At 42.4% G+C, this 144,179-nt stretch overlaps 1 long non-coding RNA gene across 1 annotated transcript; it reads right to left on the bottom strand.

Annotated features, from left to right (window-relative positions):
- Window positions 1–64,102: 64,102 nt before the first annotated feature.
- LOC135176827 (uncharacterized) lies at window positions 64,103–142,770 on the bottom strand. The gene is made up of 3 exons (XR_010302835.1): window positions 142,691–142,770; window positions 142,459–142,575; window positions 64,103–64,322 (listed from the first exon to the last, which is right to left on the bottom strand). It is a non-coding gene; the product is annotated as an uncharacterized LOC135176827 (long non-coding RNA).
- Window positions 142,771–144,179: the final 1,409 nt, after the last annotated feature.

Raw genomic sequence — 144,179 nt, 5'->3', positions numbered from 1 at the left:
GATTGCATGCACTTGGTGGGGAAGGATACAACTTTTGCCTGCTCCTGCCATACCACACTGACCTAAATGGGAATATCACTGCTGGTGTCTGTGGAAGTGGATTATACTTTCAGCAGCAAGAAACAAAGAGGCAGAATAAATAACTAGTTTATGCCTAATACTTAAGCAAAAACCAAGCTGAGGCATGTGTGGCAAAACTGACAAGAGGCTGAGCCTCCCTTCAAACCTGTACTGAATGCTGATGCCATTGAGAAGCAGCCAAAGGGAGCTGGATATGCAAACAGGAAACACGTATTTGGCTACAGAATATATCCATCTAGGCTAGATTATAGCTAGTCTGGGGATTTCTACACAGAGGTGGGTGTTTCTGTTCGTATTTTAAGGGTGCACTCACTGATAGAAAGCCCTGCCTCTTCCTTAGGTGATTCCAAGGAGGAGCCAGGCTTACACAGCTGTGACACATGCAGCTGAGCAACTGTCCATGTAAAATTTAAAGACACATCTGCAATCTTTCAGGGCACTACACTTTCTTGCCAGACTGCAGAAATAGAGGAAATAGCATACTGCACATGCTCAGGTCAACAGACTTGAACATATACGCATTGGGGCTGTCGGTACAAAGGGCCTGAGTCTCCAGATGTTGCATATCAGCCCAGCCCCATAGTGGGGTTCCCTAGGTTTCAATCTGGCCCACAAGTGCTTACAAACATCATCCAGAATCATTTCCTCAGCTCAAACTGTTTTCCCTCCTGATGAGAATGGGGAGTGGGTTGAATTATCCAAAGGAAAAGCAGATCTATCTCACAAGTTCATGCGAGATTGGCATTTTTCGTTACTGTGGTCTGAACCAGTATTTTCATTTTGTGTGGTCTGACCTAGAATATATCTGTTTTGAAGAAGCTATCAAAAAGTCCAAAAGTCTACCAAAAGGTTATTCTGGTGGGATCCAGCCACTTTGGATGCAGCAGACCAGATTAATTGAAGAAGCCAGCTAGACTGTACTGGCTACAAGAAAGCTCCTAGGAAATCATCTGATAAATGAGGACAGAAACCTTTCCATTCCCTAAACAGTCCTTCACTATTACTATATAAGGACTATCTATGGATGAAAGATTATAGAGGTATGGGTAAGAAGGAAAGACACAGGTATTACAACAGCTGTGTGCCATTTTAAGAATCTTTCAAATGGAGAATGTCCACTGTTACCCCATCCATCATATTTAGGCTTTCAAAGCACCTAAACTAGGCTGCCGCTCTGATTAGCCCTTTGGGTAAGCTTTCCTCTTGCTGCCCTTTGACTCTGCAGACCCCCTTTTGCACCATAAGAGGGATAAAAGCTGGCTAACAGCCTGGAAAATGTAACATCAGCTCAGTTTGTGTTGTATCTCTTCCATCAGCTGGACAGATCAAACAGATACTGCTGGACAACTGATTTCTGTTAGCAAAGATAGTTTAATACAGGTTTGCATCCCTCCTCCTTCACTCTCAGATAAATGGCATGACAGAAGGCAAAATTGTTTCCTGTCCTCCGAGAAAATCTAATGGGAGGGGGGGAAAATTGAATATGTTCATATCATTGCCAATAGCTGTATTAACTTGAGTTGCAGCAATATGTTCTGGATGAAAGGGACAAAAGATAAAAATAAGTGGAGATATTACCTCTCCACCTCACACCAGATGGGCAGACCCTTTTCTCAGCATGTTCCACTGAAAGCAGTGGGCATGTCTGCAGCCCAGTGGCACAATCTCAGTGAAGAGCGGGAGTCTAATTCACCTTGCCAACCCTGGGTGCTTGCAACATGGATATTAATCTCTGAGTGAGCTGAAGAGATTTGCTTTGTCCTAGCGCCTAGCTTTTATAGCAGGTCAGATTGACCCCAGAAGTTTCTTGTCTTGCTTCCTTGGCTGTGAAAGAAGCCTAGACATCCCCATCTAGAGTTCTACAACACATGTGCCCAAAGGAAGGTGAGACGAATGCTACTGTAGGTGCTAGTGCGGTCTGCAGCTAGTGCTCAAAAGCTAACTTGCAGATTTTGGGTAATGGCATTTGTCATGATTATATTACAAGATGAAACACCCAAGAAGTAGCCCACAGGTTTTTTATTTCTAAAGCAGAAATAAAGAAACAAACAAACAGATAGGTAGGTAGGTAGGTAGGTAGGTAGGTAGGTAGGTAGGTAGGTAGGTAGGTAGGTAGGTAGGTAGATAAATAAGAAGCCTTCCCAGACTTTGCTTCACTAAGTTTTACTTCTGCTCCCTCTTACTTCCGGCTGAGACAGAAACAACTGAGAAACAACTGAGGGTTCCCCCCCCCACCCCCTTCTTGCAGTGTCTAATTAACCTCTTATGATATCATTGCTTTTCAGGATGTCAAACAGATGACAAAGATGGTTCCTAACATTCTGATGTAACATGTTAGACTCAGAGGTAAGCAAGAAACACTAACGGGTACAAAAGAGAGTTTAAAAACATCATTGTTAACTGATAGCAGTTTCCTAGCTTGTTGTTGATGTGTGCTGGTATGCTAAACCAGTATTTTCCAGCATGGAAAATCAGGGCAAAATGAGAGTGACCTGACCATTATTCCCCTCCCTTTCTCTTTAAATGCTAATCTTTTTGTCTTGCATTCCTCAAAAACAGTTTTCACCACATCAGCCACCCCCTCCTTGCAGACAGTCAGTTGCAGTCCTTTTATTCTTAGACAGAAAACTGTTTAATTTCACTATAATTTAATTCCTTCCCAAACTGGACAACTGCACCCGGAGGTGATTTGTGTCCAGTGGCTTCCTTCTAAAAATGTGAAGTGTTCCACAAGCTTGGCCAGTGACTGCTAAAAGCAATGGGCCAGATTCACCTTGGCATTGCTCTATTTCTGCACTGCCATAACAGCACTTTAATCAACAAGCAGAACTGGCATAAAGCACTGATGCATCAGGCCCATCACATAGAGTACACCCACTTAATCAGGTAATCAACTTAATCAGGACACTTCCCAAGGAACCAAATTAAGCCTAATGACACCAAGTGGCAAGGACTGCTGCTTAATTGGGATAGTAATTCTGCTTATGGTAATTGGGATGCCTGCAGGTGATTAAATGGTACTGAGCTAAGAAGAGACAATCTCTGAGATGCTCAGAGGCTGTCAGTGATTTGTCTCTCCTCAAAAGCCTCTGTCAACAGTGGATCAGCAAAACAAAACTCTTCCGATCCTCTCACTTGGGCACTGCTTGAATATTCAAGATGGAAACAGAAACACAAAACAAAAGAGGAAGAAAACTCAAACCTGCAGATTTCTTACATTAGTCTAGGACTAGTACCCAAAAATCTCACAAAACAACAACAGGAACAAAACAAAGTCAATCTACACCAGAGCTGCAGGCAATGGCAGTCAGAAGCTTGGCACCCTACACTACTTTTGCCTTTGATAACCCTGCCTCTTCATAACCAGAGTTCACTGCAGAGTTGCAGCAAAGGAACCACCTGAAGGATTGTCCCATTGTGGCTGGCTGGTATCCCTCACGCATTACTCCACTATTCTTTCAGAAAGACAGATTTTTGTCCTGCTATTTTTGGCTACCTTTTTTTCTTGCACTTTGCTATGCCTTTCCTTCATCACATACTTCATGATTCAATATACTCAATACATGGCTGTATGTTTTCAGGCAGGCAGTTCTTTCTGTGACATTTAGTTCTGAATATTCTAAAGGACAACTTGGTCTTGCCTCCATGAGCACTAGATGCTTATTTAGTCAAATTGTTGATTTCATTAGATCAACAAGATGAGAGCGTGTGCAGTGTGAGAGTTGAAGGGAAGTTTGGAGTCATAAAATCATAACAACACTTCTGTTGGAGAAGACTTCTAACATCATCAAGTCCAACCATCACCTGACTCTACCAAGTCTGCTGCTAAACTATTTGCCTTTATCCAGTGGCAGAAAATTCATGAAGAAGGAATGTCAACACAAAAAGAAGAGAACAAAGCCCTAAAAGATGGATTCTTAAGTCTCTAAACATCTCCAAATGGACAGACCTCTGCCCATTTGTGGTTCTCAGATTCACACTACCCACAGTAGGATCCTCAGAGGATCACCAAAGTGAACAGCTCTGACATGCTTCCAAAGGTCTGACATTTGTATTTCCTGCTTCCTACTGCACACTCCAGCAGGAATTTCCCCTTCAGTCCCTGATGGTTCCACCAGGAAGCAGCTAGGCAATCACAAAGGTTAATTGCTCTTAACTAAAATCTTCGAGCATGGCCAGGGAGGCTAGGAGAGCACTGCCATGGTCGTGCTCGTCGGGAGATGCAATCTGCCACGTGAACTCATCGAGCTGCCGCTCCCTCTCCCTCCTCTCTGTTCTTTTGCCTGGTTTGCATCATGTCCAACGAAGCCCAACTTGGCCAGCAGTTGGTGGTGAGCCCGGTGAGACAATCCCCTCCCTCCATTAGCGATTACAGAACACAATAAACAAATTCTAATAAATATCTCTTCGAATCAAAACCATTTTGAGTCGCTTAAGCGAGCGCATATCTAGTCCTTTGTACACATATTTGTACAAAGTGTTGCCTGTAATTTTAAAGATGCTTGCCTGAGGGAGGTTTCATTTTTCCATTGAAGTCCCCTTGATTTACTGTACGCAATATGTTACAGCTTCCTTATTTGCTCCTTTGGGACAGTTACTGACAGTAAATCTCTATTAAAATATTCTTCCATATGGTTGCATGAAAATTTTATTGCAGTGAGCCTGAGGCTGAAGGTCACAGCTGAGTAGCTGCAGTTAAGTATTGCAGTCTATGGACTCTGAGGTACATCTGTTCTGGGAGCTGGAGCAAAATTAGAATTTTACTGTCAATAGCAGTTCTCCAAAACTAGTTCCATTTGTTTACCATCACAGGCCCACAGCAAGGCAGTCCCCACCACCTCTGTGTAACAGGCCATTGTGCCTACATGATTTAGGTCTTTAGCTCCCATCCAAAAATTGCAGAATCTGGAGGTCACTGGAGAGAGTCCCTAATGTATATTTCATTTACGAGGCATGAAAATTTAATTTTCTCTCACGTGATTTGACTCTATTGCTTGCTTAGATGCTTTTTGTCGTGGCCCTGCCTGTCCATTGAAATCTTTTCTGGGTACTATATCACAGAAACTTTATAAATGATACAAAAGTAGGGTTTTTAATCAACCACTCACAAGCAAATGGCCAGCTACAGAACCAACTTGCCACACAACCGTGTGAAGAAGCTTTCCCCCTCACCCCATAACATCAGCTGGCTGTGTGGTTAGGGTGCTGCTGATTTGCTGCTCAGGCAGGTCAGGCTCCTGGTGGAGAAATGCCCACAATTTGTACAACCTGGAAAGCTGTTTGAAAACAATGTTCTGCTGTGGAGGACTGCAGAGTAGCAGAGTGTTAGATTGCTCTAAACATTACATTTAGCAATTGCTGCCAGGGTCAGCCAAATGTTAATCTACTGCTTGTATTTGTTTGAAATAAAAAAAGGGGGAAAAAATGAGAGGGGGGTTGGGGGGAACATCTAGGCATATTTTTTCAAAGCCCATCTTGTTTAGTATTATGACATCTATCAGAATGGCTCCAAGCCAAACCAGGCCTTTCCAATATGCGACATAATTTGTGATTTCCAGAAGAGGAGTCAAACCCAAAATGCAGCTGTGATTTTAAGCTACCTTAACAACGTTTTTTAAAAGGTTATAGTATCCAGTTTGATGGCATTGTGGAAATCTGCCAGAGGAGAGATCTGTGGAGGTCAGGAATGAAGTGAATTTTTGAGCCACTAAAGTCTGTTAGAAGGATGCAGTAATTTGGAGAACAATCGGCAGAGCTCCAGGCCCCTGGAGACCTGGACTGGAGATGCCACAGAAGATGATCTCACCACTGGTAGCACTTATCCTGACCTTCTGGGACAGAGGTAATTTTCTGAATGCAGGCCACTAGACAGAAGAGCTGGCAGAGGAGGAGGTGGGGAAAGTGTGATTTATACGGTCTGTACGCAAACGGTAACCTCCAGTGAAACTTGGATCACTGTTGCAAAGCAATTTCTTGAGCAAGGAGATGTGATGAGTGTTTAGGATCATGTCAGGATGTGCCAAAACAGCCGGTTTTTGAAGCAAAATTTGAACAACTCTGCATGCAAAGCATCAGCTTAAATGTCTAATGTTCTGGTATATCTGGATGCAAGGATACCTTGGAAGCCCACAGGATTTCGGCATTTTCTTTTAAACAACAGCTATTTCTAGACTGATGCTGGTGCAACAATGCACTTCCACTGAAAGCACAGCACCTCAAACCAGGCACAGAATACACAGCAAATGGTGCAGCTATATTTTCAATTTCCAGATGCTCCATTAAATGCTTGTTTAATATCTTCTATGAGTTAACCAACTGTCTGCTCTCCACCAAAATCACAACACAGTTCCACATCCAAACTCACAGAATATTAGGGGTTAGGTCCAACCCCCCTGCAGAGCAGGATTACCTATACCAGAACACAGATGAATGTGTCCAGGCAAGTCTTGAATATCTCCAGAGAGGGAGACCCCACAACTGCCCTGGGAAGCCTGTTTCAGTGTTCTGTCACCCTCACTGGGAAAAAAAAAATCTTGCTTGTGGTTGCATAGAACTTCCTACGCTTCAACTTCCACTCATTGCCCCTTGTCCTGTCATTGGGCATCACCCAGCAGAGCCTGGCTCCATCCTCTTGGCACTCACCCTTTACATATTTATAAACATTAATGAAGTCATCCCTCAGACCCCTCCTCTCCAAGCTCAAGAGTCCCAGCTCCCTCAATCTCTCCTCATAAGGAAGATGTTCCACTCCTTTAATCATTTTCTTAATCATGCCTATGGCACAGGGGAAGTTACGTTCCCTTTCTAGTGGCCAAACTGTAAGGCATGAAGGGCATGTGGGCTTGGTGCCCCATTACATTGCACCTTTGGCACTACTGATCAACTCTCTGATAGTCTGTGACGGGTTGGAAAAGACCTTTAAGATCAATACCAACTGTCAATCTAAGACCACCACATCCATTAAACCTTAAGTGCCACCTCCATGCATTTCTTGAACCCCTGCAGGGAGCCTGCCACCTTGCTGGCAGCCAGTTCCCATGCCTGATCACTCTTTCTCATTAAATCAATTATTCTTAATATCCAATCTAAACCTCCCCTGACACAATTTCAGGCTATCTTCTCTCATCCTATTGCTAGTTACCTGGGAGAAGAGAGACCTCACTAAAACTTCCTTTCAAGTAGTTCTAGAGAATGAAGTCTCTCCCGGGGCTGCTCTTCTCCGGGCTCAACAATTTCAGTTCCCTCAGCCACTCCTCACCAGACTTCTTCTCCAGATCTTTTACCAGCTCTGCTTCCCTTCTCTGGACATGCTCCAGCAACTCCATGTCTTTCTTGTAGTGAGGGGCCCAAAAACTGAACCCAGTATTGGAGCTGTGGCCTCAGCAGTGCTAAGTAATACTGGCAGCCTTGTTATACTGACCATAACATGCTTCAATCAAAGGCAAGTGATTGTTTTGAGCTGGGAAGGTGCCATCTTTAAGCAATTTCCTGGCTATCAGTTATTGGTTCATTAGACATTTTAAATGATACAGCAAAGATACCTATCACAGTTTTACAGGTAAGAGTTAATGCTAATTAGATGTTTGGGTACTCACAAGCTTAATTAGTTCACTTGAATCTTATTTTCTGAAGTGGGACAGATATAAACTTGCCATAATATTTTACCAAAACAGACACGTAGCATGAAGAAGTGAAACAAATTCCCCACTGCTCTCTCCCACACCCTGACAAGCCAATAAAAATGATATTAGGTGATTAAATGGAGAAATAACTGGAAAAAAAGAAGAAGGCAGACATAATGATAAACTGTAATGAAGTTAAACAGCTGGCAGACTCCTTGGTGAATTTGCCACCTGATGACTTGTACTAAGATACAGGCAATGCCCCCAGCTCACTGATCAGAAGGCAGCCCCTGGCATACACACTGAACATTGCCTCCCATTCATTAATTGGCTTGATGGAAACTATCTCTCTTGCTACAAGGACAGAAAATGTCGATTTCATATGTGTGCATCTGGGGAGAAAAAAAGAAAGGAACAACTTACAGTCCTTTAAAAAACCCACACTAATGTAAAATTAATGCTCTGGCTAATTTGCAGATTGGGACTGGGCTGAAAACACTACTCTGGTCTAAAAGGTGTAGAACTTGAGAGGAATGAGTTTCAGGGTTTGTGAAACACAGGAACTGGTAGCAGAAAAGGTCACTTCTCACTGAGTTCAGCATAAGGTAAGGAAAATGAATTTAATTCAATATTGGAAGAAACTTGTTAAACACTGGAACAGGCTCCCCTGGGAGGTGGCTGGATCCTCATCCTTGGAGATGCTTAAAAGAGGCAGAGATGTGGTGCTGAGGGACATGAGTTAGCACCAGACTTGGTAGAGTTAGAGAATGGCTGGACTCAACGATCCTGAATGTCTTTTCCAACTGAAATTATTCTATGATTCCAGGAAGCTTCTAGATTGTATTCTAAAGAAAGAAGGACAAGTGAAAGGAGAGCCAGTATTATCATCACCTGATCTTCCCAAACCCCTTCATTCCATTTCTATGTGTTGCTTATAAGAAATATTGGACTAGTCCAAATCCAAAGCCATCTTCGCTCTGGTGACTTCTTGTAACATCCCATGACATCAGCACCACGTGCAGAATACACACAACCATCTCAGCTCCTCAAAGCCATCCACACACATGCTGCACATCAGCACCTGCCTTGTCCCCACGACTTCTTGAAATATTGAGGGGCTCAGAGGTAACTGATGCCTGTACCTCCCACGCTGCCTCCATCCCTACACGGTATGAGGCTGTAGGAACATGCAGGCTCCTCTGCAGTTGTTGGCTCTGCATAAAATCTTGCAATGCATTTCAAGGACAGTTAACACAGCAATGAAAGATAATCATCTTACAGCTACCCACCCCATCCAGCAGCTACGGCTTTCTACTCAGAATGAAAAGCTTGGCTTGAACTATGAGTACATAGTGCTCTTAAAAGCTAGCTCAGTACAAAGGTCTTGGTGGGCAACAAGCTCAACATGAGTGAACAGCATGCTGCAGCAACTAAGAAAGATAACAGGATGATGGGTTGCATCAAGGTCACCACCAGCAGAGGTAAAGAAGTCATAGTCCCACTCTGCTCAGTGTTTGTCAGGCCACACTCATTACACTGAGTGTAGTTTTGGTCCTGACTGTACAAAAAAATATGTAGAGAGGCTAGAAAGCACCCAGAGAAGGTCTATGAGAATGACAAGAGGACTGGAAGCCCTGCCATGTGAGGAAAGCATGAGAGAACTGGGTTTGTTCAGCCTAGAGAAGAGTAGGCTTCAGGGAGACCTTATTGCCATGCACCAGTACCTAAAGGGTGGTTACCAGGAGAATGGAGAGCTACTTTTATACAAGAGTCCCATGGAAAATATAAAGGGGAGTGGGCACAACATACTTCTGGAAAGATTCCAATTGAACTCCAAAAGAAAATGTTTCCCCATGAGAACAGCTAGAGATTGGAATCATCTCCTAAGGCAAGTAGTGAATTCCCCTACACTCAGGGTGTGCTGGGCCATCTCATTTCAACTCTCCTGTTACCTAAAAATGTTGAACCAGGTGACCTTTGTGGTCCCTTCCAACCTCCTATTCTATGATTCTGTGTGACTCTGTTAATGTCCACGCATGTGCCAGAGGATCTATGTTTCTCTTGCTTTATCCACACACCTGCAATGGCATAGAGCAGTAGTTTTGGGGATGATGAATGGTCTCAGCCTTTAGCAAAATGATCAGCTTCATTAGGAATTGTCTTTCACTATACAAAGTGTGTTTTGACAGAGGAATGGATTGTGTTTTCGTATTCAGATTTGCCATATTAACCACAGCACCTTTTCACAGACCAGTGGCAGGAGGATTTCTGTTACCAGTAAACACCAACTAACAACTTTGTACCCTTCCTTCTCTCTTCAAGTTCTCTCTCCACAGAAACAATATTAAAATGGTGTCTGAGACCATAAGTTTGCCTCACTACAGACTTTTTTTTTCTTTTAAGACTAAGCCTGCACATCTCTTTCTTGTGACCTGCAACTAGGAGAAGAGCTTAACCCCAGTCAGAACTGGAATCTGCCCCAACATGATGTGGGACTCCCCCAAACTGAAAATAGTTTTGGTTTTCATCTCTGAACTGTTGTTTGGTTTTTTTTTCTCTGCTCTAAACTCTTTGCAAAATCTCTTTCCCTTCTGCCTTTCTTTCCTTCTCATCTGCTTGCCTGTTGCCTGAGTAATTTTGTTGGTGCTGGTGTATGTTTTGTTTGTATCACTGTTTCTGACAAGTGCCTTTCCCCCGACATTCTGTTTCAAAATGTCTCCGCTGTTCATTACCAGAATTCACTGCCCCTAACACCTTGTTTCTGACCCTTGCCCCAGCTCAGCTGTCTCCTACTTTCCCATTCCTCACATTTCTTCTCTGCTTGCTCCCTTTTGCCCCCCATTTCCCCTTGACTGCTCAGGTCACCCTCTCCTCCCTGAAGTGGGGCACACAGCAGGCTGCCCCCTTCCCCCTCACCTCAGTGGCTTCCCATCAGCACAAAATACATACAGCAGTGGAGGGACCTTGTACATGGGTATCAAAGATTGATGCACATAAATAAAAGCAAGTTGGTGACTAATTTATTTTCTCAGTAACTATTAAACACAGCTTAAACTGCCCTGGACATATTTAGACTGGAAATTAGAAGAAGGTTTATAACCACGAGAAGAAAGACAGTCTCTCAGTAGGAGTAGTGAGGGCAAGAAAACTAAATGGTTTCAAGATGGAACTGGATAAGTGCTTGAAAGACATCATATGATGTGGTTGCCTTCAACAGCAGGGGACAGGACTTGATGACTTAGGAAGTTCCTCTCGGTCCTAATTCTTATCTTCCTGTGTGGGCCAAATGTCACCCAGAGCAGCCAGAGGACAAGCCCTATGGAGATGAGGTACAGGAAAGGCAGCCACAGGCTTCTACCAGCTGCAGCCACCTTCCCAGCTCCAGCACATGCCTGCTTTGTGAACTGGGGTGCAAGGGGAGGCGGTAAGACTTGAGCACTATCACAAAGCACTCTGTGTTTCAAGAGGATGACAATGTGCCCAGGCTTCTCAGATGTGAAAGTAAGGTGCTGTAACACCCTCTCTGCTTTCCTTCTGTGTAGCAGAGGATAGCACCAAGGATCTTTGGTTTTCACTTCTGAAAAGTGGGGTTGGGAAAGTCAGGCTCAGCAGCACTCAAGGGATATTTACTCCACATGTAAGGTTTCAGAGGAACTGACACAGTGAACTATAAAGTAATCTACAAAATCAAATCCAGTATCATCCACTGTGTTTAGTCACTTGCTTACTTGTGGAATGGCTACAGAGTTAGTGCTCAGAGCAACAGCCTGATGAAAGGAAACCAAACCCGAAGGGCACAAGGAGGTATCTCCTCTCAGCCTGAGCTGTTCCTGCCAGCAGTCCCCAGCATAAGCTCAAAACATTGTCTTAAGTCTTTGTCAGAAGATTGATTTCAGCACCTCCACTAAAAGAAACACAAGCTGATATGTTTTGCCCTGCAGTGGAGGTGGGCTACCAGACCCTTGCAGAAGCTCCCCTGAAGGGAGGTAACCTAGAATCATAGAATCAGTCAGGGTTGGAAGGGACCACAAGGATCATCTAGTTCCAACCCCCCTGCCATGGGCAGGGACACCTCACACTAGATCGGGCTGTCTACAGTCTCATTCAGTCTGGCCTTAAACACCCCCAGGGATGGGGCTTCAACCTCCTCCCTGGGCAACTTGTTCTAGGGTCTCACCACCCTCATGGTGAAGAATTTCTTCCTAACATCCAGTCTGAATCTACCCATTTCTAGTTTTGTCCATTCCCCCTAGTCCTATCACTACATGTCATCCTAAAAAGTCCCTCCCCAGCTTTCTTGTAGGCCCTCTTAAGGTACTGAAAGGCCACAATTAGGTCACCTCAGAGCTTTCTCCTCTCCAGACTGAACAGCCCCAACTCCCTCAGTCTCTCCTCATAGAGGAAGTGCTCCAGCCCTCTGATCATCAACTTGTTAAGCTGTTCCAACTTACCCGTCCAAAGCTGCTGCAAGTGTTAGCAGCTGGGGATGGCATGATCAGCAGTGCTGCTTGGAGGGTGAGTTGACCTGTATGAGTCTTCTAAGACCTCCATATGACAATCCATAAAGCCCTTGTCAGACCAGTTCTGCCTGTCATTTATTATTTGCTCCTTTGCCTGCAGCTCCTTTTGAAGCTTTAAAAGCTTTTATTTTTGAAAGTAAGAGGATATTTGTGCCTTGCCTGTAGAAACATCAGGCCCTGCATTGTTGAGTCCACAGTAAAATATGTCTTTCAGTTTGATTTATTTCCCTCAGTTTACTTTGCCTGGAGTTGGCAGCATTTCCTGGTTTGGATTTTGCTGATGGCCTTACAGTTCCTTTTTCTGTGTTAGGGTAGCTGGTTTTATGCTTGTTATTCCAACTCCAAGACTACATTCAAAATGATTGGGAGATGTAGTGTCTGAAATCCGATTATTTACAGCAATGCCTCTGCCTGAGAAGGTATTTCCAGTAGAAATTGTCTGAAAGCAGACACATGGACTCAATTGAAAGCATGTTTTTAAAGTTACTTGTCAGAGGAATGAATCCTTCTGGTCACTTTGGAGCTTTTAAGGGTTTGCTTTTTTATACTAAATTATATTTAGTTAAAAAGAAAAAAAAAACACAACAATAAAAAACTACCAAACAACCAAACTACCCCAAAACAAACAAAAAACAACAAGAAAAAAAAAAAAAAACACAAAAACAAACCAAAACAAAAGCAAAGCACAACTTGGGGGAGGGTTCAAAAAGCAAGCCTGCCACGTGAGCTGCCAATAAGACATCCAAGCCCAGACCTCCCTCACCTGAGTGGAGGTAGACCTGCCACCTGCACTACATAGTGCCATTGTCTGTCTCCTTCTGCCAGCTGAGCTGCATAAACAAGCCTGTGAGTTTCCTATGGCCATGGCTGGCATGGCTTAGAGGAAAATCTGTCCATCCCATGTTCACTTCTCCTCCACTGAAGGTCTGGTCTGACACTTGTGTACAGAGAGGAAGTCTTAGGTTATGGTTGGACCTGACGACCTCAGGGTCTTTTCCAACTAGGAGATTCTGTGATACGATTCTATTCTATGATGTTTCCCAACGTGTCTATGAGGTGCTTGCAAGCCCCCACACAGCACCCATGGATACAGCACTAGGCTGGGTGGGTGAGATCTAGTGCTGCTTCCCAGGCAAAACATTTTGCCCTGTAGAGTTTAGTTTCCAGTCTGCAAAGCAGGAGTGAAAACACCGAGCTACACAGAAGTACCTTGAGATCTGCAGCCTGATACTGCAAAAAAGAGTGAAGTGCCCTGAAACTCTACCTAAAGGCTCTCAAGCCTGTTGGTGTATTACCATTACCTTAAGAACAAAACCCTAGACAAAATCTCACAGAACACAGTCAATGAGGTCTTCGAAGAAAAGAAGAAATCCAATGGAACAGCTGGCTGGGTATGAGTCCAACGAAAATTAGGCACATACAAAGTTTCCAAGACAGCAGAGAAAGCTTCTCCTATCCAGACAATATGCAAGATTGTACCTTGCTGAAGATGTGATGTAAAATTCATGGGAGGAAGGTTACTTGCTGTTTGTCTTTATGGGTTTGGATCTGTTTGTTAAAGCCATCTCTTCAAAGCACTGTTCCCTCCTACTGCCAGAGTGAGTGGGAATCAATAGGGTTAGAGGTGCAGCCCCTATACTGGAAACTGGGTTTTGAATAAGATTTTTCATTAAAATAATCTTCAGGATGGCTGGCAGGTTCCTGACGCTACAGGATATCAAGCCAGGAAAAGGCATAAATCCTTGGACACATAGATAGAGTGGCTGAGATTCAAATGGACACCAGTGTTGCCAAAGCATTCCCAGCAGACTCAGGACAGAGCCAAAACAGACCTCTAGCCTTTTCACTATCAGAGTGAGTGGATGGTGCAAGGCCTCACAACAGAAGTTCCCAGACTCTTGGAGCTCTCATCTCCCAGGGAAACAAACACCAGACTTACACAGAATCTCTTCCAGTAAGGTTGCTCTTTAATAACTGCATCTTTCATTCCTGAACCAGCACACTTCTCTGCGGACCAAGAAAATAAGGAGGTGAAGCACAGTGGTAGGAGCATTTGCTTCTTTTTCCATCTCCTTTTCTTGGCTGGCAGATTATGTACTAAATATCTTTTAACATTTGTTTCCTCACTGCCACAATAAACTTAGAAAGAAAATGCAGAAATATATTCAAGCCCTCCCCAGACATATTTCACGTCCCCTTAAAACTATGCAAACATATGGCTTTAAGTCACAAAAAGCTGGTTTAACCCTGCTGGTAACAAAACCTGCCGTGTCTAGACTGGTTTTAGAGCAGTAGGTTTATCTGCTCTCCTGGGCTTTTTTCACTATAGATTTGATCAACAAGCCATAGCAACTCCTTTGAGTTATTTTATACAGCACAAGCAGTAAATCACTCAGATCCAACACATCAGTGACACAATTGACCATGATCGCTCCTCTGGAGCACTTACAGTTTATCACACCAAGGGGGTTGTCATGCCTGCTAGTGAAGCCCACAAGGTAAACACCTGTGTTTGAGAAACCCTTTACTACATAAGCTCATGGCCACTTTGGAAATGCTGTAACTGTCATTATCTTCATTAATTACCATCCTATTAAGCATCTGCTTGATGAACTTCTAGCTGAGAAACTAAGATGGGATTCCTTTTCTCTTGAACAGAGAGTGATAAGGAAGCACTTTCCATTCTCAGGAGTTATTACTTATTCTGTGGTCACATCTTGGGGTCATGAACAAGAGGCTTCCTTCACTTGCAGTTGAAACCCTACCCTGAAGCATTAATATGCTGCTTTTTCACATTCCATGCTTACTGCTTAATTTGATTTCAAATGGTGTATGTTACTACGGTTCCACTGAAGGGAATGGAAAGAGTCCAGTTTACAGCACGTAAGAAGCTGGCTCCCCGCCACTGAAAAACAGGCAGAATTAAACTTCTCAAAAAAATTTATCACCACACTCTAAGCCCTTGAAGATAAGGTACCTAGTGGCAAAACTGCAATCATGTCATTAGGAACAGCCTGGCACACTGTGCAAAATCCAGACAGACAGCAGCATTTAAGAGAAGAACTTGGGTTAACATTTTTGGTGTGAGACGAGATGGGCTCTCAGGTTTCCTTCAGAAAGTAGCTTAATTGGCACCTCTGAGGAACACTCAAATTCTGCCCAGGAAATTCCTCCCAGCCTCGCTTGCTGTCTTTCCATATCAGGCCGTTTCAATCCACCATCTCAAATGCAGATTTCAGTGCCTAAGTTTGGGTGCCCACTTTGAAGAAGCTGGACATAATTTCAGACTTCATAGCCTGAAGCTTGAAACCAATCACTGACAAACATAAAGATGCCATAAATACCACAGTCTATAATCTTGCCTTGCACTTTTATCAGGACTGAGAAGGAAGAGACAGCCCCTGGTATACTCAATGCTAAATTGATACGCATTTATATTATCGTAGCAGGAAGCTGAAACTCCAGGCCAAGTCGTTGTCTGTCTTAAGTAAAAGCATCACATCAGCAATTCTGTTTACTCAATCCAAGGCTGCTTTAATTTCTTGCTTGTTTTGCTATATATTTCTATTGAGGGAACACTTTCTCAGCAGGTTTTAGTCACTTCTTAAATGCATTTTATGAGGAGACAAAGTCAAATCACTATTACTTAATTAACACAATTGTGAAGACTTCACTCCAGCTACACAATAGCTCTCCTAATCTTGCAGAAGGATGCATGACTTCATTATTGAGTATATTGTTTCCTATAAACATATAAAACCCCTACAATAACAATCCCATCAGCTGAAATGAAGTTATCTGAGAACAGAATTAAACTCTAAATGACCCTTTGCTCCACTCCATAGACCCCTATTAATAATTCTAATCTAATCAGTGTGGATAAATGTACTGTTGCAGCCTATGCCAGGCACTCTGCCAGGAGGTCCTACTGCAGTCCATCTGATTCATTCCAGCCCAGAGCTTCTCTGGGAGAAGATGCATCTTGCACAGAGAGGCCACTGGCTGACTTCCTCTTTTGTTATCTTTTAGTGGCAAAGTCATGTCCTTGTAACTGATAGACACTTTTCTTTGTAAATAACCCTGGAGTGACTGATAGAGCTTTTGCCAGACAAAGCCTGTAAATAGCTAGGCATTATTCATGCCAGGCCTGAGAACACTGTGTCATGACTGACAAATTTATGGCAGATATGAGCTCACCTCTTCCACAAATATATACTTTCCCAGCAAATTCATCACAGGTTTTAATGGCCCCATACTGAATTTGTCAGCTGTCTGTCCCTGCACATTGTTTCCTTTGGATTCCTGTCAAGGATTGTTTGTTAAAGTCATCTCCCTCTTCCATCCTTCAGCTGCTAGCCCCAGGAAAGATCAATGATGACACATCTATTGATAATATTTTATATTCAACTATTTGGGTCATAAATCATTTTAACAATACTGATATGTTTATTGAGTGTCTGCTGGCATTGCAATTATATAGAAAGTGATGTCACCCTAAATCTTGGCTTTGTTGAATTGCTTTTTATTGCTTCCTTCCCACTCCCACCCCACTTCATAATTAAAATCTGTCACACTTTATTTCTGCATTCCCACTTTAGAAGTAGTGAGAACTTTGGCATTTTATAGAAGATGTGGAGTCCCAGGGCCTCTGTCTCCCATTAAAACTGGATACACAAAAGCATTCCCCAACAGTACATGAAGATACTGCTTCAAGTCTACACAGATCTCTGGTGGAAAGCAGGATGACAGGAGGGAACAGAAGAAGGACACCACTTCTGCTCTCTATTCTGACTAAGCAGAACAAGCAGAGGATCTTTCTTCGTGCCCTCCCCAGCTGGCTCTCTCAACAAAGTCAAAGGGGCATCTTGTGTGGGAGGGCAATGGAGAGAAGATGATCAGACCTGCATGAAGGCTCAGAGGGGTTGAAAATCTCACCCCAAATCCTGCACTCCATGCATACTCAGAGAGATTTTTCTCCATTTCATGCAAACCATTCCACTTGCAGGTCTTTGTTCCAGATAATTACCAGGAACAACTTAGAAGAGTAAAATTGTTGCTGTTACTCCTGCGTTTGCAGTTTCCCTCCCTGCATAGCTGCAACTCCAGGGACTCCCAGCTGTTGCCCCCTATTGCACAGAGGAAACTGACTCTGCCATTCAGTTCCAAACATTCCTTTGCCTTTTGATTCATGATCACAACGTTATGCAGTTACAACAGTTCTATAAAAAGATCTAGGGCTTTGAATTCATTTAAGAGTGTTTTGCTCCATGCAAGCTTCTGTTATGTGTACCCAAAGAGAAGAAAGAGAAAGCAAGAGAGTGCTGGCCAGCAAGAAAAGTCACATTTGCTCCTTGAATGCAAAATGTCAGCATTCATTAAAGAAGACTCAAGAGCAGTGCTGCTCCCAAAAGCAGACAGCAGGCAGGATTTACAGTTTCATCAGTTTGCTAATTTTAGTGGCTAGGTTTTTTTCCTTCTTTCCTTATTTTATATCCTGTAAACATATAGGAGGAATATCTTGGTATGTATGAACGGTATTCAGAAATGCATAAACACAAAGGAGCCTAAAGCAGTTTCACTGGGATGCATACTTCTCTTTATGTACCAAGGTAGTCAGAGCTGATTTTGTCATTACCAATGATGGGACACACCTCTTAAAATATGCTTCAAATATGCAGACAACCACCTCTGAGATGTCCCACTAATTTGAAACTTTTATGACCTGCCTTCACAAGCCTATAAAACTGGACAAGAACTCTGATGAGATTTTCAGGCCATGTAGAAATATATTGAGACTAACAGTTTTTCCTGTAGAATGCTGGCACACCAAAAGGTAGAGATTTAACTTTTCTCATGGCTCTCCAGAAGGCAGCGCTTTGAAGGCCAGCTCTGAATTTCATTTATCCCAGTACAATTTCACTGTGTCAGAAGATATTACTCTAGATCTACATAGACCAAAGCAAGAACGCAGCCTGGTCCTTGATTTCACCTAGTAATGGGCCCAGAAAAGAAGAGCAGATCTGCCAAACCAGGAGATATTTAGAGCTGCAGTGAAATCTGGACTGTGATGCAGGATCTGGGTTTGCAAGGGACTTGGATATTGTCAGTGTTTGGAGTTTAGAACATATCTGAAAGTCTGAGGAGAACAAGCACGACAGACAAGCACAAATTCTTGCTGGATAATTGCACTTTTGCTTTAAGTTGCCTTGTTCACTCTGGAAATGTTTGAATGAACCCTGGCCAAGACTCAAAGTTTTGTGGTTTGTCTTTTTTTTAAAAACAAACTCCCCACACCAGACCACTTTCATATGTTTTCTGGCTTTTTGCAAACATTTTCTGGTTTCATAACTCTGAAAGGTGTTTTGCTGTTCCTAGTGCTTCCATTTTCCTTAGCACTGAAGGCTGAGATAACTTACATTTCCCTTCATTTTTATCTTAATGGAAATTCTGGTAGGGAATAGACAAGTCCTTTTCCATTGGGAATGCAGGAGAAATGCACTACTTGCAGGGGGCTTAGCCTAAATTTGACTGAAGTCAAAAAGAAACTGACTTTCCTGGCCTCCAAACAACTGTACATTCCATTATAATGACTGCAGGCATAAATCAGCCCTGAGTTATGTCTGTCAGATAACCTGCTAGATAACCACTTAGCCTCGTTTGCCTTCAACAACCTCAGTTATGTACACATTCTTCAGTACTTTGTGTATAGCAATAGATGACAAAACTTGATACATAAAATTATAATAATCATGATTTTCATTTGACTGTGTGTCCCACCCCTGTGTGCAGGCCAAACATTCCTATCAAAGGCAGGTTCTTAGATCTGATTGAGTTGCTAGGCACTGTTAAGATACAGTGGGAACCAGGCAGACCAGGGGTTCAAAAAGGTCACAGGTCCCCTTAACTTTGGGCAGTTAACCACAGTGCCAAGTTCAGAAGCCTAAATCATCTTAAACTGCCTTATGGATCGATGAGGAGTCATGACTTTTTCTGTGACAACGATTTGTTCTACTGGAGACCTCTTTCTATTCCCATTAGAGAGCTACCTGAGAGGTAGGCACACCTTGTAACTGCAAAAAGTGAGGTGGGATGAGCCTACAGGTACCCAATTGTCAAAAGCAATTCATTGGGATATTGATGCCTACACATGTGCAAGGATTTGAGACACTCATTGCTTTCTCAAGTCTCTTTTAGAAACGAAGCCCTACATAGATTCAAATCCATTTGCATATTACAGAATTGCAGAAACATTCCAGCTGGCAAAACCCCTCAGGATCACCAAGTCCAACCAATATCCCTATCACCTTTGCCTTCCTCTGCACTTGCTCCAGCACCTCCACGTCCCTCTTGGGATGAGGTGCCCAAAACACAACACTCAAGGTGTGGCTTCACCAGGGCCGAGTGCAAGGGGACAATCACCTCCCTGCTTCTGCTGGGTACAACATTTCTAATACAAGCCAGGATGCCACCTCAACATCTCTCTTGAATTGAGGGACCCAGAACTAGACACAGTACTCAAGGTGTAGCCTGACCAGTGCTGAGTACAGCAGAAGACTAACCTCCCTTGTCCTACTGGCCATACTGTTCCTGATACAGGCCAGGATGCCATTGGCTCTCCTGGCCACCTCTGGGGAGCTTCTCTACCCTCTTGTAGATCAACACTGCCACTCAATTTGGTGTCATCTGCAAACTTACTGATGATACACTTTATGTCTTTATCAAGGTCATCAATAAAGGTGTTAAACAGAAGTGGTCCCAACACTGAGCCCTGGGGAACACCATGTGTGACCAGCTGCCAGCTGGATTTAACTCCACTGACCACCACTCTTTGGGCCCTTTTGTCCAGCAGTGCTTTATCCAGCAGAGCTGTGCACATCCAAGCCATATCTAGGGGCTCATTCTGCTCAGTAAGAGGGTTCTGCACTTCCATAGGATCTTTAAAACATAGTCACAGGGATGCCAAAGTTTGGTTCAAACTCACTTGTGGGTACTGCCTTGGCTCCATTCTCACTTACAGACATGATCATTAGAAGCAGATATCCTTGTGCCCATTCAAAATGTGGCTGAGATCAGCAACAGGCCCAGCACACTTATCTAACACAACAAATTAAAAAGCATGAAGAAAAATGTTAACAGTGATGCTACATCCTTGCAAGTATATTTGATACATTATTTGGCTGACTTTACTGTCAAGGGAGCACAAGCATCTTGCTCACCACGGAGTCCAGAATATTTCAGGCACAAATGGGGTATCGTGTTTGGCTTTTTGTATTTTTGGGCAGTATTCTGTACACAGTCAGAGCAAACCCAATTCTCCAGAAGACTGCGAGAAACTTAATTTCCCCAGAAATCAGTTTGTTGGGGGTTTTTTTAGCTCATTCCACAAACTTTTCTGTACCAGTTGGGGTTTAGATACTGCTAAAGTGCTTTTGCACTTTAAAACACAGGAGTGACTGGGAGGAGGGGCTCCATTCTCACATTCACTTAGCAATAAACCAAAGCACTTGTATGATACTTTCGCCAATTCCATTATTTTCTATACAAAATGTCATTATGTTTCTAAGTATTATCATTTCCTTTTTTCCCAGACAGTGACTGTCTGCAACATGCTGTTTTGGAAGAGCTCCCTCCCAAATTCTGAGTACACTCCTTCACTTGCAGAACAGTTTCTCACCGCTTAAAGAGGAAAAATAAAAGAAAACTAAAGCCAAAAGGCAGAAGACTGGAAACCCAGGCATACAAAATCCAAGGGCATTGGTCAACTGTGCTAGTTTGAAGCAGGCTAGAATGTTTTGGTGAAAAGAACTAGATGATAGGCTATGAAAGGAAAACACTGGTGATGTCTCCTTCCCTCACAGTCTCGCTGAGATGTATGGGAACAAGAAGGGTAAACACTAGATAACACTTTTGCCATTTTGTCTTCACTTTCTGGCTGGCTTTGGACTCAGCTGCATCTCCCTAACCTCACTGACACTAACCTTGCTTCTTAACCTCTTGGCTGAACCTCTTTTCTTCCTTAGGACTGGGGGAAGGTTGAGAGGGGCAGAGGGGAGGTGCAGGGGGGTTGAGAGCCCCTCCTGGGGACTCAGGTTTCTGGGAGGGGAGTTGTGTTTCTGTATTACTTTTGCCTTGTATATTTCTGTCTATAACTGTATATACTGTAAATATCTGCTTGTATATTGTGCTAGCTGTAAATAAATAGCTTCATTTATATTCCCAGAGTGCGACTGGGTCTAGCTAGGGGTTTCTTAAAGTGTGTGTGTGTGGGGGGGGGGGGGGGGGGGGGGGGGGGGGCAGATAACACCCAAACCACCACACCACCTATTAGCTTTATGTTGATTGCTGGACTTCCCTTCATTTTCCCAGGAGCAACACTTTAGAGGAACTGGCTATCTTTACACACTGGGTTATCTCCTGGATCTCAAACAACTGCTTATGAATGGGCTTTTCCAACAGGCCACAAGCTGTGTTTGATTTAACTTGATGTATATTTATGCGTCAGAACCTAACCAAGCTGGACTTTGTGCCATAACTGTAATGTTTGCACAGTTACACCTGGGGAGGAAAGCCTTCCCACCAGAGCACTGACAGGATGCCAGCGGCAAGAAAGTTTACATAATAAAATCCTAGTTTAAAGGATTCATACATCTGTCAGTAGAACAGTGATGACATTCCTCATTTACAAGCACGGTACACAGCTTGGGCTGCGAGTGAAAGACTAAGGAGAAGGCCAAATAAGAGTCCCTGTAGAGAGATAACAACATGTTTTACTCTGTGCCCCATTCCCTCCTCCAGTAAGAATCCTGAAGGACGTTTTGCTGTGAACCTATCTTCTACATGGCATTCTGGATGTAGACATCAGTGTGGTGTCATCCAGCATGGTCAGATGTCAGCTAGTTCATGCAGAAACAGCAACCAAAGAATGGCATTTACCATGGTCCTGGGCCCACCAGCGCCTCAAAACAGTGGCTTCCATACAGATTTTTACATTCTCCTTCCACATTTCCCTCTCTCCCTTCCTTGATGGCAAAGATTTTCAGGTCTGGGGAGTAAAAGAAAAGCAACAGAGCCACAGGAAGGCCAAATTTATCTCTACCTTGGCACCAACACCAAGGAAACTTGATTTTCAAAAAAGCATAGAGTAAGAACAGCCCACACAGACTCCAGAGCCTGAACATGGATCCAGGAGCAGTGATTGAGGGCTCCTGTTTTTGCAACTCTTGGCTAGAGATGATGGCCCTTTCTTCATCAAGCTGCTATCAGCACCCTACGGCCAGTGCAAGTAGCAGAACATAGTGTCAGGGATACACTGGCTTTCTTTTCCCCCAGCTGCCAAAGAGAGTGCCAGGAACTTGGAGGGGCAGAGGATGTAGAAGAGGAAATACAGAAAGAAGTCAAGGAAAAGGCTGTTCAGTGTTCTTCCTGAATGGAAGTGTCAGGCAAAGAAAGAGGGATGCAAGCAAGCACTGTGACTCACTTGGCTGGCCAAACTCCTCTGAATCACCACCTAGGGGAGGTGAAAATTAACGCTGCAGGAACTGAGGGAAAACTCACCTGGCAACCCAGGGAAACTTTTTTAAATAGTAAGGTAAAAGTAGCTGATGCCTTTTAAGCTCTGCAGCCAAAAGAAGGACTGGGAGGGCAGAGACTCCAGGAACCTGGAGGAACAGAGCACAGTGAGGGGGAGAGTGCTGAGATTACACTGCAGACTGTCTTGAAGAGATCCCTTCCTTATTCACCCTGAGCCAGGCAGCTGGCACGTGGTATCTGGGAGTGCAGATGGATCAGCAGTGTCAGACGTGCAGCTGTGCATATTTAACACACAGGGATCTTATTATCTATTTGCTGGCTAGCCAGCAGCAGGCTGATCTTGGAGGCGATTGCTCACAGTTGCAGAGAAAGAAAAATAGAGAGTAGTCCACAGTCATTAATCTTGCACAACAGGCTGCACAGTGCTAGAGCCAGAACTGCTGCTCTCCTGCATCTGTCCCTCCCACCAGCCCTAAATCACTGCTTCTCAGCTCCTCTCCATTACCAAGAAGAAAATTGTCTCGGCTGGAATTAGATACCACAACAGCACCAGCAGTTTCACTGCGTGAAATGACTGCTACAAATTTTTACCAGTTTCAGGTCTCCAACAAGCCTTTGGCCTTACCATTGACCAGCCCATGAGGAAAGAGAAAAATTGAGAGTTTTGATGCTGATCACTGTAATTTTCAGGCTGGGAATCAATTTCAGGCTCACAATAAAGCTTTCTTTCATGGAGCTCTTTACCAGTATGACTTGACTAGCACTGGAGACAGAGGTATGCTGCTCATACATTCCCCCCTCACTAAGCAAAGTCATAAGGCTTTAGGTCACAGAATCACAAAATGGCATGGTTTGAAAGGGACATCTGAAGAGCACCTATTCCAACCCTCACTGCTAAAGCAGAGTTATCTAGAGCAGATTGCAAGGAAATTTGTCCAGGCAGGTTTTGTAAGTCTCCAGCAAAGAAGGCTCCATAGCTTTTCTGGGCAGCCTAATTTAATTCTCCTGACAGTAAAGAAGTTTCTCCTTAAGTTCAAGTGAAACCTCCTGTGTTCTAGTTTGTGCCTGTTGCTCCTTGTTCTATCACTGGCCATCACTGAGAAGAGCACAATCACATCCTTATGACCACCACCCTTTAGATATTAATATGCATTGTCAAGATCTACTCTCAGTCTGCTCTTTTCCAGGCTAAAGGCTGAGAGACCTGGAACTCTTTCCTTATATGAGATGCTCCAGGCCCTCCAGCATCTCTGTGACCCAGTTGTTGGACTCTGCCCAGTAATTCTCTGTCCTTCTTTAACTGGGGAGCTCAGAAATGGATACAATACTCCAGGTCCTCATTTAGCAATGCACCTATAACACACATCTGATCTGATGTGTGTGAAATATTAGTTCATGTTAAAGTTCAGACCATCTTTAAGGGCTTTGTTGAACCACAGCCTAAGCACTTGTGCAAGCCTGAGCCCATGATCATGCTCCAGTTATTCCTTTCCCCTCCCCTTTGCTGGAGGCAAAATGGGGCATATCTCAAAACTTGCAACTACCAACAAGATTCTCAAGAAGGGACTCAACAAAGAATCTGAAGTCTTTCTCTGTGTGTAATCCACTGGATAAGAAGTAATGTGAGAGACCTGTGAGATTCTCTACAGAAGTGTGAGCCTGTGGAGATCAATTCATGATCAGTAAATTCTGCCTCCCAATGTCAATCAGCAAAATCAGCTCATGACTAAATGGTAGACAGTTGTGTCAGGTTTGTGGTAAACACACAGACATGCTCAGGTGATGCACTTAAAGAGTGTTGAATTGCCAGACATTTTAACTTCACTGTGCCAAGTGAAAGAGGTTCTCTTCTACTGATGTGCAATTTGCTATAGAAAAAAAAACTTCTCTAATAGCAAGCAGTGGCAGAGACGGAGACACAAGCAGGTAAAAGAGAAACAAGCCCAGCTTCTCTGAAAGAGAGAAACAAGGCATATCTAGAGGAAAATCCACCAAATTGGGGGTGGAGGGAATGAGGCAAAATAAAAACTTTGCAGCTAGAAACAAGATGCTTGCAGTGAAAATGGACTGTTTTGGAGAAAAAGAGCAGCTCAGACATTAACAATGTGTAACAGCAGATATAACTTGAGATCACTTGCAGCTATCTGAACCTCTGTAGTTTTTTAATTGCAAGATTGTTCCATCATATGCAGCATAAAAGCAAAAACTCAATCTTACAGCAAACACTTAAAATCCTAACTCAAACCCTAAAATTATTAGGCAGAAGTGCACCAAGGGAGGAGATCTCAAGCCACGTTCATCCATGGAACAGCAGAGCTTTTGTGATTTCCCCCAGTGCCTGCAAAACACAGACCTGCCTTATTAAGACTGAAACCCAGCATCAGCAGAAAGGGAGAAAGAAGGCTGACAAGAGCTGATGGATCTAAGGAAGGTGCAACGAGGGAAATGTTTACTGAATGAAAATCTGCCATGAAAACAGCAAAAATTAAACCACAAGGACTTTGTACAGAAACTGAACCAAGAAGAAACAAGATGAAAGCCCTGACAATAGCAGCCCTTTCCTCAGGAGAAGTCAGCCTCGTTGAAAAGGACGTGATTAAGTACCTGAGACTTTAACGAAAGAGATTATGTTCCTCTAGAAAGGAGGAAAGTTTCTGAAAGACTGCTTCTCACCGATAGCACACAATGAAGAAGAGGTCAGCTTCAAGTGGTACATTAGTCAAGTAATATCACCTGAACATTTACTTTCAGCTCACTCTTTTTGATGAAGGCCACGGCCAATAATTACTAATGGATAAGAGAGGTTTATTTGATGGGGACCTGACAGTCATTATAGCAGACACTGACATGCTTAATTGATCAGAAGGATGGTAAATGAGAGAGTTACACTAATGCTGTTAATGGAGTGATATGAATGTGCTATTGGTCAGCACCATTTCATAATTAGGTCACTCAGGGAGCCTTTTGGGTCACTGATGGTGGAACAGCAGCCAAACCCACCAAATATACCTGCTGTGACAGATGCCCAAGTTACCCTTCTGTATAAATACTACAGGTGCTTGGGAAGAAACAAACCTTACAGCTATGAATATTTTAGCCATGGCAGATGAATAATAAATTGGCCAGAAGAGCACAGTGACATGAACTCATGTGAAACTAGACCACACACTGTGAACAATATGGCCAGCCACATTAAAGCAGGACACTTGAAAAAATATCCCTAACAACTGGTCATCAGTCTTCTTGATCCTGCTTTACAGCTACCTAGTATCTACCCTAGGTCCAGGCAATGAAACCAGTAAAATCAGAAATGCCTGCTCTCTGCTTGAGGAAAAACTACAAGGATCTGCTTCCATGCTGCTGTTCATCAGCTGCTAAACTCGTGGGGAACAAACACAGAAGCTTTGTGCACATGAGTTGGTACAGGTAAGGGTAGTCTACAGCTACCCAAAAGGAGGTTGTGGAGAGATTAGTGTTGGTCTCTTCTCACAGGTAATTAGTGATAAAACAAGAGGGAATGACCTCAAGCTGTGACTAAGTTTAGACTGGACACTAGGATTTATCTTTTTTTTCCCAGCAAGAGTGGTCAGACACTGGAATGAGCTGCCCAGGAAGGTGGTTGAGTCACCAACCCTGGATACGTTTAAGGGTTGTTTGGATGTGGTGCTTGGGAATATGGTTTAGGGTGAACCTTGTGGAGTAGGGATATGGGTTGGACTCAGTGATCCTGAGGCGCTTTTCCATCCTGAAACTTTCTGTGATTCTGATAACAGTTGATGGGAAGTGAACAACAGCAAGACTAACAACGTTCAAATACAAAGCAGAAAATGAAAATTCTGCATCACCCACATCTTTTTCAACTTCTTCCATAGAAATTAGTTCACAAACATTGATTTTTACTGAAAATCAACACAATGTTCCTCAGTCCTTCAGACTTGGAGCATGCAGATAAAATGGAACTTAAACCTGCACCCAACCCAGTTTGGTTTTGTGTTATGAAACCAAATTACTATTTATGAAATCCTGGCAAAAACAAATCACCTCTGATTTCCCTGTTAAAGAAAGGAATTTCAGAGCCCCAGGGCCTAGGTAAAAGAGACTTGAAATCTGTGCTGTTCCTCTCATCTCAACTTCTTCCAAAGCCCAACCTGAATATCCATATTCTTACAAGAGCCAACCCCAGTGCCATTAGAAGTAAACAACATGATGGAACTGAAATGATAGTGAGACGTAACCACATACTCTGAGTAAAATAATCTTCTGCCCCAATTAAACAAACAAACAAACAAACAAAAATAAAAACCAGACAAAAAACAAAAACCTTTCTGCCAAACTGACCATCAATCCATTTTTGGCTGTGCCAGGAAGCATACTGAAACTAGCCAAAGACTTTCTGCTCTGGCTTTCTACTAGTGGATGGACAACTGGCTCCACAACAGTGTTCAGAGCATTGTCATCAGTGGCACAGAATCAAGTTGGAAGCCTGTGGCCAGAGGTGTTCCCCAGGGATCAGTACTGAGTCCAGTTTTGTTCAATATCTTTATCAACGACCTGGATAATGGCTTTGAGTGCACCTTCAGCAAGTTCACAAATAATACAAAACTAGCGGTGGTGGCCAACAGCCCATCAGGCTATGCTGTCACCCAATGAGATCTGGACAGGCTGGAGAACTGGAGGGAAGCAAATCTTACGAAGATCAATAAGGACAAGTGCAGGGTCCTCCATCTGGGGAGGAATAACAACAGGCACCAGCACAGACTGGAGGCTATCGTGCTGGAAAGCAGTTCCATGGAGAAAGAGTTGGGAGTCCTGGTGGGCATAAGGCAGCAGCGTGCCCTTGTGGCCAAGAGAGCCAAAATTGGGCTCTCCAGCTCAGGAGAGATGGGAACCTGCTGCAAAGAGTCAGTAGAGAGCCACGAGGGTGACTCAGGGACTTGAGCATCTCCCCTATGAAAAGAGACTAAGAAACCTGAGTCTGTTTAGTCTTGAGAAGACTGAGAGGATATCTCATCAGTGTCTATAAATATCTGACTAAGGAGTATCAAATGGCTGGGGCCAACCTGTTTTGGGTGGTCTGCAGCAATAAGACAAGAAACAAGAGCTACAAACTGGAACAGAGAAGGTTTCACCCTCAACACGAGGAGAAACTTCTTTACAGTGAGGGTGACAGAGCCCTGGAACAGGCTGCCCAGAGAGGTTGTGGAGTCTCCTTCTCCGGAGACTTCAGGTTTCCAAACCCTGGATGTACTCCTGTCTGAACTACTCTAGGGGATCCTGCCTTGGCAGTGGGATTAGACTCGATCTCTGGAAGTCACAGCATCACAGTATCACCAAGGTTGGAAGAGACCTCATAGATCATCAAGTCCAACCCTTTACCACAGAGCTCAAGGCTAGACCATGGCACCAAGTGCCACATCCAATACTGCCTTGAACACCTCCAGGGACGGCGACTCCACCACCTCCCCAGACAGCCCATTCCAGTATCTAATGACTCTCTCAGTGAAGAACTTTCTCCTCACCTTGAGCCTAAATTTCCCCTGACGCAGCCTGAGGCTGTGTCCTCTCGTTCTGGTGCTGGCCACCACTACCCTTCAGGTAGTTGTAGACAGCAATAAGGTCACCCCTGAGCCTCCTCTTCTCCAGGCTAAACAATCCCAGCTCCCTCAGCCTCTCCTCGTAGGGCTTGTGCTTAAGGCCTCTCACCAGCCTCGTCGCCCTAAGTCCCTTCCAACCTCTAAAGTTCTGTAGTTCTGTGATAATCTCTCTGCCTGGCTTTGTATTGAGCTTGTCCTGACCAAAGATGAATTCACAGAAATGAGGTACAGGTAGCAAAGGAACAAGCAAAGGAACATAATTACAGGAATTTCTTAGGTATCATTAGATAGGCCAAACAGCTTTTTTTTCCCTAGCTCTCAGATTATAACTCACTGATTTACACTGGAAATTACTTAATTAGATTAGCAACAAATTATTAATCATATTTTGCTATTTTAATGATTCTTTGTTTGATGAGTTAATCATTGCCTATCACAGTTTATGGGCTCTATCTTCTTTATTGCACTTTGTCTCCCATCAGCTAACCAAGGTGATGCGAACTTTGTGCTATTGACTTTTCTCACTCCTCTGGGGAGGTTGTCATGGAGAATTAAGCTATTGACAAACCAACAGCCAACATACTCAAGTCCTTCCTGCACGTCACTCTTAGGAATGTGAGAACCAGCCAACGTGGGGTTGTGCAGAACCAAGATGTTCCTCCACATAAAAGAAACCCCCAAAATCTCCATATTGGAGTCCGCTCACACTTAAAGCTCTGTAGATCTGAAATAAAATAAGAGCTTCATCCTGTGGTTTAACAAAGTCTTTTTAGAAAAAGTTCAGACAGTAGAATTAAATGAAAGAGCTTCAGACTTCCTGCAAGAATTTTAACTTCCTCATAGTTTTTCTTTCCTGAAGCTGCTGTCTTCAGTAGATACAACTGAGCAAACGAACTGGACAAAGATAATTAATACAGTGCTAACTGCAAGAAGTGATGAATAAAAAGTATTTTTCAAACACACTCAACAAATGTTAATTTACTCCTTTTTCTTCTTATTATCCCAAAGTGTGGGAACTATTCTTATCATCTGAATAATTAGTTCACCAATAATATCTAACATGTGAGTCAATACAGTATCACTCCTTACCATAGAACTTCCTACTATTACATAAAAGAGACAAATTGATATAAAAGACTTCTGCATGACTGGAAGGTAGAAACCAATGACTTATTTACTGGGATGTGATAGCTGAGATGGAGATTTATTCTGGCTCCTGTTTCAAAAGCTGCCCTCCCCTCTTCTTTGGCCTCATTTGCTAACAACTTTTGTGGATATGGAATTCAAGGGAGGGTTCAGTTTTAGTTTGTTGCATTGTGGATTTGTCCAGGGTCAAACGTTATTCTCAAGCATGTCTCTGCTTAACTGAAAACAGGTCCCTTAATGTACCATTAAATATATCTCCTTGTGCTCTCCCCTGAATGTTTTCTCAAATTTTAATGAAAATGTAATTTCAGAAATGTTTTCTTCCCCAAGCTAGTCCACTGCCAAGTAGTAAAAATAAGTCCAGCTCCTTGTTGTTGCTGTGGTTGTCATCAGACTGGACAAAGAGCCAAGGAACTTGCACTATATGTTCTATTTCCATTCCCCAATGGAGAGCTTCAGATAAACTTCTCCAACCAGAGCTACAGAGACAGTGCCAGGAATTGTTGTGAGAGCTGGAGGGAGTGCTGGACAGTCTAAGAAAGTAAAGGAAAAAGCTCCAAATTCAAAGTCGAAATTTTGCAGACCTAAATCAACTCCCTGTTTTTCCAACAGCATAATCAACTGCTTAACTGAAGGTCTGCAATTTGAAAGGGGACAGTTCTTTATTCCCTTCTAATACTAGAACTCACCCTTCTTCCTGCTTGAAGCTAGCAGCAAAGCAGTCTTGCACTATTCTCTTGCTTCACCTCAACTGATAAATCAGTCAAGTGATCAGAACACTCTTTTTTTAATGAAATTAATTTACTTTTTGACAGCTGTGCTACATCCCCTCCTCCTCCTCTGTAGATAGCAAATACACTGAAATTATTACTGTTACAATAATGCAAATCCAGTAGGAGTAACACTCCTGAGACATTCCATCAGCCAACTCCATTAATTAAGCTGTATGGTACCATGCAATCAGAACTTAAAGCATGTCATGGATGTGACCTCTAACAAAAGAATATGAGTTTTAGAGTAGGTTTGACTTCAGATGCTAAGAATTACCTGTCTGAAAATAGGGTGAACTGAGCTGGAAATCTGAACACCCAGAAGAGTCCATGTAGAGAAAAAAGGCCTTTACAGACAAAAACTTAGGTGTCCAAGATAAGCAGATGACTCACTAGGTCTGATATATCTCCAAGGGGATTGGAATGGGCTTCCCATAGAGGTGGAGGAGTGGAGGTGTTCAAAAGGAGACTGGATGAGGCACGTAGTGCCATGGTTTAGTCAATTAGGTGTTAGGTTGGACTTGAAGGTCTTTTCCAACTTGGTTAATTCGGTGATTATTATTAGTGATATTATTGTCTGTTTGTTGTGTTTTTTTAAACTCAGTAGCTCATCCAAAATTGTCACTAGATTGAGTAGTCAGCATCATCTAGGAAGCTAGTGTCAGACACTGTAGTAATCAAGGCACAAGCACAAAGGCAGGATAAACTTGGTGACACTAAAGTAAAATTTCTTTTTTTCATAAGAGAAAATAAAATCTGCTTTCAAAAAGTAGCTCACCAATGTCCCTAGTCTGGCTTTCAGTCCATATTTTATTTACTTCTCTTTTCTCATTTCCTTTCTACACTCCTCCACCTTCTTCAATCCTCTTCTACACTCTTCTGTATAAACAGCTCCTTCACAAATATCATCTCTGAATTTATTTTGTAAGCCCTAGAACAATCCTGATGCTGTCAAAAAATGTCCAAAGTTGTTCTCATATGAATGAAGTAAACTAACAAAGAGTGTGAGTAGGAAGACTAAATAAAACTAATAAACTGCATGGCAAACATTGCTCTGGCCTGAGTTCAACCCAGTACTGAAACTGATCTATAAGAAGCTTCACAGAATTACCAAGGGGGCATTTTCATGGGTCTTTATCAGTCCCTCACCCTGCCTCCACTCCTGTTTATTACACTTTCATCAATCCAAGTGCATGTGCTCCTAAACTTGCCCAAACCTACATCAAATTTGGGCTCTGACTTTATAGAAGGTCTTTGGAAGCAATAACTGCTGTGAAAATGTGTGGTGCTTTGACATTGGCTTTGCTCTAAACCAGGATGAAAAAATCCCTGAAGCAGGGTGAAATACCGGGGTGAAACAGAATATGTTCTGAAAGAAAAGTCATATTCTATTATGTGAACAGGAGTCTCAACACTCCTTGCAAAAATACAGCTGCAAAAAGAGACCCTACAGAAGTTAGAAGGACGGCAAAGCAGAAGAGAAGAGAAACATCAACAACCAAATGCAACAACTGTCAGGAAGTCAAACAACCTTTTTTTTCTGAAATCTCCCAGGATGTGCAAGAGTTCCAGCAGAGACACAAGCTATTGCTCATCTGACCCAAAAAGAGATGTATCACTGGCCATACGTGAAACAAAATCAGTTTTCCATCGCCCACTTCATCGAGACTTGTAAAACACAAAACTGTTTTCTGACACGTCACCCCACTAGAGAAAGAGAGACTACGTTTCACAAAATCCACAATGTGAACTCACATCTCTAGTTGATGGACAATTTATAAACAGCATCCCTAAATCTGGAGGCCCTGTGGGGGCATGCTGCTGTACAGATCCATTCAGGGTCTCACAGACGGGGGAAGGAGAGAACTCTCCCATCCACCATGGATGACAAGCTGTGGAAGTTTTCGAGTTTATTAAAAGCTCTCCTTCAAAGGGACATCTGAGCTCTATCTCACATCCAAGTGACAGCCTTCGACTGACTTCTCTGGAGTTGGTCAGCCCCAGATTTGAGCTTATTCAAATGAGCATACACACAAAGACAGTATTCAACTGTTTTCTTTTATGTATGAAATAATACACAGTAAAAGACCACCATTACCAAACGGATTCATCTGTCCCTTTCGTTTACTAGTCAGCGAAAATCCAAAGCCTTCATCTTTACCCCTTTGACCTACCCTGCACATTTGTCTCTCTCTCACTCTTTGGAGAAGAAGGGACCCCTGATTAAGAGGTACATTGGGACATTGGTCAGCACAGAGCCAAGGGTCTCATTTCCTCCTGCATTAATATCTCGCTAGTGTTAATTGCAGTTATGGGTGAATAGGCAATATTGCAGAACAGAGGATGTGAGTGCTTTGCCATTACTGATTACCTCACATCACACATTCAAAATGAATTTGCTTGTCCCTGCACTCCTTGGGTCAGAGAGAAAAAAAAAAAAAGAAAAACTAGGGGGGAAAAAAGTCTGTTGTTACTGACAGCTGCTCTTCAAAGGTCAAGGACTACAATAGTTGGAGCAGTGCAGGTCAGGGCTGATGTGAACCATGCAGCAAAACTCCTCTTATCTTCCCTGTAGCTTGGCCAAAGCAAATGTTATCTGTCCCTCTCTTCATAAGCTTTGAGCTCCCATAAAAATAGTGCTTTTTTTTTTTTTAAGGAGGAAAATAAAACAAATAAAAAAATATTTACAATGTAATCTCTCCTCTGCACACACCTCCTCCAATCAGGCAGCTATGAAAGCTGTCCTCCTGGCAAGATAAACTATCATTTTTTAACAAGGTAGATGGATGCCTTCATACATTTTTAAGCTTGGGACAGGATATATTTTGTAGTTTATTTATAATGACATCAATTACACTTGCTCCTAGGTAATAATTCACTCCTTTATGATTATTTATGAGGTGATTTTTACTTTTTTGAAAGTTTTATGTTTATTGATGTGTTTGGTTAACGAACACTTAAATGACATGGTCAGTTGCTTTGCAGGATGCTGGAGAACAGCAAAATCAATATGTTCTGCACCTGAGAACAATCTTCTTAGTTTTGTAGTAATGATTCCCTGAGCAAGGTCCCAGGAGCCTAAGAGATAATTGCAATTCCACATAGTCAACAGTCTGCTCAGATCTATATAATCACAGTCTTTAGCTGCTTCTTTTTGTTTAGTTTTGCTGCGTGTGATCTTTGCCATTAACGTCTCTTTCTCTGTGATCTCAACTGGCTGCTTTTTGCCTCCCAACCCCTCCTATAGCTTTCGTTTTAGAGCCTCACCTCAGAACCCTGTGCTGAGCAGGGAGAGTGGGTTAGTTAAGTAGCTGCTTTCTGCCACTCCATTTATCTTTGTTGATTGCTACCTTCAGAGGAGGAAAGTTCACAGCGCTCTGGATAAACATAAAAAAAAAGGCATAATAAGGCTTAGCATCCCCAGCTGAAGTTAATTGATCTCCTCAGTTGCTTTAATATGCAGAGTACAGAACACAGACAAGTGTTACTGGAATAATATATTCTATGGCCCCTCTGTGCTGGGAGGCCAACTACACTCTGTGCAGTGAGGGATGGTGAGCAGGGTTAGCTCCTCCACTCGAGAGGCTGGCACAGAAATTTGTCTTCGAGTTGCAAGGCCTTTATAGATGCAAAGGAGAATGCATGATGGTATTTCAATCTCCAAAGTGGCTTGTGCTCTGGCTGCGGCACAGAGTGGCTTTTTAAAAGGACAGGATCAATGGCTAAGGGCCTTTTAAAAGTGGTAATTGTAGCTTCAGCATATTTGTGAAATGCCTTGCCCAGCAAATGCACTGAGGGCATTAATCAGATATATTTGTAAGTTAGGTTTGAACACAGAGCACATAACCCAAGGTAGAGCTTAAAAGAGTAAACCAGGCAGGAAAGCACAACAGACTTCATCTACGATCTTTTAGAGTGAGGTCCTGGGCCACTTGTGGTCTTTCAAGGTCTCCTTCAACACTCTGCAGCAGGCTCATAAAGACGTATCAGTCAGTGAAATTCATGGTGTTCCCACAGAAATGAGAGGGTATCCCTCAACAAGGACTTCAAGCATCCAGCACTGAGTTAAAGAGGTTGGGAATCACTATTTGCCTGGACTGCCATAAGCATGAGAAAAATAGAAGCCTTTAAAAGGGTGTCACAATCTTCAGAATAAGGCTTCCTTGCCATGCCATTCAGGAATGGTTTGTTTGTCAGCTCATGCAGACAGTACCTGCCACACATATTGGAATGCCACATATATTGAAATGCAATCTGACCCAGACTACTGCCACCCATAGTAACTAAAGAACTACACCTAAGACCTCAGTTACAGTAAGCACACTGTTGTGGGTTGTCCAGCGCAGCTTTCAAACACAGATGTTTTCAGTGCAAAAAGAATCCCTGAGGAGAGAAAGGATTTGGTAGAAAGGGTAATTAATCACAGAATCACAGAAACAGTCAGGTTGGGAAAGACCCATATCCCTATTATACAAGGTTCACCCCTCAACCATATCCCCAAGCACCACATCCAAGTGACATTTAAACACATCCAGGGGTGGTGACTCCACCACCTCCCTGGGCAGCCCTTTCCAATGCCTGACCACTCTTTCCATGATTTTTTTCCCCTAACACCCATTTTTAACCTCTCCAGTCTCAGCTTCAGGCCATTGTGCTGTCACTAGTTACCTCTGAGAGGAGACCATCACCAACCGCTCCACAACCTCCTTTATGGCTATAGACACCAATGAGGTCTCCTCTCAGCCTCCTCTTTTTCAAACTAATCAGCCCAAGCTCCTTCAGTAATTCCTTATAAGATTTACTCCCCAGACCCTTCCCCAGCTTCCTTGCCCTCCTCTGCACTCACTCCAGCAGCTCCACATCCCTGTTGTATTGAGGTACCCAAAGCTGAACAGGATACTCGAGGTGTGGCCCCACAGGAGCGAAGTACAATGATGAGACTATTTCAATTTGGAGCTTAAACAGACACCTGAAAGAGGGTAGATCTCCATATAGTGAGGTGAGGGTGAAAACCAACTGTCTCAGCTGAACACCTAAACTATCAGATGTTCTCTGTGTTCACTGCAGAAAGTGCAGCTCTGAATTCTTCAGTTAACACATATCATGTCAAGCACCTTCCACACAGTCCAGAGAAACCCTCCAAACGTAGCATTTGGAAAGTTACTAGCTGGTAACTGACAAAATCAATTCTCCCCTTCCATTTACAAAAATGAAAATTGGCATCATTATGAGTTTCAAAATAGAAAATAGTAATGTTATCATGAATGAATCACTTGGGAAGATGTTTGTAAATCTTGATCAGCCAAAGAGATATAGTTACCTGCTACAAAGGAAGGTAGCTGACTTCTCTGCTTCCATTAAGTGTTGCCAAACCTCATAAATGTAAACAGAGAATAAATCCTTTCAGTCACTAAATAGGAATACTCTCCAGGGAAAATTCAGCTGGTATCCAACTTGATTTATGTGTGTTAAAATAATGCTTGTTTTATAAGCTTAGGGTGAGCCTTGGAATATAAGTTCATGTGTAAAAAATATTATGGCTCAAGATCTACTTTAGCAAACAAAGTTCCATCCTTTTCCCAGCTGCAAACCATTCCCCATGTCAGGAGCACAGGCACATGAACCCAGGGTCACAGCATCTGCTTGAAGGAATCTGTTAAACTTAGGTATTGAAATAACCACCTCTAACATCACAGCCCTTTTCCAGCCACCTACTACAGCTCCTAACCTTTCCACTGAAATTAGAAGTCTGGAACCTCAGTATTCCCTGGATCTAAGCCTATGTGACTTTTCCACAGTCAGAAAAGAACTTAAAACCTTTCCATATAACCTGGTCTTTGCTGCTTCTCATCTGTGTGTCACTTCAGGTCAATTGCTCTCACCCCAGTCCAAACATCATAGATGCTCCTAATAGCCATCTTCTAACTTTACTTTAACTTGTAAAACCTTATGTGAAGATGCTACAGATGTCCTTAATGAGTAAACTTCAACTCTCACTACACATTAGCATCTCTGGCAAATTTAAGCCAACTAGAGAACACGCTGCTCTCCTAGCCAGACTATTTCCTAAGGCTGAAAGGCAAAATATCATACTAGAATGGAATCTTTTGGGTTGGAAGTGACCTTAAAGATTAGTCCCAACACCACTGCCGTGGGCAAGGACACCTCCCACTAGACCATGCCTTGTTCACCCTGGTTTGAAGCCCTCCAGGGAGAGGGCATCCGCAACCTCACTGGACAACCTGTTCCAGTGCCTCACCACCCTCACTGTAAAGAATTTCTTCCTAATGTATCTTGCATCACTTATTACTCTCCAATGTCTTTCTTCATTTTAGATGCTATAAACAAATAATTTAAGAAATGCACATCTTTTTTTCATACCACAACCATATGATTGAGCAAAACGTGATTACAAGGTCAGTAACAGGCCTGTTCTTTGTCTGGAGAGGCTGGAGATCCACAAGCTCTGGCAGTGGGAGTGAAGTCATGCTAAAAACAATTTGAGGGAAACAGTAGACATTAAAGTGATCACTTCTCTGGTTTGTGCCTATGCCTGATTATTTAGTTTAGTAACCTGCTCCTAAAGTTGAAGCTTTTTCTGCAGGCATGCACACATGAAACACACAATTGTACACTCTGTAGGGATGTCCCATGCCATTTTATTTTCAGTCTGGGGAAATTGAGAGAACATTGCCAGGCGTGTTCTCAGTTCTACTCTGCAGAGGTCTGAACTAAAATTACGACTGAAAAGCAAATGCAGTGACCTTTAAAGAATCGAGAAGAAGCTATTTCCAGTACATTACTAAATGCTATATTTTAAAGGTTCTAACCTTATTTGCTACAAGTGTATAATACCAGGAAAACCTTGTGAGTGAAGGTTCTGCATTCATCACATAGCCCAAGTCACTTACAGGGGAGATGGGGAAAGTTATTACTTTCCCCCTTGCAGACATTAAAGTTCAGCCCCTTTTCCTGTAGTGTTTTGCAGCATTAAATAAGGTTCAGGGATCACTTTAAAGAATTACAGGTTTCTCAACTTAACAAAAATATTGTTTCCTACAAGCAACCATAGATGAATCATGAAACAGGGAGAGCAATTTATGAGATAGGCATGTCCTCCACCCTTCAAACAAGCTAAAAGAAACAAGGTACTGTTATCTGATGTCACCACAGCAGAAACTCTATTGAACAAAATACTCATTTCTGAGAAGCATAACAGAAATTGATTTACAAGATACAGTTTAAAAATAAAAGATAGGACAATAAAAGATATGTCATAAACTCTTCTGAGGCCACCCTTGTTCCTGGAGTTAATTGCATGAAGTATGAAACAAGAGGTGTGTGATGGTGTGTTTGTGTAGCACTTTATTTAATGTCTGACAGCCAGCAGAGTCTTGATGTTTTGATGCTTAGAAAATCATAAAGTGAAATGTTAACTTTTCTTTACTTATTATTATTGATTGATTTATACTCTGCCTTTCGTATGTATAAAGGTACTTTACACTAAATAAATCAGAGAGTGTAAAACCTTCATCACAGCAAATAAAGAATGAAAGCAGGCAGAACCAGAAATGCCAATAAAATGCAAAAGTGGTTAGTAAACAAGCGTGGGCTTTATCTGATTTTTATAAATTCATCTGGAATTACCTGTATGGGATAGTGTGGTGTCAAATATTTCACCAGAGAGGTTCCTAATAAGAGACTGTGATGTTCAAGTAACAGAGAAGCAGAAAATGTAAATTCTTACAAATGAAAGATATAATCACAGAATTGCTTTGGCTGGAAAAGACCTCCAAGATCCACGAGTCCAACCATTAACCCAACACCACTACGGCCATCAAACCATGTTCAGATATTTCTTGAACACCTCCAAGAACAATGACTCTACCACCTCCCTAGGCAACTTTTCCAGTGCCTAACCACTCCTTCAATAAGGATATTTTTCCTAATTTCAAACAATTTCCTTTTGCCTTGTCACCTAATACTAGGGAGAAGAAACCAACTCCCATCTTACTTCAGTCTTCTTTCAAGGAGTTGTAGAGAGCAACGAGGTCTCCCCACAGCCTCAACAGAATGTAAATTGAGTCAGGAAAAAAAATAAGCAAGACTTGAAATGCTTCAAAAATAGTGTAATCTCTATAAGCAAAAAATATCTGATATACAGAGAATTTGCTACCATTCAGATCTCATCCTCCCTCACTCCCTGGAACCATAAGCTAACATGGGCATAGCCATGATCTCACAATTAACCACATAGTTTATAGAATCAGTGCTACATGTGAAAATGAGGAAAGGCTGAAAAAAAGTTCCCCGAACACAGCACAAATTGGTTTTCTTACATTTCGTTTTTGGCCATCAATAAACACCTCCATTTGCTTCGGTATAACAGGATTGCGCCCTTAAAGAGCTTCAAGAGTTACAGGCCCTGGCTGTGCTTTAAAGCAGCACAGGAAATCACAGGCACAGATATGGTACTTGACCTTTAGTGGTGCAATGAAACCACTAAAATATATGTTAGGCTGCAAAATGCTGAGATCTTCCACTGTGAAACAAAACAGATATTGATTTTTTCCTATACACCTTTTACTATGACAGTAAGTCAAAAGTAGTTGGTGCCAGATGATTCTGGTTGTTTGAGATATCATGCAATGCGTTCTGTAAAAGTCAAGGGTAGTGTGGGTTTAGTGCCTTTGCAGCCTGGTTTTCTGAATGAAATTAGCCCAAACTCTAAGTTGAATGAGTGTGTCAGCAATGTCTCCCAATAGCTTGCATAAAGTGAGAAACCTACAGGTGGCCCCCAGCACTGCTGAGTTCAATCAAGACAAAGTTTTCCCACACAGATATGAGACGTTTGGATGAATGTGGTTAGATTTCTGAGTCAACCACCAGACAGAAAATCAAAGGAAAAGATTCAAAGAGCCCTATGTAATGGAGGAGTCCATGCCTCATAAAACCTTGAGTCAAGAAAAATGTGAGGATTTGACTGTTAACAGATTTTAGAGCTATTTACATTAATCCTGGAATGAAAGTCCAACCATGTATTTGTGGGGGGTTGTTGTTTTGGTGGGGTTTTTTTGTTGTTGTTTTTTTACTCTTTAAGAACAAATGCTTCTGAAAAAGCCATAATAAGCTGCTAACACCTGAGAGCAACAAATTCTAATGAGAAACATTTTCACACATCAAATATGTTTCTGCATTTTTGAAACCCAGAACACGCTGTTGATTTTTAGACAGACATGTAAGCAAAGATGGATTAGTCTTTATTACTTTGAACATGAGTCTGCAAAGCTGCTTCTCCCACCCTACTGCAGGTCCAAGAGGCTGAAGGCACATAGTACTCTCCAGTATATCCCTTGTGCTCTCCTACTGTATGATCTTACTTTAAATACAAAGATCTCAAGTGACTTTACTACTGGTTGCTGTGGAAATGCTTGTGAGATCACGTAGGTCTTGATGAAAACAGCAGGAACTGTCAGATTAAAAGTTGTTTTCAATTTATCCACAGAGCTCTATACATTTAAAATTTGTAATTAAAATCCACAGACAATAGGTCTCCTATTCTTAGTGACCTTTCATAGGTCACTGCCTGCTCTGAGGATGCTTGTGGACTCTGCAGAAGTCCAGAGCCAGACATTGTTTCTATGCACATATTTTAGTACTAATAAGAGAGGCAATGTGTTCCACAAAGGCACAGCAATCTATCCCCAGATGGAGCTATCCACACTGCCTGATTTGACTACCTAAGCACCAGGCAGAGACAAGAGCCTTAACTGAGATACTCGAGGCTGGTTTGTAAAGGCACCTCCTGACTGTCTGTCAGGGTCCTTGAGTTACTGCTGCTTCTCTAATTCAAGTTGGAACTTTTCAGGGCTACCAGTATGTGCTACTAAGTCTCCTGTTCGCCAAATGAGAGGAGCAACAATGTGCTAGTTTGAAGCAAGCTAGAATGTTTTGGTACAAGAACTAGATAACAGGCAGTGAAATGAAAACAATTGATGTCAACTTCTCTCACAGTCTCGCTGAGAGCTCTGGGAAGAAGAAGAAAACTTTCTCCATTTTGTTTCTCACTCTTGCTTTTGCCTTAGACCGAGACACATCTCATTAACCCTGCTCCTACTAACCTTGCTCCCTAACCTCTTGGCTGCACCTCTCTTCTTCCTGAGAACTGGGGTAAGGTTGAGAGGGCCGGGGGGAGGTGTTGGGGTGGTTTGAGAGCCCTTCCCGGGGACTCAGGTTTCTGGGAGGGGAGTTGTGCTTTTGTACTGTTTATCCTTTGTATATTTCTGTATATAATTGTATATAACTGTATATATTGTAAATAGCTGCTTGTAAATTCTGCTAGCTGTAAATAAATTGCTTCATCTTAATCCCAGGGTCCGTCTGAGTTAGCTGGGGCAAATACAAAGTGTGGGAGGGGCGGGGTAACCCCCAAACCATCACAAACAAGTACTGACAACCCTGCCTTGCCAGCTTTGTAGTCCTGTACCTCTGTGACAGTGCCAACCTGAGCAGCAAGGCCAGAAGTGCACACCATCGAGAAGGGAACCTTTCAGCTGGCTTCAACAAGGACTTCCAATACAACAAGTGTGGGCAGACAGCACTACTGAACACTGTTAGTAACTGCAGCTGGGTTCTTCCCAGCCAAATCTGCACAAATGACCACCAGAACTTAAAAAAAAACCAGATGATTTGCCGTACCTTAAGTGAAAAAATATGACTGAATAAATCCCAAGCGTAAGACTTTGTGCCTAATTAGTTAAATCCCCTTAAGACATTTTAAAAAAAAAATCACTAAAAGGGCTCTCAGTAATTTGTAACAAGATGCTTAGATAATGTGCTCACTATCTAGGGAAGTTTCCAGTTTCACTGCACTCCTTTTTTTTAACAGCTTGGCAAAGAGTTTTTCTCTCTCATGCTAAAGACCTCCCATTGACACTAACCTTAGCCTGGGAGCAGCTGGTGACTATTCCTGATGAATGGCAGGTGAGAGAGTTTTTCACAGCAAACCCACCGGCACGCAAAGCTGAATTCTCCATCCACGTTTCCTTCCTCCAGCAGTTTTAAAGAAGCTCAAGGAATGAATATTTGTGACAGTGAAGGATTTGCCTCACATAAGCATGCTGACTGCAGAGGGGACAAAAGAAAAGATAAAAAAGGCTTTGAGAAGGAGCTGCCTGCCCTTCAACTTGGCATCAACACACTCCTACCCTACCAGGGGCTCTAGCAGGGCATCGGTGGCCAACACAGGCCAGATGGGTATCTGAGTATGATAGTCCACAAGCAGATGAAAAGAAATCTCTTTTGAAGCTGACCCAGAATGAAATGAGCTTCCTCCATATGATAAAAAGCAAAATCAGTTTAAAGGGCTAATTAAAACATTAGTGTTTTGCTTCTTGCCCAATTTTCAGGGCAATTTTCTTGGTCTCTTTTTATCTTGTTATTATTTAATGTACTCAATTTAAATTAATTTGGACCTGAAACTCTATTTCAGAATAAGAAATATAAGAAAATTTGGCTTTTTCAGTCTTTTTTTTATATATATATTAATAGTTTTAGGTTTTTTTGAAACCACATTTTCTTTCTTCCCTGGAAAAAGACTGAATAATAACCATTGCCTGCTCCCTACCTACCAGCATGAAACACATAAGCAAGCTTCACGTCAAACTTTATGTCCAAACCCTCCAGAAATGGATAGATTTAAACCATATAAAGCTTAAAGCAGAGCTGGATAATACTGTAAAGATTACAACCAGTGATGCCTCTGCTGCCAGTGGTGGTTCTAAGCCTTCTAAGCCTTCCAGCACACTGTGATTGGAATCTGTTCTGCAGACCAGACTCTTTTGATGGGCTGTATGAGGACTGACTGCTCAGCCTATCATGTTGGGTAGTGTGCCAATGCTTCTCCTGATTTCTGTCCGTGAATAATGCAAGCACAAAAACTGCTGAGTAGTCTCAACTGACTCATGTTTTACAGAAATGAAGGGCATTCAGAAACAATCAAGACTGCTTCCCCTCCCCTCTTTTTTTTTTTTTAATTTAAAGTTCATCAAAATACATTTTTACATTGCTTCAGCTTTTCTTTTTGTGCCAAGTTCCAGCAATAAACCTGCTTTATTAAACTGACATTTTGCAAGTAGTTAGTTCTGAAAATTGCCTAAGCCCTTTTGGTATTAGAAACATCATTCTGGAGGCAGCTGAAATATTAAATGAAACAAAAAAAAAAAAAAAAAAAAAAAGCTAATGGAACAGCAGGAAATGTGATTAATTTCTTTTTTTCAAAGAGTAATGCTGATGAAGCAAGATAGCCATTTTGCTCAGCAATGAGGTAATTTGTTTGGCAAAAATAGAAACGACTTGGACCCAAGCTGAAAACCTAAACCTTGCTGTAGCTGAAGTTCAGAAATATTATTTAAGTTCACTCAAACTGTGTTTTCCTATTTCTGTTCTAATTATGATGGAGTGGCACCCATACCAAATTAGGAGCAGCCAAGAGCTGAATGGGAAACTTAAGGATCAGTGAAGTTCTACCTGAAGCAAAAAGGGTGATTCATTTAGAAGGAGGTTTTCTGAGGAATCAACATTCCAACTCAGTTACCTGCAAGTTTGGGGCAATTAGATTGGATATTTGAAACCGCAGCCAAGTTACTAGCCCCATGAATTAATATTATTATTCTCTCTTTAGTTAACTAAGCTCCCCCTGAGAATCCATGTTTCTAAAGGAATTTGAAGTAGGATTTAGAGATTTTGAAGGCAAATATTAAATGTGCCTGGAATATGGCTATGCCACCTTCTAATACTTGTAGGAAGCATAATATTTGTGGGAATATAATACATGCAAATTCACCTAAACACTGCAAAGATTTTTCTTCCCTATCCTTTCTGCAGTGCTATGAGATATAATTACAAGTGTGTAGCTGCCCAGGCAGAGCAGACAGTTAGGTACTCCCCATAGCCTGCATGTATAGTAGTGAGCATTTGATAGCTAAACACACCACACTGAATTGTCTGCACTTCCTTGAAGTGCCTAAATCAGACAAGCAGTTTCAAAGATGGATTCAATACATTCAAAAGCCAAGCTGCCCTACCTTTTTGTATCTGCTGAGCCCAGAGGGACTCTACAGTAACGAAAATCTTACTTAAAGTCTTATTTGTGTGCTTGCATTTTCAAGCTTGCTAGGCATATTATTTTGTGGATTGAAATACAGCTCCATTTTGGTGAAAACAATTTCTTATTACATGGTTTTGGGTAAGTCAGAAGTTAAAGATGACAATTTCAGACTAACAGTTCGCCAGATGATATGTAAACTCTCACCAGTTACTGTAAGGCTGTGGTTTTGTTCCAGTAATGGAAAATTTACTTATCTTGCTATGTTTCTTTCCAGTCTTCTTGGAGGAAAAGTGACAACCCTCATTGCTGCTTAATACAGAGAAGCCCCCGTGTTACACTGCTCTGAGAAGAAACACATCAGGCAAGGACTAGCTTGGGACAGAATGAGCAGGGTGGTTGTGAACAGAAAATGAGATTGTACCAAATTGAATGAAAACTAGAAGTGGGAGGAAACCCAACACCTTCAGAGCATTTTTAGAAGGTGGCTATTATAACAGGTGACTCTCTCACCTTTTAAACCAGGGTTTCATTATGTTTCTGATAAGTCTGTATTTGCAAGTGGACTATTTCTGTGTCCTGCTTTGAGAGGATTTTGCTGACCAGTCTAGTTGTACAGTACAAAATTGCAATATCAAAGAACATTAGAGGTTGGAAGGGACCTCCAGAGATCATCAAGTTTGACCACCCTGCCAAGGCAGGATCCCCTAGGGTAGTTTGCACAGGAACACATCCAGGCAGGTTTTGAAAGTCTCCAGAGAAGGAGCTTTCACATCCTTTCTGGGCAGCCTGCTCCAGGGCTCTGTCACCCTCACTGTAAAGAAGTTTCTCCTCATGTTGAGGTGAAACCTTCTGTGTTCCAGATTGTAGCTGTTGCTCCTCGTGTTAGTGCTGCTGACCACCAAAAAGAGATTTGCCCCATACACTTGACACCCACCCTTCAGATACACATTGATCGAATCTGGTCTCAGTGTTCCCTTCTGCAGACTAAACAGCCCCAGGTTTCTCAGTCTCTCTTCATATGAGAGATGCTCAAGTCCCTCAGTCATCCTCATAATTGTCCCCGGTATCTTTCCAGCAGGTCCTTGTCTCATGAACTGAGAAGCCCAAAACGGAATACAGTATTCCAGGTGTGGTCTCACCAGGGCAGAGGGGAAGAACCTTTATGTGATTTTTCACTGACAAGTAGATCTAATACAGAAAGCTACAGAACAATATACTGAAGTCAGGTATGTGCCTTCTGCTTGGTGAATTGCAGGAGTTAGAGCAAAACATAGCCCAGTTCTCTCTGCTCTGCAGGCTGGTACAGCCCCAAATCATTAATGTCTCCAAGTGGCTAGCTTAGTCTAGTTTCTACAATGTCATCGTATATTGCAGTCCATGTCCACATCTAAGAACGTGCACTGATCTGGGAACTCTTGATTTAATACATGTTGCCACACTGCCCTTGACCTCAGAAGGACTTTGAAGTTTTCTGGCTGGAGATGAAAGTTACAGTATGTGTGGCAGAGTCGGGCTGTAGAGCAAGGGAGAACTGCTAACTCAACAACTTGCTAAAACACATATTTACAGTTCTTATCAATTAAAAAAGCAACAACAACAAACTTAGTAAGCACACTGTTTCCAGGATTTCAGTCCTCTTGTTCAGATTGATTAGATGACAGATGAATTTGAACAGACAGATACATTAAATCAAGAGTTATGGGTAAATTATTTCCAGTCCTCCAAATCTAGCCTGATGGTATCCATTTCCTAGTCCTCCTGAAGGATTTCTGCTGGAGTGTGGCCTGCAAAGCTTTGCTCCCTGCACACATCATCAGGTTATGAGTGGCAATTAGATGCAAGCTGAGGATATCTTCCCAGAGAGGGCTTTATTCTTTGCAAGTCGTAAGAGGATACCAGATTCAGAAGCTACTCATTGGCAACATTACTTTCCAAAAGAATAAAGAACTTGCAGAGGTGTTTGATATAATATGACCAAATCAGTATGGAAAACAAGGGATGAAAATCCTCAAGACTATTGTTTGCCTCCCTATCATATGTTCATGTTGTTGGGACCTAAAGCAGACATCTGTCGGACAGCTTAGTCATGCTGTAAAAAGGCCAGATGTAATTAAAGTGTGTACTTGTTTCTCACCAATCAAAAGGAACAGAGAAAAGAACACAAAGCCAGAACACCAGATCACAGTTTTCTCTTTCTCATAAAGGATCACATTTTTATGAGCAGGAGCCTCATGCTTCAGTTTGCTGGGCAGAGATTCACCCACATGCAGGCAAGGCTTTTAGCAGAACTAAATTAGCCTTGCCAGGTCTTTCTTTGAACCTCTTGAAACCTACTAAGCTTTCTTAACAGCAGAAGGTTGACTCAGCTCTTGATACCACTCTGTGCCTGTAGAACCCTGAATTTGCACAAACAAGGAGACAGGAAGTCTTTATTTCATGACAGCGAAGTATGAAAACGTTTGACCCCCTTGACACTGAGTATCTTAAACATGAATCTGGATAAAGAGGAGTCAAGTAGTTGCAAGTGAAACGAAGAGTAAAGATCACTTTGTGAATCAAAGAGTTTGTGTATATGTGTGGAAGTATCACCAGTTTTTTATGCCAAGGCTGGACGTTAAACCACTGCCTGAGAAGCTCAAGCTGGGCACTAGCAACAAGTTTCAGGTATTAAAAAAAACAACAAACTAATAAACATGCTATTTCCAGGATTTCAGTCCTCTTGTTCAGATTGATTAGATGAGAGGTGAATTTGAACAGACAGATACATTAAATCAAGAGTTATGGGTAAATTATGAGTGGAAAACCAGATTAGATCACCAGGGAGAAACGGCATACAATTAATTCTTAAGCAGTGGGAATTTTTAAGAGCAAGTTCAACAAGTATCTACCCAGAAAGTTAAAATCAATTCTGCATCAATCCAGTCATCTGAGTAACTTTCACCCTCAAGATCCTAAACTCCATGTGGAGTCAAAACACTTTCCACGCCACCTGGGAACTGGTCCTGGGAAAGATATTAACTCTTTTCTAAGTAATTAGTATCTTTTAGGTTCCCAGAAAGAGGAGCTCAGCATTACCAGAAGACTAACTTTTAAGCAAGAAAACATTGTAAAGTTACCAAGAGAAACAGAATGTCATCTTAAGGACTCCTCTGCCAATTAGAAGGGCTCAGCAAACTTCAAGTTGTGCAAAATCTTTTGGCCATCTTGATAAAATGTGTTATGATTTATGGCATTCAGGCACGGGAAACACCAAGGTAAAAAAAGGTACACAAGCTTCCATATGTACCCCCTACCAGTCAGAGAACTGGTTTGTAAATTACAACTATTTACTGCAATGACGTCCTGGAAGTACTTCAGCAGAACAGTTTCACACCATCACAGGTTTACAAAGCATTTCCAAAACAGACTTTCAGTAACTGAAGTGCTGGCAGACACAAGGATATTTTTTTGATTCTCCAGACCATGATGCTGGTTCCACTCCTTTGAATTACATATCAGGACTACAGCAGGATCAGGAATCATAGAATCAACCAGGTTGGAAGATCATCCAGTCCAATCCATACCCCAGCCCTATCCAGTCAACTAGACCATGGCACCAAGTGCCTCATACAGTCCTTTCTTGAAGACCTTCAGGGACGGTGCCTCCACCACCTCCCTGGGCAGCCCATTCCAATGCCAATCACTCTCTCTCTGAAGAACTTCCTCCTAACATCCAGCCTACACTTTCCCCAGCACAACTTGAGACTGTGTCCCCTTGTTCTATTGCTGGTTGCCTGGGAGAAGAGGCCACCCCCTACCTGGCTACAACCTCCCTTTAGGTAGTTGTAGACAGCAATGAGGTCACTCCTGAGCCTCCTCTTCTCCAGGGTAAACAACCCCAGCTCCCTCAGCCTCTCCTCATAGGGTTTGTGTTCCAGGCCTTCATCACCCTTCTCTGGACACGTTCCAGCACCTCAACATCTCTCTTGAATTGAGGAGCCCAGAACTGGACACAGTAGTCAAGGTGTGGCCTGACCAGTGTTGAGTACAGGGACTCCAGCAGGATCCAGGAGTCCAGGTTAGCAGCTCCAGTACCTTTTTTTCCCTAAATTTATTTCTGAAACACTACTTTCCACTTGCTCCTGGTCAGAGGGGCTCTGTATTGCTGGAAATCTCTTCTCATTCACAATTTACCTAGTATTTCCTATTTGTTGGCTCTAGCTTGTTCCCTGTTCAGAACCTTACATAGATCTGAGCTAGCTCTCTGTACTGACCAGGTGAAGGGGGGGACAGCTGGAATTTAGGCTGCCTGCACATGGCTGCTTTCTGCTGGGTCACTCCCATTCATGTAATTAAGGAGCAAAAAAAGAACCTTTTGTGAGCATGCATGCATTCAATGACCATTAAGAGAAGCTCCACCAGTACAGTGGATTAAATTATATACTTAAAATTACAAGTGGGACCAGCTACTGATAGTTTCCATTTCTTCTTTCTGCTGAAGGGCTCTGTTCACCATACAGGTGCTGACAAACTTGTCTGATGAGACCTTCAAGTACAAGCAATGGACAAAACTAAATATTAAAAAAAAATGAACTGTTTTCATCCTGTTCTTTTGTACTGCAAAAAGTTCTATTTCTGTTTTTTCTTCTCCCCACTCCCTCTATTGTGGTTAATACACCTTAGGTCATTCAGAGCTGGTTAAACAACCTTGAGGTGGGTATTGAGCTGATCCAAAAGTCATATTTCACACCTAATTAATAGAAGTACTTAAGAAAGTTTTATAAGCAGACATGCTGGATCAGAGATGGACTTGCAAGTCACTGAGGGAAGACAGCCTGCATACACATTAGCAGTCAAAAACTTCAGTATGTAAGTCTAAGATACTCCTCAAAGCTGCCTATCACCAGTAGAGAGGGCTAGCTCCAGGAATAATCTTCAGGGTATGATTCAACCCGTCCTGAAATAACCATCAAGGACAATAGTGATTAATGAAAGTGATAACTTCTCTTCCACCAACTACAGGCAGAGCTTGTACTAGGTTAAAGGCAATTAATTTCTAGGTGCTTAATTTGTTTGACAAGCAAACTCTTCCCAGAAACTTGAAACTCAACACTGAACTGAAGCCAATCTTTTGAATCAGATCTTCTCTTTTCTTGGGGGGGATCAAAGCTGCCAGACTAATCTTGCATTAACATTTTTTGTACTAGACCTTCTTATGTTACAGCTCCAGAAACTGAACAACCTAACAAAACATTCTTGCAATTTTTCTTCATCTCTTCAAAAAAATGTTGCAGGATGTCCCTGACAAACTCCCATCTTGATTGTTTCCTACTTTTTGGGAAAGGAGCTAGAAGCCATGTAAGTATACACAAAGTTAGCTCAGCTCAACTCCTGAGATATTTTAGGCTTGGTCATCAACTTAGCTGTGGGAAAGTTCATAAACTCTATGGCTGATTAAGCTTTAGCACCACTCCCAAGTCATATCGAGACACTAAGCATTCTTTTGTCTATTTCTGGATCTCAGCTTTCCTCCACCATAAAGTCACTGTTTAATTTTTTTTCATTTTTAAGCAAAGGTGGTATTTAACTGCTTAGAAGTTTGCTGCTTTGATGTTTGTTTTCTTGTTCTTTTGTTTGTTTTTGGTTTGTGGGTTTTTTTTTCTCTCCAATCTGTCTTATTTGGTCCCACAGCATATTCAGGATGATATTTTGACATCATCAAATTTCCCAGTGTCCAGATTTACAATAGTTCTGCTTTCTTGTCACATACATGCTGTCCTTTGCTGTATTCTTATCACTTGGTTTAGGCCAAGAACTGTCATCTACATGGGAATTGCTCTAAATTCAGAATTCCACACAAACTGCAGGAAGAGAAGACAGATCTAATGAAGTAGTTATGGTTAAAACGGCAAATTTCCTACTTTGTCATAGACTAATGGAAGACAAAAACAAACACAAAGTCATCCTGATTGCTCTAAGTGGCCTTTTTGCTGCCATCTAACAAATGTTAACAATGTGGCACAAAGCATTTCGCTAAGAGCTGCAATTTCAAGCTTTAAAACTCAGAAACCATTGTGACATTTTAGAGGTCTGGGCTTTGAAAACTGATTTTCACATTTTATTTGCCTGGATGCATGGTGATGAAAGATCCGATAATATCTCTATGACCTCAGTCTACCACATTTCACAGCAAAATGCATCAAGCACAACATTTTCACGGTAGGCAAAGAACCAAACGTTCGTTTTGGGCTTTGGACACCACAATAGAAGTGTAGATTTAAATATTTGATATAAGATTTTATACAGCTTTGGACAGACAGATTAAATATTCCTTTGGAAGACTAACATTTTTAGTCAGCCTTCATATCCTATTTAGACCTCGTTTCATCTCAGAGCCCTTTTTATTTAGCCCTTTTTCAGTTGTGCCTGTATCTTCTGGAAATGATGGTAACCTACACCAAGTACAGCACAGTATGAGGTCTTAATAAAAGAATTAAGCAATCCATCACCATCTCCTTAAGATTATATTCTGCGTTCAGGCTTTTAATCCTGGCATTCCTGTGGCTTCTCTAAATGCTCCTCCAAAAAACTTGGAACATTTCCAAGAAAAAGTCTCCATTCTTGCCCTGCCCTGGCACAGTACATCAGTACCATTCTTCTCTGCATAGGATAATATGGTCAACTGGTTTCTGAATCAGTCATAAATTATGCAAGTTCCTGAGATGCAAACAGGATACAAATTGCTTTACTGATATGTATTGTATAGACAAATATTCCAAAGCAGTTGTCAAAGGCTTGGCTACTTGTCTTAGGAAAATAAATCTTGTCTTTCCTATTTCTCAGATGCAGTCCAACTCAAAGCACTATAGTGGTTAATAATCCTTTGTGAATTCAGTTACACAAAGCCATTATGATTTACACATTAGCATCATTATTTAGGCTGAAGGAAAATTAAAATACAGACAAGCAATTAGCACTCAGAAAACAGCATCTGAGCAAAGAAAAGACCTTAGCCTCATTTAGTCCATAGTCTAATCTTTAACTAATTGGCTTCGCTCCCTCAGTTAAATCTCATATAAAAGCCTTAAATGTTGAGGCAGACAATCCCACTTTAATAGGCATCAAAATCTTCTCATTTATTGCCAGCTTATAACATCCTTGAATTTGCATACCTCCAGAATCACTTGGTTCCCCTATAACCATATGAAAGTCAGAAATAAGGTTAATCTCACACTCTACACTCATAGGATCACAGGATGTTAGGGGTTAGAAGGGACTTGCATAGGTCAGGTCCAACCTTCCTGCTAGAGCAGGACCATAGAACCTAGCACAGGTCACACAGGAATGCATCCACTCCCTCTATAACGCAAAGAGAGACTCTTTTGAGAATGGTTCATCCATTCCTTCAGTAGACAAAACACTTCTTCTGCTTGTCCTTGTTGTTCTCCACTAGCCAGGGAGTAAACAGGCACTTCCACAGAGCAGACATGGACACACAATTTCAAAAGGCTCAAATCCAGCAAAGAAGCCTGTGCAAATCAAGGAGAATGAGCCTACATCCTCAAAAAAATAGTCTCACTCAGCAAGTTGAATATAACTCCTCCATGTAATTCTACAGAGGAAAAAAACAAACCCAAAACCTTCACGATCTCAGATCTTAGGGACACATTTCAAGGACACTGAGATATTTCTGGATATTTCTCTGTGTGTGATTTAGCAACAGAAATTTGCTTCCTCTTTGAAAAATGTCTCATCTATCTTCTCACCCATCATATTAAAAACACCTTACTCCACAAACCTTGAAAACAGGTAAGTTCCTCTAGGCTTGCTCCTATCATTATCTAGGGTAGGAAGGAGAAAAGATCATTTGATTTGGTACTCATAAATATAATGAAAAGACAAGATGACAGCAGAGAATTTTATTGTTGGGTTTCCTGAAATGGAAAAACAAAACAAAACAAAACAAAACCAAAAACCAAGAAACAAGAGAAAGACTTATAGATGTGATAAGTCCTCCTTTATTTCACAACCACTACACAGAGCATCTGTGGTAAGATTCCTATCTGACTCACAGGCAGTTTAAGCTACCCTTTGTAGGTCAGGTACTACAGAAAGCTCATAGCAGAGCTAAGTGTTAAGCCTGGATTTAGGAGTAACCAGAGCTACATTTTCTATCACAGAATCCTAGAATGGTGGGAAATTGAAAAAGACCTCTGGGGATATAGTCCAAACATCCTGCTAGAGCAGGCTGCTGGGTGGCATCCAGGAGAGTTTAGAATCTCTCCACAGGAGGAGCCTCCACCACCTCTCTTGGGCAGCCTGCTCCAGTGCTCTGGCACCTTCATGGTAAAGAAGATCTTCCTTATTTTTAAGTGAAACCTCCTGTGTTTGAGTTCATACCCTCTGCCTCCTGTCCTATCACTGGGCACCACTGAAAAGAGTCTGGCTGCGGAGCAAAAAAATTACCTACTACAGTTCTGGTTCTCAGTGCTTAGTCATGCCACTTATAAAACCTGGTTTCCAGCTTTGGCGCACTAAGGTGTGGTTAGCAGCTATGTTCTGATTTCAATCAGCCCAGAGATATGGAGCGAGCTGGTTTCTGGCCTATTACAGTAGCTTCCAACAGGATTTAAAGTCATGAGGAACAGAAATGTCAGTGTAAACAGATGTGTGCATGTCTAGATCTGTTCCTGGTACAGGACAAACAGCTATCACTGACATTCACTTCAAGGAATGGAAGTACCTCTTTCCAGGACAGGAAGAAAATCTTTACATGTATCTTTTTGAACTACTTTTTCACTAGATACGTGAAAAATAACATTACTCAATCAATATTTTAATAATAATTGTGTAAAATATAATATTTCTCAATATTATATTTTCTACTGATATTTTTAATTGATCAGTTTCAAATATTTGCTCACATGCAAGACTCAATCTCACACACTTACCTAGAGAAACAGGACCGAATGAGACAGCATGGTCTACTTATTGCATAAAGTACAAAAGAAACTAATTTCTTCAGAGTAGAAAATATTTTGACAACAGAGACTGTCTCTCACCAGACAAAAGGTTTTATACTTAAGGCTTCAAATATCAGAAGTACCATATAAAAAAAATACCTTAAAAGAAACCATCCAGGGGTCAGCTCAGTGTTTATTCAGTAGTGAAGTACATACTCGGTACTTCTCCCTGAGATGAAAGATCATGCACACAGTCTATGAGTATTAGGGAGCCTGAGCTATCTTTTTTGCATCTCTCAGGAAGTGGTGGTCCATAGTTTCTAGGTCAGTTGACTCCAACCACACAACAATCTCAATTTTTATTTATTTACACATTTGATTCTCAGAAAATTCTCCTTCTCATGTTGCCGAAGAGCTACCTCAGTGGTGGTCCTCTGATCTCTTCAGTGGAGTTGAATCTTTTAGCCCCTGTGCTATCTTTACCCTGGGTGCTAAGAGCATCACAAAGAGAACAAAGCATCTGATGTCCACGTGGTGGATAGCATCTCCATTTGAAAGAGTCCAGCACAGAGCCACAAAGGTGATTAAGGGAGTGGAACAACTCCTTATGAGGTAAAGCTGAGAGAGGTAGGTCTCTTTAGCTGGGAGGAGACTGAGACAGTCTCATTCATGATTATAAAGATGTGAAGGGCAGAGTCAGAAGGACAGAGCTAGGCTTTGCTCAGTGATGTCCAGTAATAGGACAAGGGACAAAGCATGCAAACGGGAGCAGAGGAGGTTCCACGTGTACATAAACTTTTTCATTGTGAGGGTAACGACACTGGAGAAGGCTGCCCAGAGAGGTTGTGGAGTATTCTTCTCTGGAAATACTCAAAACCTTCCTGGATGCATTCTTGTGTGGCCTAATTTAGATGATCCTGCTCTGGCTGGGGGGTCGGAGTGGATGATCTTTTGAGGTCCCTTCCAACCCATAACATTCTGTGATTCTGTGGTTAGTGATCTCTACTTTGCTTTCAGGAGGGCTATGAAGATGATCAGAAGGCTATACTGCCTCCCTTGTGGGAATAGGCTGTGAGAGTTGGGGTTGTTCAGTCTGGAGAAGACTCAGGAGAGACCTTATAGCAGCCTTCCAATACCTGAAGAGTGCCTACAAGAAAGCTGGGGAGGGACAAAACCACAGGGACCTGTAGCAGTAGGATGAGGAGGAATGGATCAGAGCTTGAGGAGAGTAGATTTAGACTGGATACTGGGAAGAAATTCTTTACAGCAGGAGTGTTGAGACACTGGAACAGGTTGCCCAAGGAGGTTGTGGAAGCCCCCTCCCTGGCAATGCTCAAGGCCAGGTTCCCATGGCAGGATGGCTGGAACTAGCTGATCTTTAAGGTCCCCTACAACCCAAACCATTCTATGATTCTCCTTTTTCTCCCACCTGCACAGGCTGCTTCCACCTGTCTGACCCCACACACACTGCTGACTCATTTTTGGCCATGTCTGCCTGCTCCACACTACCTTCACAGTGTATGGAAAAGTGTAGTGTTTGGGTTGAGCCTCAGGTAGATTGAGTCAGAGTAGCAAAGGCAAAACCAATCTTCTTTTTTTTCCCTTGAACTGGCATTGAATTCAGTCCTCAATGCCTATCACCTAGAAGCAGCTACACAATCCTATGGATACACAGCACAAAACTACTTAAAAGGAGGTGGTAGTGAGGTGGGGGTCAGTCTATTCTCCCTAGTATCAGGTGACAAAACAAGATGAAATGGCCTGAAATTGTGACAGAGGAGGCTTAGGTGGACATTAGGAAATATTTCTTTGCTGCAAGATGGTCAGGCACTGAAACAGGCTGCCTGAGGTGAACTCACCATCGCTGGAGGTATTGAAGAGATGTGTGGACATGGCACTCTGGGACATGGTTTAATGTCCATGGTGGTCTTAGGTTGATGGTTGGAGTCATGGAGGTGTTTCCCAACCAAAACAATTCTATGATTCTAAGATTATAGCACAGCCTGGACCCACTGTTTCAGATCCTTGCTCCTGTCTAAACACAGTTACAAAGAAGGAGGCAAATTCTGGAGTCTTTATCCTACAGCCAGGCCTGGCTCTGCTGAATTTCACAGTGGAGTTTCCGCTGCCTTCACCAGGGTCAGCGCTTTTGCTGTGATGCTGCAGTTCCTAGCACTGCTGTGGCTGCAGTTCCATTACACACATGTGTGTATGCACATCTAAAGCACACCTACAAGCCACCAGAAGAGTTCCACCTCTCTCCCCACCTAACAACCATCCTCTGCCCATTCCAGTTACAAGTTGCTGCTGTTTTTTTTTTTTTCTTCAGTGAATTAACTCCAAGCATTTAAAAGAAAGAACATTTCAATATGTTTTTCTGACAGGTAAGAAATTAACTGCATACCAGGAGCTATTGAATTCAGCTTTAATAGTATCAATAAACATTTCTGATTAAATTATGAAATTGATTTTATAATTTGGACCATTATGTTTTTACATCAATATCATCATATGACAGCAAATGTAGTTACTGCTTCCTTATTGATCTTAGACATGGCACTCCAAAGTACTCGTTTGACTATATTACAAAATCAAACTTGATTTCCTGTAGTACTGTAGTAACTTTTGGCCACAACTTGATGTGAAGAAGCAATAACAAATGGATTATTGAGTTATTAAGAGGTATGCTTTGCTCTCAGAAGCTCTGGCACAGTCCTTCCGCATACTTTTAGCAGTTTCAGGGCAAGTTTCAGGACTTAGGGATGTTGTTATTCTTTTATGTCAAATAATAATCCCTCCTCTTTCTCTTGATGAGCCATCTATCAGGTTTCTCGTGAGCAATCTAAACACTATTTATTAACGAGAGGGAACAAAGTGCTATTTATAATGCTCGTTCAAGCAATCCAACAAAAACTCCAGTTTCTGTAGCTCAGGAGCATTATTCTTGATCTCACCCTCCCCTCTGTCAGGATAATAGTTATGTGTTGGGCCACTCCATCTCCCCATAAGGTTTAATGTTCTGTTAAGAGAATGCATAATTCAAAAGGACCGCTGTTGCTCCGATACATGCATAACAGTAAATCAAAGGTGTAATGTGCTGGATATTTATGTCTCAGGGTTAAGAACAAGTCTGATCAGATTAAAGAAATTTCAGTACTGGGCTTTTTGGCTGCTGTAAATTTTTCCACAAGCCCTCCCATGCCTGAACCTTTCTAGACTGAGGGACCATGAGGCATCTTCATTGATATAAACTGCCGTTGTGAAAGAGGAGCAGCGAGTTGAGACCTTAAGCTGTTTTGTCAGATTGCACTTTTGTAATGGATCTGTGGGTCCGCTGCTATGTTACCCAAAGGTGTCTTTTCTAAACAGTCAGTCGTGTTTCTTCCTTCCTAATTATAGGGGCATCTGTTTCAGAACGTAACTAATCCCTCCAGGTTTCGTGGGCTGAGGAAAGGGGCAGGAGGGGTCAGCTGGAACTTGTGCTCTTATCCCTCTTGCAAGATTATTCTCTAATATTCACAAAAGTATTTAGGCCATTGACAAGTATTTGCCTTGACAAGCCTGGGGAGAACTCAATACACTCTTGTCTGTCTGAGATAAACCGTTCCCTGAAACAAGACATCAGCAGAGCACTGAAAGTTGTTTCACCTTGCTTTGATTAAAAATAAAAGACAATTGGTAAGCTTCTTAAAAAAAATATTGGCAATTTAATGCCCCTGGGAATGAGTGATTTATGCAGGGTTGCTTCAATCAGTCACAGCACAGACAGGCACTGCACAGGCTCCATGCAGGGATTACAGGCCCTGTAACTGCTGCTATACCAAAGTCAAACCTAATACAAAGTACCCTACAGTATGGTCTCATATGGGGATATTGGTATTTTATTGATCCAGGTTATGTTCATGCTCCTTTTTATTTCCTGTACTACTTGTGTGTAGGTTCTCAGCTAATTCAGCAGAAAATACCTCAGCAGGTCACCCATAAGAATCAAGGTACTACAAACTAGAAGATGTGGCACATTGGTGTTGCCTCACACAAGGCATTCATCTGTGGTGTTCAAGCTCTGAACTCTTTCACCAGAATGGCTTCCCCAGATCTTTAAAACACACAGCCCAAGGCTCTCACTTGTGGCATTGTCTCACCAATGCCTTTCTGGCTTTCTATCACTGACTACTTTTCCAAAACCACTTTTACCTTGCAAAAGTGTCAACACTTCACCCAAGATTCCACTTGTAGGTGTAAAAATACCATACATCCACTAGACACTTTGGGCTGGAATCAAGGCAATACCTCTGCTGGAGTCAATAAACCTTGCTGATTTATGACCACCTCAGGACATAGCCTCAGTTGCAGGTCCATGTGTCTTCACTGAACTGTCTGCATCCTGTACTGGAGCTCTTAGGTCAACAGCCTGACACCTGAAATCTCCTTGAGAACTCCTCACATTATACAAGGCAGAAAGCACCCAAACTTTATCACCACAACATGGCAAAAAAGAAGTAAGGTTTCTCAAGGTACAAGAAGCAATTCAGCATCAAGCTCTTACTGCAAGTGAAGGAAAGCTTTAGTCTACACAAAGGTCAAACAAACAACAAACACCTGAAGGATCTCTATTGGTTTTTCACCTTTCCTTAGGAAATATTAAAAACCAAGTGAGTGCTTCCCACTAACTCCTGAAACACTTTGCCCATTATAAGGTTAAGATAGTAGCAAGCTCTTTAAAAGGTGCTCCTCTTAAAATTTAATGTATTTATTCTTACAAGTACTTACACTGATGAAGGAAGGAAGGATGAGTATCTTTGCTCAACAGAAGCACTCATCTGGGATGCCACGAGTGAAGATGAATCATCTTACCTCCTCTTAGTTAACTAACAGTTGAGCATCTCATCTCAGGTAGTTACATGTCCTCCTTTGCAACAACCGGAGAGAAATGCCTTCAGAAGGTACATCATCCTCTGCTAAATGATTGCATTAGCAGGATGAATCACTGAAGAAAGAGGGAGTTTCACTTACTGAGTTAAACTAAACTAAATGCCGGGCTTTTAAAATTAAGTGGTGTTCATTGCACCCTAAATCTAATCTCACAAAAACAAACAAACAAAAAACAAACAAACAAAAAAACCCCCACACAAACAAAACCCACAAGCCAAAAAACAACTATACCAAACCAAACTAAAAGCAACAATGGAATGGAAAATAAGAATCTTTTTTTCTCTAGTCTTACATTGATATTTCAACCATCAGAACATTTCCTTCTTGCTGCTAACTCACCCCTGTCTTGGCATCTCCTCAGCATTTATCAACAGGGGAATAATTCCAAGGGTTCTGTGGGCATAGTGATAAAATCAGCAATTTCAACTCAGACCTGTGTTCTGAGCTCTGACCATTTGTCATTGCTCACTTTCCATTTTCAAACCAGCTTTTTCCTCAAGAAAGTGCCAAGAGGCCCCACTGCCTCCACAGATTGGAGCATTTGGTACCTCCTAGGCCTCTGTTCTTGGACCAGGAGATGCTCGTATTGCCAGTAGCCACAATTTACCAAAGCACACATGAAATATTTTCATCTTCAGCCTCCACTGCCCTCACTTCTGCAGTCTTTCCAAGCACACAACTAAGTAAGCACGTAGCTAAAGAACATAAAATAGATTTTGAGACAGACTGGGCACAGGCTCTGAATAATTCCATTTCCAGGACCTCCAAACAGAAGCTCTATTATTGTGTGCTCACCATTATGCCTCTGACACAGAAGTAAAAAAAAAAAAAAAAAAGTCTAAAGTTCTCTTCCCGGGTTAGCTGAGGTTAAACAGGTGTTTTTGGTAAGGATTGCAGTTACATTTTGATTACACTAGCCTGCATTCTTACATCACATAATGCAACATGATATACCCAAATGGATCCTCAGTCCTAAACTGGGGCCCTAGCTTGATGCTGTTCTAATTGTGTTTTTCATTAATCCCTGTGACCTCTGCAAAGCATCACCAACCAAATACAAGCTCTTGGAGCCAAGTATTGGGGTTTTGGAGGGTTATTTTTGGTTGAGTTTTTGGTTAGCGGGGTTTGTCTCGTTATACATACACACATATATATATATATCTCCTTTTTACTTCTTAGTGGAGCAAAGTAAAAGCAGAAAAAGGAGTTTCCAAGTTCAGCTGTGAGCATAGAGTCTGAGGTTTGTCTGAGCAAAAAGTACACCTAGGGAATTGGTTCACTGCAATTGGATACTATGTCTTCTCCAGCAATGCCATCTAGCCTCCAAAAGGAAAACTTTTAGCTTCTTTAGAGGGCTTTGGACTCAATCTCCACTGCAGGAATGCAAGCATGAGACAATCTATGCTGCTTTAGAAAGAACTAACATTAAAGGGGTGGCTGGGGGGAAGAGGCCAGTTCTTGATCTCATCCTGGAGTCACTCCACACATCAAATATGGCCAAATTCTGTCTCCAACCACACCCTGGCAACCTCATTTCCTTTGTTAGGGTTGCAATGGCTCTAGCTGGGGGAAGAATTTGACCCAGGGGACCTAATTCTTTCCCAGCAAGAGTCCATCACCTCAGGAACTGGAGCTCTCCAGGGCCTTGGACTCAGGAGTTGAGGGAGTCAGAGATTTCTGCTGGCATTACATCAGGGACACAGAGTGTCACTGGAGTCCCTTGTGCTTCTTGCAGAGGAAAATACAGGTCTGAAGCAAAGCACAAACAGTAGAGATTGGAGAAGACTCTCTGGCAATGCAGGAAGCAGCAGAGCCACCCCACAGCTCAGCAGCTTAGCGGCTCTGTCAGTGCATTTTCACACACCCTGGAAAGTGTTTGACAGATGTGCATTATTATGCACAGCAATAACTGCTGGATATTAAAACGAGCTGCTCAAGAGGGGAGGAGTGTAACGATGCACCTGTTTATGCACCTTCCCATCTACCACTCTTTCTCTGCTGAAAAACAACCATTAATTTATGCTCATCTGCATAAAAGGAAAAGACTCTGAAGAATATGTTTTTAAAGCAGCGAGGTGTCCATTTTGGACACTCAGCCTAACTCCGAAGTACCTGCTTTTAAATCCACCTCTGATCTATTCTGCAACCAGTTGGAGGTACTGCACTAAGAGCCAAGGCACACAGGATCTATTTTCTGCAGTCTGCTCACTCCAGGTCTATCACTTTCTAAGTCTCAGCACAGCTTTTCTAGTATCTCCTTCATAATGTCCTATTTCCTCCTGTCAAAGAAGTACTACATGCAGTAGCCCTTTCCTTTCCTACTCTTTTTTTCAGACTCCCAACTCCTCTCAGTCACTTCAGATAAGGTCTTCGCTTCTGCACTTGTTCAGAGGAGGACTGCTTTGGAGATACCCATTCAATCACTCTAAGTCTTCCCATCAATGATAGAAGACATTGAGTTACTTATGGGAGAATAGCTAGCCTCACGTGCAGTCCCATTTGTGCAGCACAAACACACTGCAGGAGTATACACAGACCCCATCCAAATGACACAAGGGAAGAGCAGCAGCTGTGTTGCTCTCTGCTGAACCTTGGGAGCTGCTCTAACCAAGGCCACGGCAGGCAACCATGACATTGCTGGGTGATACTTTGCAACTTCTCTGCCTTCCTTCCACAAAGCTGGTGAACCAGTCTGCCAGGAGATTTCCCAGGTCTCAGAGAGGTGACCAGAGCCACAGGAAAAACACCAGCAGAGAATCCAGGTGATGCAGCAGGACCTCAAAATGGAAAACCAGAGCAGTGTCAGCCAGACCAACTATTTTAGGTCTATGTAAGAGCCAAGGGCAGGTTCAGCAAACAGCTTTGCTGTGGTAAAGGCAAAGCACAGAATCAGCTCCCTTTCTTAACCCTACATCAACCAGTGATCAGACATAGTACAACCACCACATACACACTGCCCTGTGCCCTGCTATCTGGATTCACCACAGGCTGACAGATTGGCACATGTGCTGGTGGTGTAGATGGGCAGAGAGAACGCAAAACCTAATCCATCAGTATGCTGTAGAATCTTCAAGCACAGTATAAAAATGGTATGAATATATAGGCTTTTCACACTTCCCTGGTTTTGCATTTCCTTACCACATGATGGGTAAGGAAGGAAATCCCACATCACCAGCTTAAACACAAACCTCTAGCATCAGTAGGACTATTTAAGGAGTGAGGCTCAGGAAAGGTGTCAGGGTGAGACGAGCCTAGATTTATTGTTTCATACTGTTTCCAGATACTTTTCTATTTCATCCACAACAGATTATTCCTGACACTTTAAGAGGGCCCCTGGCCCATTTGGTTGTTGGGCCGATCTTTACTAGCAATGAAACTAGAAGTCTTTGCTTACTCCACTTCTGCAGAGTTAAGAGAATACCCTTTTATATTATTCACTGACATTGCTTCTTGGCTAAAATACTCTCCTGTCAGTGGTTTTCATGTGTTCAGCAACATCTGCAGGATGTGGAAAGAACAGAAACAAACCAGATGTTGCAAAAGGTAGTGACACTGAGAAACATAATTATTACAGGATCTTGTTCATTTTTTGAGTCTCTCTTACGCTTTCATACATCAGTAACTTTTACTGCTGAAACAGAGACTGACTCATATAAGCTCTCTCTAAACAGATTTACAATCATTTGTAAAAATTGACATACATCCCCCATTAAAGCCAAATTTCCTTTAGCAATTCCAGAGGAAAATAGATTAAGGGAATGTGGATATTTATCCCAGCCATCAACATTTATTCATTTAGATAATTATCACTTCATTATGCTGTCAAAGCGAGCATGCAGGCAAATACACCGCTGATGAACCAAACGTCACCGAAGTCCGCTACCTCTGGTGTGAGATCAGGGTGCCAAGCGTTTGTCACAGTGATGTGACAAGGACCGAGGGTCCAAAACAGAGCAAATCGAGTCTGCCTTGCAGAGCAGGGTGAACAACCGCAGCCCTGATCCAACAGCGCCACCAAAAGCAAACCCATGGTGGATGGGGACGGACACCCCCAAGGTCCTGGCGGCACCGCAGCCTGCGGCCGCCCTGCAGAGCAAGGATTTTCTTTTAAAAGCTGTTTACTCCATTAGAAGGAATAAAATAGAATAGAAAAACCTGACAGCCTTAACGAGTGCCTGCTACAGTGGAAAAAACAGGAGAGTCTCTGTCAGATTGGGAACATTTTCCAGTTATTTTAAGTCAGGCTTCAGGAATTTCGTAGGGGGATCAGAAGACCTGCGAGCCCTGCCAAATTCTAAAGGAACAAATTATAACTAGATTAATATATAAATCTTATTAACTAAAACGGAGCTGAATTCAGTCATTTGTTATCAAAGTCTTGTGATTGTTTAACAAATTGCAGCGTTTGGGTCTCACAGGCTCCCTGCCAAGTTGAGGCCTAATTAAGGTGGTTGGAAATGAATAGTGTTCTAATTAGTTTAATTACAATGTGATGAATTATCAAACTAATTTTTAAAAACAATGTGCAATTAGCCCTTAGCATTCAACCCCCATTTTCTGCGAGAGGAAACGAAGTGGAACGTACTTGTTTTTACCAGGAGGCTGGAAGCTGAGCCTCCCCAAATCCAGCCGTGCTGCTCCCCTTCTCCTTTCACCCCACTTTGTGCTTTGGGCATTCACTGCAGGGCCTCCGGCAGCAGCTGCAGAAAGCTTATTGCTCAGGCCAAGACCGAATCGATGCTTCTTTTCAGATCCTCAGCCCAGAGTTTTCTCTATTGCTTCCCTTCACTGGGGTTGGGGATTGCATAGAAAATCCTGAAGCATCACGTCACAGAATCACAGAATGTCAGGGGCTGGAAGGGACCTCGAAGATCATCTAGAGCAGGATCACCCATACCAGATGACACAGAAATGCATTCAGGCATATGTGTGGCCATACTGGCTCTGTAAAGTTTTCTTTATCCTTCTCTTTCAAAGCAGCGAACAAGTAAACTCATTTGCCTGCGAACCACAAAGGTATACAAGTTCCTACCCACAGCGCATAGGGCCGGTTATTGTGCCTGCAACTCTCTGCTCTGTGCTCCACAATGCCAATTGCACAAACACTATTTTCCATTTTCTCACCGTGTTTCTTTGACACTTGTCCCCCCAAAGGCTATTTTCTGCCTCTGGCTACCGATCCCACTGCGTCACTCCCCCAGGCTGCAAACCTTTCCAGAAATACACTTGCACCTGCATAACCTCAGTAATGTTGCACCCTTGGAAGTGAAAACGCCATCTGGCCCTACTGTAGAGAGGTTCATTACTGGAGGAGTGGCCAAAGGTCACCACCTTTCATCAGCACTGCCAGGTATATAAGTAGAGTTTGGCTCGATTACAACACAGCTCATTGCCAAGCGATAGGAGAGGACATTTTAAAAATATAGGTGCCCACTGAATGCAAGGAAGGAGCAAAGAAGTCCACTTTAATGACATGAATCCTTTAACAAATAATCAGGTTAAAAATTGTCCACTTGGTATTTTGATGAGAATGGATTTTCTCATCCTGTGAACCAGAAAGAAAATGTGGCAGTAAAATAGCTTTCGGCATGACTTAATTATCCCCAGAAAGACTTAGGAGTCTGGTCCAGCAAAGCACTTAAATGCATGCTGAACTTTGAGCACATGGGCATTCTCAAGGGACTATTCATGTATCTAGAGATAAGCATATGCTTAGGTGCTTTGGCAAGACACAGATCAAATTGAGGTCTCTCATCAGGGTCTGGAGTCACAGCTAACGCATCTGGCAAGCACGACAGCGTTTGAGATGTCCTGTCCACCTGGGCACTCACAAAGCCTCTGTTGTCAAGACTATCTCTGTGTTTCCCAATAAATTGAAATAATCAATCACAGTTTCCTCACTTCCTAACTGGCATGTAGAAAGTGAATTGGAATAGGTGTATGTATCTGTAGATTAAATCAGTTTACTGGAGGGAACCAAAACAAGGAGATGAAGTTGCCATATGTTTCTCCTTGTGCTGAAGCTAGTGGTCATGCTTGTTTTTCCTGGAAATTTGTTCCACAAGCTTAGTCTGGCTGTTGCCAGAGACTTCATTTACTTGTCAGCAGTGGCAGAGATCCAGCAGATGAGGCTCTTGTAAGAAGAAAGGATTGCAGAGAGCACTGACCTCTCAAGTAACTATGGTCAAACCTACCAAAGGCTTGAACACACAGGGGAGGTGCTCAGCTGAAATCCACACTCTGAGGAGCCACCCCAAGCTGCTTAGGGATATATATTGTGACGAGGACTCAGTGATGGTGAAGGTGTTACACTTGGAGACCAGACACTTCTGCTCAAACAGCAGGCTGCTGTGGTCGTCTTCTTGTCCTCTGGGACTCTCTCTTTGACAGTCACAACTGTGGGCAAACAGCATCACTGAGGGTGCCCAGAAGAGCTGGAGAGTGATGATGATTCCCAAGGCCCACGCTTTCAACACAGAGGACACAGAGTAAAAAATTTCCTGAAGAATTCTTTTCCTCTTTTATCTGATTCTTAAGGGCAATGAAGAGCTGCCTTTATACCTTCCTACCAGGTCTCCCAGTTCATTTTTGAACAAGTACAGCTTTAAAGAGAACTGCTTCTCATGGTACCCTAAAAGAAACCCTCTGGCTTGAGGACTGGGGGGGTGGCAAGCCAGGATGAGTCTCTCTGTTCAGTACTAGTGATGCACTTGGTGAGACAAGTGTCTGAAACAGGCACCCTGCCAGCCATGCAAGCTCCTGAGAGCTGAAGAGAACATTAACAGCAACAAAAATAATTTCTGGCAGTAAAGAGGTTAACGCAAACCAGTAGATATAAAGATAACTTGAACCCATCATTAAAGAAATTCAGTTATTTAGTCAATTTTACTTATTTACAGGCTAGAAGATTAATGAGCTCAAATACAAACTGAGACAGTAATTAGGTTTCAAAAACATACTATAACACAATCAATCATTGCTTGGGAGTATAATGACATTAGGGTAGAGCCCTCTTTCAGCTGAAGTTATTAGCATGTGATTGGTGAAGACTGGACTTGGAGAGTCTACCCCAGGGTCCTGTAATAAAATGAAAAAGGAATCTTAAATAAGGAGAAACTATGTCTTTGACCCTTTGTCCTTTGCCTGTAGATGTAGAGATACTGTATTCGGGATTTAGGGCTCTGTAACAGGACTTTAGGGAATGATGGCATTTCAAAAGACAGTTGGTATTTTACTTTAAACAAGACTTTACTTGAGACCTAATATGACATAGACAGTATGTGTATGTCCTCTAATCTGGTCTTTGAGGCTATTAGCAGCTCCTTCCAAGGCATTTCAGATCTCTTTCTCAAAGTCTTTGTAAATACATCAGCTTAGAGAAGGAATTCAAAATGCTGCAGAACAAAGTCGGAGAAAAGGTGAACATTTACTGTAAAGAGAGAAAAACCAAGAACTATACAAACAAATTTTTAATGGCTTCTATATGTTCTCATTGCAAGGAGCCTGGGTAAATATTCCTTAAATTCAGCATCAGTTGGGTTCAGAGAGAAAGAGAAGATATAGGGTTTAAGATTTAAGGCAATTTTTGAAGTCAGGTTTTTATGTATGTGTTAATCCAGCTCCCACAGAAATCAGTGGCAATTCTCACACTAGTTTGAATCACAGAAAAGTTACAACGATACATGTAATTTTTGCAATTCCACCTAAGCAGCTAAAATCAGACTCTTCAAGCAGAGTTTTTTTTAAAATGTCTATGGCATTTTCTCGCATCCTAAAACCACCTTTGAAAATCAGATCCTGAAACAGTATTTGAGCAGCTGAATAGAATGGGCCCAATTTTCAGAAATATTGAGTACTCTCAGACTTCAGTAATTTCAGTATTCATTAATTCTTAAATCCAGACTATTTCCTTTGCTGTACCTATACATAGGGTTAAGTACCTCATTCTAAGTGCCTGGCTTTGAAAAATGTCAGCATTATCCCCCTCCCCCCCCCCCCCCCCAGACACCTCTCATGCATATCCAAGTAAATACACACTTGCACAAATAACTTCTGCATCACCACCACATCTAAAATGAAATCTTCATCATTTCCTTCACCTCAAGGGCTCAATGGCACAGCCCTTGCATTTTGCTGCTAACATCATTCTCTACAGACACCTAATTGCTATTATTTATTCACGGTGGTATTCTCAACTATCCCAATTCCCTAATGAACAATTGAAATGGATTGCAATAAGGACGTGACACACAGGAATAAGAAGCTCAAATGTATTTCCCAGCTTCAACCTCCTAACCTGAAGGAAGGTTATGATGGTTGACATGGCTGGGGTCAACAGCAATCGGTTCTAGTGGTTACTGTCACGTAGATACCATGAATACTTTTGATGGCACTTCAAAGCTGTCCCAGTGGCTGATAAATCAAATGCAGAAGAACCTTAACTCAAAACGTATTGTAAATAATCTCAAATTGGAGGGGGGAGGAGGGACAACGCCACAAAAGCAAAACTATATTTCAAAGCAAGAGTGTGAAAACATAACAACATGCAACTCAAGTCAATACAATCAATCCTGATAACAAGAGCAGTCAATGCAATTACATTTTATAAAATCGATGTATCCTTCTACTATGAAAACCAGAAGGGGAAGGAAATGAACCAATATCCCCTTCCCCATCAGCGTGTGACAATTACAATTTTGCCAAGCACAGCTAAACAAGCTGCAGTACAAGTGTAAGATCCTGAAACATTGGCAAAGGAGCCAGCACCATGTAAAAAAACTTCAGTCTGAAGAACAAACTTTTGCCTTCTGTTCCTGTGCAAGTAAGTTCATTTTCAACTACTGATATAAAACATTTTTCTGAATCTAAGCTGCTGGATCTCCTCTTTTTTCCCCTCCTCCCTCACCTGTCAGATCTTCATTCTCTTTGAATTACAGATTCAAAGACAGAATTATAAATCCATATGACATTAAATCAAGCTGTATGATACAATTTCCCAGGTAACATAACTTGTGAGCTAGCTTTTACCTTTCCCTATAAATTTAGAGCACAAACAAGCCTGGACAGGAAAACTGACTCTCCTATTTGTCCATTTAAAAATTCTTTTAAACTTTAAGGGACTTGCACAAATCCATTTATGTCTCCAGTTGCTTGGTATCAGAAATCTTTAACACATTTAATCTTCCATCATGCTCCCTTCCCTGCGAAACACACCTAAAGTAGTCAGCACACGCCCTACCCATGAAGGATGAGGCTCTCAATAGAGCGACTTCCCAGGTGGGAATTTTAGTTTCTACATTAAGTTTCTTTCCCTGAATGAAATGATGCCTCTCTTATCAAAACACTACTACTGACCTCAGCCCTGTGACAGAGACTGAACTGAGAGAGACAGCTGAAAGCAGGCAAAGCAGTGTTTCTTATGGCTCTCCCTGATTAAGAAGCAAGGTTTAGGTTGGAGAACATTTGATGATCTCATAATAAATGTCTGAAACTGACTGCAGCAGGGAAGGTCTAGTGGCCAGGGAGGGTGAGGTTAGAGATTTGCACCTACTATCATGGGTGTCTAACTGAAGTGTTAAGCCCTTAACATATCCCCAGGGAAGCTTTTTTTTTTTCCTCCAGAAACAATGCAAAAACTCTGGCTGCTAGACAAGGTAGATACTCACCGTTAGCATACACAACTCACTCTCCAAGTATACCCTGCAATATGTGTGCATGTCTCCTTGAAGGAGAAAACCTCTTTTTATCAGGTCTTAGGTAGTATTTCCTGTCATCCGGCTTTGCACCCACTTACCCCTATCACCTTCTCCCCAGCATCTGTTTGGACATCTGTCCAGAACAGAGATGTTATTAATTTCATACAGGGTTGCAAATTGGGTTTAGCCAGAGCATCTCTATGCAATAGGTGAAAGAGACTGAAGGTCTAGCAAAACACAACCAAAAACAACTCTTTTGGTTTGTGTTGTCATAAGCAACAACGCAGCAAACATACTGCCAGCAAATTGTTTGTTTTCTGTTTCACTAGTACAAAAGAATGCTGGATACAAACAATCGCTGCTGTTACGTTATGCACTTGCATGTGGGGGAGAGAAAACACAAAACCTTCCCTGCATTTTTCTTTGTCAGCTTATGGAAAACATCCAGTCTTAACACTCCTTTCTTCTGGAAAAGAAAGCTGCAGTTATTATTTCCTGATATTTCCAGCTTAGAAGCTGCCATCTGCAGTTTTTTCATCACCAGTGTTTAACATGTGCATGACCAGCCCCAAGCAGTCTCAGGATGACAAAAGCATTTGTGGATCCCTGATTTGTTACCTGCATTCTTTCCTTGTAGCATTTTCTCACCAGTTTTAAATTGTCCCAGGAAATCTCCATGGGATTCCATGGATCAGATAACATGAAAGGGTCTGTAAATCTGACATATGTTGAATTGTAGACTACTACACAGAAAACAGTAATCCCTAGGCATCCTCTGGATCATCCATAAAGCCACATACTCAGTCTCAGAGACAATTACAGCATGATCTAAGTTAATTTATTGAGAAAGAAACGAAAGAAAGCAATTATGAAGATGAGAGAAGGAAACAAAGCTGGGAGTACATCTTGCCATTCCATTAGTTAATATTTACCAAAACAATGCTGAGGATTTAATAAAGAAAATAGTTCTTAGAAAGGAGCTGTCTTCAGCTCTGGCATGGTGTAGTGGCTTTCAGAATTCATCATTCTACTCACCAATTAGGAACAAAAGACAATTGCTAAATAAGAATTAGGACACTGTTCAGCCTGGAAAGTGATGCTTAGGTAGACTTCCAGGGAAGCCAATAAGAAAGCTGAGCAGCAATGCACAAATCCACGTAGCCCACACCACAAAACAGGAAACCAGATGGCACACCAGCTCTGGCACACCACTACCACAGGGTGATGCAGTGTATCATCCCTGTTACTGCTGCATAAGATTCTGACCCTGAAGAGAATTGTGTGGGTCTTCTCAAGAGTTCCTAGAAGAAACATTAATGTATGTGTTCAATTAGAGGCAGAATTTGACTTGGCCATCACAGATTCCCACTTAAGATTAAATGAGCTGTTATTTACTAAAGAAGACAGCTGACAAGACTACAAATTAATTCAGTTGCACCAAAAGAGTTGATGGTACTCACAGAATCACAGAACATTAGAGATTGGAAGGGACCTCCAGAGATCATCCAGTCCAACCTCCCTGCCAAGGCAGGATCCCCTAGGGTAGTTCACACAAAAATACATCCAGGCAAGTTTGACTGTCTCCAGAGAAGGAGACTCCGCAATCTCTCTGGGCAGCCTGCTCCAGGGCTCTGATACCCTTACTGTAAAGAAGTTTTTCTTCCTATTGAAGTGAAACCTTTTGTGTTTGAGTTTGTATCTTGTTTTTTTGTTTTATTGCTGCAGACCACCCAAACCAGATTTGCCCCAGCCATTTGACACCCATCCCTCAGATATTTATAGATATTGATGAGATCTCCTCTCAGTCTTCTCAGGACTAAACAGCCTTTGGGTCTGACAGTCACTCTCCATAGGGAAGATGCTGAAGCCCCCCAGGTGTCCTCATGGCTCTATCTACTCATGTCCATTCAGTTAATATTCACACTCTTGTAAGACTGGAGCCATGGTCTACACTACAGCTACATACTGCCTCTGAACCTGCCTGGCTTTACAAAACAGATTATAAACAAAATGGTCACAGGGACAGATCTAATGCCCAGAATTCCCCAGATCAACGTGTAGGAACAGAAATCCTAGGAACTTTTGGCAGCTCATATCTATGGTGATTGCTACAGCTGGGCTCAGCTTCATGGTCTCAGCAAGACCTTCATAAACGATGAAGGCTTGAGACCGAGCCAAGCTTCTTGTCAGCGCTTCATACTTCAAGGCATTTGTATTTATAATTCCTGTTACTTAACACAACAGATCCTAGCATGACAAATCCTAGAAAACTGTTATGCTGGGGTCTTCGTTTTCAGGATTTGCACCAGAGCTTAACTAAATTAGAAAGTATTTGTATGGCATCTCTGTTTGAGCTGCTGGTTGATGTTTTATGTTTTAATGTTTTAAGTAAAGTTTATTATGACAAGTCAGTGAAAGTGCTTTTAGTAGGTCGATAAATCATGGACCTATCATATCACTGGATGACAGCTATGCAAAGTGTAGAAGGAAATTTGATATTATTCCAACAAAATAGCAACTGCAGCTACTTCCAGCTTAGCTGCAAAGCCACATCAGCCTGTTGGTCATGAACTGAAGAGGTAAAAGTATATTGGGGAAGGAAAGTAAGGTCTTTGTAAATTTTTCTGTCTGGTATTTCTAAAACTCTCCTGTGGGAAAGGCAGTGGGGTGGGGGGGAGGGGGGGAAGTAGCACTATTTATTTAATCTAAAATAGTCCTCTGGATGCCCACCATGAAGTCTGTTCTATAATTATCCTATGTTCAAGAGTGGGGAAGGGGCTGAGGAGAAACAAAGAGCGGATGAAAATAAAACGAAAAGAGGATAAAAAAGATTTCTGAGAGATTGAATTCAGGTTTGGCATTTCTCCAACCATATGGAAACTGAAGGGATGTTAAAAAACATTCTAAGATGGGATGCACAGGACAAGGGTGGGAAGTTTCTCTAACTATTACTGCTAGAGGTTAAAAAAAACAGCTTTATACAAGAGAGTGGAACACCTGTCAGATCAGGACGCGTGCTTGAACCTTTGCAATAAAGTAACCATGACCCAATTACACTTAGAAATGGTTTACACCCAATCAGACACATAAGAGAAGTCTCTCTTAGATGCGAGGCAGAGTTTGAATGAAACTGTGCAGGGAAAAACTGTTCTTGCTCTCTTCTGTTCCATAGTGCTTTCAACTGCCTGGTATAGCTTTTGACAGCAACAGCAGCTGCTTACAGCCAAGTGACACAGCCATCATGCTGTGTCTAGCCTCAGAGCTGCACTCCATGGGGAAACCCATGTTGAAACCTACTGCCATGTTTTCTTCAATTGAAAAGGCCCAGACCATGTGTGTTCACTCTGGAAGCCACTTCTTTTCTGACTGTAAATTAAGGGATTTAATGTATATAAGGAGAGAACTGTTATACTTAAATACCCATGGATTCCCTTGCCATCAGGGCTAACCACTGGATCTGTTATGCACCACAATGATATTTCATGTGAGGCTGGCAAAAATTGAGAAAACTTTAAACCATTTTTGCCTTACCTCAGGATCTGAGACCCTCCATCATTTGTAACTTGTGTTCTCTAAGGGAAGAGAAACACAGCCGAGTTTCAAAAGAGGGTCCAAGAGCAGAATGTACAATGAGTCCATGAAGAAAGGCAAAAGATAATTACAGACCAAAGCTAGGAGTTTAGAGACGCTCATACTTTACCACTCCAACTTTTCCAGTCCATGAACAACATCCATTTGAAGCCGAAGAAGACAGCATGTGAACAGCTTCCACTTGCTGCAGCAAGACCAACACTCAAAATTAAAACTAGATCTGCAAAAGTGTGTCACCAGGATTGCACATGGGACAATCCAAGACCCCTTCTGCAAAGGCTCTGAGGGCAGGTGACATTAGCTTTGGGGTACATTACATACAGTGCACGTGCAAACGCATCTAGGTATAGAATCATAGAACAGTCAGGGCTGGAAAGGACCTCAAGGATCATCCAGTTCCAACCCCCTGCCATGGGCAGGGACACCTCATACTATAACAGGTTGCTCAGAGCCACATTCTGCCTGGCCTTAGACAACTCCAGGGATGGGGCTTCCACCACCTCCCTGGGCAATCTGTTCCAGTGTCTCACCACCCTCATGGTGAAGAACTTCTTCCTAACATCCAATATGAATCTACCTACTTCTAGTTTTGCTCCATTGCCCCCAGTTCTATCACTACCCAGCACCCTAAAAAGTCTCTGTAGGCCCCCTTCAGATACTGGTAGGCTCCTCAGAGCCTTTTCTTCTCCAGACTGAACAGTCCCAACTCTTGCAGTCTGTCTTGATAGGAGAGTTGCTCCAACTCTCTGATCATCCTTGTGGTCCTTCTCTGGACATATTCCAGCATGGAAGAATTTTTCTTATAATAGGGACTCCAGAATTGGACACAGTAGTCCAGGGAGGGTCTCACCAGAGTGGAGTAGAGAGTGAGAATCACCTCCATTGACCTGCTGGTCACACTTCTTTTGATGCAGCCCAGGATCTGGTTGGCTTTCCAGGCTGCATGTGCACACTGGTGGCTCATACTGGCTTCTTATCCACCATCATCCCCAAGTCCCTCTCCCTAAGGCTGCTATCAAGCCAGTCATTGTCCAGCCTATATCAGTGCTTGCAATTACCCTGACCCAGGTACAGGACCTCATACTTGGTCTTGTTGAACTTCATGAGGCTGGCTTGTACCCACCTCTGCAGCCTGTCAAGATTGGCATCCCTTCCCCTCAGCATGTCAGCTGCACCATACAGCTTGGTGTTGTCAGCAAACTTGCTGAGGGTGAACACCTGTGAAAGACAGGCAGCGGTGCCTGCTTAGCATACAGGGAGAAATGGCAAGCTTCATTGAGGACAGACAACTGGAAGACAGGCTGCTCCTTTAGTGTCCCAGTCAAAACACCAGGTCACTGAACTGGTGCTCCACAGACTTACATTACAGTGCCATATCTGAGTGACCTTGAGCAGACGTCTTTTTTCCTGTCTCTCTCTGTTCCCTTGAATAACTCTGCCCTTTTAAAGTAGAAGATCATAAGGGTGAATTATCATATGCACTCAGTTCTAAAGCTATTGACTGTCTTATGTGAAGGCTAAAACTATAGTAACTCTTTTCACTCCAGTTGTACCTTCAGCCTTTTCTGAGAGGGCAGAAGTTACTATTCCAATAACTGTATAGAGGGGGGAAAAGGAGGCCAATGGGGGGGAAAATTCCAGCCTTAAAAAGACTTTCTCAGTATCCAAGCACAGAAGACAGTCTATTGTCACATGCACTCCTTTGCACATTAAAACACTGTTCAAATGACTTGCAGATTCAGGTTTGAGATGAAAGGCTGCTAAATATCATTATCTATACTGTAATGAGGTTTAATGACTAAGCAGAAAAAAAACACATCTGAAAAGTTGTGTGAAAATAATAGATGGATGACTTAACTTCTGTTTTACCAAGACAAAAGGAAAGAAGAATACTAGACAGAAAAAGACAAATGCCCACTGCTAATCTCAAATAAGCACAGCAGTGCTGAAAAAGGTGCTTGCAGTGAATCACATGTTTGAATGTGATTAATTAAGAAAAGAACATAATTCTGAATAGAATATGGGGTCCATCAGCAGAGTGTAAAGATCAGAGGGCAAAGTCAGTGTAAAATATGACAAGAAAAGCAAAGATAGAGAATGGAACAGAGCGAGATCACAGCAAGGGTTAAGATAAATAAGACATTTTTAAAGTACATACAGAAGGAGAGGGCAGTGAAGGAGACAGAAGGGCCTCCTAAAAATGGCAAGGGTAATTTATTGACACAAGTCGTAAGGGTATTGTTTAAGGGGAGAGAAGGGGAAAAAAAAAAAAAAAAGAAGAAGAAGAAGAAATTAATTCTTCACCTGTGAATGCAGAGAGGAGAGGGGACAGAAGAGAAAAAGAAATGCTTAAGGAAATCAAGATCATACCAGTACTGGTGACAGGAAAAAAAAAAAAAAAGAAAAGGATAATGTTACAAATCTGAAAAAGAAAATTGCAGGAACCAATTTGATGTATCCCAAAATCTAAGGCAGAGGAGAAGCAGTACTGCAGAGACTTAGAACCTGGAAAGCACTTGGAGGGAAGCAGTATGTGCCAGCAGAAATCTGACACTGTGCTACCATATGGTTAAAGCTAAATTCAGGTTGTGGATGCCACCCATCAAGCTGGTATGTTTGCTTCAAAGACCTTTTGGCAGTAAAGGAAATTTTACTAGCAATAGAAAGGCCAGGCTGCTTCGCTTCCTTCTTTTTTGCCTGGTTTCCTTTCTACCACCTGCTCTTTGCAATGTTAGGCTGTGACAGAAAGAGTGCCTGAGAGGGAATATTCCCAAGGAGCTGTGTGGTCATCCTGCTTCCTCGCATTATATCTCAAATTCCCTATAGCAAAGCTTCCAACATGCATGCCTACTTTTAAACTGACATTCTGTGATGGTTCTAGAGAGCATCAGCCTTACAAAAGACATAAAGAACCCACCTTAAACTGCAAAATCAATGACCACAACCTGTAAAAGCTACAGATCCTAAAGGAATTGGTCCTACACAGCACCAGCTCAGCTTTAAGCACATGATTATTCCTTCAGTGCCAGCAGAGCTGCTCAGGAACATCCATCTGAGCACACATGCTACTGCTCTAGTGAAGAAGCACCAATTAAAGTGGGCCTAAAGTATGTGCATCATACAAATGGAAACAGCAAGGACAGCAGGAGAAGGACTAATATTGGAGAGAGATGGTGTCAGTGACGTGCACTTAAGGCAAAGAGAGTCAGGCCCTAAAAGAATTTGTGGGGAATTTGGCTACACTAAGAATAGATGGTACTTGAAGCAGCAATGGGGCAGCTGCTAAGTGTAGAAGTTTAGAATGGCTATTCTAAGCCTAGTGTGCAAGTATTCAAAGGTGGTAAATACTGAAGAATATGCACAGATGCTACCGGGGGGGGGAATAAAATAAAATAAATTTGCTGATAGGAGAGCATGATCTGGCAAGGTGCTGAGTGCCAGTTCCTCAAAGGAGATATGCTGACCTATTCAGATTGAAATCCAGCCCCTACGTGCCTCCTTCCACTCCTAGCAATGAGATTTCAGAGCTGTGCATCATGCAGGAACATGTGTAGGGTTATGCTCAGGGCCTAATCCCACTGACATCAAGGGCAGAGCTTTGAGCAGCTCCAAGAGTTGGTATGGATTTTTGATGAGCATATCCAGTCATCTACAGTGCTTCCCCCACTTACCACTAAGGAACTGGCTTCCCTCTGCTGGGGATGGCTTTGATAACACTCCCCATCAGCACATAAGGCAAGGCCATGAAAGTAAAATAGGGTTGATACTAGGCACAACTGCATGCATCATATATATGCAGTGCAGGTGTGGAGAGAACAACAGTGAGAGCCCAGACACACAGTGTGAAACCTCAGTGGTCAGAGGCCAGAGGATGTGCTCTGTACTCTTTGGGTGAAACCCTGCCTGGCAATCACTCTGTGACCTTTGCAGACAATAATGACATGCCTAAAATAAATAGAAATGCAGCTGAGAAATTTAGGACAAGACAGAAATAAGAGCAGAAGCTGTAACTCTTTGGAAGATTTATAATTTATGACCATTCTGTGGCATGAGTTCAGCTGTGACCTCTCAGCTGGCAGCTGTCTTTATGCTGCTTTCTCCTTCCACCTGCCTAGTGAGAAAACAGGCACCATCTCTGTGAGCATGGATAAATCTGTCACAGTGACTTACACAATGAACTCTCTGGAGGCAGACTGAAGTAGTCCAGAGAATAAATCTAGTCCTCAGAAACAGTAGCAAGGTTGTCCAAGTTTACAGCATCTCCTTTTAACCCCTTTGGTGTGGACCTTAGTGGCTATAATTAAAACTGGCACTATCTGACATGCTAAAGCTGGGAATCCTCTGTGACATGATGGATGTCCTGCTCAGGACACGTCAGAGTCAGACAAAAAGTATCAGGGGCAGGCCAATGACACGACACACAGCTCTCATCTGACGTGGGAACCCTGGGCTTTAAAGCTTTTCCCATGGACATACAGGTGAGCAAAATGGTTTTACAAGAGAAAAATAACTTTGATGAAGTGTTCAGATCACAAGGACAAAGCACACTCAAATTCACCATACTGTGGCTTTGCTCCGGGGGCAGCATTAAATGGTAAAATGAGTAGGCAGAGAGGCAACCATACCTACCTTCCCTACTGGAAAGGGAGTTTTGCAACAAGGACTATTTTTATTTTGTCTTCCAGGCCCTGAAGAATGCACTGTGACTGCTCTATGTTATTCCTGTCCATCTATCATTGTTTACTCACTCCTGTTTTGTGTAGGATTTAGAGATGTATACCGCAATTTTATCTCCTCTGTTCCTCAAACCTTATCACACTTGCCAGACACAGCTTTCTTCTCTCATGCTTAAGTTGTTTCTAACCTTCTTCCTGCAATGCTTAGATTCCAGTAGTCCACAATATTTTCTGTTCCTTAACTAGCAAAAAGGAAGTTCATTGTGTGAAAGGAAAATCATTTTTCTGAAACTCATGGAGTTACAAGGCTTTAACACTCAAACCTGCTGGCCTTTAGATCTCCACCAACAGTAACAGCAAGACCTCTCCCTCAGCCCTTATTCATACTCCTGCTTTGTACTTGAATTCTCTCAAGAACAAGGAGGGGAGACTCTTGATGGGATGCAAAAGAGCACTGACCAAAAGAGGGCTCAACTTTCCAAGAGCACTTCATGACAAAACTGAATGCCGAATCCAGTATTTTAGCACACTTTGTAGGAGTCACCTTTCAAATACTTTGAGCAGCTCTTTCGGAACTGAGGCAGCCTGAAAGCAAGGAGTTGGGCTGTGAACCTTCAATGTGCTTTCCTAAGGAGAATGAAAAGAAAAGCATCTGTCAAGACCTTCTGCACAAGTGTCCCTGTCTGAGGCCCACAGTAGCATTCTGAATGACTGTGTGAAGAAATCACACTAGGCACTATTCAAACTGCCCAAGTCAGATGCTCCTCATAGGTGATGAATACCCTCAACTTCCCATGACCTGTAGGGAACAGAGGAGAGTTTGCCACCATTACTACCTTGTAGAACTGAGTGCTGAGCAAAGAACCCTGCATAAGCTTTTATCTTTAAACATGTCTTTCCATAAAGCTTAGTTCTCTGATTCTGAAAGCATTTTGTTAGAAGCTGTGTGAGGCACATTCCAGCAGTGGAGATGTACAGCAGTTTCCAAGATTTAGTTCATAAAAGCACCATGGTAGTCTTCATATCCTAGATACTGTTGACAGTACAGTGGTGCAATGTCTTGTAACTGCCAGGTGGCATGTGAAAGACAGAGAGAGGAAGTGAGAACAAGCCACTGGCCAGCAGAGGGAAATTGTTGTACCTTATCATAGAATCAACCAGGTTGGAAGAGACTTCCAAGATCATCCAGCCCAACCTATAACAACCTTGTTGCTCTCCTGGCAGACATTTAATTCGCAAGACTTTCACTCCTACATTACATAGAATTATTAAGTTGGGAAAACACATCCAGGATCATCAAATCCAACCCAGCACCATCATGCCTTGAAGAGCTGTGTCTACAGGGGTTTTTAACACCTCCAGGGATGATGACTCCACCACTTGCCTGAGCAGCCTGTTCCAACACTTGAGATACAATCCTTCCACAATATGACCTGGATTCTCGCATCTTGCTTAAGACTTTGCTTATGGTACTAGGTACTATTTCTATAGCAGAAAGATGACACCACTTTCTTATAAATCTAAGGTGATGAGGTCCTTGTAAGAATATGTTTTGATCCTCCTAACTGATGCTCACCAACCATTCCCTTTCACAGAATCACAGAACTTTAGAGGTAGGAAGAGACCTCCAGAGGTTGAGTCCAACCTCTCTGCCAAAGCAGAATCACCTAGGATAGTCTGCACAGAAATGCATCCAGGTGGGTTTTGAAAGTCTCCAGAATATCCTTATCTTCAGAAACATGATTTTCCATCCCCCCATCTCTTTTGAACAGAGTAAGGGGGAGCCCTAGCTTGTCTAAACTGATAAAACTCTAAATAAGACTGAGATTGTAAGGAAAAACAGGTGAGTAATCATCATCAAAACAATGACATGAACTATCAAAGTGGATCTGAATATGTAAGTTGCTCAAGACCATACCTAAGCACAAAATTAACTCCTTCAGGACATTATTCTAATCAAGATTAATTCTTTCAGATTAGTTTTTGAAAACTCACTTGTTAGAGGCTAGATTCTATCTTGAACCACAATGATTTGTCCTCATTACCACTGAATCATAGAATGCACTGATTTAGGAGGAAGCTCTAGAAGTCATCCAGTCCATCCCTCCACTACTGACCCTCTCACAGGATCACACAGTCACAGAATGGTAGGGGTTGGAAGGGACCTCCAGAGATCACCAGGTCCAAACCGCTTGCCAAAGCAGGACTACCTAGGACAGGCCACACAGGAACATGCCCAGGTTGTCTTTGAAAGTCTGCAGAGAAGGATACTCCACAGCTCCTCTGAATAAACTGTTCCAGTGCTCCGTCACCTTCACAATAAAGAAGTTTCTGCTCGTGTTGAGATGGAACTTCCTGTGTTCTAGCTTGTATCTGTTATTGCTTGTGCTATTAACTGAGTGCCACTAAAAAGAGCCTATCCCCTTCTACTTGACACCCACCCCACAGATATTTATAGACATTAATAAGGTCATTGAATCAACCAGGTTGGAAGAGACCTCCAAGATCATCCTGTCCAACCTAGCACCCAGCCCTATCCAGTCAACCAGACCATGACACTAAGTGCCTCATCCAGGCTTTTCTTGAACACTTCCAGGGACAGTGACTCCTCCACCCTGGGCAGACCATTCCAATAGCAAATCACTCCCTCTGTGAAGAACTTCCTTCTAACATCCAGCCTAAACCTCCCCCAGCACAACTTGAGACTGGGTCCCCTTGTTCTATTGCTGGTTGTCTGGCAGAAGAGACCAACCCCCACCTGGCTACAACCTCCCTTCAGGTAGTTGTAGACAGCAATGAGGTCACAAGAGAAGAGTCTCACAGATTCACAGAACTTTAGAGGTTGGAAGGAAACTCCAGAGGTCAAGTCCAACCTCACTGCCAAGGTAGGTTCTCCTAGGGTAGTTTGCACAGGGATGCATCCATGTGAGTTTTGAAAGTCTCCAGAGAAGGAGACTCCACAACCTCTCTGGGCAGCCTGTTCCAGTACTCTGTCACCCTCACCGTGAAGAAGTTTCTCCTCATGTTGAGGTGAAACATGTTCCAGTTCATAGCTGTTGCTCCTTGTCTTTTTGCTGCCGACCACCCAAAAGAGATTGGCCCCATCCACTTGACACCCACCCCTCAGATATCTGTACACATTGACCAGATCTGCTCTCAGTCTTCTCTCTTCTAGACATCCCAGGTTTCTCAGTCTCTCTTTGTACAGGAGATGCTCAAGCTGCCCAGTCAGCCTCATGACTCTCCACTGGACTCTTTCCAACAGGTCCTAGTCTCTCCTGAACTGAGGAAGACATGGTGTTACAACTGCCACAAGCTGCTTTCGTCTTCCTTACTATTTGTTTCTGAAAATGGGATATTATTGCCTGGCCTGGATGTGAAAGCACAGAGAATTAAAAACAAAAAAATAAAGTTGGGAAATAGCACTAAAGAATGTAGTTTGCTCAGCAAGATTTGGAAAGAAAGGAAATGATCTATTTTGTGAATTGAAATCATCCTCTTAATGAATTTGGCTCACTACCTCTAGTCAAAGAAAAGAAATTCTCATACTTTGTTAAAAAAAAAAAAGAAAACAAAAATAAGTGTAAGCAGTCCAAAAATACTGAATAGCTGTCCTGAAATAGCAGATTTTTCCTTTAATTTTTTTTTTATGATTCAGTCTATTCCATAATTTTGCAATGGGAACTGCAGACAGTTCTATTTTGCTTGCAAGAAATATGTACAATATGGCATGTGCCTCATAATCTTCTATGATTAATGTATAAAAACATAGTCAGAGCATATTTATATGCTGGCTTGTAGAATTAGAGAGCCTCATCTTGGTTTCCCTCACGGCCAATGGCTAAGGAGTGTTTTAATCTGCTACAGGTGAAAAGGTAATGCAAACACTCTCGTGTTTATTTAGGACAGCTATTGGGAATATTTCATGCCGTATTTCAAATACAAATATTCTTTGGCCGTCTCCAAGTCAAGGAAATATAAAGTCATTAGTATATGAGTTTCTACAATCTATTGTAAATATTAAAATTACACAGGCCATTTGACCCAAATTGAGATTTCTGCCTAGTCTCTTCACAGTCTTGGCTTCCAGGAGACTGTGAGAGGAAGCAATCTCCACCATGGCACTGCAGTGCTGCAAAGCCCATTCCATAATGAAGTAGGAATGATCTTTCTGGACATTCTTGGCAAAGGCTTCAAGCCACCTAAAGACTGAGAGGGTGCCTGATGTCATGTAAGTCAGTAAAGAAGCCTTCTTTGCCTTTCAAGACTAAACATCACTTAAAAAAAAAAAAAAAAACCCAAACCCAAAACACTTTATGCAAGCAGTCTTCTGGAATCTTTGGGTTTGTATGAAGCTTTGAGCATTCTAACAAACTGAAAATACTGGACAGAAGTTACATCTAGCAGCAAAGAGTTACTGTGAAAAATTAACTGCAGATATTCATTCTGGTGACAACTCACTCCAGGATAAGATTAGTCAGATACTTATGTACTAAAGTCCAGAAGACCTGGGTCAGTAATCGCCTCTAAGAAGTGTCTTGTGTCCAGTTTGTGTGACTGTCTAACTTCAGGCACCTGAGTTTGTAGTTGAGGCTACACACACACTCAATGAATCACAGAATCATGGAATGGTTTGGATTGGAAGGGATCTTAAACATTACCTAGTTCCAACACCCTCCAGGCAAGGACACCTTCCACTAGACCAGGTTGCTGAAGGCCCCATCCAACTTGTCCTTGAACACCATCAGGGAGGGGTCATCCACAACCTCTTCCAATTCCTATTCCAGAGTCTCACCACTCTCACTGTAATTTCTTCCTAAAATCCAGTCTACATCTCGCCTCTTCCATCTTAAATCCATTTATTTTCATTCTGTTCCTACAAGGCCTTGTAAAAAGTCCCTCCCCAGCTTTCCTGTAGGCCCTCTTCAGGTACTGGAAAAGCGATTTAAGTGCACATTGCCAGATCACATTGAGTTTTCCATCAACCAACATCCTAAGTCCTTACCCTAAAGACTGCTCTCAAGCTATTCACCAATCCCATTTGTGTTTGGGATTGCCCCAGCCCAGGTGCAGGATCTTGCACTTGGCCTTGTTGAACTTCGTGAGACTGGCATGGGCCAAATCCTTGAGCCTGGCATGTCAACCAGACCACACAGCGTAGTATTGCCTGCAAACTTGCTGAGGGTCCATTCAGTTTCAACACAGACAAGATTCCTCAAAGTAATCCCCATGGCCCTTTAACTAAAAGCCACTTCTCTACCTTGACTTCAGAGGTAATTTTATTCATTCCTAACATTGGAGGATTAATATAACCCTGCTGTGGCACAGCTGCTTCTCTTGTCCACCTCACAGCTCTCTGGAACATGGAGAGATGCCCAACAGCGTGTATTTTCATCATCTGACACATGGAGGACTTGCCTCTTGACAGAGCTTGTGAGCAGTGATATGCTCATCACCACAATGCATGCTGTGCTGCAGGGAAAAATCTTCACTGGGGGTGAGTCAGAAGTATACACAGTACAGTAACCAAGATCAATCACATCTACATTATCAACCACTTCGACAAGATAATGATATAAAGATGAAGCCAAAGATAAATAAAGACAAAGATAGAACAGCTAAAGATAAAGACAGATAGTGCTAACTGGAATGCCTTCAATACATGCTCCATAGAACACTGTCCATGCAGAGAGAGGTAGAGATGTGGACATCCCTGAGACTTTTCTCATTGCTAGAAAGGTACCCCTGCTGCAAGAAACTGGAGTGGGCTGGACAGACAGCACATGCTGGGAAGCTGCTGGAGTCACCACAGTGATTCACTGACTTTCACAGACTCTAAACTCTTATGATAAAAAAATAAAATAAAATAAAATAAAAGGAGGGAAGAGGGGGGGAAAAGTCCTGCCTAACACCATTTCACATGGGACTCCTCATACAAGTTTCCACAGCACTACCCTCCTTTGCCCTGGAACAACATGCTTCCAGGCATTCAAAAGCAGCATTAGTATGTGGAAGGGTTAGAGAGAACAAAGTCAGAGCAAAATATCATATCATCCCCTTGGGTCTGTGAGCTGTTGGCTGCAAATGTAAAGGAATTATCACACACCGACTTACTTCTACAGGCAGCCTGGTAGGAATGCATTCCCATTCAGTCAAAGATCCTTCACAGGGAGCAATAGAAATGGTCTGTTTCTCCAATATCTTTTCATTCCTTTTCAAGCATTTATACAAGTATTCAGGGGCTTAACCAGAAATGAAAGAAATTCATTTTAGGTTATGTGTATTAAGAGGCTCTGGGACTCCTCTACCTGTCTGACTGCACTAAAGATTTTGTTAGCTGATTCTTCTTTTTTTAACCTCTGGTAACTACCAGTAAATCCCAGGACTGGATTATTCTACCCACCTGCAACAAATTCTCTTTTCACACTGAGAAGCACTGAAAGCATTTGAAGATGTATGGGATTCATCCAGCATATTTACTGAAGAATTTAGTTGTAATCATTTATAAACATCTGTTGCATTTTAGCTCAGTAAGGGTAAATAAGAGAAATATACTGGCATGTGCGTGCTGGGTACCATCTCTTGGGAAAGGAAAAAAAAAAAAAAAAAAAAAGAAAGAAACCAGCCAAACAAGTTACATTTTTCTTATCCAGTACATTCAATAGACCAAAAAAAAAAAAAACCACCCACCCTAAAACATAGTGCTTGAGACAGCAGAGTTGATTAATGGGCTAGCCTGTTAAACCATCTGCTCTTGAGGACCCAGCTTTGAATCCCAGTGCCCCTAGCTGGGTCAGCACTTTTTCTGGTGCTGAGAAGTGACATTAACTCTGCCAGCCTTTGCTTTTAGGAAGGAAGGAAGGAAGAAGTAGTCCACAGAATTTCATTTATCTTGGAAAACCAGAAATACCTACCTGATTTTGAGCACTGAATCAGTATTGCCCAGAAAGAAATAACACAGAGCAAACAAAAACAAACAAACAAAAAACTAACCCCAACCAAACAGGCATTGCTACAAAATCAAGAGGAATGAGTTCAAAATGTCTCTCTAGGAGCAGGGAATAAGCTGATCACCCTCAGACTAGAGTGCCATAAAATTAAAAAGATTTTAAAAAGGGACCTGGGGCTACTCTGCACACTGAATAAATACACTTCCTGACATTGTCTTTGATAGGGTCTCTATCAGCTTGTCACTTGGGCAAAAGGTAATGCCAGCCCCAGCAATAAATGCTGTAATCATGTTTGGAGCCCTTTGAACTAGATATCACAAAAGCTGGAGGCAGTCAAAATGCCAAATAAAGTTAACTAAGCACAAGAGTGGAGGCCAAAGAGAGATGCTGTGAGCTGAATGTCGGATTAAGGGATGAGATCAACCAGGTGCTTAAAGAGGCATTTCCTGACTAACTCAGAAATCTCCTGCAATCTTTGTAGTCTTTCATTCAAGCCTTATTAAAAGAACTGAGGGTGGGCATTATAAGGGACACAAAGATACAAATGTACTTCATTTGAACCCATCAGATCCAACAAGGACTGGTTAGGATACCTGCTCTCCCCAGTGCAGTGTTCCAATTAAAGTTATTGCAAAGAGGATACAATGAAATGAGAGACTTCAGCTCTGAAAAACTGATGTAACATTTGCTTTCTTGTCTCTGGTGCCAAGAGCCTTGCTACACAAACATTACTAATAATCCATTTTTTATTCCTCCTCCTCCAAAACTTTTAAACTATCTTTTCCAGCATTTTTAACAATTAATTAGTTGCTTGCTGGTATTCTGTACAAGAAGCATATAGAAAATTAATTATAATGGTACAAACTAGCATTTGTTCCTGTACAGTCTTTAGCTTTGCAGTTTAGATACAGCCTATATTATAACTGTGACAACTCAAAGCCATGAGCAGCAAAAACCCAGCAACTATAAGCAATGGTGGAACAACTACTGGGGATATCTAACACCTTAAGCGTTGGCACAGAATGGAAAGACTTTAGAAACTCTGCCAGTAGGATTGCAGCCTTTCTAGGCCATAAGCACATGTGTTTGTATGCAAACACATCGTGGTTTCATAGTGGTTGCTGCTGTGTTGCCAAGCCACACAGAGAATGTGGACTACAGGTAGTTCATGGTACCCATGCAGAGAGGTGTAGATGTTTGTGTTAATATGCTTTTTGCCAGGCCGACAGCATCACGACTTGGTGGCAAAATAAAGCAACATTCCCTCAGATGGGAAACACCAGAAGTGGTGATTTGTTTTCCAGCTTGAGTGCAGTTATCAAGTACTCTTGTCAAGCCTTTCACAAGCAGACAGAATTGTGATCCAGTGCTTTCAGACTTGAGTGATTAGCCATATGTGTCTCACTGAACATGCTGAGACAGATACCACCACTGAAATCAATGCAGTTACCTGTAGCTACAACAAGAGAGTCTGTCTCTGATTGCTGGAGGAGATGCTGTAGTTTTCTCACAGTTGATAGTTTGTGTTGCTGGCAGTAGAACATATAACACAGGTTTTATGGTACATGTCCCTCCTAGTTCCTCTACTCTTGAAGACATTACAGAGATCAATAACAAGCCCATGCTTTTCTCACCTCTTACCGTTCATGTGTTTGTATGTAACATTGTTTCTTCTACCATACACTGACCACTGTTCCTACAGCAGCCCGGGTATTAGCATCATTAGGTGAAATTAAGATAGAGAACTGCTTGCAAGAGTCCAGCACAGAGTCACAAATGTGATGAAGGCAGTGGAATGTCTCCTTTAAGAGGAAAGGCTGAGGGAGCAGAGTCTCTTTAGCTTGGAGGGGTCTGAGGGGTGATCTCATCCATGTTTATAAAGATGTGAGGAGCAAGTGTCAGGACAGAGCCAGGCTCTGCTCAGGTATAAAACAAGGAGCATAGAAAGTTCCATATGAACATAAGAAAAAACTTTTTCATTGTGAGGGGGACAAAACACTGAAGAGGATGCCCAGAGAGATGGTGGAGTCTCCTTCTCTGGAGACATTCAAAATACACCTGCATGCGTTTCTGTGTGACCTACTCTAGGTGATCCTGCCCTGGAGTAGACGATCTTTCAAGGCCACTTCTGACCTTTAATGTTCTGTTATTCCATAGTAGGTGAAATGTGAACCCTATGCACTGTGTTCTGCAGAAATATACTTCAAGAGATGGTGCCATGTGCCTACCAGTTCTAACAACTGAGATAAAAAGTGGTTGGAAGGAGAAACTGGAACTACAGATGAGACAAAATGACACACATACACAAGTCAGAGGAATGAAGTCAGATCTGTTCTGCCTGGTGCGTTAATCTGAGGGCATTGCACTCACCTCCTCTTCTCCTTTGAAACCAGGGCTGCTCAAACAGCAAAGATTTTCTCATCGAATGGACAGGAAGCGTTAGAAACAAGCAGTAAGGGTTGGCTTCTGAGTGCAATAGTCTTGGCATACTGCATATCGTTGAACATTAAAGTAATGCCAATATTTATTATACAGATACATGCATTGATTGAGCAGTAAAACGATCCAGCGTAATATAAGCTATAATAATTGAACTCCATTCAGAAAAAAAAATAGCATTTATGTGCAGAGAAGGGGAAAAATAATCACAAAAGGCTACATCCATTTATTAAATTAGCTCATGTGGGCATCTGACTACTAAGCAAATAAGAACAGCTACTGCAAAGCATCTTGCAGGAACAAAAACTGAAACTAAGGTCACACTTCTGAAATACCCCATTGCAGCTCACTGGGGTTTACCAGCTTAGAGCAGCTGAGAAATCAGCTACAGCACTCTGCAGTTCCAACTCTGGAAGGTGCTCTGTAGCCTCTCACACATTTGCCTCATCTTATGTCTGATTGATGAATTCCTACATCAGCATGACCACATGGCACATCAGTGCAAACACTGTGCTGTGCTTTGGCCAGGAGGACATTACATGTATAGAAGAGCAACCATTAATTCACAAGAGATTTGTGTAACGTTGGGAAGACTCCACTTTCTCCTTCAAATGGATGTGGCATCTCTTCATTCCCCTCACCCTGTCCCTTTCTTTAAGGAAAAAATAAGCCAGCTTTAGAGTTTTCTTTATTTTTATTATCTCTGATGAAACTGAGATTTATTTAACTAAGCTGGACGTATATTTAGGTCTCTTAAGTTCACAAATTATTCTCATAGCCTTTCTAGGCTCTGCTTTGCCTAATTTCTGGTAACAATTCCAGCTATAGGACTGCTTATGCAGCACATTTCCTACTCCCTACACCAGATGACTGATTCTTTTACCCTCCTTTTATTTTTTTTTTTCTTTTAACAGGGGAATAATAACATCCATTATTGAATTAGTAATGAAGTTCCAATTAAAGACCACAAAACTGTTTGGATCTGCAAATATTTTTAGGAGCATCCAACTACATGGTACCTGGTACAGACAAAGCCAAAATGTTGGCAAGGAACCAAAGTAATTAATTTACAAATCTGTTTGCAAATCTGATGTTGGTTATTCTTGTAACCCTTCATTATGAACTAACCTTGTGAATATTCTCTGCCTTGTAATAGAGTCAGTAGTGACATCCCTCAGGAAAGCCCATGCAATCTGAACCAGAAAGCCGCAGAATTATCCTGATGGATGTTTCCAGTCTCACAAGTGAAAAAAAAAGCTTTTAGTAAGCTCTAGAAAGTTCTTTTGTGACCTGCTTTGGCAGGGAGGTTGGACTCGACTACTGAAGGTCCCTTCCATCTCCTATCATTCCATGACTCTGTGATTTTGCATTTTGCAGACCCTCACATGACTATTCTGGTAGTCATGTGGCTCTGACATACCTGCACCTTCCAGGCACACCCAAGCTGGACTACAAGCAATAACATGAGGAATGAAAATGATGTTGGTAATTTGCCTTAGAAAAGTGCAAGTACGTGATTGGGTTCAACTAACATTTGCTTGCATATGCTTGTATCTAAACATTGTATCTGTTTGCAACAATCCTACAGCAATTGAAAGGAAGGACCAAATTTACTTTTTCCATACCCAGAGCTGGGTAGGCACATTCCAGGAGCTATAGAGGTGACTACTTTGCTCCCCTATACTCTGCACATCTCATTTCATGTCTGAATGGCATGATCACAAAAATATGACCAGTCAAATACATCCTACATTACTGGAATTAGCAAGACTCACTTCAAACTGTTTACTCAAGTTGCTTCTAATAGTTAACACAATCCAGAAGCAATCCATACATTAATATTTTTACAACTTCTTCCAAAAAGCTCCCCTGGCAAATGGCAATTTCCCTTTGGTATTGCTGAGCTTTCTCTGTCCCACAGAGATGGTTTCAGCACTTCCCTTGATGCTGGCTAAACCCTGGACATCTGTAACGGCAAATGAAAGCACCTCCTGGAGTGGCCTTCCTTATACTTCTTTCTTCCTGCTTTATTTTATTTTTAATTTCTATTATTTTCCCTGTGGTTTAGAAGCAGCTCTGCTAAGCTTACTAAGAGTGCTGTAGGTGACAGTTAAGACACAACAATGTTAAACAGGCCAAAGCAGTTAAAAATTTTGCCAGAAATAAGACCACAGTCTGTGTCTCCACTTAGCATGAAGTTGTAGGTAAGAGTCAGCATCAAACAGAGATGTAACTTCCCAACTTCTTTGTCCTTCTTTGTCTTTGTGCGTTTTTTTTCTTGTCCTGTCCTCAAGGCAGAAGGGCAACTAAACTCTGAGACAGAACCAACAATAACAGCTCCAACACAACTCTTCTCTCTCTGGGGAGGACAACTTACCACTGTTTTCTCCTCGTCAGAGGAAAACCTTAGCCTTCACCAGTAAAAGGAAAGGGAGAGGAGACTATCAACATTAAAAAAAAATCTTCCTGAATATCTGACTGTACAAGTGGTCAACTACTGTCCACTTTGCTTCTTGTATTTTCTAGCATGATAAAAAAATAAATAGCTGAGGATTTTTTTTTGTTGAAATCGACTAGTCTTCATGTTCAAAATGCTTGTGTTTATTCTCCCTTTTATTACTCTCTGGCAACACCAAGTTAGGTTTAAACTTTTGTCCCTGACTTATTTTGTCCAACAAACATAAGAAAGCAAACCCTGAATCCCACTGGCAAGACAAGATGATCCCTGAGGTCCCTTCCAAGCTGGCATTCTGTGATAGCAAGCACTCACAGGTGAAGCCAACTTAATTTATAAGTTCATGTTGACTTGAATATTCTCATTTCAGAGATATTCCCATTTGCAGCACATTTGTGCTGCAGTAGTGGCTGCACCAGTCACTATAACACTTGTTTCCAAGGTTAGCTTGTTCAGGTGCCTGTAAGAGTGGCAAGAGTAAGGGATGATGTTGTGGAGGTACAGAGGAAGAAGCTCTCAGCTTCTGTTCATCCACCAGCTCCAAGATGGGTGCTCACAGATTGAGAAGTCCTGAACCATTCCCTCTTTACTCTGCCCTGGTGAGACCTCATCTGGAACATTGCATCCAGTTCTGAGCTCCCCAGTTCAAGAGGGAGAGTCCAACAGAGGGCTACAAGGATGATTAAGGGACTGGAGCACTGCCTTATGAGGAAAGGCTGAGAGACCCGAGTCTTTTTAGTCTGGGACTAAGAGGGGATCTAATAAAGGTATATAAATATGAGTGCTGGGTGTCAAGAAGGACAGAACAGCCTCTACTCACTTGCACCCTGTGATAGAACAAGGGACAATGAGTATAAGCTACAGCACAGGAAGCTTCTCCTCAATATAAGAACTTCTTTACTGAGTGTCACAGAGCACTGGAGCAGGCTGCCCAGAGAGATTGTGGAGTCTCCTTTTCTGAAGACTTTCAAGACTTATCTGGATGTGTTCCTGTGTGACCCACACCAGAGTCTATGGTCCTGCTATGACAGGAGGATTGGAGTAGATCTCTAAAGATCCCTTCCAACCACCAACATACTCTGATCCTGTGGTGATGCCAAGGAGAAGCTGCTATGCAACATCTCCTGGTGACCTCACTGATGCCTCTGCCTTTCAGAGGTGTTGCACTAGAACACTCCTAGTCTTTGTGATGGGGTCTACCTAAATCTCAGTATTTTATACTTCAGTCAGTATCTAAAAATATTTTTTTAAAAAATAGAGATGGGATGGGAGAGAAGCAGAAAATGAAAAAAGGGAGTCTGGTTTTGTTTTGAAAGGTTTTTGGTTTTTTTTCTTGAACTGAAACTGGTGGCATGTAGCTTGTAGCCCTGTTTACATGGTGCAAATACACTAATGATTAATGATGTGCCAAGTGGTTCAGAGAAACTCAATTCAGCCCCACAGATACTTGTCAGTCCCCTAGGAACAATAGAATTTCTTAAAACAGGCCCACTAACTACCCATGAAAAGCCTCAGGTAGCAGAGAACACTTGACCTTATTCTCAACGGCAGCAGCAGGTCTGATTCCAGGGGGTTTCTTTTAGTTCTTCAGGTTTCCTGCCTCAAAACTTGCAAGGTCACAGATCAGCTTCTGTTCTTGGTAGTTCCCTAAATGTTCCAGATGATATTTTGCACAATGATTTGTCATTTCATGTTGGATCAATCACATTACAGCATGTCACTTAATATAGCATAAGGCAATATGATTGACACAATCCGAGATGACTTGTCACAACACATCAGCTGGGACGTTAGTGTGGTTTGGGTTTACAGCACACACACACACACGCAGAACGCCTTCAAAGGCTGGGAGGGTGGAGGGAGAACACTCTCTGTCCTTTGAAAGTTTTCCAAACACTTTCCATTGCAGTGACTGATAAGCATCTGTTAAATATACTGGCATTTCTTCAGTTCTTCCTCCAGGCTACCTCTAATAATAAACTACCGAAGCCTGAGTTTATTGCAACCTCTGCTTAGAATGGACATCTTCTTGTGACACAGAAAGTATCTTGTTCCCAAGAACAGACTTACTGTTAGGGAGTGGCATAACACGAAAGCTCATTACACTTAACCACTTGTCTTGTCCCTTGGTGGCATCTGACACTAATTCAGCTCTGAAGCAATTAATTTGGAGTAACCTCACAAAGCAATCCCTAAGCAACAGTAATTGGCTAATTCCCCTCTACTTATGATTATGCTCATTATATTACAGACAACTTTAAATCAGGCTGTCATCGCCAGTTCTTGCTGTCACCAAGGCGATTCAGAAGGATGAGTTACTACACCCACGATTACTTGGAACCCATCTGCAGAAGGAAATCTCTGTCCAGGAGTGCTGGGAAATCCCAAACCAGGCTCCGCAGGAGTTTGAGAACACAAGCACAACTACAAGGCAAGCTGCAGAAAGGGCAGGACTTAAAATTCTAGGGAAGAAACACAGCTTCTGATGAAGTTTCAAGCAAGGTATATCTACAGTAAGATTTCCAGGCAGTGTGATCTGGTAGAGAAGCCCTGACTGAGTACTGGAATTTGAGACAACTACATACTGTTTTCTTAGAAGGTGGCTACATAGCAAGGCACAGACACTCACCAGTTAACCAGGACTACAAAGAGTTCAGACATGTTTGTCCTTACATGTTCTGCTCCTTGCCTCAACTCTCCATTTAAAAAACACCCTGAACTTCATGGGAGGGTTTTGAAGCTAAAACTCACAAATGGATGAAAGATGCACTGGGGCTGTCAAAAAGCAGAGTACAGAAGGATTTCACAAGACTGTTAATGTAAACTCAATCTTTTCTGGACTGCTGCCACTTTTTGCATCTGGGGAAATAACTTAGTGTGGCAAGTGTACAGCCAGATGTTGCAAAACTAATAGTTTAAGTTATCTTTTTTTTTCTGGCACAGCGTGATGTTACAGAGAGATATCAGAACATACTCTAAATATTGCAATTCAGGTACCAGGAATGCCATGCTCTGTCCAAGACAGCTCTGTCACCAGTCAGAAGTCAAGTCACTCACATAGGCTTTGCTATCTCCAGCATAGAGATGAGACAATTCTGCCATGGCATATGGTGTATCCTGACCTCACAAGCAGCTGTAAGGAAGTTAGCAGTTCAGGTATCTGCAGATACACCACCTCAGATCACATCTGAACAGTGGTGCCTGGCTAGAAATGCAATAATCTGTCTTTGTTCTGAGGGTTCGGAACTACAGCAGGTGAACAAGGAAAATATTAATTACAGTAGATTCAGATGAAACTTGCCACCCCCCCTCCCAAAAAAAAAAAAATCTTCCAAGATTAAATGGGTCTGTTTTCCTCAATATGCTCATCAGAGTTTGCTGCAACATGACAGTTCAACTCACATCACCCATATGGGGAGCAGGTTTTTTTACAATTCAACATGCAAAAATATTTAAAAGCAATTAGTAATTTGTAAGCAATTTTGGATCAAAAAATGCACTATTGGCATCATTAATGTTTCTTCCATTTACCATAGATCTTCCTGCTTCTAAATGTGCATTTACAGATGCAGTAGAAGCTCAGTAGCACAGAGAGAGCAAGTAGAGTACAGATGAGACTGAGTAGTCATCATATCTTGTCTGTATTATTCCTAAGTTTAGGAATCAGAGACCTCAAAAGCACAAACTGTAAAATGAGAGAAGAGACCACATCCTTGGGTACTATGTTGTCACTACATTCATAATGTCCATCTCAGCATATTTGGTATATCATAAGTGTCAGTCAAAGAAAAAAAAACCCAAACCCAACAACCAACCACGTACCACATGGAGCTGAAGAACATGTTGATTTTTTTCCAGCCTGAAGAGTAATCTAAAATTCAAAGGCAAAGATTTTCCCCAGTTTCTCCCAGGAACAGAACCCTAACAATTTCTTCGCAGAAAGGCTTATCAAGCATTGGAAGAAGATTACTAAGGAGGTGGTGGAGTCACCACTCTTGGAGGCATTTATAAACATGCAGGTGGGGTGCTGAGAGAGACATAGATTAGTAGTTCTATTTTAGCAGTAGTGGTGGAATTGTGAGCTCTAGGTGAGTGGTTGGATGATCTCAAAAGGTCTCTCCCAGCCTCAACAGTTCTATGATTCTAATCATCAGTCCTTTCTGTAAAGCAGTGCTCCACACTCCTGTGCTCATTTAATTCCACTCCACCTGTACCTTGGCTCAGGAAGTTACTTTGCTACCCCAGAGAAACCCATGCGAGCAAGGGAGGCAAAGACTGAACTCAAGCCAGTGGCAGCTCAGAGACTGGACAGTGAAGATGGACGCTACTTCCACAAGGAAATGCTCATCCCCTTCCATGTGCAGAACCAAGGCTCTCAATTTTATAGAAGCATAGAACTGTTTCAGTTGGAAAAGACCTCTAAGATCAACAGGTCCAACCATCAACCCAATACCACCATGGCCACTAAACCATGTCCAAAATACCGTGTTCACAAATTTCTTCAGCATTTCCAGGATGGTGACTTCACTACCTCCCTGGGCAACCTATTGCAGTGCCTGATGACCCTTTCAGTAAACAATTTTTCTTAGTATCCAATTGCTGGGCTATTCTACCTTTTAGGGAGAGAAGCATAATTTTCAGTAATTTACCTGAATTATAAAAACAAAAGATGAGAGGAAATGAAACCAAAAGCAGTTGTAGATTGAGAACTGTACCCCCAGAAGGGCACGTGAATAGATGTGTAAAGGGCACAGTAAGTCAAAACATCCCCTCTCCACCTCCAAAGATCTCCTTTTCACCACAGATTCATGAGAAATTCTCCAGTTTACAAAATTATGGGTTTTTTTAAGACTGTAGCAGTTTCCTGAGACCATTCAGCACAGGACATTGAACGGCAGAGAGTGTCAGCATGGAGCAGAGACAGGCTGGCAGGTTTGGGAGCACATTGGCTATCTGAAGCAGTCATCTCTCTGAGCACACTAGCACAGATTACATTTGGTTAGGTGCATGCTGTGTTTCTTCTGGTGGTTCAAGCATCACGTGGACATTCAGTGATCGTTTGCAGCAGCACGTGTCTGGGATAACTTGTTTGCACACAGCTGTCACAGAGCTGGCCAGAGAATTCAGCAGGTTAAAAATAACCACACAACTAAAACTCACAGTAATGCCCCAGTTGTAGTATTTGGGTTAAATATAATCTAAAATGTTATCAGTAGCAGGAAAATACTGCAGAGGCTCAGCCACTTGCAGGGACACCACCTGAGCAAAAAATCCTCTGGAGCTCCTAGTCAGTATTATTTGAAGGTCTCATCACAAAAGGCAGCAAAGAAACATCACCTTCCTCTCCTACTGTGTGAACTGAGAAGGCTTAATTCCCAACAAGCACATCTACAGTATAAAATTATATTGATCCTTATTGCTGTTCAGCCTGGAGAAAAGGCGGCTCTGGGGAGACCTTATAGCAGCCTTCCAGTACCTGAAATGGATCTACAAGCAAGTGGAAGAGGAACTTTTTACAAGGACTGTAGTGATAGGAGAGGGAATGAATTTAAGCTGGAGAAGGGTAGATATAGTCTAGATGCTAGAAAGAGATTCTTTACAGGAAGGGTGATGACAAACTGGAACAGGTTGGTCATAGATGCCCCCGCCCTAAAAGTGTTCAAGGCCAAGTTGCATCATGCCTTGAGCAACTTGGTCTAGTGGAAGCTGCCTCTGCTCATGGGAAGGTGTTGGAACTAGTTGATTTTTTTAAGGTCCTTTCCAAGACAAACAATTCCATAATTCTTTGCTGAACTTAATCTGCACATTAACTCAAGTCAGTACAAAGTGATACACAAAAACATCCAACTTTTTTTGTCGGTGACATCATTCCCATTTATTTCAGAGGGGAATGTGGCTGGGGTCGGCCTTTCCAAACATGTTGCCCAGTTGATGCACAACCAGCACTAAGCACAAAGCCTGCTGGCTGCCAAATTTCTGCATAAGCCTTCAAAATCAGTTTATGCAATGCATTAATCTAGTGCTGGAACAAGCTTGCCCACTTAGATGTCCCTTAAGTAACTGGCTGTTCATCCCAGTGAGCTGAAACTTTGGCTGGGGGAGGACTAGGAACAACCAAGTTCCAAATTTGAAAAACTCTGGAGCCAGAAAGCCTATGGCAGAGCCAGCTCCAGGCCCAACAAGACAGATCTGTGAAATTTGATTTGAACTTGGGGCAAAAACCTTCCTCCACCCACATGGATTTGCAATCTTTGAATTTCTACTTTGCATTTCTCATCAGAACAAGCCCCAACTCTCCAAGCAATCTTTGGTCTATGTAGTCAGGTTTCACACCAGTTTCTCATTAAAATATCACACAGAACTTCTAATTTGGTGTGACCTCAGTGCTCATGGTTATTTGAAATTGATCTCTTGAACATCAAAAGTGGGTCCAAAGCTCCTTCAGCAAAGAGTATTTAGAAAAGCAGGAGAAACACTGCAGTCTTTGCTTAAATCCTGCTTCATTTTTGAGTTCTAATAGCCCCTTTGCAAGTGCTTACAGGTTTGATAGCCACCATCTCACATGGCTTTAGCTGAACTTAAGTGTGGCTTACTATTATATCTGCAAGTGCAGCTAATATCACACATGGTCACAAGTTCTGCAGTGACCTCTGTAAAATTACAAATCAAGACTCATCCTTCCATGGATTTTTCTACTTCTTTGTATTAAATGCTAACCTCACTTCAAGCACCTTCCTGCTGTTTAATTAAATATCTTCAGTCTAGCAGAGATAATGAGTAAATGTATTGCTATTGATGAGCTACAATTATCACCACTATTTCATTTATATCATTTGATGGAATAATGGGACAGTAAATTCTTCTCCTGGTAATGGGACAGCTCTTGATGCCACTCTAAAAGAAGGAAAAGGCTGCCCTGCCTGCAGGAGCAGAATCTGCACCACAGATAGTTTGCTGCATAGAAAACCGACTTGAATTAAAACAGTTAACTAGAGTGGATCAAAGTCATTCAGAGGGGAGCTGCTTGGAACAATTCTCAGCAAAATATTTTTGTGATCAAAATATGCTGCTTTTGTCAAAGCAGGAACATTTCACAGCGGTATCTATTTCAACAGAGCTTTCGAAAGGAAGATCTCTAAGGCCTGGACTAGACCACTCTGTCACTGGGAAAGAACGAAATCATAAACCTGCCTTCTTTCACAAAATTCCCTTCTGTGAAATGCCTCTGTTCCAGTGATGAAGAACAACAAATACTTTGAAACCTCAAAAGTTCTTGCAAGCACTGTCATTCTCTGTCTGGCCCCACACCGAAACGCTGTTGCTGACTCTAACTGCTAGCTCTAGGTACAACAAAGCTTGCGGCATAAGTCAAGACCACCCAATGAAGTGAAATCTGTACCTGTAACACAAATTTCAGCTAGAATTTTAAGATCTGATTATGCACAAAGGGAGTGAGAAAGATTCTGTGTTTTCTTTTTGAAATGTAAAAGATTGTCATTCATTTCTTTTCTGATAGTAGCTCAACACAAGCAACTCAAACTAGAGTGGTACAGGGAGCTTAGCAGTGGGATGGCCACAGAAGGGTGGCTCTACTGGTGCAACAAGATTGGCTGTCAGGAGGTAAAGATGGTGAGAGGAATACAACACCACAAGAAAAACACCAACAAATGACACGTACAGAAACAACACCACCACCACGACAAAACAAACAGGAAAAACACAAACACACAAAAGAAATTCAAAGAAAACCATCAACCCATACACACTGAATCTAGCACACAGTATATTCTTGAGCTGACTTTGTGCTGCTATTTTAAGCACTTCTTTTTGAAACACACAGGAGTTGATACATAGGACCATGAAGGTTTAATGTAAGAAGAAATGGTCTTCTGTCCCTATTTATTTCTTTTCCTCCCTACTAAGACTTTCAGTGATCTTTCTCTTAATAAGATCCTCAAGGGAACTTCAAGGGATTCTCTGCACCGACTTCTTACCTCCTCTCACTGTGTTAATTCCTTAGCATGCCTTCCACAGTCTCTCCCACCTCACTGAGGAGCTTGTCAAACCTCCAGCACTCTCAACTGACATTTCCAGTATCACTCCAGCTTTCTCTGGAGCTCAAATTCTCAGGCTTCCTTGATCCCGGTTTCCCTGGCATAATCTTATGTGCCAGGTTTCATTGCAAAACAACCATCATGAACACTTTTAATTTACCTTGCTTTTGCAAACAGAAAGAGGGCACTCAGCAGTGATCAGACAAAAAGCAGCAAAGGAGTCAATAATTTCTGCCACCACCAAATAGAGGTCTCAGATGATAGAACGCTAGGGGTTGGAAGGGACCTCCAGAAATCATTGAGCCCAACTCTCCTGACAAAGCAGGATCACTTAGGGCAGGTCACAAAAAAACATATCCAGTCAGGTTTTGAAAGTCTCCAGAAAAAGAGAATCCTCAACCTCTCTGGACAGCCTGTTCCAACGTTCCATCACCCTCACCATAAAGAAATGTCTCCTTGTGTTGAGGTGGAACCTCCTGTCTTCTAGCTTGTACTGCTTGTTTCTTGTCCTATCACCAAGGAAATGACAAAATATTAGCCAAGATTTTACCTCATTTTGCATTCACTAAACCTGCTACAGATGTATGTGTCAGAGATTCACACTCTGCTTCACTGGCAAAGCCATGCTCTTGGCTGTAGAGAGAATAATCACAGGAACCCAACAGATCATAACTCCTATGATAGGGCATGAAGTGGGGGTGGGAAAGAGAAGCAATTTTCTCATCTAACCTTGTCACAGGCCTTTAAGGGCTTAATAAGATCATAACCAACACCTTGAATTACATCCTGAAATAAACAGGTAGCCAGAACAAAGCACAAAGCTCAAGATTTATAGGCTAATAGTAAGTGACCTTCAACAGAAAGGTTGCTACAGGCTGTAGTCACTGAAGTTCTTTATATGAGTGGCCCCAAGCATTGAGAGCTAACCCCAAGGTGATGAAGGCATGGAGCACACACACCACTGGGAAGCCATTTCTGCTTCCACAACAACCATAAATGAAAGAAATAGTACCATGAGGATTGGAACTAATGAAGTCTGTTTTCTTTCTTATTTGGTTCTTGTGGTTGATTGACTTCTGCATCAAAGACAGTACAAGAGTCTGCAGGTTTTCTGGCAGCAGGAGTATTATGAGATTCTTTCCTGTGTGGGTTCTCTGGTGTTAAATAACTTGTGAACTCACACTGCAGCCATGCTTTCAATGAAAGTTCTGACAGAGCATCTCTTTCCTGTCTGGTTTATTTTTCCCAGCATTGAAGAAATATTGTTACCTTTGAGCTTAAAACTCTTGTTTTGCATAGGTTTAAGAATGAACAATCCTAAATTGTTATATAAATGGAGACGTGCACAGATTTACAACTGTCATTGTTCTTCAAAGCTAAACCAAGAAGATATCTGGCTACTCAGGGAAGATTTATTCTCAGTGGCTGTGAGAAGACCCAACAATGGTATTTTCTGAAGTGAGCAAGTTCATCTTTTGACCTCTAGTCAGTGCCCAAGGGACATCATACCTGAATACAAATTAACAGTTTGTGGAAATATCATTCACCAAAGACAATACAGAAACATTTGGTGTGATAACCAAGCATAGTGATCTGATGGATCTGTCTCATGACAATCTCTACTGAACCAGCAAGCAGATGCTAAAGTTTCATTACTTTGTCTGGTTGTAACAACTCATCTTAGCAAACAGGTTTAGATAAAGACCATAAAAGTAACTTCACAACTCCTTCAGGGCCAAAAGCTCCTTCACATGAAGATTTGTGGGAACACAAGAAATGGCAGGGCAGAGCCCTATGGTTTTCAGTCTTGTGACAAATAACATACTGACAATAGTTTGCAGTCCCATCAGAATAAGTTTGTCACATACTTTTTCAAAGAAAAATCAGATTAGAAAACCCTGGGTCAGACTCATTCCCTCTATACTGCCAAGTATTAAATATCAGTGGCGGTATCCAGTCCAGAGGTGCTGCTTTCCTAAACTAAATCACAAACTTCTCAGTCCTATTCTGCTGATGGATTTCATATAGAGCTGGGAGACACACTGTTTAATTCTGCTCTCCTTCCACCCCAAGTCATCTGCAAACGTATTGGTCCCAAAAGCCACTTCTTGAAATTCCCATTAACTCTACTGAAAAACCAAAAGAGCTCAGTCACCAGCATGACTTTTTAAGAAGCTAAGAACAAAACCAGGGATGCCATAATCAAAGCAACAGACACTGGCTAGGCAAGTGGCTGCATGCCACTGAATCCTAAACCTGCTCTAGAAGGATGGACAAAACCCAGCCCGTTCTGTCTCACAATTAATCTCAAAGGTTAATTTTGTTTCAGGCACATTGTAAACAAAGGGGATATTTATTTCAGAGTCCAAGTACATCAGAAGAGAGGGAAGGCAAAAGGAAGGACAGTTTGCATTGTGGATTAAGAGTAGGCTGCAAAACCTGGGTGAAGGTGGTGCTGACAGATTCCCTTATTAAAAAGCGTAGGCTTGTGGAAGGCATTGCCACTGATGGCTCTGACATGCCCAACTTCAGAAACCCAGGCACAATTGGAAGACTGTGCTATGGCAGGGACAGTGGGGCTAAGGGGCACTTCTAATTTGTCAAAGTCGTATCTAATTCCACTGAACAAAGTTGGTAAAGAGAGATGAGCAGAATCCAAAAATGATTGCTCATTCACCAAGCCCTGATGGAGAGATAGGCCAGCACACAGCCTAGGCTTTGTAGAGTAACCTGAGCTGCCCCAATCAACTTTGGATAATTCTGCCTTGTGGGCATAACAGTTTTCCTTGTTTCTTCTTTAACAGGATTATTCCTTGCAATATTAAAAAGATAACATCAGTGTCTTTCAGTGTCCCCCTAAACTATTTCTGGGGATATGAATGGATGCTTCAGGTGGGTTTTTTTTTCTACTGTTTCTGATACAGACTTTTGAGATCTAAGAGAAGAATTTTGTTTAGCTCTGACATTTGTTCTGTAAATACACTAAAGATCCCAAAGTGCTTTTTAAGAAGGGAAATAATTAGATAATCAGAATCAACATAGTAAGAACAAAAAAAAATCCACAACAACCAAAACTAACCATTTTGACTGTGACTGTAAGCCAGGTCTTGAATTCTCTCTACTGATGAGGAAACCTTGTCAAACACTGGTAGATGACAATCCAGCCATATTTACAGTTGAAGAAGGTTTCCATTTAAGATGGATGGATGATAGATCAGGTCTTCAAAGAGGCAGTTCTTTGGCAAGAAAGATAAATAATGAATATTTTTTTAAATGAAATTCATTTCTCCAAGTTTAAATAGAAGCCACAGTATATTCTGTCACAGCTCAATGGTATTTCCAGGAGATAAGAAGAAGGAAGGTAAAAATCTTCATCCCTTTCCTCTCCAAGCAAAAGATAATTTTTTTCTCAAAGCACATTATAATAAGGTGATGTCATTTAATGAGCTCATTTCCATCCTTATGCGTTACTGTATATGCAGCAGCCCTCATTGAAACTGTATAAAGGTAAACCCAAATAGAGCATCTTAAAGCAGCAAATTAGGTGAACAAAATCAGTGTCCACTTTGAAACCATCAAAAAATTAAGGGTCTGCAGCTACTCAGTGCTTTCATAAAATTAAGTGCTTAGGGAGTTAAAAAAAGCATGCCCTAAAAGATTCTCTTAGCAGTGTTTTCAATTTCTAAAGTATGTTATTTGGATGAGCCAATGCATTATTCTTCACTGAAAACCAAGCCACAGCAAAATGACCATTTAACTTTGAATTTGTCTACACCTGGATCTTGTACAAAGCTGCTCTAACACAAATCTGGTGGTACAAAATTACTGCTTACTGGGAGGCAGAATTAGTTTTGCCTGGAAATGTGTTTCAGAGCCCAGTGCTATTTATGGATTTTCAGCAGCCTCAGCGGGTTCTGTATTCTTCCTACATCAAACAGACCACAGGATTCCTGAGATGCTATCCCTATGAGGATGACATAACAGCATCTACTTGATGCTACAATCCTGCTCAAAGGTGGTGCCCACATTTTCCAGCATAGTTTGTAACTTCAGGTGTCTCTTTATTGACTGCTCCGCTTGGGATATTTTCACATTATTAAAACCACTTTGAAGCTGGTGAAGGGTCTAGAGAACAAGTCTTATGAGGAGCAGCTGAAAGAACTGGGGTTGTTCAGTGTGAAGAGGTGGCTGAGGGGAGACGTCATTACTGTCTACAACTCCCTGAATGGAGGTTGGAGTGAAGTGGGGGTTGGTTTCCTCTCCGCTATCAGGTGACAAAACAAGAGGAAATGGCCTGAAATAGTGCCAGGGGCAGTTTAGGTTGGATATTAGGAAAAATTTCTTTACTAAAAGAGCAGTCAGGCATTGGAATAGGCTGCCCAGGGAGGTGGTAGAGTTACTGCCCCTGGAGGTGTTCAAGAAATGTGTGGATGTGTGTTGTGGTAGGCCTCATGTGCCTAGTAGGCTTATACATGTCCTGCCTTGCCTAGGCATGTCTTTCTGCTCCACCAGAGAGGCAAGTACGGACCTGGAGCCATAGAGTCTGGCCTGCCCAGAGTCCTGTGGTATAAGATACACACACTTAGCTTGTGGCTGCCTAGTGCAAGGCCTGTGCTTTTCCCAAATTAGGGAGAAGTGTGCCTGTGGTTTTGCCTAATATGGTATGGTTTGGCTAACTGCCATCCTGATTCGCTATTCTTGTGTCCAAAGGGCAATTAATCTTGGCCCACATTGATAAAAGGAGCTATGCAGATGAACAATGTGCTTTTGCTTCCCTGCACTTTGCCTGCTCTCTCTGCTGTGCCCAGCCATGCTGCTATTGCACACTGCCTTATTGCTTGCCTGCTAAACTCCACTGCTGCAAGTTACCAGGAGCAGACCCTGGATGTCTGCACGCGGTCGGCCTGCGTGGCCAGCATGACATCGTGCTGAGACTGCACAACATCTGCCTCTGCACCTGAAGGTCCTGCCTAGAATTCCTGGACATATGCACAGAACATCCAGAAGAAGCCAGGAGACAAGGTCAGAGATTGTCTGCATCCTTTCCCAGAAGCTGGAAAGAGTCAAGCTTCAACGCCCAACAAGACAGAGTCCCCTGAAAGCATCTGGGCACTGTCTGGACTGTGGCTACCTCCTGTGAGGCTAATAATAATAGTAATCTGTGAGTAAATGCTTAAATGCCTCTTTGTAATTTTCTATTGCCTTCTGCCATAGAACAGAAAGAGCTTGAGCCCATCTGCTGGGCAAACGGCATATTGAGCACAAGTGGCATCTGACCGTGGGAATAGTCTCTTCCAGTTTGATTAATGTTTATATATTTTGCTGGTTATAGCAGATGTAGATTATATCCATAGAATGTTTCCATAACCATGTAAGAACAGAAATATTACCAAAATTAGTGGTTGGGGGTGGTGAGAGTTCTGAATAGTGAAATTAATAAACAGCATTAATTTTGGAACTATCATTTTGCATCAATTAATTTCCCCTCTCCAACAATGTGAAGCTCCAGGACATTGCTTTAATGGCAAGGGTGGTCTTGGGTTAACAGTTGGACTCAGTGATTTGAGACTTCTTTTCCAGCCAAAACAGTTCTATGGTTCTGTATATCTCACCGCTTCATTTAAGGAGCACACATAGAACAAACTACATTTAAGTTAGGCAAAATCACCACAAATGTATAAATACATACATTTTTAAATGCTGTTTTTTATTACATTGCCAGCAAGACACTACTGAAGTAACTGGGACCATCCAAACTCTAAATCTGCCTCTCTAAAAAGACCACTCAAAAATAACCTCTTTTTTATTTGAGTAAACCTTCCACTAAATGTTTAACCTTTGGATAGGTCTTGGGACATACACACCCATAAATTGCTACTGCCTGAGAGGCAAGGGCAGCCCTACTCCTGTCCTGTGCCAAGAGAATGTACATATTGTGGTGCCAGTTTGCTTTGTCTTTGCTGAAATATTAGGGAAATTGAGGCTGTAAAAGATGTTTGGATTTGCTTTTTCAATAAATAAATACTTGAAAGTTAAGGTCAGATGGGACCACTTATCTCCCAGATAAGCATTTGCTCTCCTTTCTAATCTAGACAGAAGAATCCACCTCAGGGACATATTTGATTCAGAAAGTCTTCATTTAAATATTTAACCTATCACATCTATTGGGAAATTCTCCCACTGTTGGTTTAACTTTACCACTAAAAGTACATCTCTTCTTTAGCCTAAATTTATCTATTTTATACATCTTGCTGGTGGATCTTGCCATGCTGTTTTCTCCTAAACCAATGGATTTTGGGTTGGAAAACAGAACACAAGAGTCTTAGAAGTTTTCTCCTGTGTGTGGAAACTCTAACTCATTCTTGAAGGAATTAGACCTTGCATTCTGCCTGACACATCACAAAACAGCAAAGCAAGCTGCTGAATTGCTCTTCCAAAGAACAAACAGGAACACAGAATCATCCAGGTAGGAAAAGACCTCTAGAATCATCGAGTACATGTTTAATATGTTGCCTGCATAACAAATGTTTAACAGCACAACTAGGAAAAGAGCCAGTACACTGCAGAACTGCCTTACCTTCACTACTCCACCACACTTTTTACAGGTTTGACATTAAAAAAAAATTTTAAAAAAAGAGTCTCCTCTGAACTGGGAATATTATCTAACCTTTGTGCTTCATTCTGACAATTCACTGTTTGTGCTCTTTGATTTTTTCCCGTATAAGATAGCATCCTGAAAACATTGTGCAAAATCCCCTCTTGTAATTAAGAGAATTCTGATCAAGCTGATGGCATGCGTAGGGAAATGTTTCACAAAATCACAGAACCTTAGAAGTTGGAAGGAACCTCCAGAGATTGCGTCCAACCTCCCTGCCAAGGCAGGATCCCCTAGGGTGCTTTGCACAGGAACTCATCCAGGTGGGTTTTGAAAGTCCCCAGAGAAGGAGGCTCCATTTCTCTTGGTAGCCTGTTCCAGTGTTCTGTCACCCTCACTGTAAAGAAGTTTCTCCTCATGTTGAGGTGAAACCTCCTCTGTTCCAGTTGGTAGCTGTTGCACCTTATCTTAATGCTGTTGACCACCCAAAAGAGATTGTCCCTAGCCACTTGACACCCATCCCTCAAATATTTGTATATAATTGATCAGATCTCCTTTTGGTCTCCTCCAGACTGAACAGCCCCAGAGCTTTCATTCTCTCTCTGTAGGGCAGATGCTCAAGTCCCCCAGTCATTTCTCCAGTGGACTCTTTCCAGCAGATCCCTGTGTCTCTTGAACTGGGGAGCCCAAAACTGGACACAGTATTCCAGGTGTGGTCTCACTAGGGCAGAGTAGAGGGAGTGAAGAACCTCCCTAGACCTGCTGGATATATTCTTCTTAATGAATAGCAAATCATTTCAGATTGGCCCTCCACCCACAGTCTGAATATAAAACTCCAGGTGTTTTCTGCTGTACCCAAGCACTTGGAAGCTGCCAGCATATTAGGCTTCTCTCACAGGGAGCTGCCAATATCTGTTCAACTCTTATGGAGGCAAACAGCTGACAGGTACACTGGGTTACACATAAAAACTCTTCTATTAGAGTCATGATTATGAGGCTTCAACCATAAGAACATTGGTCAGTTAGTGGCTTGCTCCGACTTGTTTCCAGGGAACACTTTGCAGGCTGCTCAGAGGTTAGCACTGCAGGGAGCAAGGTGCTGACTATGGAACATTTCCTTAAATAAAAGGAGGAAATGAGAGGTTAGAAATTGAGGTCTTTACTTTGGGCAGAATTAAGTCTCAAGTGGCATTTGAGAGCTTAGCCATAACCTGTCCATGTCTAAATAAAACATGTTAATTTGATCTGAAGCTCTTTCCACAGCTCCCTGGATCTTTTCAGATAATCTTTCATATCCTGACCTGACACCTCCATCCAAAAGCCAAATCTTATGGCTAAATCCCACATCCATACCATGTTTTTTAGGTGTAGGGAAGCTCCTGGTTAAGGCACTGGTGAAAACACTCTCATCTTTCTAACACTTTCCATCATTAAACACAAGACCTGAATAAAACTCTGACGGATTTGTTACCAATGCTCACTTTGTCCTTGCCCCTATTCAGCTATGCAATAAAGAAAATAGTCACATTCATTTTTCATTTATACACACATTTTTGGCAAACTCATTTCCAAATGTTTTCAAAATCTTTCATTTCATTTTTATTTTTTCCCCCTCCAGCAGAACTAAGGTTTGTTTCAGTTTTATTTTCTGGTGTTGCTTGTTACTTGTTTACAATGAAAATTTTTCATTAAATGTTATATTGCCTTTGCATTCTTTTTGACACTTTTGTTTTCAGTGTAGCTGTATGGAAAGCTGGCTGTTAATTTTATGTAAGTAAACTTCATAGGATGCTTTGAAAAATAACCTCAAACCTATTTTCAATGTGAATATACTCAGATACAAGCCCTCTAATAGTACAGAAAACACATCTGCGTGTGGAGACATGCTGCAGTGATCTCTCAAACCTCCATATCCGAACAGCTTTGAGAATCAGGAGAGAAACCTTCACCCTGATTCTTGATTCAGTGGAGCAGGAAAGCAGCAGAGGGGAAACAAGTCACACAAGCAGAAAGACAGAATGCTGTGTTATCCCCACTCAGGTAGGTCCTTCAGGTTTGGTGTATAGCATGCTTTTTTTCATGATGCAAGGAACTTTATGACACCTGTCTCTCCAACTGTTACTCTTCATGAAAGCCATGAAAAAGTTAAAATGCTTTCTTATGCTTTCATTTCAAAATTACATTTTCTTACTGAAATGACTCTGTAAAACCTGATTTTTTAATGCCAAAAACACGTCAGGTATAAGGATCTTCTAAAAGCATATTTTTCCTTTTACAAATGGTAATACTTAAATGAAGACAAAAATAAACAAGTTTCAACAGCAGTAGGAACAAGCGAAGGGTTTGTTTCCATTGCAGGAAGGAGTCTGCTGCCTCTTAAACAAGAAACCTTTGTGCCTGAGTAGAAAGGTCGTTGAAGTCAGTATGTCCACACCTAGCGAGAAAGCAAGGCCAGCTGCCCACATCTGCCAAGTGAACAACAACATGCACCCTGTGAAGAGCTACTGGAGCCACTCACTTGTAGCTCAGAAGCAGTAGGACCAAGCTTGTGGCACCTGGCCAGGACTTGGCTGTGTCTCTCAGCAATATTGCCACATGCAGAGTCCTTCACAGCAATTTTGCTTTTGTTTTGGAGAGATCTGCTAACTCAGAAGCCTGAGCTGCATTCCAGTACTCAGTACGGACACACCCAGTGGGAAAGGAAGAACTCAAGGTGAAGAAGATGCCTTCTACATGCTCTGAACAGCATTGGGCTCTGTAAAACCAGTTAAATGTATCAATTAATTGCATCAAAAGGTGATGCTGAAAACCTTGCACTGAAAGACAAATCTCTTCTCTCTGCACTCAAGGAGGTGCAGAGAAGTCTCACTAGCTCAAACACAGAGACCTCCTTTTCTTTTCAAGCACCATCCATCTGAAAAAGGAGAATGAGAGACACTGCCATTTCTTAAAGACTCAGCAGCACTAACAGCAGCAGCGATAGAGGGAAATGTTTAAAAACCAAGTAGATGTGGCACTTTGGGACATGGTTTAGTGGCCATAGGAATGTTAGGTAGAAGACTGGACTTGATGGTCTTAGAATCATAGAGGTATTTTCCAGCCTTAATGATTACAGAAATTGTTGGGACAATTTCGTGGGCAAGCTTGGAAAGCTCTTTTTTTGAGCAGCCATAAAGAGCTTACAGAGTGCCTTTAAAGGTTTTACATGAAGAAATCCCTCAGTTTTCTAGCACTGTAGTGAAATTAGTGTCCACATTTCTTGGGCTGAAATTTCTCCACAAACAGCAGCGGTCCATTTATTTCAGAGGTTTCTGTAATTGCCTTGGTGTGAACTCTCTGGAGGGCATGCAATCCCCAAGATAGAGGTATGAACATGTAGCTTTAAGATGATGTGCAATATTGTCTGTATTTGAAGAGAAGTCTGGGTTTAAGAGGGATAGCCTTGTTTTTCCTCAGGCTGAATAAAGTTAATGTCAATGAGGAAATTTCTTTTTTATGCTCCTCTGTTACTCAATATGCATTAAGTAGCTGTCTGTACTCTGAGGTTTCTGATGAAAGAGGAGTCAGGTATCATCTTGGCACTTCACAGCCAATATTACTGCCATTGGAAGGGAGCCCAGTCCTCTCACCTTTATTCTCCTAAATAAACCTTACTTCATACATTAGACATTAGGTAGAAGAGGCAGGAATAAAGTCCCTTTGAGGTCATCAGGATTACTCAGCAGAAAGAGGATTACTTGAAGAAATGCTGCACTGTGGAAGCATCAATTCTTAACTAACAGTAGAGTCAGTTACCAGCAAAATGGGTTTTAAGAGATACTTAATCCATGCACAATGCAGGATTCATCAGGTGAAAGCTGATAATGTTTCACCTCAAAGGTGAATACCACAGCCTTGTAAGCAGGGGTCTTTCTGCACAGTAGCAAAGACTCAAGACCTGAAAAATCTTAGCTTACGAGTCCTACAACTGCAAAGGCAACCATGTGGCTTAAACCACCCATTACTGCCTTTACAGACAGGATGGACATATGGGAAAGGTGTGGAATCCAGTGGGATTTCAGGAGAGATGTGAATTTATTTTTCTAGTGAAAGCTAACTCTGCCCATTTAAATGCCACCATCAACTACTTTCATTGCTGGTCAAGTTTTGCAAGCTAAAAAAAAGAGACTTGAAGATTTACACAGCCTCCCTTCACAAGCTGATAGGCAGTGGGACAGGGACAAACTTTGCAGAATAATGAAAGCAAGTAACACCCTTGATAAAAATCATAGCTTCAAAAAATCATAGGACTGTTTTGTTTGGAAAAGACTTCTAGGTTTGAGTCCAACTGTCAACCTAAGACCACCACAGCTATTAAACCATGACCCACATGTTTCTTGAACACCTCCAGGGACACTGACTCCACCACCTCTCCCTAAGCAACCTATTCTAATGCTAGCCACTCTTTCAGTAAGTATTTTTTTTTTTCCAATGTCCAACCTAAACCTGTCCTGGCAGAACTTCAGACCATTTCCTCTTGTCTTATATCTCCTAGTCCAAGAGCTGTAACCTGAGCACCACCACCGTTGCTCCATCCTATCTATTGGAAGCCATCAGTCCTGCAACAATGCTCTTAGGCAAAGGGAACTAACGTCTAGGCTCATAGATACCTGGGTGTGGGGCAATTCCATGCTGGTGGTTAAGGGCTTCCAACTGTCCTCTTCACTGCCTTCTCTTATATATGTGTAGCCACTAGATTCCTGGGACTCAGATCACAGTGAGGGTCTCAAAATCTTTTTGAAACAGAAATAACTGGGAAGAACATTATGCTGCAACTTATAGTCTGAGGGAGAGAGAATTAAATTTGTAACATGAAGTTGAAGAACAAGGCTTCTATTTTAGGGGACAAATACATACATGAAATGTTGGTGCAAGTGCAGAGGAGGGCAACAAAGCTGGGGAAGGGCCTGGAGAATAAATCCTATGAAGAGTGACTGAAGGAGCTGAGGATGTTTAGTGTGAAAAAGAGGATGTGAGGGGAAATTTCCTGGCTGTCTACAGCTACCTGAAAGGACACAGTGGAGAGGTTGGTGTTGCTTTTTTCTCACAGGTAAACAGTGACAGAGCAAGAAGGAATGGCCTCAAGCTGCGACAGGGTAGGTTTAGACTAGATATTAGGAAAAATTCTTTCCCAGCAAGAGTGGTCAGGCATTGGAACGAACTGCCCAGGGAGCTGGTGGAGTCAACCCTGGATGGGTTTAAAAGTTGCCTGGATGTGATGCCTGGGGATATGGTTTAGGGTGCACCTTGTAGAGTAAGCATCTGGGTTGAACTTGATGATCCTGAGGGGCTTTTCCAGACTGAATGTTTCTGTGATTGTATGAATTTACCAGTTGAGCATGCATTTGACTGTAACTCTTAAACAGAGCTGCTGCAAACAGTTCCTAGTGCCTTGCAGTAAATTAAAGTAATCTGCATTACAGTACCAGGTCTCACTGCAATCTTGAGGAATTTTTCAATTGCCTCTCTTGCATTTTAACTGAGATCATTTAGCTGAAATTATGAAACAGGCATTAGCGATTAATTCCTTCCAAAACCCCACATTACTGTCAAATTGCTAATACATTACCTTTCATAATCTAATTTGTTCACACACTAAAATACACAGAACACATAGAGCTTAGCAAATGGCCTTCTAAAATGTCACCATTTTTTCTTTAATTATTCTTTAAAGGGAAAAGAAACATCTCTGCAAGCATCTAGCAAATCTGTATCCATGTCCTCACTTTGAGCAGCCTTTCTTCTGCCTCTCAAGCATCAGCTCCAGGACCTAAGGCATTGTGAACCTTCACCAAGACACAGAGCACTTACTTGCTGTGCCAAGAACATCTCCCGTTGAAGCACAAACGAATCTTAACAGATTGAACTGATCCAGCAGCTAGAAAACATTGATCAGCTGTGCCATACACCCCCATTTTTTCCTTGAGGCAGAAAAATCAACCAGGTGCTTACTATTGACTTCGACAAGAATCAGCACTTCCAGTTTAAACTACAGTAACTGAGCAGCTAGGACCAAGGATCTTAAGTGAGCCAAAAGGCATCAGAGTTAGGCCAGGCATGAAGTCAAGGAAGGTTGAGCAAAGAAAGACTTTTTCTGGTTTTAAAACACAACACAGAAGTCCTGCAGAGTATCCAGTAAATAGCAACACATTTTTGCTTTTTTTTTTCCAAAGAAGTGCACCACAGCACCACTCAGAATGACAGCAGAGAGAGAGTAGAGGTGAAATTCAGCAGGAGTTTTGCTTTCAACAGGATCAGGACTTCCTCTTTCAGTCCAGCTGATACTTTTTCTACTCACTGAATAAAATCAAGTTATAAAGCTGTCTTAAAGAAGAGAGGGTGAAAGAAGGGATGACTGATTGATGACATAAGAGCTCCTTCTCCCAGTTTATCCAGCTGCATGAAGGCAGATGTGTCCTTGGTAGTTCATGGGAGCACCAAGGAGAGACATCTGGTAGATGCATCAGATTTGTCAGGTGTTGACACCTGCACAAGGAAAATGAGAAATAGACAGAAGAAAGAAATATAGCCAGATGAATACTACAACAGGAGGAAAAAGTATATACAGTGATGAAAGAAGGAATAGGAAGAAAGAAACAAAGCTAATCCTGAAGGGAGGATGAGGAAAGCAGAGAGCCTGGCTATTCAGAAGGAGATTGTCCAATGTAAGAAAAACGTGGGTTAAAGACATTACAAAAGATGAAATGAAGGAGAGAGCTCAGGTACTAGAGGTTAACAGGGTCTCATGGCTAAGAGAAAGAAAATACCACAAAACATTTTTTTCCTGTTCAGCACAGGTTTGATGAGCAGACTCTTAAACCTCACCAGGCAAGGTAAAACCTGCAATCATTCTACCCATTGCAAGGAAGAAATGGTTGTAAAGGTACATTTGTATAAAAACTGTCATTGTCTGATGAAAGATCAAAGTCTTTGCTTGAAATGCTCCAGAGGTCTGCTGAACTTCAGCCTCTTCAAGATCTTACCCCCGTTTCCCTGCAGATCAGTACTATGAGCAGCTTCTCCTCTTTTCCCAGTCTCTGGGAGCACAGTCTTGGACAGCTCTAGCATGTGGGGATCTTCTTTCAGCTCTTGCAGAGATGGTGGCAGTGGAAGTTTACTCATGGCACCTTAGCAATCCAAGCTGCGCTGGCGTTGGAGAATTGGTGGTAAGGAGGGGCATAGCTGGAAACATCCAACTGTCAACTGTAAGAGGCCAGCAGGCCCCAGGCAGCAACTTCCTGAGTGTGACTAGGGTTGACCTCTTTTTTTTTTTTTTAATGGAGACAAATTCTTGCCATTACAGTCCACCTTTCTTTAACCTCATCAGGCTGTGTAGCCATCCAAAGAGATCTGAGCAGGCTGGAGCACTGGATGAAGGCCAACCACATGAAGTTCAATAAGGACAAGTGCAGGATCCTGCATCTTGGGAGGAACAACAGGCATCAGGACAGGTTGGGGGCTGCCCTGCTGGAAAGCAGTCCCATGGAGAACGATCTTGGAGTCCTGGTGGACAGCAACTTCTACAAGGGGCAGCCACGTGCCCTTGTAGCCAAGAGAGCCAATGGCATCCTGGGGTGCATCAGGAAAAACGTGTCCAGCAGGTCTGGGGAGATTCTTCTCCCCCTCTACTCTGCCCTAGTGAGACCACACCTGGAATACTGTGTCCAGTTTTGGGCTCCCCAGTTCAAGAAACACAGGGACCTGCTGAAGAGAGTCCAGTGGAGTGCCACAGAATGACTGGGGGACTTGAGCATCTGCCCTACCAAGAGAAACTGAGAGCCCTGGGCTGTTTCACCTGGAGAAGACTGAGAGCAAATCTGAACAATGTATACAAATATCTTAGGGGTGGGTGTCAAGTGGCTGGGGCAAATCTCTTTTGGGTGGTCAACAGCAATAAGACAAGGAGCAACAGCTACAAACTGGAACAGAGAAGGTTTCATGACAACACGAGGAGAAACTTCTTTACAGTGAGGGTGACAGAGCACTGGAACAGGCTGCCCAGAAAGGTTGTGGAATCTCTTTCTCTGGGGACTTTCAAACCCCACCTGGATGAGTTCCTGTGCACAGTACCCTAGGGGATCCTGCCTTGGCAGGGAGGTTGGACTCAATCTCTGAGGCCCCTTCCAACCACTAAGGTTCTGTGTTTCTCTGCACAACTTGTGTGTAAAGACTGAAGTGACTCAAGTTGTGCTTCTGAATCAGTATTTGAGACATGCCAAAGAACACCTGGCTTACTACTTGACAGCAGAAAGTTTGTCTTCAGCATGAAACACAACAACAAAGCCAAACAACCTCAGAGAGCTTAGCTATATTCCCACCTCTGCCACAGACTGTTTGAACCCTGTCTCTCATCACCCATACAGAAAAATCCTGTTTAATACTGCTCCATGAATATAACCATAGTTACTGGGGCAGAATTCTTTCACTCCAATGTTATGATGCAGTGGGGTGGTGGGGTGTTTTGTTTGGTTGGTTTGTTTTGTTGTTTGGGGCCTGTTTGTTTTTGTTTTTACAGACTAGCCAAGTTGTACGTTCATATGCCAGGCTTCATCCCAGTGTAGATGCTTCACTTCTGCTAACAGCTCAGACTGATCCAAGTGATGTCTGCACTCAACTGCTCTCACAGCCCTTGCAGGCTGAAGTGTCCTCTCTATGTATCATCCACAGTTCTCCTGCTAACAGGATTTATCACTTCAGTTGGTTTAAGCAACAAAGATGAACTGGAGGCCCTCACAGCCCTTGTCTTTGTGCCCATTCTCACTCATTCTATAATCAAACAGTAAGACCATAAATGTCTGCTTAACCAGGGAGGAACAGACAACTGTTCACTGCAGAAGACCAGCCCAGGCTGTCAGCTGGTACAGATTAGCACATCCTGAGCTAGGTCTGTCTGCAGGATTTGGTCTTCCACCCTCTACTTAATGACTTATCTCAGTCTCTGACCTGAGCAGTATCGAGTGAAAATAAAACCTGCATTAAAGACAGTGAAATATTGTACCAAACCAACACAGCTGCAGGACAGAGAGCTGTGTGACAGCAAGGGAGAACACAAGCCAGCCTAGAGGAAATAAGCAACTGTCAGCACTCACCTAGGAGCGATAAAAGTAAAAATTTTTAAGTGTGCATTTACACAATCTCAGACATCAGAAGTTGAAGGTAGCTACATCATGCTAGTTTCACAGTCACTGCAAGGAGGAAAAAAACCCAAAGTGTTCTTTGCCAGAGAGAGAAGACAGCTCTTTAAAAAAAACACATGCAGCCTTTTATTAGCTGAATCATCCTTGCTGTGGCCATCCTCTGACCTGGGGATTTCTGTACCTAATGTTTTCAGGGAGATAATTTTCACAGCATACCTCAGCTTCTTAGAATGCTCTCAGAGAGCAAAGTCAATCCTAGGTCACTCTTCCAGTGTAGTTTCCTTTGTACTAAATCCTACTTTCAAGAAAATTCTTGCCATGGTTCAGTGGCATTTAACCTATCATATAATATCCAGGTTTACTGTGTTAGAAGAAGCAGAACAGTATTAAGCTTTTCCCACAAGCCTGTGATTGCATTTGACCCAGTAACCTGTATTAGATTAACATTTATTCTACAACTCCACAGCAAGCCTCGGACCTGGCTGAGCAGCAGTTTATAGAGGACACTAACCATTTTTACAAGTGGAGCAGGAAAAGGGAATTGAATCTGAGGGAGTAATTCCAAGCAAGTATGTTGCTGCAGCGGTTAAATTGTTTATACGAGGAGTTGGGGAATTACATCTGACTGACCTCTCTTTTTATCTGCTTAAAAGACGAAGTGCAGGTCTCCAAGGCAAGTGCTAACTCCTGGGGAATGCAGTATAAAAATGCATGATGGCAATAGAGACTCAATACCCACCAAGGACGGAGACCTTCAAAGGAATGCAAGCAAGTTAAAAATCACCAGGATTAGAAAGGTTTTTGCATAAGGCAGCCTACAAACAGGTTCATAAGCATTCCTGCTCTCAAACCAGCCACTCTGCTACACTGACCAGACAAGACTAGAGGATGGAGTGAGGGCAGGGTTGCGTTTTATTTATTTAGCTTTGCATTAACCTTAACCTCATGCTAGTTTAGCCAGAATAGAATTGTTATTGTCAGCATTTAGAATGAAGAGGGCCAAATCCTATGCTCCATCAATTGATTAAATCCTCTGAGGACTTCTAAACACTATTGAAAACAGGTTGTGTCTTAGAAAAAAAAATAAAAAGGTATTATAATCTGGCAGGAAAATCACTTGGGAAGGTTAGGCTACAGCAGGAATTACACAGCTCTCCTCTGTTTATAAACTTCTATGGTCAGAACCTGGACAAGAGGATTAACATAACCAAATTTCATTTCATGTGAGGTTTCCCAACATGTCTGAATTTATTCTGCTTATCATCATCTATCTTCCTTTTCCCACCAGTGCTACACAACTGAAAGATGAGTAAAGGAGATGCTAACAAAAAAGAAAGCAACAAAACCAAAACACATCTCACAACATATTAGAAAAGGAATTAAGTGAGCCTCTAATTCACACCCATTTCTCCAAGTCAAAAAAACACTTGGGTGTTTTTTTTTTTTCCCTCCCTCCCTGAAAACAATGATGCACCTGTAGTAATACAAACTTAATCTACGATTTTCAAAGTTCAGCAGTTAGAAATGAGAAAAGGGAGGGAAGAGAAAAAAAATCCAGCATCAGCATAATTCAGATTCATTCTGTTACTGTGAGAGCCTCTCCTGCATGCAATAAGAGAATCTATTAACTAAACTCCAAGCTTCACATGTGCTTAAGAGCTGGTCAAGAAGAGGACCCTCAAAGAATGGATTTTTTTTTCACCCCTACCCACACCGAAGGACAAATCTTCAGCTTCCTTGAGTTGGTTTAACTACAGTTGTGCCACCGCTTTGCACTGAGCAGAAACTGTGCTGAGGAAGATCCCACACACAGAAGAATTTGGCAGTGAGAGCATCCAGGTTCAAACTTACTAGGATGGCACATGGAAAGCTACAGGATTGGTGTGATTTTGGAGGGACACAGGCAGGCACTCTGAAGTGCATGATCTGTATTTGATCTAGCCGAGATGGAGTTAATTTTCCCCACAGAGCAGCTGTCCTTCTGCTCTGCATTGTATTGGTGTCTAGAAAGGTGTCAATAGCACACCAGTGTTCTGGCTACTATTGAGCAGTTTTCACAATGCATCAAGGCTGTCTCTCCAACACTCCCTCCTCCCCAGTAGGCTGGGAGCAGGAAATATGTAAGTAGAGGGCCCAGCCAGGGTAACGGACTGAAACTGACCAAAGCAACATCTGCTCGGTAACAAGAGTGAAGAGAGAGGTGGAAGGAGGAATAAGAGTTATTACAAGATTTATTTTCCAGGTGTACTGATGCTCTGCTTCCTGGGAAGCAACTGGACATCAACTGCTGATGTGGTCTTTCCTTTATTAAACTGCTTTTATCCTGACCCACAAACTTTTTTCCATCTTATTTTGTCCCATCTCCATTCTACCAAGGTGGTGAATGATAGAGCAGCTTGTTAGGCCCCTGACATCTAAAGTGAATCAACCACAACAATACCAAGGCAAGACAAGTGAAACACCACAGAAAAGCAGAGGAGGGTACATATGCTCCAGTTGTGTCAACACCTTGCATATTATTTCTGTCCCTCTGAGCCAGAGCAGAAGACTTTCAAGGAGGCTGTAAATCCTTGATCCCAAAGAATTAAAAAAAGGATATAGTGACCCATGTATGAGACATTTACCTCTGCTTCATAAGGCTGTTCAGTCTCAGCAGCAACAACCCATTTTGACCCAATTGTCTTTGGGAATCAGCCCAACTAAAGGCTGATGAAATAAATACTCTCCCTTGCACCACAACCAATAAGTGCCTTTCTGCAGCTTCCAGCCTGTGTGGGGACGTTGCACTGCAGCCACTGTCGTTCCTGAGTTTTCATACTCCTGTTCCACCAAGGGCAGGTGGAACCTGGAGGCTAATCTTGTCAAGCTGTTACTCCTCACCCAAAAGAAATGGAGGATTTGGGCTGGGCTTTTCAATCCATTTCATTCAAGACAACAGAAGGAGAAAGGAGGGAGGTGGGGAAAGAAGGGATTGGGAAGAAAAGCAACACCTAAGTGCACCTGGGAGATGTTCTAAAGACAGTAATAGAATAGGCCTAGGTCTTGGATAAGAGTGGAATCTGCCCTCCGGATGCCACCTACAAATAGGCTCAAGCACATTGATGAAACTGTTCAGCTGAAGTGATTCCTGTCAATACAATGAGCACTGGGTGGAAAAAACAGTGTACACAAATGCCCTACTTTAAAGCCTCTGTGTGAGGAAGAGCAAACAAAATATTTTCAAACAACAGAAGCAGACAGCAGGCCCTAAGCAGTCTCCCTCCTCCCTCCAAAATAATCTCATCTTGCTCTTCCTCTCCCCACACCAGACACTCAGCCACAGTCCAGCTTTCAGGAGCAGAAGTGAATGGAGGGAGCTGATTTTAACTGACTGTGGGTTTTACACCTTTATCCTGTGTCTGGGCCACCTCTTCCTTCAGCTGCTCTTCATTTCTCACTGTGCTGGCCACAGTGCAGCAATATTTGCCTGGACTTTGCAGAAAAGTGACTTTCAAAAAAAAAAAAACCAAAAAAACAACCAAAAAATTACCAGAGGAAAATGACAATAGAGAAGAGTCTCACCAAGAGGGAGCTCTCTTGCTCTCTTTTTTCACAGCACTTCCTGCTGTGGCAATGCTGCTCAAGTGGCCAAATGTCATTCTTCTCTCACTACACGTATTCAGAAGCTGATCCTGCCCCATGTGAAGCTGATGCCAAACTTGCCATTGCACCACTGGGCCCTGAATGATGGATGCATTGTGGTGGTGATGGATGCAAATCACCATCCTGGAAATGAGTGGAAGAAATTGGTTCTGATTTAGCCTGTTCAGCATTAGTGGGAGTCGTAAAGCATCAGGAGAATGCTCCTGTATACAGTGTGGGGGATTTAAAGTTCCTGCTAGAGAAAATGTGCTCAGGTAGAGCCATTTAGCAGTAGTCAGTAGCATTAATTACGTGTGTAAGACACAATATGGCATCAATGCAGCCTTTGGATTCTGTACCCTTCATTAACTATTTCCCCATTAACCTTGACTGGAATCACATTCTAAATCTAAGTAGTAAGATTTTTCTTTTTATTTGTGAGCATCCCCATTTCATTCTTGAAGCTTCTGAAATTCTTATTCATTGTAAATGGTCCTGCTTGTAATAAAGTGCTAGTGGAAGTGTTTACTGTTTGCTGCTTAATTTTGTCCTCATGGAAGTCGACGGATGCCAGCTCCAACAGTAGTTAATATACCTTTGAGCACATGCTGTGACCTTTCTCCAACTCATGCCTGACTTCATTCTCAGATCTCATTAAACAGGAGAAATTATCCTCCGAAAGAGCAAAACCAGAAATGTGCATATTTGCCACAGAGCTACAGAGGACAGCTTGATTTAAAAAGCACCGTAGTAAAGGGGAGGGAAGGTTGGGGGTGGGAGGAAAGCAAAATCCTTCTCATACTCACATTAAGTGTCACATCAAAAACAAAGCTGTATTAGAAAGAAGCAGCTTAGAGTGCCACTCTGCTTGACTTAAAGTCTTCGTTTTTGGACACTTTTGTTATTTGCACTTGTTCATGCAAACAATCTAAATGGAGGGGCTCAGCCTCCAACGATGTCAGGAATTTTATACTTGTGCCTTGGCTCACACACTGCACTGCTGGGAGATGCCTCTTGCATGTTTAGTACTGGAGGGCCTGAGTTCACATGTGGGCACAATACACTACTCACAGTTCCCCTCTTCTCCTGCTGCAGAGCTTTATTCTCTATTGTCTACCATGCAAGCAAACACCCAAGCAATCCTGTTTGTCTAAAGCTGAGCCAGGCAACTCTCCAATGTTTTCCCCTTTCAGTGAGTATACAGCGGTAGCAAGACCCTATTTATGCATTGTCTCCCCAAAGTCCCCTAAACCAAAATTATGGTCTAGCTGATGAAAGTAGAGTGTGCCTTGGCTCAGAGACAGCCATGGGCATTACAGCATAAGGGAGGGGGAGGGGAAAAAAACAAAAGGGAGTAAAAATGTTAAAAAGCTGTTCCATGCTCTACCAGCCTGAGAGAGTCCACAGGAGGGCAGTGAGAGCAGAGGTCCAGAAAAAATGGTCTTGGGCTACAGGCAGTGGACTAGGGTTGGGAGGATATTAAAAGAATGCCTAGCCCACAGAGACCATGGGGAGAAGCACTGAGTGCCCTGAAATATGCCAAAGCCTGCTGCACAAAAGAAAATAAACTTTTGTTTTATCCTCAGAGGAGATAGAAAAGAAATCAAGGGGTTAAGTTACAGTAAGAAAGAGATCCAGGCTTGTCCTTTGGAAAGGCTTTCTAGCAGTGAGAAGAGCTCTGCTTTAGCAAAGATTGCCTGAGGAAGGGTGTCAAATTTCTGGTATGGAAGGTTTTTTAAGAACAGGTTTGTTGCATATCTGTCAAGGAGGGTTAGATCTAGTTGATCCTGCCTTGGGGAAAGAGACAAGGGTAAATAACTTGGTGTCCTTTCCAGACCCATTTGGGTTCAACAATACACCTTGCTGGAGCAACACCAGCAAGCTAGATAGAATTTTTTAAAAATAAAGGTTAAGAGCCTAAATGGTCAGCTCTGTAAATTCTTTACAGGGAGAAAAAAAAAGCAGGAGAAGGGAGAATTTTTTTCTACAGAACATGGCCCAAAAGTCCAGATGAGCCTTGATCCTGCAGCAGGCAAATAAGCTGTGAACTACACCAATCTGATTAGACTTGAGCAGTGCTGGGTGGCAATATCCCTCCTCAGTTACAGATTTAGGGCCTCAGCAAGTCTGCAATTACACAGTGCTGTCCTTGGAAGATTTCCTTTTTGAAAAGAAGAAGTAGTTGTCAGCACCTGTAAATTTGACCACAGATGTAACAAAGGGCATAAGAACAAATAATAAAAGCTGGAGAGCCCAAATCTAACCGGTAGCTCTGATCAATGGATGGAAGAAGAAATTCTAGCAACTCTAACCAAACCCAGAAATCAGCACAAAATCTTAGACTAAGATCTTCTGACCACATGCAAGCTAAACACATCAGATGTATCAGTGTGAGTCAGAGTTCCTGTTTGCTGAATAAGAGGAGTTTGGTGATGGGGGGTTTAAGGTTTGGGTTTTCTTAATTACTTATACTTCCTGCTAAATTCAAGTAGACAGCTTGGAAGTATTTGCAAACCAGTACAGGTAAAACACAGCTCAGAAGGCTTCCAGTCTCCTGCGTTTGAAACTTGACTTATGGTTCTCCCAACAGATATGACAAGGGAATCATTTGGCAACATTAGCTGGCTCAGAAACACACGAGATTTGTATCTGAAAACACAAACTGGAACCTTTGTATTGAGCCCTTTAGATGTCATTAGCTTTCACCTTTTATCTTTAAATGGTCTGCTTGGCATGTGTTGGTTTCCCCCCTCTATGGTTCAAGCCTGCCTCTGGTGATCCTAGACTTGTTGCCTTTCCACAGAATACCTAACACAATATATGTATTCTCCTACATTGCCTCAAATACGGTGCTCATGCTCAATGCTGCAGAACAGAGGGAACTTTTGAGTACAACAGCTAAATTAAGGCCATGTTATCTAACCTAGCTTGATATTTGTCACACAAAAAGGGACAAGTTCAATTTCATTTCAAGGTCTCTCAACCGCTGTCTGCATTTGATGAACTTGCTCATCATTGGGACTTTAGAGATTAAGAGATTAGACCAGATCCATTTTTACTCAAGAGGTGAGTACAGTTATGAGCAGGAACTATTGCATTGTTCGACTATTCAGTGTTGTAGCCTTACATCCTCTTCATTACTGAAAAGCAAATATCCATCAAAGAAAAAAAAAAAAAAAAAAGGATAGCATGCCCATAGTCTAAGGAGTGCCTAGGGAGGGAAAAGGAGAGAGGGGAAAAAAGAAAATAGAATCACCTCTTGACAAGACATCTCAAAAAAGAGAGGCAGAAAAGTGTCTACCTGGCTGTGTTTCTGTGAAGCAATAGCTACATCCAGTGGTCACTGATGCTAAACGACAGGGGATCTGGTGAAAACTTGAAGAGTCCTGGGGTTTTGGTGAGTGAGCAAAGGTGGGAAATAGTTTTGTGTTAAACGTGACAGCTGCTCTTTCTATCTTCAGGCCTGGGCTGCCCCATACAGTTCTGGTTTAGCTACAGAGACAGCCCTAACTCCTCTGAGCTGTGATAATAATCTATTTTATTTCCAATCATTTATTTGCAAGTGAAAATCAGATCTGATTTTAACAGCCTTCCAGCACACCTTCAAATACCACATTTACCAGCTCAGAGAAGCTCTGTTGCTGTCTATTGGCAGTTTCCTGTTCTGCAGGAGAGTTTGCTGTATCCACTCAGTTCCCAAATGTAGCATTTCCAACACTCACAATACCTAAAAGAAACCCAGAGAAAAGGCTACTTCTGGCACGGCTGGGGCAGCCTTGCCTGTGCAGAGACCGGCAGGTCAGAGTGGGAGTCACCTGAGCAAGTGCCTTTGCTGCTGCTCCCACAAGGCTGCCCTAAGCCAGCACCAAGGTAGCAACAGGATTCAGATACACTAAGATGACAGAAAGAAATGCTGCCTTGTTCTGCCTGTGCTGCATCTCCATCCAACCACAAGGCCAAGACCCTCTTGTTGTTGTCCTGCAGCATCCCACAAGAAGGGATGAGCAGCCATTAGCTACATCCTTCCATTTCTCTCACAATTGCTTTTGTATTTTTAGCTTGGGGGGTGGGGGGGGAGAATAACCATTTCACACCATTTCCTAGCAAGGCAAACACTAATGCTTCTTAGATTCAGCCTGCAGAACCCATCAGAAAAGCTCACTATGTGTTTCAAGAGCAGGAGTCTCCATTTCTGCTGAACAATTGAAGTAGCCTGGGAGTCTTCTGTCTGTTAGCTCCCATTTGGGAAAGTAACAGAATGGCAGTGGCTGGAAGGGACCTCTGGAATTTTATAGAACGGCTTAGGTTGGAAAGGATCTTGAAGATCATCTATTCCAATATCCCTGCCATGAGATGCCTCTCAACTAAATTTGGCTGCTCCATACCTCATCCAACCTGGCCTTGAAAATCTCCATGGAAAAAGACTGTGTCTAACCCCCCTACCAAGGCAGGTTCACACAGGAACATGTCCAGATGAGTTTTGAACATATCCAGAAGAGGAAAGTCCACCACCAATCTGGGTAGCCTGTTCCAGTGCTCTGCCAGCCTCAAATTAAAGAGGTTTCTCCTCATGTTTAGATGCAACTTCCTATGTTTGTGCCACTTTGCCTTTGTCCTGCTGCTGGGCACCACTGAAAAAAAAAAAAAAAAGATGGTCCCATCTTCCTGACAGCCATTCTTTAAGTATTCATAAACGTTTATGAGATCCCCTCCTCAGTCTTCTTTTTTCTAGACTAAAAAGCCCCAAATGTCCTAGTCATTCTCATAAAAGGAGATGTTCTACTTCTCTAATCATCTTTGTAGCTCTTTTCTGTACTCTCTCCAGCAAGCTCTGTCCTTTTTGAACTAGGAAGCCCAGAACTGGACACAGTAGTCCAGATGTGGCCTCACATCTGAGGGTAGAGTGGGAAAAGAACCTCTTTCAACCTGCTTGCCACGTTATTCACCATGCACTCCAGGATGCCATTTGTTTTCTTAGCCACAAGGGCACATTGCTGGTTTATGGTCATCCTGATGTCCACCAGAATTCCCAGGTCCATTTTCCCAGAGCTGCCCTCCAACAGATCAGCCCCCAGCCTGTATTGATTTGTAAGGTTGTCTTCCCACACATGCAGGATTTCACTTTCTCCTATTGAATGTCAGTAGACTTCTTCCCACCCAGCTCTCCAGCCTGTTTAGAGCCTACAGGATTTTATTAAGTCCTATGAGATTTATGAGCACAAAGATTCTTTCTATAGAACTGTTTAATTATATTACTTCTTCCTCCAGAACTCAGCAGAAGAGTTTAAAAATTATATATAGATGAAGAAAATATCCTTCCTAATCATTCATCCACTCTAATTACAATTAGTTAATATCTAAGCTGCATGGAGATTTCATCTTCCTTGCACGCTGCCAAATACTTTCACAAGAGCTGGACCAAGTCTTGTGGCTGTGCATGAAACACTTCCCACCATCTTGCCAAGGGAAAGAAAAAAAGAATAAGAAAAAGCTGTACTCTGCCACATTTCCTGCACACAGCTTTTTCTCCTACATGTTTTGATGCACCAGAAAAGGCAAAAAATGGACTTGAAGGCTGCAAGACAGCTGATTAACACTCTGAGCACCCAGAACAGGAGCACTTACTACAGCTTAGCTGAAATGCCATATAATCTAGAGATGGTAGGACAGAGAGAAGGGTTGTCCCCTTCACAAGTGCCATGGAAAGAAGGGTGTGCATCACAGAATGGTTTGCCTTGGAAAGGACCTTAAAGGTCATCTAGTTCCAAACCACCTCTCATGGGCAGGGACAGCTTCCACTAGACCAAGGCCCTGTCCAACCTGGTCTTGAACACCTCCAGGGAGGGGGCATCCATAACCTCCCTGGGCAAGCTGTTCCAGTATCTCACCACCCACACGGTTAAGGATCTCTTCCTAATCTCCAGTCTAAATCTGCCCTTCTCCAGCTGCAATCCATTCCTCATCCTATCACTACAAGGCCATGCAAAATGTCCTTCCATTTTTGTAGTCCCCCTTCAGATTCTGGAAGGCTACTATAAGGTCTCCCTGGAGCCTCCTCTTGTCCATTACCAACTGCATGAGAACTGCTAAGCAAGGTCTGCTACAGCATCAGCTAGTGACACAGAGCTGTTCACAGTGGGAAGGGTGAATGCTCAGGTTTTGAAGGCTAACTGCAGTACAGTCACAGGAAGGAGTGGCTTTTGTCAGGCCTGTGGTTTTGCTCAAGGAGAACACACCACAGTTGATGTGTGGGGGCAGGAAAAACAACATGAGGACAGGGCAGGGAAAACACCACCTATGTCAGGTTGTGCAGCCCGAGAGAGCATTACTTCTGTATCCTGACATCTCTCACAGGATCTTTGTCTCTCTGCATTTACAGGAAATCACTGGAAGATACTTTAGGAGCTAAATACAGATTCTTAAAATTGATTAGAAGTATTTGTGGCTACTTCTGCTCAGTTGTTCCACAGAGGAACCACTTTTATAACTTCAGGTATAAAAACATCCCTGTTACGCAAAAGAAAAACCTCTCCACAGTTCCAGCAGCAGCTGCACCTGATTTTCCAGTACCAAACATGCACATGTAGCATGCTGAAAATATTTTGCCAAAGGGTGCTGTCTCCACATGCCCTCCCTTTAGTCCCCAGCTTCCCTTCGTGTGAATCTCCTTTCCCACTAGAAAAGCTAATTTTTTTTTTAATTAAAAAATGTAAAGAAAAAGAAAGGGAGAAAACAACGATAGAACTCCATGGTAAAACAGCAGGAGACAGAAGTCCTGTGTGTACTAACCTAAATGACGTAGAGTACAGGCACATAGAGGAAAAGCACTGAGCTACCTGAGGGCAAAAGGCAAGCTGAGCCTCAGGAGCTGGCGTCCATGCTCATACCTGATCACCAGAGCACAAGATCAGGATTTATGCACAGGTTCCAAATGTCACAGCTGTGCTACCCCTTCCACCACTGCAAACTGCACTAAGGGAGGCAGGCTTTAAAGCATCATCTTTCTTCCTTCATCCTCTCCCAAAAGAGGGGAAGAACGTGGTCCCCATCTACCAATTGCTGTTACAATTTCTTTTTGTGCTCAGTCTGATTCGCCCACTTGGGGATAGTTACAAGCCTGAAGAACAAAGCAAAGATGGCACTCTCTCCCCAGGCTTTGTGTGTTTCTATGTCTGCCTGCCCGCTGCTGTTAGGAATTGAAAAGGCTTCAAAAGTTTCAAAATACCCACGATACCATCAAGCCAAAACATTTAAGGAATCTAAATAAACCTCTAAGGTTCCCCAAATCAGCTTTGTAGTTGTGCCAGCCACAGGCTGCCAGCAAAGCCAGTCTTCATCAAAATCAGAAGAGCTGGAATCAACATTTGCTGTGAGAGGAGAAGGAAAATAAAAATTAAGCCCAGTGTTAACTGTTAATGTATCTGCCTTCAATAAATAATGTCAAGAGGACACAGCTGAGTAGTTCTAAGAAAATGGTAACTTGTTGCTTCGCCTATTACAGAGCACTCAAAACCACAACACAGGCAAATGTTTCAACAAGTAAATATATTTCACAGGATCTGGAAAATATAAGGGAGCCTGAGAGCCAGGGTGTCATTAACCAGAGAAAGAGGCACTCACAGAACTTGAGAATCTGCCCCAAAGTCACCTCTGCAGGGCAGCTGGGGCTGAGGAAGAGATCAACCTCAGGGCTCCAAAAAAAAAAAAAAGGGGGGGTGGGGAGAGAAAAAAATATTATTCCTCTAGAAGACATTAGCTGCTGACACATTGTCACCCTTCCTCAGAATAAGGAGCAGAGGCTACTCAAGTTGGGCTACAGCCAACTTCACAACAAAAAAGAAGTGGCTATGTCACCCCAAAACACTCACGTCTACTGCTCTGTCCCTCTCTGACACAGGATAAATGCCCTGATGTTAGTTTTATCTGGATGCATTTATACGATAAAATAAACAGGCTGTGGTTAGTTTGTTATTCTAACACTGGATTTAGCCAGACATGTGGTTCCAAAGGAAAAAGCAGCACTTGAGAAAGGCTGAAAGTTTCTGCCTTTATGTGACAGACTACCAAGGTCATTTGGCTGTCAAGATATTTGCCATTCCCCATTTTAGAGCAGAGCCTCACCAAGAACACACTGAGTGGAAGCAAGGCTAGACTATTGCTCTTAACGGGAGAAGCCATCCGGGGCAAAGCGAGATATTTCAGCAGGTAAAAACTTCCCTGGAGATGAATGGGGGAAAGAAAATCTGGCTGAGTAGAGTGGCCAACTAAGGGATCCTTATCTGGAATTAATTTTTCAAGTTTTCTGGGGTACATGAAGAGGAGTGTGCCCAGCAGATCAAGGGAGGTTCTCCTCCCCCTCTACTCTGCCTTGGTGAGACCTCACCAGGAATACTGCATTCAGTTTTGGGCTTCCTGGTTCAGGAGGGACAAGGATCCACTCAAAAGAGTCCAATGGAGGGCTATGAAGATGATTATGGGGTTGGAGCACTGCCCTATGAGGAGAGGCTGAGAGACCTGGGTCCATTTGGTCTGGAGAGAAGATTTAGAGAGGATCTAATTAATGTTTATAAATATCTGAGGGCTGAGGGTCAAGAGGGAGGGGACAAATTCTTCTCAGTTGTGCCCTGGGATAGGACAAGAGGGAATGGATATAAACTACAGCACAGAAAGTTCCACCCCAACATGAGGAAGCACCTGTTTACTGTAAGGCTCACGGGGCACTGGAACAGACTCCCCAGAGAGGCTGTGGAGGCTCTGGTGACTTTCAAGTCCTGTCTAGATGCATTCCTGTGTGACCTGTGATAGATTCTATGGTGCTGCTCTGGCAGGGGGATTGGACTCTATCTATGGAGGTTCCTTCCAATCCCTAACATGCTGTGATCCTGTGAATACTTGGCACTTTTCCTAAAGCTTTAAATCACCAAAATGAGGTGGTTACATGGCAACTTCACCTGTTGTTTTAGGAGATGCTTCCAGCACCACAGGGACAAGGCTGGATACTGAAAGCAAGTGTGTTCTGAAATCACAACCCGATATTCAAAAGCACCTCGAGTGTTGATTGTATAAAGCTAAGTAACTCCAGCTACATTTGACTCAATGGTGCTGCAGTTTTAGTGGTTTCAGTTAATCCCAAAAATCAATTAAAAAAAAAATCCAGTATTATAGCTGGAAGCAGTTTTGAACCAAGCCATTATTACTTTGGTTTTCTCTCATAGACATGTCTGACTTGCAGCATTAAAATGCAGTATTAATTGAAAATCAAAGTCCCCCTTGATAATTATATCACAGCAAAAAGAAAGATGTCAAAACCTGTTTCCTAAGCAGAGCACATTTTATCCCCCAATTAAAACATAATTGAGCTTCAAAGGCTGTAGAGGAGGGGTGGGGTTGACAGATCTGGAGGAGCTCTCCAGTCTCTTCCTCAGCTCAGAACTATGCTACCTGCAAGCACCTTGCCCTCATCGATCCCCTTGCAGTATCAAGCCGCAATAAGGCTGAGACTCATCAGAAAGCAGGTCACTGCCTCAGCCGGCCTCCTCTCCCTGCCCACCCTTAACAGGATCCTTTTTCTTTGAGAGCAACAGCTTTCTGGCTGAACAACTATTGAGTGCTGCCAAAAATGTGGCTGCGCAGAAGAAAGAGGCTGTGGCACCCAAGATTCAGCAGATGTGGTCTTTACCCAGCTGATGAAATACACCTTCAGAGAATTCAGCAACAGACGGGGAAATTTGGCATTAGGCACAGACATCTTTTTCTGTAACATTAAGGTCGGTCACATTCTCTCCTCATATTAGAGTTCAGTGATTCATTCAAATTTCTGATGATATTGGAGTGACCTCCCCTTGCTACAGCAGTGGCCAAGAATTCGTTTTTTCCCACTATGGACTCTGGCAAAAGATAAGTAAGTACACAAATGTTTTTTATCTCTAGGGCTTACTTCCTTGGACTCTGTAGGTATAAAGAGGATATGACCCTGTCTGTGCAAAAAAAGAATCACACCACCACCATTCGTGGAAGAGAGTGGGCTGCCAGACCTTGATCCAAAATCCTTCAACTGACTGAGCACTTTCATGGCCATCACAATAAATATGTTGGAATAATCATTTCTCAGGCTATGACATCTTTTTCTTCACCTTTTTACTAATTCTTTTTTTCACTTCTCCAGTTTTATCCAAGCCTCAGTTTTTCCACTGTTAAAGATCATGACCTTAGCCTAGAGTTGTACAGCCCATCTTTATTAGTAAGTCAGGTGTACCTCTGCCTGATTTGCAGCTTCAACATGTTGTTTAATCTTCAGGACTTGAGCAATAACTGAAGAGATTTCAAGTTACATTTATGCCCAGGAAGGAAAATAGAAAACACCACCATCCTCTCTTATCAAAATGGAATTAATAAACCTAGGACAAACCCTGCCAGCCGCTTCAAATGGAAGTTTACACATACTAGGTACTGCGTCCAGCTACACACACAGCCACGTTAAGGAGGGCGTTGAATCTGGTTTAGAAGTGGATTGTAATGAGACTGATATTAAATGTATAATTTTTATAAAGGAAAATTCCCTAAACTTGTTTACAATTAACACACTCACACATTCTGTTATGAGGTTGGTAAAAACGTTTTTGCAGAATGTATCTATACAGTAAGATGAAATCTGAACGATTTAGGAAAGGTTTTAGAAAATGTTTGTAACTGGAGAGTCTTGCAGCACAAATTGCTGTTTAAAGCTTAAGCAGAAACTTTCACCAACTTCAGAAGAGAGTTACTCACTGATAAGAGTCTCAGTATTTGTAATCCAAAAGTATATGTTGCAATCCAAATGCATAAACAAGGAAAAATACAGTCCCAGCCACACGGTGGCCTTCCACGTGGTGATGGTGTGGCAGGGTTTTGCTTGCCTGTTTAGCTCAGATTGAGCATGTTGTTAGAGAAAATCCACGGACACCAAGCAAGTCCCCTGTGGCTCTCAGGAAGTCAGAGTGGTCAGCCACCTGGGCGACACAGAATCCAGGTTTGCAGGCTGGAGCAGTCCGATTGGATGCTGTGTATAGCAAGGAGTCAGCCCTCGGGCTGTTGCGGTGGGCCGGCAGGTCCCGACGTCGCAACTCATTGCTAGGTTGTTGCCTAGACTCAGCCAGAGTCAAGTAGGCTCGGGCTTGGCTGAGCTGAGGCGGGCAGCTGTATCCTAGCCTGGGGCAAGCCGTTTCTGTCCCTTGGTTCGGTGCGGAAGACAGGCAGGGTCTGGGCTTCCCTTCGTGGGGGAGGCAAGTCCCCAGCTACACACGGTGCAAAGCGCCATGGAACACTGAGGCACACAAGTCAAACGGGTAGCAAACAAAAAGGCAGAAGCAAACAAACAAGTTTGCTAGGTTTTAAGCATTTTGACGAGTGCCTTTGACCAATAGTAACAGATAAAAGCGCCCTTAGAACCAATCCTAACTTATTTCACCACAAAAGGGAGGTGTACATGACTAGCATCTGTGATCTGTGTTTACCAAAGACGAAGCAGGCTGCAAAGCAAGGCCAAATATGGTGTCTGTGATAGACTGAGAGGCACCAAGGCTTTGGTTTGCTTTTCCACGCTTCTTCCACCCCACTTTTGTCCTGGGTGGAAGGGTGCATCAAGGTGGATATCCAGGCAGGTGTTTAGAGCATGTCATGGGTATGTATTCTAGGTATAATTTGGACCTTCCACTACAAGCCATCAAATAACACAAGAGACAAGTAGCAACTACACTGGAGTAGTTGCAGGGCTGTTTTAAAGGGTGATTCTCCTTGTTATTATTTTCCATGGAACAGCAATCTGCTCTTGTAGCCACGAAGGTCAATGGTATCCTGGGGTGCATTCAGAGGAGTGCATGATGAAGATCAAGGGAGGTTCTCCTGCCTCTCTCCTCTGCCCTGGTGAGGCCCCACCTAGAATATTACATCCAGTTCTGGGCTCCCCAGCTCAAGAGGGACAGAGATCTACTTGAGAGCTGCCAATGGATTATGGAGAGACTGGAGCACTGCCCTATGAGGAGAGGCTGAGAGCCCTAGGGCTGTTTAGTTTGAAGAGGAGAACACTTAGAGGGGATCTAATAAAAGTCTATAAATATCTGAGGGATGAGGATCTGGAAGGAAGGGACAAGGGCAGCTTCCACTCACTTGCACCTTGTGGTAAGACAAGGTGCAATGGATATAAACTACAGCACAGGAAGTTCCACCTCAACATGAGGAAGAACTTCTTTACTGTAAGGGTCACAGAGCACTGGAACAGACTGCCCAGAGAGGTTGTGGAGACTCCTTCCCTGGAGACTTTCCAGCTCTGTCTGTCCTGTGCTAGATTCTATGGTCCTGCTCTGGCAGAGAGGTTGTGCTCAAGGGTCTCCAGAGGTCCCTTCCAACTCCTAACATCCTTTGATCCTGTGATTATCATTTCCTTACTGAAATAAAGGGTAGATTCTAGGCTTTGCTTAATGCTCCTTTTAAATGTATTTTATCTGTTGAATTCATAGCTTTACATTTTTCTCATTTTCTACTACCAAAATTAGGTTTACTTCTGCCCCACTTCAAATCAATTTGGGCCTTACAGATAAAAGTCTTGCCACTGGCTGCAGCACAGGAAGCAACAAACACACAAATCTTCCTTGAGCTTTTGTATCCTGCCTTAAGACCAAGCTGCAGATGTCCAGAACTCACATGCATAAGGCATTCCTGCTTGCACTAATGCTCTCAGAGGCTGGAATAATGAGGCACTTAGTGCCATGGTCTAGTTGATTGGAGAAGGCTGGGTGATAGGTTGGATTGGATGATCTTGGACATCTCTTCCAACCTGGTTGATTCTATGATTCTATTCTTCATGAACTTAGTACAAAAGGTGGGATAAGTAACACATCCTTGCCATTGGGTTACAGCTGTTCTGCACCCTACAGCAGCTTGTTGCTTGTGTTCACAAAGGCTTGCTTTACAGGCCTAGATCAGCTATGTGCTGCAATTAGACACCAGCCTGTGATGCCAGACCCAAATTTTGGGTTTCCCAAGCCCAGTAAGGTCTCTGAACCCAAGCAAGGTTCAGACACTCTCAGTGTGACTTCCCTGGCACAGACACTTTTTGTTCAAGATCCTTATTTTGAGATGCTGGATATACAACCTACCTGTTCAAGGCTAAAAGAATGCTGTACAACTCCCAGGAGTGCAGATGTGCTCCAGAGAGAGTTCAATTTTGGTCCTTGCTCTACAAAACTAGATACAGACAGTCCAAAAAAAGGCCATGAGAATGATCAGAGGACTGGAAGTCCTGCAATGTAAGGAAAGCCTAAGAGAACTGTATTTGTTCAACCTTGAAAAAGAAGGCTTAGAGGAGACCTCATTACCATGTACCAGTACATAAAGGGTGGCTACCAAGGGGACAGATACTCCCTTTTTACAAAGAGTCACATGAAAAAGACAAGTTACTTCTGGGGAGACTCCAAATGAACTTCAGCAGAAAATGTTTCTTCATGAGAACAGTTAGACATTGGAATCATCTCCCAGGGAAAGTAATGGATTCCCCTACACTGAGCATTTTTAAGACTCATCTTGACAGGGTGCTGAGCCAGCTCGGTACAACCCTGCTGTTACCTAGGAGAGTTGGGCCCTTGAGGTCCCTTCCAATGCAGTGTTCTGTGATTCTTGTCAGATACTTTGTCATAGGGCTTAACTCTTCAAGAGTTTGCCAAAGATAATTATCTTAACTTTGCTCAGAAGTAAACCACTCAAGCCATGAGCCTGAGCAAGAAGCATCAGATGCTGACCTGTCTGCTCCAGTGCCCATAAAGCACACAGCTGCTTGAGTTGCACACAGTGTCCTCTGAAGTGGAGTGTTGGAAGATAATAATTTTCTGAGTCAGACTCAGACCTCTGGCCAAGCAGCTTGACCCATCTCCCCTGCCAGATGATCTCCTAAGCAAGATGTACAGTATATAGTTACCAGTCAAGATACCTATGGCAAGATACACTGGAGCTGGGAGCCTGAACTAAGCTTTTAACACACAACTACAAAACCCCAGAGCTTCACTAGGTGGCCTCTAGGCCCCCCTTTGTGAGGAATTCTCATTAAAGGTAATTGGAGCTGCGTGCCCATTGGCTGAGGAGTATAAACTCTAAACACTGCCAATGCACCATATGTTGTCCTAACGGAAAAAAACACCAGCACATAAACCAATCACTCCTAGCTTTCACTTTTTGGGCAAGATATTAGTGGTTGGACAGAAGGCCTGAACTCCTTTCTAGTAAGTAAGAACTCCTCTTTATGCAAGTGATTGGCAAGATCAAGTGAGATGCAGATGCCTGAAGATTCTTCAGGAGTTTGTTATAGATCAGAAAAATAAGAAAAACAGGGAAATATATCATGTTTTACTTCCTTTTCCCCTTATTTTTACCTCTTGCCCAAGAATCCCAAATCCCCCAACGGCTGCATCAAACCCCAGGAAGCATTGTACAGAATCAGAGAATGGCAGAGGATGGCAAGAATTTCCAGAGACAAAATTCCCTGCAAACATGGGGCAGGTCAGACAATAACGTGTTCAGGTGGGTAAATGGCATACTCCAAGCCATTTCCATTCTGGTAGGAATATTTAAAGAGAGAAGTGACAAGCTACATCAAGTGTGGAGTTGTGGAGTTCTACCTGCTACTGACACAACCCTGCTGCTAATGGGAAGAGAAAAGCTTTCAGAACTAACAGAACCTCTAGTTCTAGATCAGCAAGATTAGAAGAGACAGTGATGGACCACCTTCTTGTAACTTTAAACCCATTTAAGCTACAATACCACTGGAAAATGTCTTTACTTTGGGGATGATGGAGTGCTGGACCAGGCTGCCCAGGGAGGTTGTGAAATCTCCTCTAGAGAGTTTCAAAATCCACCTGGACATTGCAATCCTGGATAAACTGACCTAGACATACCTGCATTGGCACTGGGGTGGAGTAGGTGATCTTCAGGGTCCATTCCAATTCCCACCATTTTGTAATAGAGTGAATGAAGGATGCTGACTCAGCCTTAGCTACAATAAATCACAGTTGGGATCTTGGAGCAGAAAGCCTGCTGGGAAATATAGTTGCTGATTACCTCCAAAATCCAAGATTAAAACTACAAGATGAATTTTTGTCTTGCAAAAAGGTCACTAGATATTTGCAACAGACAGCAGCTCTGCCTGCACCTTCTTTGGTTTCCTGTTTCCTCCTGGTGTACAGGCTCATACAGAATACAAAACATTCCTGTAGTGTCACAACCTCTTGAAGAGTATTTTCTGCAGACACTGCAAATGAATATGGCCAAGTGGTATTAAAAAAAGATGAGAGAGAAGCTGGAAAGATGCCAGGCACGACAGAGAAACTCAAAACTCATGGTAGAGTTTGGGGAGTAATTCTGTCACTTGCTGCTTAGCAGAAGGTCAGACATTTGGGTGGTATCATATTGTTTTCATGCTTGTCAAGCACATAGCTCAGCAATCTGTTGTCTCTTCAAGTGAGGGGCAAAACAGGTAAGCAGACGATAACCAACCTCAAATAAGTACCAAGCTTTCTCCTAATTTCAAAATAATAATTAAGAAAGACTTTGATCAGGCCTCAGGCCTGCTTCCAGTACTGATAAACAGCTTTCTCATCCTGTCAACCAGACATATTGATTCCAAAGCAATCTAGTAGAACAAGTCACTGGAAACTTAATGCCATGCAGAACATGTAAAATAAACTCTCCCTCACACAGAGCAGAGAGAATAAAGCGGTATTTTACCCCCGAGCACATGTCGCACATGAAAATGATGTTTTCGGTTTATTCCACAAGAAATATGGCAGAGTCCAGGTTTCTGTGCATGTGCATAACACAGGAGTCTGAACAACATCTGTCTTTGGTACAAACTTCAATAAACAAGGTATTGGCAGACAACATTTGCTGCATTTCTGCATCAGCAGTAAGTAGTAGGAGTTAGCAAAATTACCTTCCCTCTCCTGTGATCAGCACGATTCTCCTCCTCTGCTTGGCTCTTGTGAGACCCCACGTTAAGTACTGCATCCAGTTCTGGTGCCCCCAACACAAGGATATCAAACTTTTGGAACAGGTCCAGAGGAGGACCAAGAAGATGGGGATTAATGGGAATGTACTTGAACTGGAAGAAAGTACATTTAGACTGGAGATTAGGAAGATATTCTTAACAATAAGGGTGGTGAGACACTGGAACAGGTTGTGCAGGGAGGTTGTGGATGCTCCCTTCCTGAAGGCATTTGATGCCACGTTGGACAGGGCCTTGGGCAACCTGGTCCAGTAAAAGGTGTCCCTGCCCATGGCAGAGGGATTTGAAACTTGGTCTTGAAGGTCCATTCCACCTCAACCATTCTCTGAATTGTCTCTCCTTGTAAGCAATCATGTACTTGTCCGCACAGAATGTTAGCAAGCACTGTGGACACCAAAAGAAGGTGATGTGTGTAGTGTTTTACCCTTAAACTTGTAAAAAAGTCTCGTTTTCAGAAGGTAACAGAAGATAAGCCTTCCTCCTCAGCTATCTGTGCTCTCACTAATGGGTTTTCCTTGTTCTTCTCTGTAGGATTTAACCAGAAATCAGGAATGAGCATGAAATGCTTTGCTAGACCAAATCTTCAATCTCCCATTTTAGAGGTCAGCAGGCATAGGTGATACTGCTCTGGCAAAGGGGTTGAACTAGATGATCTTTCAAGGTCACTTCCATCTACTGACATTTGGTAATTTGGAGGCACCTCCTTTGCCTTAGGCAGAACCCTCTCAGATGCAGCTTATGGATCACAACTATCTGCCACACCTCCTTCATGGCAAGGGCAGAGTACAGGCAGAGCAAGTGGAGAGCATCATTCTGGGGCTTTAATACAGATGTAACCTATTTCAGAAGTGCCTACAGAAGTTCCCAGAGCTTATGGGAAGCCTGTGCCATTATAAGCAGGCAGGTCAAACCCACAAACCAAGCTGGTGATTTTTCATTTCATCTCAGCCTTACCACGCTTTGATTTATTATGATCTATTTTTTTCCTCCTTCTCTTAGAGCTAGAATTGGTCACCTTAACCACAGCAATCATTCACCCATGGGGCAAAGGGGAATTGGTCACCTTAACCACTGCAATCATTTGCCCGCAGGGCAAAGAGGCAGACATTGTCTCTAGGGAACATAACTGAGAGGAGTCCACTTATGCCTGGGGCAAAAAAAAACCCACCAATCCTACTTCATAAATTTAAAACAACACACACAAGGCAGAAGTGTGAGCATGCTTTTTCCATGTAAATAATGTCATACTTGTGAGAGGGGGGCCTTCAGTGATATTTCATGAATGGGTTCATTATGTTCCACCTGACTTACAGACCTTTGCCTTTTTGTTTTATTTACCTTATTTATTTTTGCCTGATGAGTTGTATATAATCAAATGTTTTATGATGCCAAATCTTGTTAAGACGTTGCACTTTGCAAGGGTGTAATGTCAGTAGGCTTAATCCATCTATCATTTTTGTGCAGGAAGATCCTGCTGTGACATTTAAGCACCAAGCAGTGCTCTGAGGAGGAAAGAAGAGCTCTATCCACAGCTGAATTCAGAGCCCCAAATAGTCTTCAGAATAATTTCAGGTTGGCTTTTGTTATCATCAACATTTTTGTTACAAACAGGAAAGTAAGAATTGAATTAGCAGGAGCAGGCCAGACTCCAGATAGAGGCCCTGTGGAAGAATTTGCACAGTCTAGGTTAGCTCAGATTCGTATCGACCTCCAAGAAAAACATTCAGGAGAAACTTTAAATCCTCTAAAGAGAAATATTAACAGATAGTCATGAATGGAAACTTATTAATTATTTCTCTCTCTCTATTTCTGTCTTATATTTTTAGTTAAAAATGTCATGTAAAGCCTGACATTGATAAAAATGGCAGGAAATGTTCCTTGCTCAATTAAATTACCACAAAGACCAGCTTAACATCTGCTTGGCAAACCCTTCATAAATGCATGGCATTAATATTTAATAAAAATATCTATAGCTTTGGTTCGTACTGGAGACATTTCACACTTTGCTCACACATGGTGTTTCATATAATTATTCTCTAAAGGCTGTCACTTTAGTCCTTTAGCAAAATAAAAGCTCCAAGGATGATTAAATATAAAAAGTGGACATAGTCTTCATCCAGGAAACTGTTTCTACTGACTCTTACATTATAAAGGGAGACGCACAGAAAGGAGAAAGAGAGGTGAAATTGGAGGCAATAAAAGTCCTCAGTACTGAGTTAAGTCAAAGTTGTTAGGTTCAAACCATACTCTACAAAAAGCAGAGTTTACAGAGAGTAAAAAGGTGGAAGTAATTCCTCACCACTCTTTAGTCAAAGTGTGACACCTATTTGCAGAGAGCTGCACCTAAGACCTGCTCCCTTCATCTGATCCATTTACATGATTTATTCCCACACTGATGCTTGCAAAGCCACTGCCCAGCTGCTACACCACCCCAATAATACCCAAATCCAGCAGCAGAAAGCTGCTTTGCGCTTTCAAAGCTTCCAGCACCTGGAGGCTGCAAAACTTCCTGATCTCAGAGACTGTCCTACAGCACGGCCAGCCTGAAGCCAGATGCTCAAAACAGGTGAAAAAATGATGGTTACTTCCACAGCCCAATCCCATCTTCTGGGATTTGAGTGCAGATCTGCTCATTGGCCTTACCTCAGGGAGCCAGGTGAAGGCCCTTAGGACTGCCAGGGCTGGAGAATATCCATGCATAGCTAGCTGGCATCAAAGTCTAGCACAGGAAACATCAAGGATGAGCAGGGGAAAGAGGATGCTGGCCAGTATGGCATGCTTGACTTACTTGCTAGTCTGCCTTAGACATCTGCTTTCGAGATAAGGCTGGTGCCAAGCAATTCAAGACAACACCATTTTCTCACCTAACAACTGCACCTACCTCAGAATCACAGAATGTATCTGGTTGGAAGACACCTCAAAGTTATCTTTCAGTCTAACCCTCAACCTAGCACTGAAGGGTGAACATTTGTTACCGTATTCCTAAGCACCAGGTCCACACACTGCTTGAACACCCCCAGGGATGGGGACTCCATCACCCTGGGCAGACCATTCCAATGTTTGATAACCCTTTCAATGACAAAATATTTCCTAACATCCAGCCTAAAACTTCCCCAGTGCAGCTTGCCATTTCCTCTAGTCCTGTTGCTTGTTATTGAGAGGAAGAAGCTGCCCCTCTCCTTGCTCCAGCTTCCCTTCAGGTAGTTGTAGAAAGCAACAGGGTCTTTCCTCAGCCTTCTTTTCTCTAGACCAAAGTACCCCAGCTCCCCCAGACACTCCTCATAAGTCAAAAAACTTAATCTGACCATGTTGCTCTCCATCCTACTTCTGCTTTCCCAAAGCAGCTTTCCCCACAGGTGGTCATTTTCCCTAGATGTTCTGTTTGGTGGGGAGAGGTAAGTACTCAGACATTCTGCTTTTACCTTCAGCTTGAAAGCTGCATGACAACACAACACACACAGTACCGCCACACAGAGCTAAAACTTTCTCAACTAGGGCCTGAAAAGGTCCTCTTGCCTATTTCCATTCTTTCAAAGACACTCTGATATCTGTCTAACGAATGAAGAATTAAACCCAACTCTGATTGTAACAGCAGTCAGTATTGTATTGAGAGTCACTGTTATGTAAAATGCAAAAAAGTTCTGGAGAGGAAAGAGAAAACAACACAAATACACACCACAAAGCTATCCCATGTGATCTCAGATATATAGGCTGTTCCCTAAAGATGCCTTGATCAATAGATCTCTGCTCTCTTATAGAGGTTTGCCAATAATTAAGTGAAAAACAAATATCTATATTTAAAACAAAACAAGCATCTATACTTAAAACTAGTCACACACACACACAGAGAACAGCTCCTGCCTCAGAAGACTTCTCTCAGCTTCAAGAACAGCAGCAGCTTTATTAATTTGTGGTTGCCTGGAGAAGGGAACAAAAATGACAGCATCCAATCACAGAATAGAACTGGTTTGGTTGGAAGAGAGCTCTAAGATCCTCAAGACCAACCTTCAACCCAAGACCAACCTTCAACCCCAGACCACCATGGCCATTAAACCATATCCCAGAGTTCCACATCCACATATTTCTTGAACACCTCCAGGGAAAATGACTACACCATCTCCCTGGACAGCCTGATCACTCTTTCAGTAAAGAAATTCTTCCTAACATCCAATCCATTCCAGCAACAACACAAATCTGAAATCATAGTTACTTTCTCCATTTTGACACCACATGAATCCTAGATTGAAATATCTGTGTCCAAAACAAATGCTTAACACCTCTCCCCTGGCACAGCAAACTGACACATGACAATCCTCCCTGAATACTACAAAGAGGGTAGGATTGAATTCACACAAAGCTTGTTCAGACATTCAGCTGCAGCTGCTCTCAGGGAATAAAAAAATAAAAGATCACTGACCACCAAAACCAAGGTAGTGTTCAAGGACTTCTATTGCAGGACTGACACAGAGAGAGTTTAACCTGGCAAAAGAATAAGGTTGAAGACATATTATGGTGCCTTCCAGGATGTGCTCATTATTATTCCATAACAACTTAATGATACAGTTTTAAAATAATCAGAAGACAGATTATTCAAGGCGTTTGTGTGAAGAACCTCCAGTTATTAACACCTCTCATCTCTTGTCAGAAAGGGGAGGGCAAGAAAGACATTTCCTTAGATACTAGAAAAGGAAAAGCTTCATCTGAAGTCAAGTCTTGGATTCTTCCTCCCATAGGAGAAAAGGTTGTTTCACTTTTTTTTCTCCTGTGAACAGGAAAGATTTTATGTCAGCTGGCTCAAAGAAGTATAACAGGAAGTGATGGGATGAAACTGAGCACAAGGTTTGGGGCAAAAGAGCTATCTGGAAACATTTAGCAAAAGTGGGGATATTAGGCTGTGGAATAATCTCCCAAAGGAAAAGGCTACTGATTGAGTCTTTGCAAAACCATCTAGACAAAGGATGGAAAACAATTACAGTATGGTGTAGTCCTCTATCAACAGGGAGCAGAAAGATGGTTTTCAGTAAGCTACCTTCACCACTAATTTTAATGGCCTCGTGTTTTGCTGAGCTCTCTCTCTTCACAAAAATTAGTTCTACTTGACAGTTTGTGGCTGGGGGGTACAAGGCAACCCCGTGAACCCCGTAAAACTCCTGGTGAAATGATCTAGCAGTCTTGAAGACTGAAACTCTCTCCAGCACACAGCCCAAATGGGAGTACAGACTGCAAGGCAGTTCACAGAACATGCACCATCTTTGGCATGGATCTTCACTCAAAGAAGGGTCAAGAAATGGAGACAGAGTTCTAAGAACACCATGGAAGAATAAAGTATTTGAGAATGTTTGCACCCCTTTGGAATAATACAACCACTTATTAATAAGTGTGGACCTCACTGCCCCATGAGAAAGGCCACAGGGAAATACACAGTTCAATACCAATTAGAAGGCCTTATCAGATAGGAGCTTACCTTAGTGATCTGCATAATTGTGAAAATATCACCATAAAATCCACCAAGGAGTAACAGAAAACTTAGATAATCTTTAGCAACATAGAAGTTACAAGATCCAAAGAGATCAGCATAGCTTTCTCCAGTCAGTGGAATCACTAGAATTTACACTGCTAAACATCTGACCCCAGTTCTGGAGTCATTTCTGACAATGCAACAGCCTTTGTGATCTGAACATTTACAGAGCTGCCCTCAATATTCTCCTCAGAACCTCCCTCTGACAATAAAGCAGTTGTATAAAAAGAGATATCTGATCAAAACAAAGTTGTGATTTCTGTCAGGTCTGAATTAATTTAGGTAATGGTTGAAGTTGATGATCTTCAATGTCTTTTCCAACGGAAATGGTTCTATGACTTTCTGGGGACATACAGTCGAGGATTTATGCTTGCTTCTTATAATCCTTCATAGTGATCTGCCAATGCCTGACATTGAATGCACCATTAGAAACAATTGAGCCTGGCTCAGTATGATCACTTTGTGGCATTGAGCAGTCCAATCCTTGTTTAGTGTTTCATGCAAATTTGCAGTGAAGGAAAGATGGTGAGAAATAAAGTACCAAAAACACACCCTAAATCCACTTCCCTTCCTAAGAAGGCAATTGTCACCTATAAAGCACAAAACTAGTCTCATTTCCATGAAAAATAATTCTGGTCACTGAATTCCAGGAATGGTAGAGTATTTGGGTGCACTAGTTTCATCCACAATTTGTCTAGGGACCCTTCAAGAGGCTAATAACCTACACCAGTAGGTACAGGCAAGGTACAGGCAAGGTACAGGCAGGGCACCTGTATAGAGTGCTCCACTGAGGGAAGGAGAACTAGTGCCATGTCTACACATTTGGTGTTAAAAAAAAGCACGTAGACATGGTGCTGTGGGACACGGTTTAATGGTCATGGTGGTGTTAGGTCAACAATTGGACTCAAGTATCTTAGGAATCCCAATCCAAACAATTCTATGATCTTTGTATGTAAGGGGTTGAAGAGGACTAATTCTCCTTCCCTTACTCCACTGATCACACCAATGTCTGTTGAGAAGCAAGGCTGGCCCATATCTTTCAGCCACCCTAATAAGATTAGATGCAGACATTATTGCGAATCATAGTCAACTTCCTTTGCTTAAGGCAAGCATTTCAGCGCTTTAAATAACCACTTTTTCTTGACAGTTGCCTTAAATTTGTTGTGTTCCACAAAGATGCTGGATAGTGCTGCTTTTCCAAAGATAAGGAAAGACCTTGCTCTCTACACCTTCCCAAAAGGGGTTTGTAGGGAGTTGGGCATTGGTCTCTTTATGAACAAGTGAAACAACCTCAAGTTGCACCAGAGGAGATTCAGATTGGTTATTTGAAGAAACTTCTGGACTGAAAGTTCAAAGACTGGAGCAGATTTCCCAGGAAGATGGTTGAACTCATATCCCTGAAGGGGTTTAAAAGGCACAGGGATGTGGTGCTGAGGGACACAGATCAGCACTAGACTTGGCAGAAGTAGATAATGGTGGGACTTGACAATCTTAAAGGTCTTTTCCAACTGAAATGATTCTATAATTCAGCCTGAACAAAGCAAAACTATGACAGACCCCCCTCAATTCAGAATTTTGCAATTCGGGTCATTCTCCCCATGTTTATCTGTCCACATTCACATTAATTATTCCAACTTTGAGCTTATCTGTCCCAAACTCATTTAAATCACTCAAAATTATTCTTAAGTGGTGTCTGACCCCAACTGAAAGAGATTTACAGACAGCTGTTGCCAGCTCTAGGGAGGATAAAACCTGCATTTGTGCATGAACTTCATTTGGGATTTAGTCCATCTGAAAGATTTGAATCAGCTGCTTGCTACACCACCATCAAAATGCTGTGTACCATTAGTAATGTATTCATGTTCTCACCATTGTGAGATAGTTAGAGTAACCATCCCTGGAAGTACTCAAGAAGTGTATGGACATGGCACACTGCGCTATGGTAGCCTTAGGTTTACAGTCGGACTGCATCTTTGAGCTTTTTCCAACTGAAACAATTCTATGGTTTAACAGCCTGGGGAAACTCCTGGCAACACCAAACAACTACTATTTCCACAGCCACTCCTCACAAGACCTGTTTTCTAGAGCCTTCATCAGCTTTATTGCCTATCTCTGCACACACTCCATCAACTCAGTATCTTTTACCAAACTCCTCACTGCAGGATCTGACATGGAGAAAAGAACAAAAGCAAGTAGCAAAGTGTGATGTCCAGGAGGGGCCAGAGACCTGCACACTTGGGAAGGGGGCACTGCATAAAATATGCTAACACCTAGCAGCAGAGCATATTGAAACCATAAAGACAGGACTGTCTGGGGCATCATGCTTTTGTTTTTTAATGATTATCGGTTCTGCAGAAATGCTAATATTTGCACTAAAGGCCCTCTCAGCAATATTTTTGCAGCCTGAATAACTCTTTATTTTGGATTGTTTAATTAGTTAATGAGGTTGGGGAGAAGTCCATCCTAGGGATCATTAGTTAAGACTGTAAAACATGGAGATTGAAGACAATTACTGTCTGAGGGAGTAGCAAAATTTCCCCACTTAGCATTTGCTGGTCTCAACATCCAGTCTCAGTCCATGCAGCAAGCACATAACCTGAGGCAGCTGTGTGTGACTCCTTACACAAGTCCTCCCTTCCAGATCCATGGAGCAATGGCACCACTTGAGGAAACAGCACACCTCAGATCTGATAAGCATATTCCCCTCTCTTAATGACCCCAAAATGCAAAGCTCTTTAACAGTGTTTAACCCTTAAAATACATACAACATGCTAAGGTACAAGCATGTTTTTACCCTTGGAAATGTTATACTGCACTAACAGCGATAGACAAACTGGGTGAGAAAGTTCAGATCACTCAGTGCAGGGGTCAGTTTCATAGAATCATAGAATCAACCAGGGTGGAAGAGACCTCCAAGATCATTCAGGCCAACCTATCCCCCAGCCCTATCCAGTCAACTAGACCATGACACTGAGTGCCTCATCCAGTCTTTTCTTGAACACCTCCAGGGATGGTGACTCCAACACCTCCCTGGGCAGCCCATTCCAATGCCAATCACTCTTTCTTTGAAGAGCTTCCTCCTAACATCCAGCCTATACTTTCCCCGGCACAATTTGAGACTGTGTCCCCTTGTTCTGTTGCTGGTTGCCTGGGAGAAGAGGCCACCCCCCACCTGGATACAATCTCCCTTCAGGTAGTTGTAGAGAGCAATGAGGCCCCCCCCCCCCCCCGAGTCTCCTCTTCTCCAGGCTAAACAAGCCCAGATCCCTCAGTCTCTCCTCATAGGGTTTGTGTTCCAGGCCCCTCACCAGCTTTGTTGCCCTTCTCTGGACACGTTCCAGCACCTCAACATCTCTCTTGAATTGAGGGGCCCAGAACTGGACACAGTACTCAAGGTGTGGCCTGACCAGTGCTGAGTACAGGGGAAGAATAACCTTCCTTGTCCTACTGGACATATTGTTGCTGATGCAGGCCAGGATGCCATTGGCTCTCTTGGCCACCTGGGCACACTGCTGGCTCATCTTCAGCCTACTATCTATCAGCACCCCCAGGTCCCTTTCTTCCTGGCTGCTTTCCAGCCACTCAGTCCCCAGTCTTTAGTGCTGCTTGGGGTTATTGTGTCCAAAGTGCAGAACCCTGCACTTGGCCTTGTTAAATGTCATCCCGTTGGCCTCTGCCCACCTATCCAGCCTGTCCAGGTCCCCCTGCAGGGCTCTCCTACCATCCAACAGATCAACTTGAAGTTACAACAAAAGCCATAAACAATTATTTTTTAAAAAAGCTTTCTATTTCAATTGTCCACCTTCATCATTTTTCCATCATGGCACTATACCAACATGCCAGTTTAGTGAAACATAGTGGAAAGTGAGTAATTCCAAAACAAAGTTATCCAGACGTGAGGTGTATCTAAACAAATGGTTTCTAAGTCATTAGACAGCTGTATAGAGTCCATGCTTCAAACCAGGCTGTTAATACCTGTAGCACTTCTTAATTATTGACTTTTTATCAACTATTTACAAGGAGAACTTTATATTAAAGTGCAAATCTAAAACCTTATTACAGGAATAAGTACACTGTTCCAGGAGACCAGTTACTGGAAGAGTTTAATATAATATGAATCTGCACTATTTCTAAAGCAGCTAGGTTTAATAAAGTCTGTACTCACACACATAAACACACAGCAACTGGTTTGCTTTTGCTACCATCAGCTACAACCACTCAGCAACACGTACTGAATTACAACCTACTGCCTGCATGAAGAAACTACAGGCAGGTAGGTCTCCGACAAGACGCTACAGAGGTCCATGGGCAACACAAGAAGTAGGAGTTAACTAAGCTCTTCTACTGTAACAGCTGGGTAAGTATGAGTAGTGATCAGCCAAAGCCTCCAGCGACAACACAATGGAGCTCAGCTGGAAACAGGCACAAGAAAAAGAAGAAAGGGATTGGGGAAGAAAAATACTCACAGAGCAGCTTGAAAAGAGCACTGCAAGCCATTCAGGGTACTTCAACAGCAAAACTGTTAGAAGGCTCAACACTGGGATTTTGGTCCATTTCTTGTTTTCTCAGAAAGAGCTGAGAAGGGAGTTAGAGTTTTGTTTCATCCAGAATGGGAAACTATTGCAGCAAAGGTCAAAGGAGGAACTAAGAACTCCTTGTCACCTCTGGTTTGCTCAAGTGGGCTTATCTCATGCAGAAGTTTGTGTAAAAAGTCTGTTGTTCTTTCTTTTGGAAGTCTCTTTCTTATTTCACTACCTGAGCTCTAAAAACCTCACCATGAGCATCTCCTCAGAGATTCAGAAGAACCTGACCCTAGCCTGCTATTCTTCTATTCCATGAGTGAAGATGCATCTCGCACAGAATCAAGAAAGTTTTAGTGTTTACAGGGAAAACAACATTTCTGGGAATAATCTTCACACTAAGATGCCTTTTTCCTTCTTTCTCAATTCTATTCTTCATAGCTTAGAGAAACTCAAACCTATCCAGCTTTCATATCTTCATACCTCCAGCAGCAGCCCCTGGTGTCTCTACTCCAATTCCTAAGATTCCTTTCTGCCCCCTAAGTAATTTCTCATGCTACCAGTTCTTCCTAGAAAGGTGCTTCTTTCAAGTGACTAAGGGCAACACCTTCATAGTGCCAAAACAAATCATTAAGTACAGTTACAGGGTTTAGGTTTTTTCTCTCCGTGGCTTCAATAACCTTTCAGGAAAACAGCTCCTTGCAGACTGTTAGTAGAGTTCATTTCATTAGTGGGGATGGGAAGATGAAATGTTTCCTACTTCACAAATGCAGTCAGAGTCAGCAGAAACAAAGGTATTTCTTGAGTTTTCAACAGCACCAGAGAACTCTTCTGTGGTAATTGCCTCCAGCACTGGGGCACTACACCAAAATCAAGTTTATCTACAGGTTGGTCAGAGACAAGATCAACTAGCCTTGTTCACACCAAAACATACTATGGTTACAGTCCTACTGAAAGAACACTATTAGCAAAGGGAGTTCTTAGTCAAAAGTTAAACTGGAAGTAAATTCAACCCTGAAAGAAATTTTTTCCACATGTGCCTTTTTCTGCAGCTGCTTCATACTTTATCTTGTTCTCTGGATCAAAATACAACCATCAGAAAGATCAGCTGCATTAGACAGGCTTCTACTTTTAGTTTGATAACAATTCTCAACCAAAGAAGAGCTTTTTTTCCTACACTTTGGTTGCTGGACAGGCTTTTCTCAAAGAGTTTTAGCTACAATAGTTTTATTCAGTATTAACAACCATGGTTTAAACAGACAGAAAAACAAACCAAACCCCAAAACGCCTTGGGTCTGCATTTTCTACAACACCAAGCTGCACCACCTCAAGTATGACACAGTAGAAACTGAAGGAGCAATTTTGTTGAAAACTTTAAGGTAGTTTATAACACAGAAATGGAAAATCTTATGTTTTAATGACATCATTGCACTTTCAATAGCATTTGAGCCTGGGCATTTAGATCAGCAAGGTGAGCTCAGCAGGTAGCACAGGTAGCTGCACCTGCAGAGATAATGTTATGGGGTTTGCCTATTAAATTAGTGCAAACTTTCTATGGTTTTCAGTCGATTTGGGGTGAAGCATTTTGTCTTCCACAGAACAAACAACAGATCTTCTACAAAACAAGCTTCTACATTTCTCAGAAGACTATTTCTCCAACAAACTGTCAGCTAGCACTGTATGAATAATTTCTTTTCAATTTGGCAGCTAAATGAAAACAAACAAACAAAAAAACCTACCAACTTCCGTTCAAGCTGAAGGAAACTTGATTTGGTTTAATTTATATCTCATTGGGCCAACAGAATCCAGAGTTCAGAAAAAACACTATTTCACTTGACACAGATATTTCCATTGATGAAAAGTCAGATACAAAGAAGACACAGAATCACCACTTACTTTGCAGGCCAGAAGGACACCCAGAGAGGAGACAGAAGATCACAGTCCCTCCACAGACCCACGGAGACTTCATTCCTTGCTTCTTCTCCGTGCACATGGTCTATCATGGCAAATCACCTACATGTAGAAGGACATTGTTCTGACTTATTTCAAGTGATACAGTTAATAACAATATTATCACATCAAGCTTCAAATACCCCCTAGAGCAGGGCTCAAAACCAAGCTTTCCTACCTCCAACACACCAACAAAAGTTCTTTCCGAAAAAAAAAAACATGCTTGTTCATTTCTTTTAAATATAAACTAAACTTCCCCAAAAAGAATGAGACCAAGGAAAACTCTTACCAAGGCACTTATGAGCCTTGCTTGCTGATGGGCCTCACCTGGGACTCCCAGCCACGTGGCCCCACCAATAATGGATGAAGAGACTACACCTGTCACCCTGGTGGGACAGCCACTGCCCCGCACACAGCAGCAGCCTGGGCCATAGCTTTCCTCAAACTGGGTGGTCCTTCGTTCCCCCAGACAATCTGAGCAACCCCACATTTCCCTCAAGCCACACAGCCCAGTCTTCCACCTCCGCCAGAGGCTGCCCCATGGATCTGGGAGAACTGCCAGACCCTGCAGGAGAGCACAGCTCATCAAGGGGAGAAAGGAGTTACAATAACTTGTGCCACAGTGTTTTAAAACAAACAAACAAAAAACAGCTATTTTAAGGCTTCCACTTTGTGGAAATTATATTCAGCAAGTTGGCTCTTGTCAATTTGATTAGGAAAGTTGAAAAGGTCACAACAGACCACAGAGCATTTGCAACCTGGATGTGAGTCAGCTTTCAGAGCAGGGGGTTGAAAAGTCTTGCTGAAGCAGCCCGTCCTTCTTGCACATCAGACATTGAAACTCTAGGCTGACACATGGAGTTTTATGTCTGTGAAGCATTTTCTGAGCTAGCATATTTTCTGAGCTAGCATAATTATATTTGAAGTTGTAGCGCAATATAAACTGCTTTTAAGCCCCATAAAAACCTTGTGGTGGTCTGCACAACAAACCTCTCCAGTGATATAAGTGAGGTATTAGCTCAAGAAAAAAAAAAAAAAAAAGTGCTATGCTTTAAACTTTCCCATCAAATAGTCAGAAATTTAATCAAAATCACCCACTTTTTACCATATGCATTTTTAATGTTGAGAACATATCACACACATCATGGGAAAAGATTTTGCCGCTGCAAATTTCAACTGGTTCTGGCAAAGAGCTATTTCTCTCTGCACAAGGGCCCCAACAATGCTGAGAAAAATACCTAAATATAGCACACAACAGTGAAATTTGCTCTTATTACTTGAGACTCCTGGGATCCAGACACCAGGTTAGTCATAAACGCTCTGTGACATTAAGTTTTCCAAAGATACCAAAGCTTTGACTAAATTTATGAACCCCAGAAAACCCCAGTAGACAAAATTGAATCTTTAAGTTAGCAGAGGCAATTCCAGTGATATCATTTTATTAGCCCTTTACTGCTTCATAGCTCCAAAAGCAATGAGCATCCAAACTAAAGCAGTGTCTCCACATCTCCACATTACACAGGCACTGAGTGAGCAATGCAGAAGAGAATCACAGAATCACGGATCGGCAGGATTTGAAAGGGATCTCCAGAGATGATCCAGAACAGAGGCTACTTGTGTTGTTCTGTTTCATCATGAAAGTAAAGTTTGTGAGTGTGCTGTCTTTC

Source organism: Pogoniulus pusillus, chromosome 7 (assembly GCF_015220805.1).
Source record: "Pogoniulus pusillus isolate bPogPus1 chromosome 7, bPogPus1.pri, whole genome shotgun sequence".
NCBI lineage: Eukaryota > Metazoa > Chordata > Aves > Piciformes > Lybiidae > Pogoniulus > Pogoniulus pusillus.
This window is presented reverse-complemented; position numbering and strand designations above follow the sequence as displayed.